The 144,179-nt window shown below is 41.0% G+C and overlaps 7 protein-coding genes across 10 annotated transcripts in view; 6 read left to right on the forward strand and 1 right to left on the reverse strand.

The window, feature by feature from the left end:
- The first annotated feature begins 2,162 nt into the window (after nt 1–2,162).
- Nucleotides 2,163–8,335, forward strand: LOC134882792 (proline-rich protein 36). Its single transcript, XM_063910738.1, has 3 exons — nt 2,163–2,448; nt 4,422–4,663; nt 5,472–8,335. The coding sequence occupies exons 1-3, from the start codon at nt 2,430–2,432 to the stop codon at nt 6,993–6,995; spliced, it is 1,785 nt and encodes a 594-aa protein (XP_063766808.1). The 5' UTR covers nt 2,163–2,429; the 3' UTR covers nt 6,996–8,335.
- Nucleotides 8,336–9,836: 1,501 nt separating this feature from the next.
- myl9b (myosin, light chain 9b, regulatory) lies at nt 9,837–14,878 on the reverse strand. Its single transcript, XM_063910752.1, has 4 exons — nt 14,722–14,878; nt 11,664–11,867; nt 10,823–10,984; nt 9,837–10,726 (listed from the first exon to the last, which is right to left on the reverse strand). The coding sequence occupies exons 2-4, from the start codon at nt 11,845–11,847 to the stop codon at nt 10,551–10,553; spliced, it is 522 nt and encodes a 173-aa protein (XP_063766822.1). The 5' UTR covers nt 11,848–11,867; nt 14,722–14,878; the 3' UTR covers nt 9,837–10,550.
- Nucleotides 14,879–18,961: 4,083 nt separating this feature from the next.
- Nucleotides 18,962–29,316, forward strand: zgc:123305. The gene is given in 21 exon segments (XM_063910727.1): nt 18,962–19,328; nt 20,601–20,801; nt 20,898–20,993; nt 21,082–21,353; nt 21,641–21,663; nt 21,666–21,747; nt 21,884–21,995; nt 22,107–22,863; nt 22,971–23,064; nt 23,384–23,571; nt 23,661–23,754; nt 23,879–23,948; nt 24,128–24,220; nt 24,522–24,580; nt 24,840–24,990; nt 25,108–25,256; nt 25,403–25,489; nt 25,944–26,096; nt 26,403–26,517; nt 27,273–27,376; nt 28,072–29,316. Coding segments are annotated over 21 exon segments (3,117 nt in total). The 5' UTR covers nt 18,962–19,262; the 3' UTR covers nt 28,223–29,316.
- A 251-nt stretch (nt 29,317–29,567) lies between these two features.
- Nucleotides 29,568–32,424, forward strand: trim107 (tripartite motif containing 107). 2 transcript variants are annotated; one of them, XM_063910739.1, is made up of 2 exons: nt 29,568–29,704; nt 30,667–32,424. In XM_063910739.1, the coding sequence occupies exon 2, from the start codon at nt 30,678–30,680 to the stop codon at nt 32,163–32,165; it is 1,488 nt and encodes a 495-aa protein (XP_063766809.1). In that variant the 5' UTR covers nt 29,568–29,704; nt 30,667–30,677; the 3' UTR covers nt 32,166–32,424. The 2 variants fall into 2 exon arrangements, with proteins under 2 accessions (XP_063766809.1, XP_063766810.1); XM_063910740.1 differs by lacking the exon at nt 29,568–29,704 and adding an exon at nt 29,902–30,131.
- A 138-nt stretch (nt 32,425–32,562) lies between these two features.
- Nucleotides 32,563–39,043, forward strand: tpra1 (transmembrane protein, adipocyte asscociated 1). Its single transcript, XM_063910747.1, has 11 exons — nt 32,563–32,828; nt 33,824–34,007; nt 34,165–34,297; nt 34,831–34,917; nt 35,605–35,677; nt 35,836–35,915; nt 36,003–36,113; nt 36,218–36,278; nt 36,416–36,518; nt 36,911–36,991; nt 37,089–39,043. Exons 2-11 carry the CDS (start codon nt 33,835–33,837, stop codon nt 37,357–37,359), a joined length of 1,173 nt encoding a protein of 390 aa, XP_063766817.1. The 5' UTR covers nt 32,563–32,828; nt 33,824–33,834; the 3' UTR covers nt 37,360–39,043.
- A 289-nt stretch (nt 39,044–39,332) lies between these two features.
- On the forward strand, nt 39,333–95,536 carry chchd6b (coiled-coil-helix-coiled-coil-helix domain containing 6b). 2 transcript variants are annotated; one of them, XM_063910748.1, is made up of 9 exons: nt 39,333–39,591; nt 41,051–41,150; nt 41,297–41,339; nt 42,411–42,579; nt 60,583–60,603; nt 62,821–62,904; nt 70,764–70,834; nt 81,107–81,242; nt 95,227–95,536. In XM_063910748.1, exons 1-9 carry the CDS (start codon nt 39,514–39,516, stop codon nt 95,248–95,250), a joined length of 726 nt encoding a protein of 241 aa, XP_063766818.1. In that variant the 5' UTR covers nt 39,333–39,513; the 3' UTR covers nt 95,251–95,536. The 2 variants fall into 2 exon arrangements, with proteins under 2 accessions (XP_063766818.1, XP_063766819.1); XM_063910749.1 differs by lacking the exon at nt 60,583–60,603.
- A 38,022-nt stretch (nt 95,537–133,558) lies between these two features.
- Nucleotides 133,559–144,179, forward strand: part of plxna1b (plexin A1b) — a 174,517-nt gene continuing 163,896 nt past the window's right edge. For both annotated transcript variants that reach the window (XM_063910537.1, XM_063910538.1), the window contains exon 1: nt 133,559–133,668. The gene's annotated coding sequence lies outside the window, so the exon portion shown is untranslated. The remainder of the gene's footprint in view (nt 133,669–144,179) is intronic.

Raw genomic sequence — 144,179 nt, forward strand, 5'->3', positions numbered from 1 at the left:
TGCTTTTGCCAGACCGCTAAAACTTGGATGTGTAGAATGCCAGGAGATGTCAGTGTTATACTGAGAGAGAATAGATTCATACATTCAAACAAGGTTTCACTTCAATACACACAGATATCACTGGGACACACCTAGGTCTATTTCCTGGGAAAGGTTATCCATGATCCAAATGGCTGCACTGTGGGGGGAGGGAAGTGGGTTGATGTTGGTGTAAAGCCATTGATTTAAGGGCGATAGTGGTTCCTCCTAAATTTGATGGATTTGGCCTTTGAAAGTCTAAACTGCAGTCTTGTTTGGTAAATCTTCATTTTAAAAAGTCAAAAGGATTGTTAACGCTTGTTTTCAGCTGCACTCTATAGCCTAATGTGTCTTCTTCAACCACGAAAACTGAAGTTGGTACAATATGTTATTATCCATAAATGCAAGAGAAAAAAGTTTAAATGTTAAGCAAGAACAAATCAAATTCATCATTTATAATGTGACTATGGTCCAAATTGTAACATATATTCTGTGATACCAATGTACCTTTTAATGTGTTACTTTTTTTCTCTCACATCACACATTATGAAGTAAACATTTTCTTAATGTATTTTCTGCATTCCAGGGCTGAAAAAAGCTTGATCAGTAGAGGCTACAAGAGAAGAGAGAGAGAGTTTAATCCCTGGAAGAGAGTATACCTCAGTGAATCCACTCCCATACTCCAAAGGCCTGTTGCAAAAATAGGCCCAGCTCATTAGCATCTGTGCTTTGTTCCACTTAGGGCATAAAACTTGGAAAGGGGTGAGGGGCATAGCTCGTACCACGAGAGATGTGTTAAAGCAAAAAAGTGTATGTTAAAATACTAGAACAAATATTTTATGAAGCAAGCACATATTTTAAAGTCTAGGATGTGTTCAGTATAATACTCTATAGGCTGTATGTATGTTAGAGTTGTGGGGGTTTAGTATAAAAGATGTGTAATGTTTGAGACAAAGTTGTGAGTGAGGAGGTTTGTTATTCATGAAATAACATTTGAAGTATATGTGCAATGCTGAGAAAAAGGGTTTATTGATATTGAACACTTTGAATTGAATTGCATTTCTCGCCCCTGTGCTTCTTAAAGTTGTCTTCTGTAAATACACCAGACTGAAAATCTTCATCTTTTACAAAGCTGTAGATCTATTTATACTATTTCAAGGTTGTTAAAATGTATAATGGAGAGACGAAACATTCAATAAAATGCACACAATACTTTCTCAAAAAGATAATCATGGTTGTATTATTTTTACTGTTTAGAAGCTTGCTTATAACAACATTTTTTTCATATTCATTCAAAGATTGTAAGGAGCCCAAACATTATATATAATTGTATAATAAACCTGCTAGATTTGAATTATCACTCCAAAACTGTCTCAATCAAATGCCTTTTTTTATTTTGCTTGGCCCTCCCTTTTGAAGCCTCAGATGGAAAAAAACAAAAAAACACAACATGCTAATTTGGTCGAAAAGCAAATTATAACCTCGTTACAGGTACATTGCTGTTTCGAATCAGGCTATCGTGCAGTAACTTACTATTTTCTGAAATCTGAACTCTCCCGCTTATTTAGCCCTGGGATTCTCCCTCATGAATAAACGCATCCAAGACACATTTGCCTCACAAACCTAGCGTCAAACCAACTGTAGAACTGATGTCTGAATATCACATCAGAAATGGCCCAAGACAGTTTGAATCGAAATAGCGTGGTTAATTGTGTTATGAACTGTGGCCACCAGTCGAAGCTTTCGACGTTTATGATTTATGTAACAAGCACATTTTGCTCAACGTTACGTAAAGCCTCTTCACAACACTGTGTGGCTGTCTTCCCGCACATAGCAAAAAATGACCTCAATGGTTATTAAAGATCCCTACAGTTGCATTTATTCAAAGGCTTGTGTCGATGTAACCGTGGCGTTTCAACCGAGTCGAGGAAAATAACATTGTTTCAATGACTGCGCTTTACTTTGAATGAAATGGTTCTCCCGTCAGTCACATTTACACAGAGCCCTGTCTGCTGTCTGACGGAGCGCCCTGATTGGCTAAAGGCTTTCCAGGAGGCACAATGGAGGTCCGTGATTGGCTGACAGCTGTTGATGAGGCGGGATCATTTCAGCTGCGACTGTCAAGATTGGCAAAGAGCTGGCGCTGCTGCGTGCAGGTAAAAGGAACAAGCGACACAAAACAGAAAACATTTATCTTGGCAGAAAGCGAGGAGTGCGATGGAAACGGACTCTCCGGTGAAACATTCGTGCGCTGCAGAAAAGCTAAACATTTAGGTCGGCGAAAAAGCGCAACACCTTCAGCTTCTTGAAAGAAAGTGCCGTTGTGTCAACCATCGCTCGGCTCGCGGGCACGCTTTGTACCGCAAGCAACTTGGACAGCTGCGTGTTTTCAAGCCAGCCATCAACAAAGAATGAAAGCATTCAAACGAGGTGAGCCTCACCGTGTTTCTATCACTGCACGTTTAAACCCCACACCATGTGCTGTGTATAACCCTGCTGTGTCTTTGCTGTTGGTTTTGCCTGGAATGCGGGCTTTTTGTCGCGAGCAAATGCAGCGTGTGTTTGTGCTCAAATTTGGAGGGACAGCTAGCCAGCTAGTTATCTCTGGAGGCAGGAGCATGGTGTCCATCTGGCGGCGTGACATGCGGGAGGCTGTGCTTTGCTGCCTGCCTCCTTTGTGCGCTCCAGATGGCTAATTTACCGAGTAGCTCGTCGGTTTGTTTCCTTGAAAGTAACAGTTATACTTATTTAAAAGCCTTTTTATCATTGTATATGATTTCGCTCTGGGCTTGACGTGATTTATTTGACAAACCAGGCTGGTGTAAAGTTGATGTTTGGACTGGCGTTACTAACGGTCAGATTCAAATTCTTACCTCAGCCTGTTGTTAAGTTGAGTTCACTGTGGAGCAAACTTTGAAATGAGGACCATTTGTTCTCGCGTTTACAAGAATGAACAAGATACTCGTATTACTTAACAGGGTCATTTACCAGCTTATGTACATAGGGGAGACATTTGGTAAACAAAAAGTGTTGCTGCCTGAGAGATGTAACTGATGTGACATAATGTACTATTCTAACATCTGTCTAAAATGCGTCATTGTTGATTGATTCATGATCCCAAATTGGATGGCTGGAGGTGGCTCATGTGCATAATGGGGAAATGAAACATTGTCGTGGGTCACATCTCTCGCGAACTGTTATTTGAAGTAGGAATAACCTGAGGTGTCTGTCAACCATTTATGTTGCTAATGAATGGAGACTGGTGTTGCTGATTTAAGTGTTTTCAGACTTGGTTTGACGGAGAAACTTAGTCTATTTTAGAGTTTTATAGAGCTGAAATGTGTACTTTTAGGAATATGTTGCCACAATGTGCAACATCTAAAAATCAAAGTGGTTTTCAGTTCAGTGCTACAAATTAGGTTCTATGGTTGCATTTTATTAGCTAACAACATGTTCAAGTAATTTTTACTACATTTGAAATAATCATTAATTAGGATCAAAACATTGAGTCAAAAGTGATATATCAGGGGGGGAAATCACAAGGTTGAATTCAAGTATTATCTACAATGCCTACCCTTCCCCTGACCCTTAAACTTGTTAGGGGAAGCTAATTTGCAGAAATGTGAGAAAATGGACCAAATTAGCATTTGTATGTTTTTATTTCCCCTCCCACTTTTCTACCTTGGTTTAGTACTTCCCTCATTGTCGAGGAATGTAGAATTCACAAGATTTGTCAACCACTCCAGCAGCCTTGAGCCAGAGTGGCATGAGGTGAAAACGGCCTCTTTTGCATGGCTAACAGGTTCCTTGGCCACTGGCTACTGTGATGTTGATATGCACACAATCTTCTTTGTGAAGACAGCCGCTGCCCCAGGGGTCAGGTTTCAACCAGCCCCAGAGAAAGACATTTACTGCATTCTGTGGCCCACCCCTGGGATCAGGCATGCTCCATTTTGAGTGGAGATTCTCTCCAGTGGCCAACCACGGACTGACAGCAGAAAACACACAACAAAGTTCAAACCTCAAAGCTATTGTTTAAATCTGCTCAGACCTCAGACCTCACTTTGAATTGGGTAAAATTGGGAGGATAAAATTAACTGAAGAGTTTTGTGCACTTGTTTCCATTTTTATGCCAAATCAGTGCAAAAAGTATGTTAGTATCTTAATTTTGTACAAAAAAAAAAGATTAAATCTAACCCCTTTTTGTTAAGATGTCCGGAGAATGTATAGCCATTTATACAAGGGGTTATATCCTCTGCGCCTTATACTTTATTTGTGGCCCAAAAAAGTACACTGAAGATTACCTTTTTTTTAATACCTAATGCTAAACAGATTTAATGTAAACCGGTTAGCTAAACGGCACATTGTGAACATGACTGACAGCTCTGCTCCTCCCCCCTCAGCTCTGGAAGAAGAGCATCGCCCGGATCAGGAGCACTCTTCAGCGATGTCGGACAGTGATGACGGCTCGCCGCTCGACCTGTCAGGAAGGGGGCTTTTTGGGAAGCGCCGTCGCCGCGGCAACCTGCCCAAGGAGGCGGTGCAGACTCTGCGGAGCTGGCTGTACGAACACCGCTTCAACGCCTACCCTTCAGAGCAGGAGAAACTCAGTCTGTCAGGCCAGACCAACCTGTCTGTGCTGCAGGTGAGGAGAATTTATTTCATATTTTATGTGTTCTTATTTTTTGACACTTGTGGTAGAAACTGTTTCTGCAGTCTGGTGGACCTGTCAGGTGTTCCTTTTTAAATGTGGTTGCTAAAAAGGGTGCTTTGATAGTTAATATTAGTGAAAAGTCAATTTACTGATGTTTTAATCACTATAACGTGTTGATGCTGCTTACAATTTATTTTTTACGAAACCTCACCTGCTTTCTACCCACACAGTTAACAGGTGAGAGCAAAACAAAGAGGTCATTGCCACACTGCAGACTGAGAGCCTTTCCCAGCCTTCCCTTTTCACTTCATTGCTTCAGTAGTAGACGTTTCCTCTTTGCCTCTCAACACACAGGCGTGCGCAAACACACTGGCAGCATTACAGAAGGCGTTAAAGATCAGCGTGAGGCAGCAGCGGAGGTTCTTGTTATGTAGTCAGTTCACTGGAATGCTTTTGGCTGGTTTCTCCGTGGCTCAGCATATTTGAGCTCAGACCTTCATTATTGCCAGCTGTCTGAGCTCTCATCTCTGTCTGTCTCACTCTTTCTTCCTTGTGTGGGCGACCTTACCACTAGAGGGGGTAAGTAAAGCCTTGTGTGCACATGAAGAAAAGCATGTAGGTGGTTTTTAAAATCACAGGCCTCAGAACATTTTTAGAGCTAGACTTATGCCAGGGTTAAGTTTTGGATCCGGTTCTTTTCAACAGAAAAAAATGGCCTCTCACTTTGACACAAGTTTATCATCCATATGAGCTTCCAGAATCAGTTCTGTAATGCCTGTATTTCTTACTCTTTCCCTAGATATGCAACTGGTTTATCAACGCGCGTCGTCGCCTCCTCCCTGACCTGCTTCGCAAGGATGGCAAAGACCCCACCAAGTTCACCATCTCGCGCAAGGTTGGCAGTAAAAGTGACAGCCACTATAATGGAGGCTGGAGCAGATCTCCAGAAAGCAACTCTTCCACCAGCCCCTCTCAACAGCGCCCGTCGGTCATCCGCTCTGCCCCGACGCTGGACCTCAGTCTTCTTGGGAACACGGCGACGGCTATTCTTACGGGAGCGGGCTACCCTGGTAAGGAAGGGTCGGTCCAGGCGCTGATGAGGCTGGACACCCAGAGCCTGATAAGGGAAGCAGAGGAACAGGGGGCAAATAACTTTTGTCTCACCAGCACAACAATGGCAGCTAGCCCCACCGTCGGCCTCTTCAATACGCCTCCCCCGACTCCTCCCGAGCTGTTCCCCACTCAGGACTTCAGCGACCTGAGGCTCCTGGTGGATGCAGCTCTGCAGAGGGCTGCAGAACAGGAGAACCAGAAAAGGCTGCAGGAAAGCCAGAGCAGACCGGCAGAGGCTGTAAAGACTGAACTGGTGGAGTCACAGTGTTACAGTAGTGACATGGGACCCACTCCGCCTCCTGAGGACAACCAACAAGTCATGGATCCTTCCAGGGTTCAGAGTCTGATGGAGAAGGCTATGGCTGTATCTGTGTCAGCTGTTGCTGCAGTACAGGATCCAGAACTGCTTCCTTTAACAGTATCAGTACCAGCACCAGTTCCAGCCTTGGTTTCAGCCCAGAGGCTGTCTCCTCTCCTCATGAATAAAGCCACCTGGAGCACCGTGGAGAAGGACAGCGCCATAACTTCCAGCGCAAAGCAGGCGCCGCTCCTCCCAGCCCATCTGCCAAGCATGGTGCCGGTGTCCGCCTCAGTTTTAGGACCGCACAATCCTCAGAACCCAGCTGCTGCTCAAGCCAAAGCCCCAGCTTCATCATCATCTCCACTGCTCACTACACGCCCTACAGAGTTGGTATCTGTGCCAACAACTGTTGTACTCCAAGCCATGAGTCCTGCCCCTGTCGCAAGCCAGACGTCATCACATATGGTCACGCTTTTTCCAGCTGCTCCTTCTCCAGCCATCCCCTCTATCACAGACCCCAGGGGTGTCCCACTTTACCTGCCATTCCAAAAATCCCCCATTATCCCAGTCACAGTTCCGTGTACACCGCTCCTTTCAGCTGCAGTGTCGCCTCCAGCCCAAACTCCAACTCTCCTCCCTGCTTCAGCCCCCATATCATCCTCAACACCAGTGATGCAGCCTCCTTTGGGCCTGATGTCCCACCTCCCTGCTCCTCTTCAGCCTTCTTCCATTAGCAGCAATGGTATTGTCAGCAGTGCTCAGAGGAATTCAGCAGTGGTGCCCAGTGTTTGGAGCATGGTCCACGCTGATAGCAGGCAGTCTACTTCTCTTCAAGTGGTAAAGACCCCCATCACCACAGTGTGGGGCCCACAGCACAGCCTGCACACAGTGAGTGAAGCTGTTAACTAGGAGTTGATTTTTCTTTTTCTTTTAATATAAATATATATATCTAGGAGGAGAGAGGCCAAACATTCCTGTTGGCCGGACTACACTGTACATAGGAGAATGTATGTTCATCACCAGTCCCCTGTCGTCGTAAACGCCTGTGCCTGCCGAAAACAGGATATGAAATCAGATTTATGAACAAGGACAAAGTGAAGTAACAAACATGAGGTGTTAAAGACTTGCTGTTTCAAGCAACTTTTTTTTTAAATGTGCTGTTCTCGATGGAGGCACCTGCCGGTAAGAACACTTTTTGATGTATTTTCTCAAAAAGGAACATTCCTCAGTGGAGTTTGTTTGTTGTACAAAGTTTTTGATGCCATTTTCAAACCTCTTTCGGCACTACAATTTATGAATGAAGATGAAATATCCCGTAATTGTACAAAAGGTCAAATGATGTCATTTTCAGGACCAGCAGTTAGCCTCTTCAGTAGCAGACCTGGACTGTATTGAATGTACATGGACATTGATATCATTGGCTAGGCTGCCTATCATCCTTTACACTCCAGCATAAAAAGGAGGGAATTTGTTTTTGTTTTTCCTACACACAGCGACAATATTGTAGTCTATTATCTTTCAAGGATTCCCTGTTCTTATTTAAATTCACCCCGTTTTCCTCAGAGATGAGTACAAGGGGAAGTTGATTGTACTGCAGTGAGGCTGTCTAAATGACTTGCCTCAATGTGTCTGTCTCCATCACACCCCACCTCTACTTCCTGTCTTTTATAGCTGAGGGGATTGATTTGCACTCATGAATTGTCATCTCAACCACTTAATGCACGCTTTAAAGCGTCACGGCTCTTATTTTGCTGTTTCCAACCCCTAAAAACAAACAATATTTTCTGTGTTTTTGCTCAAAGCAAAGTGGTTCTGTCCGTTACTTTAATTGTCCTAGATCAGTTTTGTAGGATTTTTCAGGGGCCGTTGTTGAAGTGTGCTGTGGCCACAAGATGAAGGGGAGAGGGTCACATTGGATCTGTTACAGAAATCAATTTCAGTGAGGAGGTGAGCAGCTTTGTGGTCTGATGACATCAAGCTCTCACAGCTCCTGAAATGAAACTTACACCTGCTCTGAGACTTCATCTTCTGTGGTGGAAAAACACTTTAAACATTGGATCCATCATTAGGGATATGGAGACATTCCAGATATATCCCAGTTAATTTGGGGCCTTATGAATTGGTCAGTTTAGTTCAAACCTGAATGTCTTATCATTTGAAAGTTTAATTGATGCATGTAGTGTCTCGACGAAACAAATGTAGCAGATGATCTGAAATAGCAGACTTTTGCTGGGGTTTTTCTTCCCAAAGGGGGGTGGGGGGGGGGGGGGGGGTACAACAGCACAAAATAATCAAGTTTTCCTCATCTGTGCTTTCCAACTGTATTTAGAAATGGTTTCTATAGGATTTCTTATCATTCACAAAGCTGTAGTTTCCATGAAACTGTTGTAGCATCGACCACAATATATGACTGAATGCCATCAGGGCCTCCGTCAGCTGTGGCATCATATGGAAAAGTTCCTATGTGAATAATACTCTAGCAGGATGGTGCATTAAATCTTTAAAAATGTCATGTTTACCTGTGTCATTTAGCTGTAAACGATATCATTCTACAACAAGTAGCAGGAGACGAGTACCTGCTTCATCGCACTCAGAAAACGTTCTTGTTCATGGCAGATATCAAACCTCTTTTGTTCTGTTTTGTTTGTCCCTCCTTTCTGCTTGTAATGCTCTGTGGATGTCGTAGGACTTTCTTATTTTTGGGTCTTTGTTTTATTTTTTTACAGGTACTCACTAGACTGATGTGCATTTATACCTCAATTTACACAGGTCATGTCAGACTTGGGTCATATGTAGAATACTAAGTATTAAAGTAATATTTTTATTGTTCATACTACATCATGCCACTGTGACAAAACCTCTTATTTGATGAGATACTGGAAACGGCTGGCTAAAGATTAGGATGGCTGGTTTTTTTTATAGCAAGGTTCATGTGATTTTTAGATGCAAAATGGCGCTCCGATCAGACAATGTGATGACGCATGTAAATATTTTTCAAGGTCATGTCTTTTTTTGTTTGCGTTGGTATTTTTTCTCAAAAATATTAAACTATGTAGTTTATTTACAGCCAAACACATTATAAAAAAGTCTTTTTCAAGTTTGTTGTGAATCATGACTGACCGCTAGCAGTATGATGGGCTGCTGTGCCTTAAACCTACGACTGAGGGACTAATGTCTCTTTTTTTTATATAAAAACTTCTCAATAGTCTGTGCAATATATGCCTTAAACTTTAAATGTGTTTTGTATAAGCATTTCAAAGAAATAAAAGTTCAGTTTTTCATAAATGCTATCTCTTCTCCGTCTTGTGTTCCCTTGTTACTTTAAATTGATTGACTTTGTGAGAATAAGCAATATTATAACAGTAGTCCCACCCATGTCATCAAAAAGGAGTACCATATGAGACACACAAATTATACTTTGTTTAGCTTTAATTTCACTCGTATGGGCAAAGAAGTTTTACAAATATCATTGGTTTTGTGTCAATCAAAAAACAATGTATTGAACCCTTTTAAGAACAATGTTTCAGATGTGAGCTCATGTCCTCTTGCCTGCCAAAGACATGCGGCATCGAGAGTGAATGTATGTAGATTAACCAACATAAAATCTGTAGATCAAACTACAGAGCCTTTTGTATTTTTTTCGGGCTATTTAAAATACAGTATTTTGCTTTATACATGTAAACGGGTGAAGTAATTAAGAGACACCTGTTGGAAAAACATGGTTAAAAAAAACACTCATTGCGGTCAACCGAATGAATAAACTTACTTTATTAGCCTGAACAACATTTAAAGACTGAATTCCTTCAAAATACAAACATACCTGATCCTTTAAAAAATACACAAAACCAGCCGATGGGAGGAAGAGTTTAGACTTGAAGCTTTACTAAACATTTATCAAGCTCACCACTTTTATAAAACACAATCAAAATGAAATCTTTTTATCTATTTCGAACTTACAAGGATACAAAAATTGCAGATGTGAAAAGTTGTTGCAGTGCTTGTGCAGGTGTGGTAGCTAATTGGCCGGAAGAGGTAAACATTGCTGGTACTGTACAAACACACACACACACAAACACACACACACGCATGTTTGATGCCAAATGTAAAACTTGCAACCAGCTGTCTTAAGTGGCTGTAATCGCAGTAGACTTGTAGTTACAATGTTCAAATGCTCCACGCTTCATGGTAACCTTCAATGATGATACGAGTCAAAAAGTAAGTACAATTGCGATAACATCTCTCTGAAACCCGAACAAATCCCAAGCTCCTACCTTTCAAAAACATGTTTCAATCTAAATAAATGAAACACTATGGACAGTTATGCCCTTTTATAAAAGACTTTGATATACTATTTCCATCCGATTTCTCTAGAACCTACTATGTTCATAAAGGTAGGAGCGAGTGATTGATTTGCAGTGCAGTGTGTGTGTGTGTGCGGGGGCCCTGAGGCGGTCTGTTCTCCCTCTACTCGTCATCCTTGTCTTTGGCGCCGTGTTTGAGGATGCGGGTGAACTCTGCGTAGTTGAAGTTGCCCTTCTTGTCAATTGGAGCCTCTCGGAACAGTTCGTCCACATCTTCGTCTGTGAAGCGATCGCCCATGGTGGTCAGAAGCTCCCTCAGATGGTCCTCGTGGATCACACCTTAGACACAGTTAACACCCATGAAGTTCCAGACAGTGACAGTGAAAGGGCCTTGGTCTGTTTATACAATATTTTTTTTTGTTTATGCAGCCTCACCAGATCCCTCCTCATCGAAACAGGCAAAGGCGTTGCGGATGACGTCTTCAGGGTCTGTTCCGTTCAGCCTTTCTCCAAACATGGTGAGGAACATGGTGAAGTTGATGGGCCCCGGTGCTTCGCTCATCATCCCCTCCAGGTATTCATCAGAGGGGTTCTTACCTGAGGAACATAAACACTGTATCATGTAATCTTACATGCAACCAGAAAGTGTTTACCCATGCTTTAACAAGAACCCTAGCACTGTAAACTGTGTTGAACATATTCGGTTAAGAACTAATTGCCTCCACCAACGAGTTTGGTACGTTTTTTTTTAGTTTGTCAGGATTATAAATACAGATTTTTATAAAACTTGGGGAAAGGTGTAGCATTGGTCAAGGTGAAATCCATTCAGTTTTAGGAGCAGCTCAGAAATCGCACGGTTGAAACATAAATGACTTTTTAATATTTGTTTACATTGCAAGATAAGGCATTAGGCCTTGCAGGATGTCCGCGTTCCCAGACTGTCCTTCTGGGTAATAATGCAATCCAGCAGTTGAAATAAAACTTTTATCTGCATTTATCTTATTGTTTTTTATTTCAAAGTAGGAAAGAAAAATGGTCAGAAGTAAAGAAGCACAGGCAAAGATATCTTGAAAATAACACTTGATCCTAAATTTCCCCTGATGTAGCTGTATAGCATCTTTCCTTGACACCCAAGAAAAGGCACACACTCCTATCTTGTAGTAAAGGCTATCTGTTAATAATGGGTAGAAACCAAGCCCAAACTCATAATGTCATCAAGGTTGTCTAAGTTCTCTCAGATTTGCCATAGAATCTAAGTGTAGTGAGAGCAGCATACCCAGAGAGGCCAGCATGTCATGCAGATCCTCCTTGTCGATGAACCCGTCTCTGTTCTGGTCGATCATGTTGAACGCCTCTTTAAACTCCTGGATCTGAGACTGGTCGAACATGGCGAAGACGTTGGAGGTGGCCCTCTGAGGACGCTTCTTGGTGGTCTTTCCCTTGGCACGTTTGCTCGACATGGTGGCGGCTGGTTCTGGGCCTGCAGCACATTATAAAGAGGCATGAGTCATAGAATCAATGGTGAAAATGCTGCGCCATCAGGGATAACATAGATGGGATAGATTACTCATTCACGCAGCTTGGCACGAATACAGATTTCAGCAATTGAAAAGATGAGTTAAGCCTATTTAGCATAACAGCGTGGAAAACTGGAGCACTGCATTCATATAGCCCTGTTATATTTTACATTGCCACAAGCAGGAGAAGCTATTTCTCTGCCTTTTTCCTCCAGAGAGAGAGTCACACTCTTTCTAAATGTCGGGTACAGTGATGGGTGTGAAAATGACAAGTCTCCACAGTGCAGCTAACTTCAGATCCTTCCAGAATTAGAACTGTCACTCATATTTTGGTCTGCAAGGATTTGTCTTGCCTGTGTGTATGTGGCTCTGTGATTGTGTTATACCCAGTGGGCAGTAGCAGACAGATGACACAGAGAGACAAGCTGGACAGGCGGGAGGGAGCAGGTGAATGTGGCTGATTAGTCACTTATGAGTACTGTATTAGCTAACAATGAGATCATTTAGTCAGGCAAAGCAGGAAATTGCACACCCATACCTAACATGCAATGATTTGTTTTCACTTTAATTTGCACCTTGAATACTAAATGATTTATCAAGCTTACAGTGATCAACAGGTTTAGAGGTATGTACACATGCAATACATTTTATTTGATCTATGTTATTAGACTTCAGTAGCCTATCAAATGGATCTTCAAATGTACTGTGCTCAGTTAAACACTGGAAGGCTATAACAATATTAGTATACATCATGTCCAGAAAATTCCTCCAAAATCACAGGCTTTTTAAAGATAATCAGAATCAGAAACACAGATAAGGCTGTTGATCTTCAGACGGCTCACGTTATGAATGTACGAGTCGAAATTGGTAAATAGAAGATTTTAATATATACTGTATATATATTGTTCAGCCCAATCATTTCAAATAATGCACACCATAATTCTTACAAACCTAAACAAATGCAGTCAAAAATAAATTAACATTTGGTCTATCTTTTCTCTATCCAATCAAAAATAAACTTTAACCTCCTTGAATTTTATAGCACATGACAGGTAAGGCTGAACATCTGTCTCCATGGACATTGTCAGTGAGACAGTGACTATCCGTCTTCATATTTAATGGGTCATACATTTTGTGTGTGCCGTCTCTTGAATTGCACTGAGAAAAGCTAGGGAAGAGTTTAGCAAGCTTTGCCTATCCTAAATCTACCCCTGTTTAGTATATAGAATTGTCATTCTCTGTTGATCTCTACACAAATGAATGCCACTGTATAACAAGAGCAGAATTCTAAGTTTTATTGTCAATGCAAATTAAAATATGACCAGCCAATTCGTTCGAGAGTTTCTAATCTTGATGAAGTATTTAATCCACATTTGCATTTACATAAAGCCATCATGTACAAACATGTATTGTTTTGTTTGCAGGATGAAAAGGTTACAGGAAGGAAATGAGTTTGCTTTTATTTTACACACACACACACACACACACACACACACACACAAACACACACACACACACACACACACACACACACACACACACACACACACACACACACACACACACACACACACACACACACACACACACACACACACACACACACACACACACACACACACACACACACACACACTCTCGCTCTCTCGCTCTCTCACGGTTCACTCTTTCCTTTCTTTCCTTTATTTCACTGCAAACACATGTTGGACCAGTCGCTCCTTTCATTTAACTACTGTTTGGCTGCTTCTGTTCCTTAATGTGCCAGAAAATGCCGAAATCTGGAAGGTGTGTACTGTTGGCCCAAAGCCCTTCCATTCTCCATCTAACAGATGCAAAGGAAGCTGGAAACAAAAAGCCAACCTCCAATTGAAGGTTTCGGAGAACAGAGGAATTCCACAATCTCCTTCTTGTCTGGCTTCACTGATACAGTATGTACTGTCTCCTGAGAGAGGCTGATTGGTGTTTAACTCTACCTCTGTTTCAAGCAATCAATAATATAGATTTTCTGACTTCACAATGTGAAACAAAATAAATCTTTTCAGATGGTTTACTAGCAGCTCAAATCTTCTGCATTCGGCACAGAGTGAATCAACAATGATTCACAGAAAGGCTGCGAATACTTCGAGGACTTCAGTAACGTGCTGACGTGCCTCATCTTGGCTTGTGCTGACAATGGTATTTGTTCTCCGTCCACCACAGCTTCTCTATGGAGCCTTTCATCCTGTGGAACGACAAAGCTCCTCTGTCCCTTCGCCCCAGCACACACACCCACACACATTTGGGTATCACCAAACAGTCAGGCTGTCATCCCTCAGGTCTTTCAGGTCAACACTGTTAGTGAAGACTGAAATGCCAATGGTCAAGAATTTAAAAAACAAACAGTGAGTGAAGTTGAGGTTGAGCTCTCCTCAGACATCCTCAGATGTGTGTGTCCAAGTGTTTAAGACTGTGTATATGAGATCAAAAAGGGTCAGCTGCATTCAGAAATTCCTCTGTCTAATGGGCCGTATAGTGATGAGATGGAAGTAAACACACTGGCTAGAGTACATTCATACTGCATACACAAACATTTACAGAGGTCTAAGGTGATTATTAACTATAATCTCTCTTTCTGTAGATCCACAGATTGAAAAAAACGATATTTTGGTAACTTAATTCAAAGATCCACTGAAACTCTCTGTAACTCTATCCTTCCCTTCTGACTTTGACAGTACACTGAACCCAGGTTATTTAAACATCCAGTCTTTTCTTACAATATTATGTATTAATATTATACACAATATGCAAGCCACTGGTAAAACCAGATTTCTTTCTTACCTTGGCTTCAGGTAGAAATGTCTGGAAGTCCCTCAAACTCCTTCTGTCTGGGTCCAACAGAGCAGTGCGAAGGGAAGCAGGCAGTCCTACTGGAAAGTTTGTTTAAAGAATCAGTCTCCCAGTGGTTACCTCCCCTTTCTGCCCCGGCCAATGGAGAGGGCAGCCTGTCCCATACAAAGACTTCCCAGCCTAGGCCATTTCTCCATACAAGGCAAAAGAATGCAAAGGCTGCAGCCTGCTACTGCCACAGACGCTGCTCGGGATGTTTGGAAAGAGGCAAAATGACAGGAACTACGATAAGGCTGCCTTATTTAGAGAAAAGGGCCCAAACATTTAGAGGAGGCTCTGTTTGGTGGAGTATGGAAACATGGGGGAAGAGGGTTGTGAGCAGATGCAGAGCAGTTTTGAAAGCCAGTGTTTTGTTGTAAGGCTGTGGCTTTCCTTAAATAGGCAGCTTGGCTGGTCCACATGCAGGGAACTTCTTAAATTATGTCATGGAGGTAACATCTGTTTTGTGGTTGTAAACACTTTGTCTTATCATGTTCTATAAAAGAAACCTACTTGACACAATTTTTATGTAAAAACTTTTTTTTCCTTTTTTTTTGCCAGATGTTTGTTCTGACAAAAAGGCTTTTCACTTTTAGTGTAAGACTGTTTTACTGTGAAGATGTTGTCATGGTATTCAATAAATAATAAATGCTGTATTGGCAAGAGTGTAAGATAGGCCATATTGCAAAAGCGTCAGGTAATAATGACCTTCATGTGTTCCATCTTCCTCTCCATTTATTGGGCAACACATAATTACTGTGTGTCTTTTGGAAGGGGTAGTTACTTTAATTGGAATATGTTTCTATATTTAGTTGTATTATAATAATTTGGTGTATTTAGTGTTGTTGGGATGATTATTATGAAGATATTTGATACAAACGTCCAACCTTCTGCACATTAAACAATTACTTTACAGATTACAATTGAAGACATTTCAAAATGATTTCATTCATCTGTTTTTCACCATATTAAGAAAATACTAAAACTACCACTAAAACGGCAGAAAGGGTGGAATATTGTCCTTTTATTGAGATTGAATTATATAAAAATAGATGGCATAAATAGAAGCAGGCAAATAAAATAGCTGTATCTGTTTAAGGAGGCTCAGTGAAGGTGCAGTGATGCCCTCTGCTGGGCCACAGTCTTCATTTCTGGAATACTAAAAAAACATTCCTGAACAATGGAGGGCTAAAATAATGTGAAAGGGCTGTAAAATAGTTTGGTCTGGAATGTTATTTTGTACGGCACACAAATTGAACGAATGTAAATGAGTTTTTGTGTTTATTGTGTGTTCATACAAATGATATCTCACAATGATTACTGACGCAGAAAAAGAGCCTCATCACAGTTTTATTTAGTCCTATAAAATATATTTTGTAAATTGCTTGTGTAGTCCAGTTATGCTATTCATACATTTTTTAGTATAAGATACACATAATTATGAGACCTTTTCTTGATAAAAATATTTATATACACAGCTTTACAGCATGCATTTTCTGTTGATCCAGATTGTGGTTCATGTTTTCACTTTTACGGGAGCTACTGATTGAGTAAAACATGTGGATTGACTGGATAAGAAAGCTTCCACATAAAGAATTAATTTTAAACACTGTCTGAATCAGCTTAGAGAGTCTGAGTACATGTCATACTTGTTTCTGTTGTTTGACTGATCTTGGAAAGATGTGCCAGACTGCTGGTAGTCCGTTTTCAAAAGTAACTGTCCATTAATTTTCAAGTACTTTGGTATGTAACATATACTTTAACAAGTAATAGCAACAAGACAGGTTGAATGCTATAGTAAATTAATAGCTGTCTATCTGTGTTATACTATTATATAGTATTGTATACTATTTCAGCAATGTTAAAAATCTTGCACTGTTAGCCACTGAAATGCTCTATGCAGAGGTTCTTTTTGTTGGAATAGATTTTTTTAGTACAATTAGTTTACAAATAAGTTCACACGTTTTTGTAACGGATTTTTGTGGTTAAATAAGCTCTCATACTCGATTCTCATAAATAGTGCCTACCAACAGATACGTTTGGCAGTAAGTTACGATATCTAAAATATTATTCCTGTGTATTCATTAACTAATATTCCAATGACAATCTGACAGAATGCATTCTTCACTTAACGCATTGTTTACAAATAAACGTTAGAGGCGGGTCGTTTCTACTTTCCAGTTTTCTCATTGGCTGTTGCAGTGATTGCCGCGTGTTACGCGCATGCGCATTATACTAGGAAGCGTCCAGGATGGCTGTTGTTTTCCTAATCTGAAAAGCGAACCCAAAAGGTAAAATACACTCTACACTCTCTCAGCATCAACGCAGTAACAATTAAGCTTGTGTAATATCTTTAGCAGTCTTTAAATATGTGAACGAATCCGAAGAATGTCCCTTTTTTACGATTAGTTTGACTTGCTGTAACTTAGTCGTCGTTTTAAGAGAATTCGTTAAATGTTTCGCCACTGACAGACTTCCATGTCAAACAAAGCAGCTTCTTAATGAAGTTTTAAACAGTGTTTACGTGGCTTTAGCTGCGTCATCAATAGGACATTTATGTAGTTTTAACACATTTGAATTAACAATCAAATTAGAGTACATCTGCTTGTTCTGCGAGTTTCATGAGCTAACAGTGGATTGTGCCATATGGAGAAACGTAAAGCTGTTGCGGAAGTTGTTTCATTATCAGAATCTTCTTTATTCGACAAGTATGTGAACAGATGCCAGGAATTTGACTTTTGGCATTGCTTTTTTCTCAAATATATGCATCACATCTAGGAGCAAGGACAACACCGCTGGACAGATAAAGGTTCAGAATATACATGTACATTAATATGTACCTAAGATTTACATGTTGCATTAAAACAAATGTGTTGTAGTAGTGTTCTAACTTTATGTATTATATAGCAACAGATATTTAATATCGTCAAAAAGAGACTGTACCACATGATGTCTTCAATCAAATAACTTTCTCGGATCTGTCAGGATGGGAGTACATAAATAATTAAAGTGTACTTTTTAGAGTTTTTTTTTTAAAGTGGTTAACACATTGCAATAAAGTTACTAATCCTCTGTGTCTCATTGGAGGCAAAGGTCAGTAAAACAAAGGGGCCTTTACACATTTGGGTGGTTTTATTAATATTAGGAAACTGTACCTATGGCACATTTGGAGTAGTGACAATCATTGCTAAAACAGTTTGACATTTGATTTTGTTGGTAGGGCATTTCATAAAGCAAATAGATTTGCTATCTCATCATTCAGATCTTAATTAAGAAAGTTCAGTCATTAACGTCACATTGGGCTTTTGAAGCTTGCAATTTGTTTTGACATTTTATAAGAAAACATAGTTAGGCTAATACAAAAAAAAAGAATACACAAAAAAAAAAAATGAAAACAATGGTGGATTACAGCTCTTGTGTCTACATCATCAGTCAACGTAAATACAGTATGATGAGTAGGGGAATATTTGTAATAAATTATTAAAAGAATATTGCTACTGATGAAAACATCTGAGGCTTGTAAATCAGTTATGAACCCACTGTTCTCCCCCTCCTGTCATCTGTCTACTGACCTACATTTAGTCGTGTCTCAATGCCATTGTTTGCTGCAGGCTATTGTTCTTCCAACTTTCTTAAAACAGCAGACCTGGGAGTTTCAGTAAAGTAAAGAATCATTCTTAATCAAATACAGATATAGAAGCCCGAATTGGCGCAGAAAAAGGTTATTCTCAGTAAAAGGCCACTTTTTTTTAACCGCACAGCAAGTCTTATTAGCAATTTCAACTGATGTCTTCTCTTTTTCGTTACACATTGTTTTCCAGTTTAGGCCTGCCTTTCTGTTGTGTCCTCTTCCATGGTCTCCATCACAATTTGCAACATATTTGCTTGACATCCTCCTAAATTGTCTGGGCCTATTGGTATGGCATGACTGCCGGAGAGTCCCTTCATGTCGGATGGCCCAGAGCTCTGTGGTCAAGCCCAGAAACTGTGTGGTCGATACAGTTTGTGTTTGTGCGCGTTCATGCCAAGCGTGTTGTGAATAGCCGGTCCGAGCCTTTCAGAAACTGCTGCTCTGGCTGTCATGTGCAGTGCAAGTGGGGAAGTATGAATGTGCTTGTGAAATTGTGTGAGATAGAGGAAGCATTGGCGTGTGACCTAATATACCAGGACTCTCTCATGGATTGCTATATTTTGCATCCGAGCTTAAAGCAGAAAGAACTAGAGCGCCGTAATCTCTGATGACCACTGATGGAAAGGAAAGTCCTATTTAGCTTAGCAGCTCGAATGTAAAAACTGTTGTGGCTACATCTAACAAAATGTATCATTACATCTACAGAAAGTTAAGGGGGGGTTGAAGTGGCCTTAGCCTTGTGAGGCAGCCTCAGCATTCTGGGGAATGGAGTTGGCAGGTTTCTCAGGTGGGAATGGAGGTAAAGTTTCTTGAGACTGTTTCTGAGTTCCAGTGGTGAGAAAAGTGTTTATAGTAGTGTCGTATGGCAGAAGGGAGGTCAAGGAAACACAGCCTGGTTTGGAGGGGACATCTGCATCCTTCACTGTGGGTAAGACGGCGTCAGATGTGCAATGTAGACTTCGGACAGATGTGATTCATCGGGTGTGATCATTGTGTCCGTGTGCGTCATTCTTTATGTCTTCAGAACTAAATTAGGTTATAGGTTGAACTGTTAAGACTGCATTTGTGATTCTAAAGCTCAGTTGAGTCTGGGAAATCTAGTCTATTGTTGTTACGTCGGTTGATAAGTTGTTCTTAGCTCTTTTTAAGAATATATTGTACATTCACAGTATTACAGTGAATGAAATTCTACCAGGTAATAACACTCTATGCTAATATTTCTTTAAAGAAGCACTATCTAGATATGACAGGAGCTCCCTGAGGTAAGATAGTTGTTTCTAAATCCAACAGAAGCACTTTGATGCTTCTTCACTGTTGATGCAGGGCCAAACTAGACCACATGTGATGTTTTCAGTAGCCGTTGGCATTGTTTGACTTCTTGACTTCCTAAAGCTACTTGTTCCTGGACATGTTCTGGCCTGTTGAGGCAAAAAGGGTAAATATGGAAGGAATTGTGTTGTCCCTTTTTTTCAACAATGAGTTTACTTTGAACATTTTAAGTCCTCTTGGTTTCGTATTCGTCTAACGGCGTTGAAACTTATCATTCCAGGGTAAGATAATGAAACAGTAGTTCCTGTAGTCTTAAAGTGACTAACCTTTAGATAAGTGTCTTTGCTAGATCAACTCTCGGAGCTGTTAAACTTTAACCTATTCGTCACGATCATGATCCGGTTCTAAAGGTCAATATTGTTTAGCCAAAACATTACAAACACCTCTCGCATTCATTCAAGGGACACTATTCTGTTGGAGCAACTTGGTGGAAAGGTTTGAAATTACTTGGCCTTTAAATCTTTTGATATGTGAATTTTAGTAGCTTATAAAATGCAGGAACTCTGTTATTAAGTGTTTGAACGGTTACTGTCACCTGCTTTATATATTGGTTGATTGTCAGACCATTGAAATGATAAGGTATAATCCAGTGAAAGCAGCTTACTCTGAATAAATACCATTGTTACGTTGCTGACAATAAGGTAAGATAAGAAGTACTTATTAGTCCCAAACTGGGAAATGTTTGTGTTGCAGCAGCATAATACAATACAAGGCATAGCAAATAATTAGAAATAAAAAGAACAAATAAACACATCTAAAGTATAGACATTAAAGGAAAAGTGAAGGATGAAACCTCAGACGGCTGAAAACACTGAATGCAGACACTTTCTGTTCCTCAACTGTTCTCACTTCCAGTTTTTTTTGTTTCCAGTCCCAAACCATGAATATTGTGGGGCAGTTTGCGGAGACAGTGTTCGTGACGGTGAAGGAGCTGTACCGCGGGCTGAACCCTGCCACGCTGACCGGGGGGATCGATGTCATCGTAGTGCGACAGCCCGATGGATCCTTCCAGTGTTCCCCCTTTCACGTCCGCTTCGGCAAACTGGGTGTGCTGCGCTCCAAAGAGAAAATTGTAAGTGTTTTCTTTGTCTTAATTATTAAACTGCCTCTAGAGTTATATCGCTCTGCTTATGGGCTCTCTTTGACACATGCATCACTGTCTCTTCAGGTGGACATTGAGATCAACGGAGAATCAGTTAACCTGCACATGAAGTTAGGGGACAATGGAGAAGCTTTTTTTGTGGAGGAAAATGAAAACGAGGAGGTATGATGACAGACATTTGATGACCATTACTCAATTATTTGGCAACATTGCATCAGTCTGTTATCTTTAAATCATCATCCCTCATCAGTCCCAGGTCCCAGCCCATCTGTGCACCTCCCCAATTCCACTTGAGGCCGCTGAGGAGATCGAGGAGACCCCTGAGGGAGCCTCCATCACCGGCTCTGGTGCTCGCAGGAAGAAGCGTCGTCGCAAACGCATCCGATCTGATACTCACCTGAGAGAAGAGGCCAGCTCCTCATCAGAGGAGAGAGAAAGAGAAAAGGAGTGGGAGAGAGAAAGTGATCCGGCCAGGCAGGATAGCCCTGCTCAAGATGAGCCCCTCACACCACTGCAAGTCAGGTCAGTGATTAAAAAAGAGGAAAGAGATATATCGGCAAAAACTGTATACACTTAAAATGCCCCTTTTTCATACTGTAATCTTTTATTTTTTTGCCAAGATGCTATGGTATTATTATAGTACTATTAAGTACTATTGTGGTGTTCAGCTCCTATAGAAAGCAGCTGTTATTTACATATTGTAATGTCAATACGAGCAACCTTTTACAGGGAACCATGTTGCTCAATGTTCACACCTTCAAAGTTGACACAGTAGTTGAAAAATATCTTCCTTTATGTGTGTGTTATAGTAAGTCAGTATATTACTCGATGTCTGAGAGCCAAATGAGAATCTGGGGGCCACACAGACAAGAGACACTCATCCACACTCTGATGGAGAGCAGTCACCCACAGAAAGGTGAGGAAGGTTGATCTTTAAAGTGCATCATTAATGTATTTACTTGATTGCATTGATACTGTGTCAGTTGACAGAGATAAAGTCATTCTGTTTATTCAGTTTTTGAATTTTCTCTATCTATTATTCTCTTGTGCAGCAATGTGTTCTACAGCCGATCATCTTCTCCTAAGAGCGACTCTGAGCTTTTAGTTAAACCCCAGGAGTCGTCTGGGCCTCAGATGCAGTGGAACTGGGGAGGTTTTCCCATGGTACGACAACACACACACGCACACACACAGATGTAGATGCAATGCAGTAAATTTGAGATTGTCATGCTGACACACTGTCTCAAATTGCTTTTTCTGCACTCCCCCTCACAGCTGTGTCAATCTGAGCGGACACCGTTGGAGTTACAGCGCGTCTCCCCTCCCGACAGTTCTCATTTCCGCACCATTGAGAGACAGGACTCGTTTGACCTGAGCTATGAGCCTGTGATCAGCAGCGGCAGGGTGGGCAGTGTTACAGTGGTCAGGCCACAGCCCAGGACACCGTCCCTAGACCTGAGCAACCACACTATGCAGACGCCCCCTTTTTCTTTGGAGAAGAACTCGCACATGGCCCATTCCACTCCCACCGACCTCTCTGAGTTTTGTGCATCATCAGCGAAGACTAATTTGGACTCAACACAGGCGATAGGAAACACATTAGAGGAAGAGGAGAACAGAGACTCGCCTTCCTGTTCAGATAATCAAACTAATGCCGCAGATACTGTTGCTAGCAAAGAAAGCACAATCAGCACCGTGACTGACGGTGTGACCAAACCAAACGACGCACAAATACAACTCATTAAAGAAAGAGACGACTGCACAGTTACAGCAACAAGTCCAAGTAGTACAGAGGTATCAAATCCACCACAGCAGGGGGCCTTATCGGAGCAGAGGGAGCAGGGTTCCAACGGCAGTGCCCCAGTCAGCGAGGGGGACAGCGGGATAGATCCCTGCGCTGAGGGAGGGGAGGAGGACGGAGGAGCTGCAGGGACTGAAGGGCCAGCAGGAGGCTCACTGACAAACAAAACCGAGGGATTAGCGAACCCTTCTGAGGCATCCTCCAAAGTGGAGCAACATGGCACGAAGAAAGGTCACTGATTTTTGTAAATAAATGATGTGTTTGATTTTAGACCTTGTAGTAAAACAGTTTCCTTTATGTCAGCTCTCCTCATGGATTGATTTGTCATTTTGTTGCAGGTAAACGTAATCACCATCTTGGACCAACCGATATTTACTTGGATGACCTGACCAAGTTGGAACCCGAAGTGGCTGCACTCTACTTCCCCAAGAGGTATTAAAAAACATATATCATAGCTATTTTGTTGTGCAAAAGAGGAAATGGATGAACATTTGCCAATATCAGGAGTGCAGGATTATTTAAGTAAACAAATAAAGACATACAAGGTTTTTTTTATATTCGAAGTATAATTAAAAATGAACATTGTTCTAGAAAATCAATACAATATTATAAAATATAATATCCAATACTGAAGTGCATTCATATTTTTTAACACCCATTCCTACAGTGTCCATATAAACAACTCAATAACCCAATGATTGTTCTGCGCTGTCTTTGAGTGTTGACAAATTGTGACTGTTGTCCCCTGCAGTGAAACCGAGGGAGCGTCTCAGCTTGGGGGGGAGCAGGGCTCCTGCTCGGGGAGCCAGTCTCCTCAGTCAGTGGGCAGTGGGGCCATGGACAGCGGGACAGAGTACCTGTCAGATTCCACCTCCTACAACATGGACGTCAGAATGTCCCTCTGCGGACAAGTGGGAGACACTAGTCAAATCACTAAAGGTGAGTCAGAGGGATGGATGCTGCTGCTGTGTGTCTGGGACAGGAAGTGAAGCAAAATCTGACACATGTTGATTCTTCCGTTAATCCAGAAAAGTTCATGGAGCACATCGTGACCTACCAGGATTTCGCCAACAATCCAGGAATCATTGAGGATCCAAACCTTGTGATCTGCATCAACTCCAAGTAAGATTTTGAATTACATGGTTGTTTACAATTTGCATTAAATATTTAGTTACAGTGCATGTACTTATTCAGGAGGATCTTCTTAAGTTATTTTAAAGATGTTTTGTCAATGATTGTTTCACAGCTACTATAACTGGGCCGTGGCTGCTCCGATGGTCTTGTCAATGACAACGTTCCAGAAAAGTCTACCCAAGGTATGTTAGTGTTTCTACAAACTAACGATATTAATAATGGTAGTAAAACATAATAACAAACATTATACAAGCTTATAACCAAGTTATTGTTTTTATTGAGTCACAGGTTTACAGTGCAGGTCAGATAAGATCACTGTTAGCCTTTTTAGTTTGTGTGATTGTGTGCCTTTGTCATTCAGAGTGCGATAGAGCAACTGGTGAAGGACAAAATGCCCAAAAAGTCTGGACGCTGGTGGTTCTCCTGGAGGAGGAGACAAATGGACAATAGCCAGGTACATTCTCAAGATTTCCTGCTTTAAAAGAAAATGGAGTTATGATGGTGAGTGATAGTTCGAAAGAAAATAAATGTGACAGGTTTGAACCTACAAAAACAACATGCCTTAATCTCCATTACTGAGCTAGAGTTAGTTTAACGTTCTGTCCACGTAGACCCAAGAATACTACAGATGGTGGAGATGACAGTCATTAACAGTTTAGTCCAGATGCAATATGTCTGTTTGTCAACATTTCCACTGACACTGGACCTTGTAGTTGTTAGAATAGACCTGATATTGTCATTTCCTTGGTTTTTAGCAAAAGGACTCAAAGGAGGAACAAGAGGAGCCACTGGCAACTGTTTCTTCCACAGTACAGTAAGTCACCTCAGCAAGAGTTTATCTAACTCTCATCATGTAGTTCTCCTTTGTGCCACCAGAGTGTATCAAATCTCTCTGAGAGGCTGGTGTATTTACTTTGGTGAATGCATGACAATAACATAAAATACAAGCATGGCAAAATTCTGATTCAATAAGTTTTAAGAAGAAACACTTAATTTTCTGCAATACGCTGTGATGGGAAAATGTAAACAAATACAAACCATAAATGTTGCTTTGATGTGTGTTGGTTCTCCAGAGCGACATTGGATGACATCGACAGTGACGAGGCGGCGGGCCTCGGCCGAGAAGCCTTTCTTCCTTCCGACCTATCAACAGAAACCCTTAACGCCACTCAATGTATCACACAGATCTATCGCAAATCACTGCGCCTGACCACTGAACAGATAGTAAGAGACACAAATTCATACACCCACATACACTTTTTGTTTAATTTTACTGCTATCTAATATATGAATAGGATGACTACTCTACACCTAGCTCACTTTCTCTTTTCCCATTACCAGGAGCATCTCAACCTGCGTGAAGGAGCCAACAAGGTGGTGTTCAGTGTGACCACACAGTACCAAGGCACCTGTCGCTGTGAGGCTGCCATCTACCTTTGGAACTGGGACGATCGAGTCATCATTTCAGACATAGACGGCACAATCACAAAGTAAAAACAACTACCTCTCTATACATAACACAGTTTAGACATCTCAATACACACAAAGCAATAATAGTTCCTGTTCACTATGAAAGATGCACTTTAGAACATACTTTGTTGCGGTATTACTAATCTTTACTGATTGTCTGCTGCAGGTCTGATGCTCTGGGTCATATTCTCCCTCAGTTTGGAAAGGACTGGACACACAAAGGCATCGCAAAACTCTACCACAAAATACACCAGTATGTCAAATAGCTGTTTATTATACGTCATTGGCTTTAACATGTTTTATTTTTTTACCAGTTTCTCTTGTTGAACTTTTACACACAGTACTCATTACACCATAACAAGCAGAACAGATCAGATGTGTTCATGCAGATGATTTTATTCTGATGTCATGCTGTTTGCAGCTGAGTGTTTAATCTGCATTGCCAGATGTTTCCCTGTTTGTTCCCGTTTTCATATGGGAATTTTGGAATTGAGCCAAGCTGTTCAGTTAATTGAAAAATGATTTCATTTGATTTAATGTTCTTATGTTATATTGCACAGTTCACGTTATATTACATATTTCTGAAAAACACTTGGGGGTTTCATGCTGTAAGTCAACTCATGTACAAGCAGTAGTGGGAAACTTTACCTTCTTATTTGAGTTTTTATGAAACTTAAATGCTTATATGGTCGCTTCTTTCCTTGCAGAAACGGCTATAAGTTCCTGTATTGTTCAGCGCGGGCCATAGGTATGGCTGCCATCACCAAGGACTACCTTCAGTGGGTCAATGACAAAGGCATAGTCCTTCCTCAAGGCCCTGTGCTGTTGGCCCCCAGCAGCCTCTTTTCAGCACTACACAGGTAACAAATACTACTGAGCTACTTAACAGGGAATGTCCTACTAAAACACTGCAGCGTTAAAAGCTGATTAATAGAATATAGCAATATATCTGTGTGTGACGTATCAAAGCTCTACACTGTGTTTGTGAAAATATTTATATTTGAAAATCAATGTACTGCTGTCCTCTAGAGGCCACTTCTCTACATCTGACGGGAGCGACTCTGCTCAGTCACCTCACTGTATAATATACGTTAACGTAAGCAAGGAAACAAACACTTGTACAGATGTTCATTTTGACTTTGAACTCTTTTTCCTTTCGTGTGCAGAGAGGTTATAGAGAAGAAACCAGAGGTGTTTAAAATTGCCTGTCTGAGCGACATCAGGGACCTGTTCAACCCCCAGAGGAAGCCCTTCTACGCGGCCTTTGGCAACAGGACTAATGTAAGCAGCACGGCATAATGTCTCTTAACCCGTTCATGCCCAATACTGGAAAAAAAACAGTAATACAATGTGCCAAAACACTACTTATAGACTGATTACAAAATGGCTGGTTGTCAGAAAGTACAAGGAGCACAATACAGTATTTGGTATATCTATGAACTCGTAACAACATGAATATCAAAACTATGTCCACAAATGCACTGAACACTTATGCACTGAATTTATGTAATTATTCAGTTGAACCAAAAATGTCAAAGTTAAACTGTACACTTGCCAAAAGTCTCTCTACGGATTTCAATACCTTAGACCAATCTTTGCACCAAATTTCCTTATCATACTAAATATAGAGTTTGAGTTTGCGCATACATTGGTACATCGTCAACTTTCAGCAAAATGTCTTCTTTTCATGTCAGGTTTTTAAGGAGCTTATTTTCCCATTTTAAAGTGGTTTAGACCATGATACAAAACTGGTTTACAAGACAATGCATGTTAGGACAAAGACAAAACAAACACCTGTGAGTTTTAAATGGTATTATCTTGATCCTGTGATGTACTCCAGCAGGCAGACATGATGTGTGGGGTCTGGGGTTTGCTTGTTGCAGATAAAGTAAACACTGGCTAATGATTTATGATGAGGGATTAGTGCTAATACAGTCAAACAATCTTTTTAGAGCACATATATACTTCAAAGGTTAAAGTCACACTGAAGTTGTTGTGTGTGTAACTGTATTCTTTTGCTGCTTTTATTTTTTCAGGATGCGTTTGCCTATAAGCAGGTTGGGGTGCCCGACACCAGGTTATTTACAGTCAACCCAAAAGGAGAGCTCATCCAGGAGAGGACTAAAGTCAGCAAGTCCTCGTGAGTGCAACAGAACACAAATACAGTATAAACACCCACAGAAATACTGATAAGTCACTGAATGCATGGGCGGAGAAGTCGCATGATATCCTGCACTCATATATGCATGCATTAAATGAGTCCTAAAACTGAAATGGGTGTGCAGTTTTTCGCTTCAAGTTCCCTTATCTTAAAGTTAATGTGTTTTGGTTAGATGCCTGAAATAAGGTCTGTTTTTAACACAAGCTTAAGACATTTCAAAATGTTTTTGATAAACATCTTAAACTCAAGAGACTATAAACAATTTTGGGGTCATTAAATGTCATCACAGCTACACTTCTCGCCTTGCAACAGGGGTGTAGTCCGTTTACATCCTGATGTTCTGACGATTGTATTTACGCTTCAAAAATCATAAAGTTTGTGTTTATTTATCATGATTTAGGATCATGAACTTCCCACAACGCTTATTTTCAGCAATAATAAAAAATCCAATGGAAAAATACCATTGTCTTTTTGTTGAGGGAACCAGTGAGATGATAATTTAGGGCTTAGCCGACTTAAACTTAATAGCATCTCTGATGATCTTATATGCTTAGACAATAGTAAAGCAACTCAACAACCGCGACACTATCACAGAACACATGTTAAAAAATACACTTAGACGTGTGTTTAATACCTGGAGTTCTAAATCAGTTTTGTGTTTGTGTGTTTTGCAGGTACAGCCACCTCAGTGAGTTGGTGGAACATTTCTTCCCCATGCTCTCTGTCGGGGGCAGCACGTCCTCCGCTTTGGACTGTCCTGACTACAGCAGTTTCTCCTATTGGAAAGAGCCTCTGCCAGAACTGGACCTGAATGCGCTACTGTAGACACACAGACACGTTTTAAAGCAACCATCATAACTCTATATTTTATCTCCTTTTTCCAGCATGCCTGAATATTGCCTTTGACCGGACTGCCGACTGTAGTGCCTGATTATGAGACAGAATAAAGGAAGAGCCAAATTAAGTTATAAAGTGCATGGACTCAACATTTCAAACATAAGTGTCCACACATAATGCAGTACTTAATCTCAGTGCTTTATCACTGAGGATGGCTGTTAACACACTATTAATTTATTTTAAGGTGACACTCCTACAGGGAAAACAACTGGACACATGTGCCTTTGGACTTTTTGAGTTATTGCGTGTACCATCAGTCATTCCAGAATTTGAATTGAACACTGTCACACATTTCAGCTCTAAACACTTATCGTAAAATCCTGCACAGGCCAAAACTAATGCCAGTTTTGTGTGACTAATATGGAGATGTTCAGTTCCTGCTTAAAGCTCAAACATCTGGAAACACGGATACAAAACAAACCTGTTACTCTTCATCCAGTTGCTATGTGTCGTTGAAATAACAGAATGTCTTTGTCTTGAGCATTGTGGGGAAGATGCTACATGTACCAAGCAACCAAATATTGTATGAGAATGTTTTTAAATGCTTTGTTTGTTTTTTTCAGGGTCTAGTGTATTTAACTGAGGGTTATCCCTGAGCAATACTCCGTTGTTGTCAAGCACAAGAGTGTTTTCTAAGGAGAGCTTTGGATGGGAAGTTGGATTTTATTTTCTCTGGTAATTGCGGAATCAAAGCCTGCAGTTGAATGTGGAGTAGTAGTTTGTGGTGAGGGATTCTAGGAGTTTATTCTTCTCCCAGACTGCACTGCCAATTTTAGAAATGTTTGTAGGCCTACACTACATGAATGCGAAGGAGGGTCAGATTTACTTTTATTCCAGATAAGTGTAAAGGGACCTCGGAGGGGACAACAGTGTTTTAGCCTGGCCAAGTGCCTTATGTTGGTTGACTGTTATATTTATTCATTCTAAATATCTTTTGTTGTCAAACTGTGTGGATATGCATTGGAGATCATTATTTTAAACCAAATGTATATACATATAAATAAAATGTATATTCAACACCACCTGTTGTCTTTGTCATGATTGAAATTTACATTGATTATGATTCATTTTCTTATATTTTCCAAAGGGCCAAAAAATATATTTCAATTGCTTCCAAATTACATAGCTTTTAGTATATTTACTACTTTTGCAAAAGAAAATAAATAATAATAATAATAATAATAATAATAATAATAATAATAATGCTGAATTCGGAGGACATGTCATTAGATCATGGGGCAAAGGTTAGGTAAATACGAATACACACTTGCATGAAGTCAGGCTAATCACACAACATTGAGTCACAGTGTTTCTGAAAGGCGGATTTGACCGGTGATATGTGCGTCAGTGCGTTTTATGGACCCTTACCTGAACAGGAAGAGACGATAGGAGACTGCGCTGTTTGAAAAGGTGAGTGTTTTTTCTACTTTTATCTTTAATAATGCTCATTATTTTTCTTTTGAAATGACGGACAGTCTTTTCTTGTATTATAAACAACTATTAGTTGAGCGCTTAAAGTGACGCTGATGAATAATAACGTAGATCACAATTTTTCAAGGAAGTAAACCCCAATGCATTAAAATCAAAGCTATATCTAGCAGCTGAATAAACCCAACGATACGGTTAGTGTAATTCAAGTAAAGCAGACTAAACTTGGTATGGTCGCGTGGGGATTCTGCTCGCTGGAAATCGAAACTTAAGCAACAAACAAACAACGCAGTCGCACGCGCTGCTAAAGGACGCACAAATATTTGAGACGAAGCTTACACAAGATGTTGGCTATTGGACACACTTTTCTGCGACTACGTGAACTTTGGTCAAGCTTATGCACAGTTTGGTTAGTAACTTACTTTTAAAAACGTATTTTTCTAGCATGCATAGACAGTTTGGCTTGTGGTGTGTCATGATTGAGAAACGATAACTTCCCCTATTTTACATTTGCAAGAAAGAAGCATGACTATGCATTAATTTGTTATTTTCTGTGTGAATTTAGTTTGGTCGCATTCAGCTTAAAAATAATACTAGTAGAACCTTTCCACACTTATTGGATAACACTGACTCTCATGTTTGTGGAACAGATTTAGTGTTTCCCCCTTTTTATAATGCTAGGATTTGTTATTCGTATAAAAAATAGAATGAAAAATGTAAAAAACTGAATACATTTGGTTGATAGGAACTATATAGGTCCTGGCTAAGACCCTGATATTGTATACATTTGTTTTTACTTGTATATCCCTTTCCCCTCCATGCTATTTACACATATTTATTAACTGATAAACATTGAAAATCTTTGAGGGTTTTAATATTTCAGCCAAGTTTTTGGTAAAACTGTACACATTTGGAAGTCTTACCCTGAGTTATCTGTTTTACAGGTCCTGTTGTCATGTCAGTGAGAGAACCTGAAGCAAACCTTTCTAACATGGATCATCCAGAAGCTTTAAATTTGGAGCTCACTTGCCCCATCTGCCAGCTGCTCTTTTCTGATCCAGTTTCTCTTCCCTGTGGTCACATCTATTGCTTTGCCTGCCTTCAGACCATGTGGGAAGGCCTTGACCAACACAGCTGCCCTGAGTGCCAGGCAGACTACCAGGGGACCAAAGCCCTTGTTAAAAGCATGAAAATGTGTAGCATCATGGAGTCATACAGAGCCACTGCTGGGAAAATCAACTCCACTGCAAATCCTCCTGATGTCGGCCATGCTAAAGAAGAATCAAACACAAAAAAAACCCAGGAGAGTTCAGGGTCTGAGAAAATTGGTGGATTTTCAATTGGGCCTGGATCCTCTGTCCATAGCAAAGGCAAGATGGAAATGGATGAACCTAAATTCAAAATGGCCTCTCAAGTCACAGAGTTGAGCCTCAAGTTGGAGATGGCAGAAACTGTGCTGAGGAAGGAGGAGGAGCGGGATTTAGAGGTGAGCACTGCTAATGGTCAGCTGAGAGAGAAAACAAGTCGACTCTTAGAGCAGATAACAGATTTATCACAGAAATACAGTGCACAGGTGCGTCAGCTGATAGAAGAAGAGCTCGCTCCAGGTGAGGCCAGTGTAGGCCGTCGAGTCAGCCAAGCTACTGAGATGACAAAGCAGCTAAGGAAAGCGATGCTCAGAGCAGAGTCCCTTCTGACTGAGGATGACCAGGCTGCTTTTAGTGATGAGCTTCAGATTTTACAACCACACATTGAGGAGTTATTGGCCAAGCCTGTGGGAGAAGAGGATGACTACATTGAGTCAAAAGTCAACTCTGCGCGTGCCTGTCCCAAGCTTGAAGAGATGAATGCTGAGCTAAGGGAAAGATTTGGAGAGATTCAGCGCTCCATTCGTAACACACTTAACCCCTCAGAGGTGACATTTGACCCAGAAACAGCACACCCCAACTTTGTCCTTTCAGAGGACTTGAAGACAGTAACTTATAGCGCTGCCAAACAGCCCTACCCATCTTCTCCTCAGAGGTTCACTAACTTCCTCCAGGTCCTAAGCACCCAGAGCTTCTATGAAGGTGAACACTGCTGGGAGGCGGAGCTTGAAAATTCCCCGTGGATCATTGGCGTGTGCTACAGTGGGAAGCTGGCACGCAGCGGGTTGCCCTCTGCTCTGGAAAGCAGCCATAGCTCATGGTGTCTTATGTGGTTCAACAACCTGCTGACAGCCTTCGAGCAGGGTCACGACGTGCCACTGAAGAAGACCACTGTATCACGTAGACTAGAGATCAGACTGAGTTTCAAAACCCACAGGCTGAGCTTCTACAACATCAGCCCCGTCAGTGGGAAGACTCATGTCTACACATTTAAAGCTAAACTGACTGAACCAGTGCACCTGGCCTACAGGATGATGTCAGGAATCCCTAAAGGCCGTGTCACTATTTATTCATAATCATAAATGTATTCTTAGTAAATGTGCTTCATAGAATAAAAGAAAAAGTTATACCGTGGTTGAGAGTTGATTAGTATGACTAAAGAATTTAAACTATTAAGTTATGTCTTGAAAGAAAATAAAGACTGGAATTATTATGGTATTTCCTGATCACTTACTTACTTAGGCTGATCACAAATGTGACTGAGTTACTCATGCATAGTACCTGAAACATAAAGTGCTCAAAACTGGGGTGTCAATAAATGTCATTGTCTTGTCATTATGATTATTTTTTTCCTACCTGTTCTTTTCCTACTATTTATAGGTTCTCAAGATTCATAATATATCATCATATACATAATTATTCACGTTTTGTATTCATGTATTTAAAAAAATATTACATGCCTCTTTAAAGGTTTACAAGCTCACGTTAGCATCACAACAGCACGTACGTCACTCTCAATGACATGTCGCGAGATTCTGCGGTTGTTTGCTGAGAGTGTCAGCTGACCTAACTGAAAAAAAACTGTTAACGAAACTATCCAGTAAAGCCATGTCCCGTATCGGTGATCAATTTATTGATCGATTGCACTGCGTATGACAAGGTATAAGGCATATGCTGAAGTCATATTTTGAAAACATTTTCACACCAGTTGTTCTCCTGACGACGAGTCTACTGAATCGGTGAGGTTTTGTGTTTTCTACCAGTTAAAGCTCTCGTTACGTTGGATCGGCGTCAATGCACTTGCACTAGTGTTAGGTTTGTTGTGATGCTAACGTGAGCTTTTAAGCATTGGTACCTGATATTGATATACATATATTCACGTTTAACATTGTTACCATAACTGAATTTGTCTCTTACGTAAGGTCCAGCAATAATTTTAATTCACTAACAAAACATCCTCTCAGACCGCTGTTGGTATGTAGCATCGTTAGCTAACATTAGAATCTTCTGATAAACCTTACACACTTACAGTACGTTAGTCTAGCTACGTTATGCTTAACGATAACTAACCACTTTACGTTTCAATTACAAGCAATATCGCTGTTGCTCATGCTATGTTTTTTACTGTAGTAAGCTAATGTTGCTGTATCACTTGCAAATCTACAACTGTTGCGTATGCCAAGTTAATGCTAACATGTTCACATTCGTGTTAACTGTTTTACACTTTGAATTTAAAACACATATGGCTGACATATATAGCAGCAAATGCTGCTACATAATGGGTATCGCGAAGTGGACGAAGCTGTGCCTGCTGCTTCAACCAACAAACAGTTGTACACTTCCTACTAAACATCTGTAACATCAGCTGAAACCGCAGAAATGTTACATTTCTCAAGTGTTGTGCGATGCTCATACCACATACAAGCAGATGTGAAATAAGTACTCTGATCCTTTAAGTAAACATACTATGGTGCAAATCTTGAATGCAAATGTAACTTTAGTAGAGATACAGAAGTAATCAGCTTAATGTACCTAAATCATCAAACGTAAAAGTACTAAATATTCACAAATTTGCGGATGATTTGCCTTAAAAGGATTCTGCACCTTTGATGTAATCCCCTTTAACAAAGTCCACTGTACAACTTGAACATGTATTTTCTTAGAATCAACGTTTTAAAAGGCCTGCTATCGATTTCAGTACATTTTTGAAATAACCATCTTTTTTCCCCCCTAGGGTCCGACACCATGCTAGCCACAGTGACTGCTGTGGTTAGGTTTGCTCAATACAATGGCAGTATTTCACCTACACCATTGGAGAACACATCTGCATTCCCAACTTGGCAACCCGATACTGAAGGCAACATCTCCAAGCCTCACAAATGTCTACAATTTCTGTACGAGGACGTTGGAGACTCCAGGTATTCAGTAGCATAATCAACAATATAGTTGGAATCTATCAAAGTAAAATATACATATGACTCAATGACTTAACTTAGAGATACATATCTGACTGAATAAATATATATTTTCGGAAAGTTGTGTATCTTCCCCTTCACATTTATCTCTTTGTCACAGGGTGCGGTTCTGGGACATTTTACTGCTAGTGCCTAATGTGGCCTTCTTTGTATTCCTGATGTGGAAGCTGCCCTCAGCCAGGGCAAAGATTCGACTCACCTCCAGCCCTATCTTCGTCACATTTTACTTACTGGTAGGATATTCATTCATACCATATACAGTATTCAATGTAAATGTTTTGGTACAGTCTTTTTTAGGAATAAAAGCACATCTTACCATAATTTACGATGACTGCAGTATTGATCTCCTTAAGTCTGTAGGGACCTTGCTCCTGATAATAACTTTGATTTTAGTCTTTCCACAAGTGAAAACAACCTGCTGATGAGTTTCTTTTTGTTAATGCTTGCACTTTTTAATCTGCTCCTCCTCGGTGAAAGGTGTTTACTCTTATGTTTCCAAACTCTACTCCTAATGTCTATTGAAGTTATTAGCCTTCTAGTGAAATAACAAGTAGGACTTGAAGAAAAGAAGATATCTCAATTGTGCAATGCCTGAAAAGCTAAAAAGGAGCTCTGCACATTGTTAGTTACTAGTGTTTACCAGTGCTTGTTCATTTCAGCAATACTTCCCCCCTTATTCTAATCCAGGATATGTTTTTATTTATTGATTCAGAAAAGAGGTTGTTTTATATGATTTAACATGTTTGTTTTATACTGTAATCCTTAGGTTTTTGTTGTAGCGGCGGTTGGAATCACCCGTGCCGTAGTGTCCATGACTGTCAGTGCGTCCAGTGCTGCCACCATCATAGACAAAGTAAGGAAGCACATGGAGCATTAGTGATAAGGAATATCGTTTGAAACCATGTGGGTGTTAGGTTGGAGATCCCCGAAATTAAAGGCTCAAAATTAAAGAACAAGAAGTAATGGTATACGCCAAAATTGAAAAGGGCTCTAGCTATTTTCATGTTTAAGTCAACAAAGTGGACATTTATGTAATTGTAAAGTGACTAATAATGACAAAGCCATACTGATTAATGTTTACTGTAATACAGCAAATGATGTCACTTTCCTGGAGTATTTTGTGTGGTGGAACTTCATGCTTATCAGTCCATTTATTTATTATTTTCGGGAGAAACGGTAATAGTAAATGGCAAATTTCAGTTTTGCAGAATTAGTACTTGGCCGAAACTGAAGTCACCTTCACCATATCCTCTTCAAAGAATACCTAGAGCAGCTGATAGGAGCTTCAGTGTGACTTTGTTTGGCTTATTATTTCTAAAAGGAAAGGCATGGCTGACATTCCTCACATAGCAGACAGATCCCTATGAGAGTTCAGAGGGATGAACCTACTGCTCCCATAGCACACTATCATGGCTGCACTGTTGAAAAAAATATCCACAAGCTTATGTTATACTTGAGTTTGACATTTTACATTTGTGTTACAGTAGAGCATGCCTACACTTGTCATGATGCATACTCACAATCCTTGTTTTCTCCTCAGGTGCTGTGGGAAATCACCCGTTTCTTCCTGCTGGCTATTGAGCTCAGTGTTGTCATCTTGGGACTTGCTTTCGGTTCGTTACTTGTTTCAGTTCTCATTGTGGTTTATGGCAACCTCTGTTCACATGACACACACAAGTCATAATGATCCCTTCCAGCCCTAAATCTAAGTTTTGAATGTAACTGAATGGCTGTACAGTTCTGTAAAAAATGTTCTCTATCCATTTATCAGGTCACCTGGAGAGCAAGTCCAGTATAAAGCGAGTGCTGGCGATAACAGCTGTGCTTGCTCTTGGGTACTCCATTACACAGGTAATGAATTATTATAGGAGGCAGTAAACATTTAGTGTGGTATGCTCTCAATGTGAACTCAATTAAATAAATGAGATCTATTTCCAGGGCACATTGGAGATCCTGTATCCAGACAGTCACCTCTCTGCTGAGGACTTCAACATCTACGGTCACGGAGGACGCCACTTCTGGTTGGTCAGCTCCTGCTTCTTTTTCCTGGTGAGTAACCTGTTACATGCAGAAGAAGCAGCATGAAGAGTACAATTAAAAACTCATGACTGTTACCTGATAACTGATGTCTAATCATTTCTTTTTTTTTATAGGTGTACTCTTTGATTGTGATCTTGCCTAAAACTCCAGTGAGGGAGAGGATATCTCTTCCATGTAAGTGAAAGATTTCATTAAAGAATAAAACAGTATTGAACAGGTTGTATTGCAGTCTTAGTAATGTGCTTTTTTTATTTTCTGTGTGATTTTATCCATTGTTGCCTAATAATATTTGTATTGCTTCCTTTGTCCAGCTAAGAGAAGTTTCTATGTGTACGCTGGCATCCTGTCTTTACTGAACCTCGTCCAGGGCCTGGGCAGTGCTCTGCTTTGTGCTGGAATCATAGAGGGACTCTGGTCAGTATCATCGTTTGGAGTTTTATACTGAATACAATTAACCTTTGTGAATCTTTAGGGAAAAAAAATAAAGGTTGAAGAGATTCTGACTCCAGAGTTACTATGGAGCTTTGTTTTTATGTACCTGTGTCCTGGATCTGGTGCTGGGTGGCTGTTTTTGTTTGGCTGAGTTGCGTACTATATGGATTACTCACTATTCTTTTGGGTCCAATGAGCATCAGTGGAGTTTAGGCTAGAAAATGAGAACATACCAGATGTTTCCCTTTTGGATTGAACAGTCCTTTTGGCAAAACCCATTGGTTGAGTTTTCTGTATATGTAGCTTATAATATTGCTTGTAATTCCTCGCTCGGTATCAAACTTGTCTTTATTTTGTTTGTTTTTCCAAACCAGCTGTGTGGATGTCACCACCTTCCTGTACTTCTCCGCCTTTGCGCCGCTCATTTATGTCACATTCCTCAAGGGCTTCTTCGGGTTTGTACAAATAATCATATCATACGTAATACACTTAAGAGTTGCATTCCTGCCTTCGACACGTTTTTCTCTCAACTACTTTTATTCATTTCCACAGGTCAGAGCCAAAGATCCTGTTCTCCTACAAGTCACAGATGGATGAGCCAGATGAAAGTGACGTCCACCTTCCTCCGACCGTCGCTACATCTATTGGGCGAAAGGAGATGACCGACCAGGGCCTGTTCTACTCCTCCACCCAGATCGATGGCTCTGGTCCCGGCAGCTCTCGCATGGTTGGAGCATACCTGGATGATGTCGCCTCCGGACCTTACGGGTCCAGCAGCATTAACAGCCTTGAAGCCGACCGCTGGAGACCTATCAACGTGTGAATGAATGAAGAGGAGTCTTGCGGTTAAACAGCTGGAACTAAATATTGTGTGTGTAGTGTGTAATGCAAGATGGCCAAAAAAAAAGCTGAACAAAGAAGTTGGATCACAAGAACAAGTTTTCTTGGCCTTGCTTTGACGCCCGCTAAGTTAACAAGTGGACACTTAAGGAAAAACCTTTGCTAGCCAATTATCTGGAAGACTGTGAATTAAGCAAATGCTTTTGTAACACTGTTGCCAGAGTGCACTGCTGCTGTAGTTCCACACTAGGAGCTTCCCCTGATTGTGGCCCCTGGACAGACTCTGTTTTGATTCTGCTTTGCGTGCTTTTAAATGTGGGAGCTTACTGACTCGAATCAGCACATTTACCGTCATTCCTGCATCATGCATCAACAGCTCAAGGCTTAATAATTAAGTTTCAACCCCATTATAAATACCCTCTTCTTTAAATCTACATTCCTACTTAGAATATAAGAGTATCTCTTTGTTATTGGCTGCCTTGTATTAGATTTGTGACTCAAGTTGGATAATGATTTTTTTTACAGAATCAATCTGCCTCTCCACACAGGATAAGGACTCGTGGTACTTCATTTAGTTAGGTGTACTTTGTCTTCCGAGATAGGCGCTATCCCTTCTGTGAACAAGTGAAAGGTGTTAATGGATGTGGGTCACTGCAATATGATAAGAAAAGCAGTAGCTCTTAAATACAGGCAATGCATTAACACTAAAGATCACAAATCACCTGTAACTCTGCCAGGATTGGCTGTGACACGAGAGCAAATTGTGTCCTAGCTATAAACTCTCTAATTGTCATTGCATTCCTCTTTTATTTATGCTGGGACTTTGCTTTAATTTCTTACCACATATTTTTCATTCCTGCTACTGAAAACACATGTTTGAGCATCATAGTCATTAAGAGTGTGTTAAGTGTGATTCAAACAAAAAATGTGCTGAAATCTTTGTGTATTCCAAGTTAGACATGCCCTCATTCCGTATCAACATATCTCTTTCAGCTCTGCTTGTTGCAAAGGGTTACTGTTTAGTAATGTTTATTTGTCTGCCAATATCTTTTCCTTCTGTTTCTGGTGTTCTCACAAATGTAATAACAAATGTTCAAATTAGACCAAAAAATGATATGTGGATGTCTATGCAGTGTATTAAAAAAAATATATATATTAACCCTTAAGTCCCCCTGAGCTAGAGAGGCTTAAGCGATGGGTCAAATCACATTTACTTATTCCTATCAAGAAATATGATGTATGTGAGTTGGTATAAATAGATTTAAGCTTGCAGTATTCAAATAGTGGTTAACTGTATGCAGAAAATAGACATTTATTTTTTCAGCATTTTAAAGCAACAACACTTTAAAGAAGTTGTTTATTTCAAGAAATTACAGTATTGGCCTGACTCTAGAAATATTATATATTCAAATTTGAGTGCCAGTGATACATTCTGTACAGCTTGAAGTCAGGATCGTGAATGGGAAATTAGATTGCTAAGTCATGACATGAGTTCACAAGGTGCATTCTTAAGAAAGTCCTCTCTCCTTGTCTTAGATTTTGAAATAATTTTGCAAATGATCTGTAAATTGCCTTTTTATTTAAGTGCATTGATTGTATAATATTTAGCCCATATTATTGCAATGTATTGAGCATTCCGTGACAAACAAAATAAACCATGGACTCTTTCATTTGTTTGTTTTGGGATGGGGCAATACACCACACAGTGGCCGGTTCAGGTAATACAGTTCATTCAAACTCAGGGTAAGTCTCCTCTCTGTGGTGTCTTGTGGTAACTACACTGGAATATATTTATTTATCCTTTTTCTTCATAAATTCCTTCCAGGGATGTTTTCACCACATTACTCCGTGTTTCCTTATGTTGTGTTTGTCTTTAAATCGTCACATTAGTCCGACTATAATAGAACTACAATTCCCATCCACCCTTTACTACAGATGCTCAACCACAAGGAGTCTGAATTATTTTATCCAACCAATGAGCTAAGAGGATACTGTAGCGCCAGTTTGACCTTTATTGGAGTTTTTAAACCACCGGTCGCTGTAGTGGCGGCGACTCTCCTTCATGTCTCTCTGTCCTAACTACAGATAAGATTTATATATATTTTTATATTCAAGTGGGAACCGACAGCGGGTGGAAATGGGAGGTAGCACGTCAAAGAAAGTGTCATTCGGACTGGACGAAAACGAGAAGGTCACAGTTATTGAAGGAGTAAAGGTAGATATAACTACACGTTTCGACTCATTTGTTTGCAATTCAGAGACCAAGTCTAAGTTATGTTATCAGCGATGACGACTGAAGCTAATAAGACTAGCTTGGGGCAGTGTTGTTCCAAGGTGCACCGAAAGGCTGACAGCTCCCATGTCCTTAAATGAACTGGGTCATTCTCTCTCTACGTTGTGTCCAGTAGCTGTTACTTGCTGTCTGAAAGTTATTAAGCTAACGTTAACCTTGCAACAGTTTGAGGAATTACGACGTATAGCCTCAAATGCCATTAATGCAGACACAATGCTGTGCAATTTCACCATGCTGGCTACATTTCCAAAACGCAACGCTACCTTAATTTGGGCTAATGCTATGGTGGCTATGTCAACACCACTCAGGAGGGTAAGCTAAGGACAGCACGTTACTGTAACGTAATCAGCAGTAACCTTTAGTAAACGTTTCAAAACATGGACAGTTTCAGTTTCACTAAGACATAATCTGACTGTGAACGTTCAAATGATTCAGAAAGAGAGTACATTACTATTGTGTGGATCCATGTAGGCAGATACGTATTGCCTTAATATTCAGGACGGCCATCAGCGGTGTAAGAAGTACTCCGATAATTTGACTTAAGTAAAAGTAGCAATGCTATATTGTAAATACTCTGTTACATGTCCTGCATTCAAAATTGTACTCATGTCAAAGCACAAAAGTATTGGCATCAAAATACACTAAAAGTATAAAATGTAAGGGTTCTAATTTTCCAGTAGGACTCATATCTGATTTAAAAATATAAAATGTGTGTACTATTATTATTATACATGCATTGATGTCAATATTTACTTATTATTATTTAAATTACTTGCTAAACTGCTGGGTAGTTTAACCTATAATAGTAAATAGTGATTGATTTATAATCTGTATGCTATGTGTTTGATATAAATTGATTCCTGTCTAAGCTAGCAGTATTCATGAAAAGATAAATGGATTTAAAAAAATCCTTGTTAGGCAGCAACATCGTAAAGAAGTTGTTTATTTCAAGAAAAAAACGGTAGAAATTTGAGTGCCGGTGATAACTGCTGTATAGCTTGGAGTAAGAACAGTGATTGGGAAATTATGAAGTAAAGTAAAAGTATAAAGTAGCATAATGCGGACATATTGAAATAAATTAAGTTAAGTAATTAAGTAAGTACCTCAAATTGTTTAGTTAAGTAAAATACTTGAGTAAATGTACTTAGTTACATTCCACCACTGAGGGTCATTAGAGGTGAGGCCCAGCTGTATAGCAGCTCATGCAGCTGTAAATGACTTGCTCATGGACTTTTTAGCAAGCCAGGCTTCATGATGGACTCTTTAACCAGTCAGACTTTAATCTGTTGCTTTCAAGACATACAACGCTCCTGTATGAACACCAAGGGGGTCGTTAATGTTTTTTGATGTGCAGATTTCTTAATTCTTTCATCTTGTCCAGCTCTCCGACGATGTGCTCCAGCGGATGAGGGACGCTGAAGGGTCTGAAAGTGCCAAGCCAACTCCGTCTCCACCAGAACCCTGTCCCAAACAACCACCAAGTGAGTCCGGGTCAAAGACCTTGGCCTTCTTCCACAGAGCTCCCATTGGGAGGCCCACTGTGTGGACATGTTCTCATGCAGTGCATGGTGAGAAAAGCCTTAGACCTTAACCCTCTGTATTGATATTTATCCCATTTGATTTTCAGGTCCAAAACCAACAGGAACCCCCCATGAAGAAATACGCAGAAAGTAGGTGCTCATAATGTCAAGATCACTGTTTGTTTTTGACTTTATCCAGCCATATTTGTTGAAAGACCTCCTCTAACTCTGAACGTATCTTACCATGGTATTATTAGTTTTGGCTAACTTGGAATTTGACGCTTCCTGAAGTATTGAACCCTGTGCAGCACATCAGATCCTATCATATACAGTATTTATGTCAGGCCCTCTGTGTTGGCACATGCTACACATTACCAGAAGAGGTGACAGATTTATAAAATAACAGACACTTGATGCTGATGGGCCATGCTTATGGAAAACAACCACACAGCGAGTGCGCTGTCAACACGGCTCGTGCTGATTTACTGAGTGTGTATGTAACAGGGGTGGTGCTATGGTGCTGGAATGTTTGTATGCTATACTGAGCCTCTATAGATTTAAATGTTATCAAGCCTTACAATTCTCACCCACTCACTGTGGGATGTAATCTTGTTTTACCTTTATCCATATTTTTGTGCAATGCCTTTGCAATATAATCACTTCCTGTTGATGTAGGTTCATAGGCCTTCATAGGCTTTTGACCAAAATGCCACAGTAAAGTATGTCATGATGTGACTGGGTTGGATTGCATCATATGAAGAATTGGAATTAAATATAAAGCTTGTTCCCCTCATGGAGAGGTATTTATTTTGTCACGATTAGCCCAGAACTAATTGACAAGTATGTAACACTCGCCCAACAACTTGATAAGATAGGATAAGATTGTCCTTTATTAATCCCTGTGGGGAAATTCAGGAAGAGCTATATTTAATAATACTAATTCATTTTATTTATGGGCGCCTTTCTAAACACTCAAGGTCACAATATTTACTATGCATTGTCAGTCAAGAGGTTTTTGTTTCTGTTTTATTATGGTTTTGGGATTGTTTCACTCTGCTACTACCATATTATCAGATGTCATACCAAAGTTATTAATATTTGTGTTGATCAACAGAAACCTCACTGGGTAGCTCTCTGTGTGAACAAGAAGTTGCATATTTTGCCCCCCTGAACTGGATGGATAAAGGTTAAGGCTTAAAACAGCTCTTATCTTCCCCTTAGCTTTGAGCGGCAGCAGGCCCTGGTGCAGGAGCAACTGGCCAAACTCGCCCAGAGGGAGAGAGAGAGAGAGAGAGAAGCAGCTACAATCACAGAGCTGGACCCAATGACCCCTGCCCTCCTCATTGAGAAAGGAAAGACCCATGAAGAGCAAGGAAAGGCCAATATACTGGTGAGTGATGCTTCCTGGGTCTATACCAGGGGTCTGGGTTAGGTTTTAATCTAGTGGACAATTAATTTAATAATATTTAGTTCATTCGTACTTCATCAAAACATCAGACCATCTGTGTTACAGTATGCGTGACAAGAAGTTCCTTACACATTATTCAATCAAATTAACCAATACAACTTAATTGACTTCCTTTATCGTTTTTATTGTATAAGAGAGTGTCCTCTTTAGCTGCAGAAGACAAAGGCAACCATACAGTGCATATTTGACTCTTTAAAAAAAAGTGTTTCCGGTTGTTTTGGGAACCGTGGTGCATAGTTTTTGTAAATGTTTCATGATGAATTCATTTATCTCCGACCGACAATTTCTTTCGTATAAAATAATGACTGTGTTTTTTCTAATATTTATTAAAGGCTTAGATCTTAAACAAATTCTACTTTATACATTGTTGTATTATTTAGCCTTAGTTGTAGATGTCTTTACCTACAGAAACCAGATGTGTAAGGCAGCTGCACCCTCTGCTGTTCAGGCAGCAGCACCCTCTACTGTTCAGACTTTGAATGGCACCTCTTGGCTCTGGAGACTTACTAAATTAAGAATGATGTGCATTCATAGTTCCTGGCCAGTTACACTTTTCACACAGTTTATTATTTACATGATTCAGAGTTCCAGGTTTTTGTAAAAAATGTTGGAAAATGTTTTCCAACTTCTGCAGTTCTGCATTAGTTGTGAGATGGAGTTGTTACATCTTTTTCATTTAAATATAACTGAGCATCTACCTAATGTAGGAAAGGAGGAAAAGACAATGACCTTCTGTAAATGTGCAGGGAGATTAGAGTTATCTTGAACTTTTTGGCAGGACCAAAGCATTTTGCTGCTGGGATGTCATTGTACCTGTCACATGGAGGGCTTTTGTTTTGGCAATACTCTTGCAAGTTTTGCTTTAAAGAAGGTAAGCAGGTTTTCCTAATATGGATCCCTGCTCGCTGTTCTATTAGTTAGTAACCCTGTTGAGATGCTCATGTTCAGCGATGTAGCATGGTGTTTCCTCTCTCTGGACACAACTCTCTAGGGGGGTCCGGGGCATGCTCCCCCGGGCAGAATTTTTGAAACATTTTAAAGTGAATTGCATGAATCTGGTGCACTTTGAGAGCAAAATTAAGATGCTAGATCCAATAGAACTTTTCGGTCTTGGTAAGGGGAGGGGGAGTAACTCTCAACACTAATATGAAAAATGTATCAATGCGGAATTCAAAGGAAGCTTGGAGTATGAACAGGTGTAGAGCAGAATGTTATCTAGAGGAAATAAAAAAAGAACGGGGAGGTTTTTGCAGCTTTCAGGTGTTGATAGAGTTGGAGTAGATTTATGCACAGGATGTGAAAAACCTAGAGAGTAACTAACTTTTGAGTGTTAACCTCCCCCTCCCGCAAATGCCTTTCCTTTCCCACCTTTTTCCTCTTTCTCACCTCTAATTCTCACTTTTTCTGCTCATCTGTCTAATTCATTTATTGTTCCGAGCTCCTTTCCTCCCATGTCTGAGGAGAGAAAACACGCATCAAAGCCCAAAAGAGACCCGAAACCTAGCATAACTCAGTCCCTATTAAAGGAGTGCTTTTTTGTTGCATGCAGATGTAAAGTACCTGTGAATCTGATTGAGATCAGCCTCCATCAAACTCTCTCGGCTTAGCAGGTGGGCTTCCCTCTCCTCTTTGCATTTCCCATCGACCTTGCATCCACTTGCAACAACACAGCTGGATGCCTCACGAAAAAGTCTCCCCACCCCCCTTTCCCTATTCCACATTAAAACACTCCACTTTGAGTTAGTTTGGGGTGTTATTTCCCAGAGAAGACACATACACACACACACACACACACACACACACACACACACACACACACACACACAGTCATGGATTCTCACACACAGCTGTGGTTCTATCACAATGCATGCACAGCGAGTCTATTTCCCCATGTGCACTCCTTGCCCCCCAGCCGGCAGTCTGTGTGTTACTGTTGGGTTGAAGGGGGGTGCAAGGAAGGTGTTAAAACAACACCTGTCAAATTGCTGTGCTGTGCCCCCCCCACACACACACACACTGCCTCAGGCTGCCTGTAAAAAAACTCACATTAGCCATTTTCTCCTGTCTCAGCACCCTCCACCACCAAGGGAATACTCTGTGTGTATATCTGCGTCTGTTGCTGTGCATACCTGTGCATTAACCAGGCTCTGCGTCGGGTTTCATCAGAGGGATGGGTTGTCGGCGATATATCTTGCACGGTTCACCTACAGTTCACGCTATACCATACTCTTTCAGCCTCTGGCACATTGTATTTTAATCTTCTGTTGTACTCTGGTATTTACAATATTGTTGGAGACTAAATTAAGTTTCCTTGCGTAGCATCTGATAATGTTAGGACCTTCCTTCTGACGGCTATTTAAATGTTCCTGGCGACTGGTCAAACTCATACCTGCTGCTCTGTCTGTGTTTGTTACTAACCCTCACCAATGGGCTATGTGCACAACAATGACGTCTGTTTCCGCTTCTGACGCGAGTGTGTGGTGGACTGTTTCCGGTCGAATACAGCGTTTGACAGCTAGAGCGGGATACCGGCAAGTTTCTTATGTGGTTTTACATGCGTGTGCACCATGAGTGTATTTACAGTTAAAGAACGGCGATTTGCCTACCAAAAGGTACGGAATCACGGCGATCATGGTGGACAAAGGCTTCCTTGTGGACAACATCGCTGGCTGTAAGGTGTACCGACCTACCTTTCTTGCTAAAAAAACCCCACAAATGAGTAGGGAGGATGTCAGGCAGACACAGGTGATTGCACGTCTGAGAGTGCATGTGGAGAGGTGCATAAGGAGGGTGAAGGAAAACAAACTTTTTGACAAGGACATACCACTGTCTCTCCCTGATAACCCTTGCCACCTCAGCATCCCTATATATATATATATACGCTGTACTAGAATGTCCTCCTCAGCAAAAACAATGAAGACGCATCCTGGTGAGTAACAACTGCCCCTGGACTTGCCGGTAGTAGCTGTGGCTGGGCTTTAATTTTAATGTGCCACTCTGCATTTTCACATAGCTGTTACAGTTAGGGCATTTGATTTCGATCAATCCAAATGGTGGGCTCTCAGTTGGATCAAACACAACACCATCAGGAGAGGATCCTAGCCAAGGAACATCTGGATGTATTACAAAGCCACATGGCCAGTAGTTCACGCTATTCATCCTACTGTACTCTTGGATGGCCACAGGCGCCAATGCCAGCCCCCTTTTCATTAAAGCTGTCTGAACCCCACCTTTCCTAATTATTTCTGCTAGGTTCTCAGCAGAACTGTGCCCTTTCACATGGCACACCTCCCTGAAACGAGAGGAAGTGAGCCTCGGCTTCCTGACTTGGTGCCACTCCACACTGTGGCTCTGGTCCCTTGTGGCCATCTCTATCTTCCTTGCCATATCCAAGGTAATGGCAAGCGACATTAACTGGAGATGCTGTTCATAATTGCACACAAAATGACAAGTGGAGGGATCCAGCTTATAGCCATCTAGTGGCAGAGGTGGTGGAGGGGGGGCATCTAGGTGACAGACTACTACCTGACTAATTGGCACTGGATGCTGGTAAGATATGGGGTTACCTTCCTGGACTGCTCCAAAGGCAGAATCAACAAGGGGAACATCGTCACTTATTGACATTGTGGTGATCAGTGGAGCAATGTCTGCCGTGAAGTTGATGTAAGCCTCAGCAACTTTCAGGACATCTGGGTCCGGCAAGTCCCCCTGCACTGCTTTGTAGCGCTTACTCCTTTGAAAGAAAACATTGTATTATAATTATGAGTAGGGGAAAAGTTCAGAGAAAGAATAATACACTCACAAAACAAAAAGACATGACGGTAGATATTACCTTACACCATCAGCAACTGTGTACTGCCTGGGTTTTGGCTTTGTTGAAATGATGACCATGTCACTCACTCTGCCTGGTTTCACACCCTGTTAAGTACACAAAGAACAATAACAATAATAATATTAATTAAAACATGTTTCATGGGATCACAGTCAAGAAAATGTTATCAATTTGTGATTAAGTGCTTACCATAGTTCTTGGTTTATGCCGTCGTTGCTCTGTTTCTGTGCAGCTAAGGACGGGGGGAACTGCCTTAAGTGTCAGGGTTGAGTAGTGCGCATTTTGAAAAAGTAGTGCCACCACACACTCCGGGGCGGAAGTAGCACCTTTGTAGAACCCTTCACCGAGCCTAGAGTGGTGCAGGAACGAGTTCTAAAACCTGGAAGTGAGTTAGCATTTTACCACTTCCGGTTCCCTCGTCTCAGAGTTAATGGGAATTCTCCATAGGATTTTGGAAAATAGCTCGAAATAAGGTCTGTGGTTGACAAAAGTTAAGAGACGGATCACGTTTTATTCTATGACATTAAATACATCAGCAGTGACCCCCCCCCACCGATGATTTTTGAAGAGTTTACGTGTCTGAAAAACGATGGTTGTCAAGTGGCTGAATAGGACTACAGAAGTTGTCGAGGACGTTGTACGGCATGCTACACTTTTTTCGTCATCTTTGTAAACCATATCAGCAGGTAATTGAAACAACCATGACTTCTAGTTAATTTCAGTGTGGCTAAAAGGAAAAGCTTTGTTAAAATACGCAAGAGTGCGAAAGTCAGTTCTTAAATTGGCTTGACGTTGACGTCGTGCAACCCTGCTGTACTCCTCTGTAGTTCATTTATAGAATTACATTAGCATTTTGCTTCTGGCGATTAGATTTATGATTTGAAAATTACAAAAGTAGGGTAGACATGTGGAGATTATCGGCTGAACAAAACGTGCATTTATCAAACAGGTTCGTTTTCCACAGAAATTATTTTTTACAATATTCCAAAATCCTATAAAGAAATCACACTGCTTTTTAGTCGAGGGGAACCCATGCGCAGCTTACTTCCGGTTCGGCCTACAAAAATACGTCGACTCTGCTTTGAAATAGATGGATAAATGTGTGCTTTCAGGGAAGAAGTAGTGCCACTAAAATCAGGATCAGGTTCTGAACGATGGCATTGACTCACTAGTGCTAAGATTGCTGGAAAACCCGTCACGTTGGTTCCACACGGTTCACTGAGGACTGCACCTGCACACACTAGTCTGTGTTGGATATGGCATGTGTGTGTTAAACATTGTGATCTGGGATGTTACTGTTATGTGATTGTGATGTGCTATATGTGACATGTTTGTAGTAACGGTTGTTGTATCCTTTCGCCTGTATCCACTTGTCTTTCATCCTTTCTTTTTAACTAATGCTGTTGATGTGTTGTGATTTTAAGGGTGTCATCTGGCCGGCGACAACAGCTGGAAATGAGCAATGTTGGCTAAAGCTGCCCCAGTTAATGTTTTTTGTGACAGTTGATTAATGGGGACTGTCCACAACACTATAAACAAAAAAACAAACTAAACCTCCACTCCAAAAATGTACAAAGCTGATTTCAAACACACACACACACACACACACACACACACACACACACACACACACACACACACACACACACACACACACACACACACACACACACACCAGGATGTGTTGCTATCTGTACGTTTTTGTATCTTGTTTGTTCATTTCTCTTACAAAGTTTCAGGTTTCAATCACTATTTCATTTTGGCACTATGACATCTCACTTTCCACCCCACCTGCAGACGTGCTGTTAAAAATTAAACCCAGCTTGGCTTTTTTTAGACGTGTCATCTGACTACTTTTAGGCCTTAACAGTTGCACCTCGAGTGAAGATATGTAACGTTTACACCTCCTCTCTTCACCTCTCCTTTCTTTCATTAGCACCTCATGTGTTTGTTTTTATCCCCCGACTATTTTCTCTGCCTCAGAGGTGTCATCGTGCTGCAAAACAAAATGCTATTAGTATGCACAGGCATTCATGGCTGAGCATCTCGCACACACTCGCGCACACACACAGATTGTAACAAGCATCTGCTTTAAGCTATTGAGTTTCAGAAGCTTCCTAGGTGGGTGAGAATAACACACTATTTTTTCCTGTTTGGGGTTCATAAACTGTCATTTAATTTGCTTTTAGTCCGAAATATTAAAAGCTTTCTTTTTTCTGCAGTCTCCAATTAAAAAGTGATGGACACAAACGTTAGAGGGTACCATTCCAATTCAGTCCAGGTTAGTATAAAGTCCCACGTTAGGAATTTTAAATGACAAAATGAGAAAAAGCAACATTAAATGACACTTAATAACATATCAGATACTTAACAACCAGTAATGCATGACACATATTTGGACTTCAGATCTCTGTGAATAAGTCTAATTCCCCTTAATCCACCTTAGCTCTCTCCTGCTTTACTAAATCCAAGAGTTATTAACCCGGAGGCAATATTCATCTCGCTGTGGAATATAAGTTAGGCTCCTCATGCGTCATACCACCCTGCTCCTTTTTAACTTTCTTTCTCAGTCTATTCAAACCCAGGAGGAACAATTATTTTACTCCCAAAAACAATTAAAGGTAAAAACATAGGAAAACTCTGCCATTGAGTCCACCGTATTACCGAATATAAAGACATGTCCATCCTCAAACAACTGTACATAAATGTGTCATTACGTGAGAAATATACAAGTTTGAGATGAAATGTGTGACAAGACGCCATTTAGTCGCTCCTAATGTCCCTGCTTTCTCATACCTCCTCTTCCCTTTACCAGCCTAGCCAGCCTGTTGTTTGGGCAGTTAAATAACACATCAGGTTGTTTGTTCATATAGGTACATTTTACTGTCACGCGTTGCTTATTAAGTAGGATTTACAGGAAGTATCATCATATTTGTTGAAGTGTTTCCTTGCTGTGAAATCAATCCCTTTTGCCACATCGCATTTCAACACATTTTGTAGCGGCCCATTTAGAGTTATTGGTTGACTTGTCTTGTACTTGTTTGAGGAAGGTTTGTGAGGTTTTGTTACCCTGTAAATCGTCACTAGATGGCATTGTTGAAGCGTGTCTGGGTCTGCCAGGGGACTATAGAGCAGGACGGATGCTGCTCTGCACAGCAACATGTGCTCTAAGGCAACATGTTCTCCCAGCATTTATTTCTCCTCCTCCGTCTCTCCTCCTTCATGTTTTTCTTAGCTTTTTTCTGTCACCTTCTGTCCTAGGTGCATGTCTGTGTGAATGATGACTCACAGGAAGCACTTGACACTGTCCAGAAGAAATATGATGAAAACCAGGGTGAAAAAAAGCACGGACCACAGCAGATGTTGCCACACATGTATCGCCCTACTGCTGCATAGAAATTCAAAAAGATGACTGAAAATGTTTGGCACCGAATACAAATCCTTTTAGCCTTCTTTATTTAATTATTTATTTAAACATGGTTATCAATTTAGTTAATTTCCTTTATCTCCATTAACATAGTTTAGTTTATCTCATTGAATCTGTGTCTTGTTTAAGGACTCCATCACACATGAGATCAAGGAGTGGAAGGCAAATAAAACGTTGCGAGGCGCCCTCTCATCCCTCCTCAGTGAACTAGCCTGTGGTTACATCAATCTGTCAGCTCATATCACCTCAGCTGCTCTGAGTGTTTGCTCTCTAGCACCAGATGGACATGTTGGTTTAGCTGTATCCTACCAATCCCAAATTAATCTCTGGATGGATTTCTCTACCCCTTGATCCAGGGTGGTGACATGTAGCTAAAATAAAAACTGTTTTTCCGCAGATGATGGCATCATCGTTGAGCAGATTACCAAGCAGTGCTTATAAAACATTAGCAGCACAATGTCACTCTTTGCATTATTTGAGTTCCTGTTCATCATCCTTTGGTTATTTGCAAGAATAACCACAGACACTCAGGATGTTGGAAGTCTGCATTTTGATGAAAGCACCTGCATTTAAGTGAGCCTGGCATTTCACATGTGCATACACATTGACATTTTTAAAATGTACTTTATCTACTACCATCCTCTTTTCCTTTTAAGCTTTACTGGAGAGTCATTTTCACCAATATATGGGAGCAGTCTGGGGCCCGTCTGGCAAGCACATGAAAACAAAAGGCGAGAGAGCTCAGAGAGAGAAAAACATGGACTAAAACCAGGCTATAGGAAACAAAAAGCCAGAGAGAAGATACTCGGAGAGTCTTATAGTAATACATTCAGATGTCTGACTCCAACAGCTAGCCGGCCACATAGCTAACTCTGCTTGTTAGCCAAAGAGAGAGCGCGGGAGAGAGGGAAAAGAGAAAGGGTGTAAGAATCCAGAAGAGAAAGGTGGATCAATGAAGATAAAAAAAAAAGACGCACACACACTCACACAAATTTGAATATCTCTCACAGAAACCGACAAAGTACAACAACGATTCATATACACACACATTCTCACACAGCTAAACCACTTGTTATCAGCGTGTGTAATCACAGACTTGACATCTTTTCTGCATGTTAAAGCAGCTAAGCCCTTTGTGCACGCACACACACACACACACACACCTATACTCTGTCGTCTGCGGCGGCGGTAATTGCTGACGAGCAGAGCGTTCATGGGCTGAGGAGATTTTGATCGGTGCAGAGCGGTAGGAGAGGATGGGGGGGGACACCTCTCCCATCAAAGAGCAGCCGTGATGTAATGAGACAGTTGGACGAGACTTATTATCCAGAGGAAAAATTATGTCTCCCACTTGCTTACTCTCATTTAGGAGAATAAGGATTTATGCTGGACCAATCAGAGGATGGGTCAAAGGTTTTTGAATGTATAAGATGTATTGTTCTCTGAGCAGTTTAGTATTTGAAGTCCAGATAAGGGCAGAGGACGTCAATGATTGTGTGTCTGATTTATTGTTGCGGTATTGGACTCTCGAAAGCAGCTTTCAAAGTAAACATTCCCCTTGTGAATGTATCTGTATGTAATGTAACAATCTGTTCTGAAATGTGTTAAATTATGTTATATTTGATTGTTTCTTATATAATAAACTGAAGTAATCTGGTGAATTTGCCAGGGAAAATAATATATTACTGAAGCAGTTTGTTGAGGAATGATCCCTGGATCTTTCTGGATCTTTTTTCCTTGGAAATGTAATTTTTGTGCAGGCAAGCAGAACTGTAGGGTGGTGAAGAGGAGAAACCTTTCTTGACATGTTCCTGTTGGTGGACAGAAATGACTAGACCTTTCGAAGAGCTATAGGCAATAAGAAGTTTCCAGGGCAGAGAGTCATTTAAAATTCATTACTTTAAGACACAAAAAGTGTACCTCTGTTGAAAGAAACTGGAGCTAATGAGGGATTGAGTGAAAGGGAGGATACAGAAAATGCCATATTGTTCTCTGTCTTTTTAATAAAAATCCCAATTTGGGATCAATAAAGGTGTATCTAATCTATAATCTAATCTCTATGTCTGTCTCTGCCTCTCTCACTTCTACCGTTGGTTTGTTATTTTCTTCTCTTATCTCCACTTATTCATGTAGAATATCTCTTTCTCAATCTTCTCATATCTGTGTTTTTGTCTGTCTTTTTGTTCACCATCTGTCTGTGTAACAGTCTGTGGTGTGGTAGCAGGCTGATCATGACCAAGTGTTAATTCTTAAATCCCCCCGCCCTCAAGCTATGTGACGAGAACACCACAATTAATGAGCGAACAGCCACCCTTACCAATTCATGCCTCTCTTATTCCTACTGTGTACCATGTGCATGCTTGTGTGTGTGTTTGTGGGAGCATGCAGGTATGATGCTTCATGCTGACTGCATTCTGAGGCAAAGACCTGCAAATGCCTCTGTTTGAGTGTTAGTAATGGGAAAAACCTAACCAACAATTACCTAAACTAATCGAAATGGTTGCTCACTACCTTACAGAGAGGTAGAGAATTACTCGCTGACTGTTTTCAGCACACTGTTCATTAATCAATATTTAATCTGTGGAGATCCTGCTACAGTCAGTGTTTACAAAATCATATGTTACCATGATGACGACCCCGGCAAATAATACCAAAGTTGTAAAGATTGCTGCTTTTCTACAGAATTATGTAAGAAGACACTGTGAGATACACTATATAGACAAAAATATTGGGACACTCTGGTATATGGGGGTTGCTTTTGTTGGGTTGGCCTCAGCCCCCTTAGTTCCAGTGAAGGGGACTCTTAAAGGTCTCTATTATGCTAGATATTGTATGGCAGACACAAAACATGTCTGTGAAGTGTTTTGCTGAAAATACCAAACCGATCACCCATTGTAGCATGCCTCATACCCCTCTATTTCAGCCCTGTTCATGAAGTGCTGATTCTGTGACTGTCGCTTTATATTTGAGCGGACCTTAAGCTGGCCACACCCCTTCGGAGCGCATGCAGCTCTCTGTCTGAAGAGCGATGTTTCTAATGGAGATACTCAGCTAAACGCTGCCGTGATAAAACGCCATATTATGTTCCAAACCACATCGAGCATTATTTCTGAAACACTTCTCAGTGTTTACCACTAGAACAGTGACAGTATATGTATTATATATACAACAACTCTCAGTCCCTCCTGCAGAAATCCTGCACAGGATTCAGCTTGCGACTGTATATTGCGGACGATAGGTTGGGACGTGTCACATGGGCAGGACGTTGCAAGGAGTTCAATGTAAAGCCAGCCCACATTTCCGATATGACGTCATAACCGAAGCAAATCTGGATCAGCTCGTTTGGACCCCTGTTTTTAGAGATGTGGGTAAGGAGGAAAAGCGAGAGTGTTTTATTTTCTGTCTCCTTACACACCGGGGACACATTTATGTACAAAAGACTTCAAAAGTGCATTTTGCATAATAGGGGACCTTTAATGCTTCATCTTACCAAGTTTGTGGAAACAGTTTGGGGAAGGCCCTTTTACGTGCCAGCATGACTGTGCCCCACTGCATAAAGCAAGGTCACTAAAGGCATGGTTTGGTGTGGAAGAACTTGACTCGCCCGCACAAAGCCCTGACCTCAACCCCAGTGAATACCTTTTGGATAAACAAGAACGGAGATTGCAAGCAAACATTCCCACAGACGCACTCCAAAATCTTGTAGAAAGCCTTCCCAGAAGAGTGGAAGCTGTTACAGCTGCCAAGGGGGGGACCAACTTCATATTATTGCCTAATAATTTGGCATTTGGGTGTAATGTGTAGGTGTCCCAATACTTTTGTCTGTATAGTATGTGACTGTGGCATATGACACCTGGATGAGTGTATGGGTTTGAACAGAAAAAGGTGTGTACTGGAGTTTTGACGCATAATGCATCTTAGGTGTGTGTTGCGCTTGGCATTTGGTGGCATTTTGACTCCACAAGTATATTAAACACACAAATTAAAGACAAAAAGTGAAAATAACTCCCTATTCAGGCTTAGGTTTGACAAAAATTTTGTGTAAATACATTGAATGCACAAGGTTCAAAGGCTTTGTAATTTCCAGTGGCTCAAGCTGTAAGGAAACCATTAAGTGATAAACACTACGGGGTTCCAGCTTAGCATCATCATTGCTGAAAGCACTTGTACCATTGGCATTTATTACTGATACACATGATGAATATTCTTACTGTACTCTCCACAGTGATACGGTATAAAGAAAGCTGTCAGTGAATTAGCTCTTATTGTCTGTATTTCTGTCTTCCTCCCTCTCTCCCCAATTAAAAAGCCAAATCAGGAGTTTGGCTGTACAAACCGTGTCTGCCTCTGACATTCGCCTGCCTAATCCTCGTGTTAGCACTCTTTCCTCATCTCTGTCTCTTTCCTCTCTCTCACACCAAAATCTTTTCTCCCCAAACACATAGATTTATTCAACTGGATCATTTACATAATACAGTATTTACATAATTGATTTCCAAGGAAGCATTTCTCACCATGTGAGGCAACCAAAAGGTCTCATCCTGTCATATTTCTCTCTCAGACACACACACACACACACACACACACACACACACACACACACACACACACACACACACACACACACACACACACGCTCTGTTGGCAGACCATTGAGGTTTCAAGTCTAAATCAAGCATGAAGCTGGTGCATCTGGTGACCCTCATGGCACGACCACAGCAAACCATGATTCAGCTCAGCAAAGATAATCCAATTCTTTCAGATTCATTGAGTCGCTGTGTTTAGACGGGGCATAAATATTGCTAGGCAATTATTTTCAACTTTAAAATAGTTTGGAAGATGCAAGAACATTCTGATATCATGTATTAAACATGAAGGTTTCCTTTAGCTACCATTTATTGTTATTAAATGTTGTCTGAAAGAGCTGGGTCCATCTCTGCTGATGAGCACGGTCTATGACAGTGTGTCTATAATGATTTTAAACCGGGGCCAAACTGATATGCTGTTTTGTGCCATTATCTCATGCCAGGCAATAAGTAGACAAGAGCACCTTTTTTGTATAGTGAAATATACAAGCAAACACAAAACAAAATGCAGCTTAATGTTTTATTAGAACTGCCTCACTATATCATTCCCCACACGGGCGAACCAGACAAATGATCTGTTGAAAAAATCTAAAATAACGTAAACAAGCATTACATATTTGTTGAACAGAGCATCAATAGTTTCCTCTAATACTGTGCAAATATCACTTGGTAGAATTGTATTTGTCTTTTAATTTGTATGTGTTAAATCACTGCAAAAAAACAGTTTATTTATGCTTTATTTTATAGCAAATATTTGTATACAAATACAGACTGGAAAAAGTTATCAAATGCAAGTATAATAATAATAATAATAATAATAATAATAATAATAATGATAATGATAAGCTTTATTTGTATAGCACTTTTCATGCATCATGTGCAGTTCAAAGTCACAACTTAAAACAACAAAACATGATTTAACACTTGGAGGCACATCAGTGAAAGGTATGATAATACAAAATAAAACACAGTAAAATGGGGATCCCTCTCGGTAAATCAAAGGAAGAAAATATAAATACCTATTATTAATAATACAAATAAAATAAAAACTCAAATAAGACATAAATAATAAAAATGAAAGTCGATTGATGATTTAAATACCAACTTAAAAGGGAATTTTGCTAATAAAATGGTAAAATAGAAGTCAAAACTTATAAAACCTATAAAATAAATAAAACAATATAAAAATAATAGGATAATAGGACCATGTAAAAGTGGCGTGTCGCTAATAAAAAGCAAACTTAAAAATAGGTGTCACTTTCATTTAAAAATGTTTAAGAATGTGTGGCAGGAACCTGGAGACTCCCTCCGGTCAGCTCAGGGACACATCTTCCCCCCCTGCACAGTTTGGCTTTTTGAATGAGGAAATAAAGCCACCTACTGAAGAATCATCACACCTCGTGTCTTCATTACCAGTCCTAGTATGAATGCAGGCCAAGTGCACAACAACAACATATCTTTGATAAATAAATAATTGTGTTTACATATCCAACTTGATATCCCAGCGGGGGGGGGGGGTACATCTGATTGTCGCGATTATGAGGGTAAATTGTGGCGCAATCAGTCTGATGCTGTAAACATATGAATGCTGCGTTGCTTTATGCTGCATGACGGATGCCCTGCCACTGTTTAGATTACACACCTTGATTTTTGTGTCAGAAAATGTGTTTTCTTCCTCTTCCTCAGGGTAGTTTTCCATGATTATCTGCAAAAAAAACCAAAACAGCAGGTTTATTTCTATGAATAAACATCCATGTGGTGCTTTGATTTAACCATTTATGGTTGAATGTAGTGGGTGGGATATCAGGCCGATCCACATGTGGACAATTCCTTGTTGATTTAGCATTTTAAGAAAAGGAAGTAACACTCTGGCATTCAGAAAAAAAGTTTTATAAATCTGATGATGTTTATTTTCATTGTCAGTCAAAAGTGTTCCTATACTTATCTCGAGACTATAAAGTGAGGGAAATAAAGTGTGCATTTTTTAGTGTTGACTAGAACGGTGTTTTCACTATGGTTACCTGCAGTTAAGTATATCAATGGCATGTCCATACGTGCTTGCAATAGGCATCCAATCAGTGTATGTTCTTAATTAGCTTGATTAATGCATTAATGCCACTTGTATAAACTTTATCTTAGTATAAAAATCTGCGGGAATAAATGAGCCTCAGCCTTATTACCGACCTGCTGAATACCTGCCGGGTGGTGCTTTTGCTAGCTCAGTGGATCCAGACTCTTAATGTGCAGACTGAAGCTGCTGACTGTTGGTCCCCAGGGAGCTAAGAGTCGCACAGAAACACCAACGAGTGGAGGTACCTGAAACGCTGGTGTCCGTTATGGCCCATGGACTGCAGCAAACTGCCTGGGTGTGTGTTTGTCTGCATCTGTATCACAACAAGCCATTTCACCTCACTTCAAAAGTCTATCATCTAATGGAAAATGGGACCTCCACACTCCTGTGAGCACTCTGTGGGGGTCCACACACACACACACACACACACACACACAAGCCATCACATATTCAGTGTAGGGCCCGCCACCAAAGAGCAGAGAGGTTAAACAGATGGCATCGCTTGTATCCGTTACACAGATTACCCAACACACCAACACACACTCACACACACATGCATTTTGCAGCGAGCGGCTTTGTGAGTTCACCTCATTTAACTGAATGGAGTTTTTATGAGGCATGGCAACATTAAAGCCACCCTCCGCTCTAATCTGTCCCTTCCTGCTCTGTTTTTAATGCCGGGCTGGGGAGCGCTTGATGCGAGTGGGCAAGGCTCCACACGGCGTCCTGTTTGTCTGTTTAACAAACTTGAACTATAATTGTTTGATTTGGTGGTAAAACTGTTGTTACATATAATACTTTAGCATTTACTGCCATACTTTGCAATGTTTTATTAAGGTTTACACGTACGCAGGTGTATCAAATATCATAGAAACGGATAGAAAGCTGCTAATTCTCCGTCCAGAGCGACTAAGTAGTTGTTAAATAAGTATATCTGTTGTAAAGTTGACAATAAAACCACATCTGTAAAGCAATATTGCCTTTTAAATGTTCATGTGCAAGCAGACAATGAACTGCATTTTAATATTACTTATTTAAGATAGTTTGATTTTTATTGGTTTTATGGGTTTTTATTAAAGTGATATTTAAACTTTCATCTGATGTGTTCCCTTATGCATAAGCCCATTCTGTGGCACACGAGCATCAACTGTTGTGAGACTCGGTAGCTCTATCCATATACAGTGGTATGCAAAAGTTTGGGCACCCCTCTGAGATTTCATGACAATTTGCTTTTCCTTTATAATAGAAGATCACAGCAACAACATTTGTTTTCCTACAAAGATGTAGACGTTTTAGTGTTTTCCAGACCAAAATTCTTAGGGTAGCATTACATAGTTTTATTATAATAAAATAAAATGCAAAAAATGGGATGTGCAAAAGTTTGGGCACCCTTATAAATAGCATTCATTTCAACACCTGTACGGATTTATAGCTGACAGGTTGCTGCACAAAATTGCTTTGATTAGCTCATTAGACCTTCAATTACAAAGACAGGTGGAACCAATCATGAAAAAGGCTATTTAACATAGGTAATAGCTGGCTGTGCCTGGCCTAGGTTCTTTCTTAGGGAGTGGCAAGATGGGGACCTCAAAACAACTCTCCACTGACCTGAAAGCTAAGATAATCCAACATTATAAATTAGGAGAAGGGTACAAAAAATTATCTGACAGGTTTAAACTGTCTGTCTCCACAGTCAGAAACGTAGTTGTGAAATGGAAGGCCACAGGAACAGTCCGTGTGAAGGAAAGATGTGGTAGGCCGACAAAAATAGGGGAAAGGCACAGGCGAAGGATGGTGAAAATGGTCACAGAGAAGCCACAGACCACCTCCAGAGAACTACAACAAGATCTGGCTGCTGATGGTGTAGTTGTTCACCGTTCCACAATCCAGCGTACTTTGCACCAGGAAGAGCTCATTGGAAGGGTGATGTGCAAAAAGCCTTTCCTGAGTGTTAATCACAAGAAGAGTCGCATGAGGTATGCAAAAGCACATCTGGACAAGCCAGAAGCATTTTGGAACAAAATACTGTGGTCAGATGAGACCAAGATTGAGTTATTTGGTCATAACATGAACAGGTATGCATGGCGAAAAAAACACACTGCATTCAATGAAAAGAACTTGTTGCCCACTGTAAAATTTGGTGGAGGATCTATCATGTTATGGGGCTGTGTGGCTAGCACAGGTACTGGAAAACTTGTTAAAGTTGAGGGCCACATGAATTCCTTACAGTACCAGGAGATTCTTGACAAGAATGTTCTAGAGTCAGTCACAAAGTTGAAGCTACGCCGGGGTTGGATTTTTCAGCAGGACAATGATCCTAAGCACCGATCAAAATCCACCAAGGAATTCATGCAGAAGCACAGGTACAATGTTCTGGAATGGCCATCCCAGTCCCCAGACCTTAACATCATTGAAAATGTATGGATTTATTTGAAGAAGGCTGTCCATGCACGGAGGCCAAGAAACCTGACTGAACTGGAGACGTTTTGTGTGGAAGAATGGGCCAAAATACCACCTGCCAGGCTTAAGGGACTTGTCTGTGGCTACAGGAGGCGTCTACAGGCCGTTATTGCAGCAAAAGGAGGCAATACTAAATATTAATGGAATTATTTCTTAGGGGTGCCCAAATTTATGCACATGCCTATTTTTGTTTGAATGCACATAAACATGTTTCTGTTTGACCAATAAAAGTTATTTCACTACTGAGATGTTTCTGTTACCATAAGGTATAACATATGTTAAAATGAAGTTGCTGCTTCAAAAGCTCAGCAAGTGACAAACTGATGCAGTGGTTTTCCTAAGGGGTGCCCAAACTTTTGCATACCACTGTACATATTAATACCATTATTTTGTCTGCAGCTTTATAGCTAAATAGCCAAGCATCATCCACTTCCACATGCCCAAAGACCCCAAGGACCTGCTCAACAACTGGTCGCACAAACTCACCTCTCTAATGTCCCTGGTCAACAAGACCGCGCATCTTATTGCCTAGGAGGAGATGTTCCACAACCTGCAGTGAATTAATAATATAGTGCATTATTTTATGTTTGGGTTCATGTTTTGTTCCTGTTTTAACGTAAATTGGTAACACGTTTAAGGCCTGTGTTGAAAAAGTGAAATATTTTCTTCAGTTATTTGGCATTTATTTGAACCTTAGCTTCATAACTTTTTATCACCTATATGATAGGATATAATCCAACAGTTAATGTGTAACAGACCACTTCTCTTTCCTGATCAACAACAATACAGAAACTTCTTTTAAAGTGAAGGCAGTGAAGAGAACGAGACAGATGGGGGGACAGGGCGGGGGGTTGTGGATGGAAGGTGGACATGCAGAGAGGGTCATTTTCCAGACCAAAGGCAAGGCAAGTTCATTTATGTCGCACCTTTCAACACAAGGCAATTCAAAGTGCTTTACAAAAATGAAACACATGTAAAAATAGTGCAGCAGAAACACATTATAAAATGGCATTTAAAAACAGTCATTAAAATGTATATTGGAACACTATGGTGCATCAAACTCGTTCCCAACATCAGACAAATTAGGGTTTGATAGATGAGTATCCCTTCAGCCTCAAATGTGCAACTTGTACTAATAAAGTATTAATACTCTGTCTGGCTGCATTCACATGACCTATCCAAATGACTGCTTAGCACTGCGCTCAAAGTTTAAATTATTTTCAATGCAGCAACCAATCAGAGGACAGCCGTCTGTGGCTTTGCAAGCTAGCAGGGGACGTAACCGTAGAAACGAAAGGCCCAACCTCCGAGTGAGAAAACAGCAAATTGTGCATCATGTGAATGCAGCTTTAACCTTTAACCCTTTATCGCTTACTTCATCCTTTATCTCTTTGCATTTCCTCTCATTACCCGCCTGATTCTTCAGTGTCACTTTATTCATCTTTACCTCGCCATCCTTTTTTGTTTTCCTTTTACTCAACTCTTTGTGCTTTCTGTCTCGATCGTCCCCGCACTTTTTCACCGACCCTGCTCCTTCTCTCCCTCCTAGCCAGCAGATTTGGATGCCTGGGTAAGCAACACTACCATTGCTGTTACCTCCATTTTTTTTTTTTTTATTAAACTCAATTTCTCTACCTTTTCCCTTCTCTCTCTCACTCTCTCTCTTCTCTATTCAAATGTCATGTTTTCATTGTGCATTAAAGCGAGGCTGCGAGTGCGCCGCCGCCCGCCATTCCATACAACAACACTTTGGGAGGTATTCAGCTAGAAAATTACACATCATCTGTGCTGCTAGCAGAGGTGATTTTACACACAAAACACACGTACACACACAGCTCTTAAGCATCAAACAGCCGCTGCGGAGAGAAAGAGAGAGTGCAGTGAGCACAGTACAGGGATTTGCAGATGTGCTCTTTGGGGATGCGTGTGTCAGTTAAGTTAGGATAAGATTGGATTACAATGAATGTAATGTCAATCTGTGTACGTGTGGGTGTGTGTGTGTGTGTGTGTGTGTGTTCACCAGCAAAGAGCGCAGAAGAAGAGTAGATGATGGTGTTGCTCCATCTGATCTATATCACACTCACTAATACACAACTCGGCTCCAGCAATCTGTCACCATTACACCATGGCATAACAGAGTGTGTATGTGCGTCGGTTTGTAATACACTTTTTCAACACCACATAAATCCATGCCCCATTTCCCATTGCCTCTCTCCCATCTAGCTTCACTGTGTTCATGCACCAAATAATGTCTTCACTAATTATGTTTAGAAACAATGCGCGTTCATGAGGGCGCTCGCTGCTGATTGATAATCATTTTTAATGTGCAGGCAAACATTATTCACATCAAACGTTTGATTGGCGAGGAAAAATTCAAACACACTGTGCACATGTTTCTTATCCTTTTTATGCATTTAGCTTCTCTATGTGGTTCTGATTGTGCGGCTGCTCAGGCCCTGCTTTGATCTTCTGCACACTCCACACACAGCATGAACAAACTTCTGACAGACGAACAGATTCTAAACCAGGCCGCAAGGTTTTCAGAGTACCAGTGAGATTGAGTTTGCTGCGATTCAAGTCAGATATAGTATGTGGCATGTTTTCTGAAAATAGATCTGATATGTTTTCATGTAAAGACACTGCCTTAGTGCAAAATACATCACTGACTGCAAAGCTTCTTGCAACATGTATACTCCTTGCTTTTATCTTCCAAGAGAAAACCTTTTTTGAAATACAAACAATAAATAAGATGAGAAAAAGTGCTCATCTACTTTGACTGTACCTCTATTAGTTTTCTTTGCAGCGCTGCAGTAGCTCTTCATTACTCTCTTTCTTTCTCTGTCTATGATATTGACCTGATAAATATTTACCATAAGCAAGTAATCCCTTTTTTTATCCCACTTTATGTGATTGTGTAATGATACTGTGAAGCCTGGAGCTATTAAACCAAGTTGTCTAACATCTTGTAGTGGATCTTAACTAATGAAAGCCCTTAATGCATGTCTGGAGCTGAGCTTGTTCTCACTGTGTCTACTTTCTTCCTCTGCTTGCATGCTGCTACGCCATGGCCCAAACTCTGGGTCTTCCTACAGACTTCCATCTTGCTGCCTCTCAAAGCTTGGCTCAGTGGGCATTTCAAAGCCTTTCACCTCATCCTAACGCCAGCATCGCCATGTCAGCTTCTGCCGCCGCTGTGCCGGGCGCATGCCACCTGAGTAGTTTTGTAAGTTCTGTTTCATTAGATGGACCGGCTATGACATTCTTTTGTGTTGTACTTTGTGGTGTATGTGACGTATACCTTTCATATCGTTATAGATGTCCATCGTACATTCATCATCGATCATAAAATAGTGATGTTTGAGCACACACAGCGAAAGCATTCAGAAAAATAATGCACTGATCTTCAATTTGAATAGCCATTTAACCACACACTTTGGGAGAGTTCTGTGGTGTCCTAAAACTATTTTTAGAAGACTCTTTTTTTAGGTTTTCTTTGCTCCCGGATGCAAACAAGTTTTTCTGAGTCTTTTGGGCTCTGACAGAATCACAATGCGTTATTATTTCCCTCCTCAGCAAAAAAGGTTTCTTTTAGTTCCTGGATTTTTTTTCTTTTTTCTCCTGTTCACTTGCCAGGCAGTCAGAATGATGTTTTTTCACAGGTCATATTAATGTAGTAAATGTCATGATTCAATATAAAGAACCTGTAAAATCTGTTTAAAAAAATGTAAAGGCAATGTTTTTATTCATTTTATTTTTCCCTAATTATCTAACTCCTCTTCTTTCTCAGGCCAAACAGCTGGAGAAGAAAGAGAAGGAACTGGCCAGCATATCCAGCTTCTATAAAGAGCAACTAGAAATACTGGACAAAAAGGTAAGGAGCGTTTCATCTGATAAATATGTCATTAAAAGGAAATAAGCTGAAAAAATCAGAAAGGTTCTTTCTATAAAAATTCTGAATCAAATTTGTCCAGTAGCTGAATTGCAACAATTGCATTCCAAGATATTATAAAATCATTTTACTACACCAGAGTTTTTTATGGCACGAGTTTAGCACTCCTTGTGACATGTATAAGAGACCTTAGTAACCATCCTCTAAAAAGTCCTCACACATCAGGGATATCAAAACAAGTCCCAACATGACACATTACTCACTCCCCTTGGGTAGTCAAATGTCTTTGCCGACACCCTTCTTTATATTGGAAAATGTCAAGCCCACATACTGATGTCAGGAAGTAGATGAATTGAAAGTTTCAGCAGACAGATGAGAGAGACTCTCCAACACTCAGGAGAAGTCTCCCAGCGCGCTGAGAGCTGCAGTTGTCTAATCAAATGTACTGTGGCTTTCTCTTCACGAGTCCTTTAGCAACCCAGTGGTCTTTTTTTAAAATGAAAAAAAAAACAATAGCAGTTTGTCGGGTGCTTTTAAGAAATTATGGCCTGTGCCCCCTCCATCTAAACACTAAAGTGTTGTTGATATTTTGCATCCTTTCGCAAAAGCCAAATGCACAGGGGTCTGATAAATGTTGCGTGCTTACAGAATAAACTTGGGAGGATTTGTTAAAGTACTTTGAGAGACGCAAGGTCAGTGTTAGTGAATGATTTGAGGGCAGGAAAAAACTGCTTCATGCTTTTAGGGAATGGAAAGTGGCGAGGAGAAGGCACACCAGGCAGGAGAGTAAAATTACACAGCGCAAGGAAAGACAGGAAGGACTCATTTAGAAAAACACAGCTGTCGGGTACACTGAAAGTGTTAAAATAAGACGTGGAGAAAAGGTTACTCAGACAATTCCTAGTAATTATCGAAACCCGTAGCTGCTAGTTAAACTGCATCCTGTACATCACCCAAAACAGTGACGTGACATATAGAAGTTTAAAATGATCCCAAGAACCAAACAAAGGGTCTTCCAGGTGTGATGGAAACTTCTGGAGCAATGGAGATGAAACTCAGAGAGACACGGGAGAGCTGGAACTTTGATGGCAAACACTGAAGGTTTATTATGAAGCTAACGACCAGAGAATTGACAAGACATGCACTGCAGCCACGAGGTGAAACAGCGGTTGCCTGACCGAATTTTGAACATCTCTACTACAGTACGAAGTTTTAACCAGTTCCGAATGGACAATCAACATTCTTCATTCACCGGACTAAACAAATATGGACTGAATCTAACTAAATCTGCCGTCCATGGAAAAGAATGTGCAGCCAGTTAAGCTACGTTCCAGATAAGAAGGGCTTCAAGACGTCCCTGAAAAATAAACTATCTCATGGCAGCCTGTGCTCGGTCATAGACTGGCATCAACAAAGCGCCCCTCCTTAAGGGAGATTACAGCCACCTAAGGCCCAAGAACTATGCCATGGGAATAGAGTCAGAGGAAGGAGAAAATTATGAACAGTGTCAGAGTTTAACTACCTAAGCCAAACATGTCCTAACACCAGGTATCAAATGCCCTTTTATTAGAGGTGTTGAGATATTGAAATCATTGAATTAATTTATAAACTGATCAAAATGTTCTTTCTTTTTTGGTCGCCTGATGCCAGTCACACTATTCGGTAAGACGGACTCCACTAGATAAAACCTTTTGATGCTTACATGGAATTTGTTTTAGTCATAGAAATCTGACCTACGGATTCTTTTAGGCCTCGGAGGATGTCGGAGAAGTTCATACACAGACACATTGCTGCAGAAATGAAATGAAACCGCAAACACTCACACCCTCCCCTCCCCTGCCAGTCCTGTATTTCTCCTCTCACTCCCGCAGATCTCCCTCCAGTATTCAGTAGACAATCTGTGGGACTTGACTCCCCCCTCCACCCCTCTTCCCCGTCTCTCCCTACGTCCAGCAGGGCCCATCAGGCAGACGGGGGGGACCTTATCTAGTCCCCGGCAGTCGCCTCCTTTAGGCCTCTGAGAAAACCTTTTTACATAGCCAAGTGAAATGGAGGGGCCCCTGCGCACCGCGCGGCAAGCAGCACTGCTGCCGCAATGCTTGACGGAAGAGACTGATTGGCAGAAGAGTGGAGGACGCTCTATCTCTCTCCGCTCGCTGCCGCCACCACCACAGTCGCTTTTTTCTATCGCCTTTTTTCACCCCTCGCTTGCTCGCAGCTGACCTGCATGCGGATGAAGGAGTGAGAAAGAGGCGGACTGGGAGCCAGAGATAAAGAGGCTATATGGACTGTGCATTAAACAGTCTACCCTGAGCTGCCGTAACTCTCCCTCCTTCTCTTCCTTCATTTTCCAATCTAGCACTCCATTCATCCACGCCTCCTTTCATGCCCCCTTTCCTTTGCGCTGCCTATTTTACTTTCCTTTCACACCCTCATACCTGTAGCAAACCCTGGTTGGGTTGAAATAAATGGCCATTTAGAAGTTGAATTGGGACTGACAAAGCTTATATACATGAATGCAAACATTATTTAAAAAAGGTCAAGTGGTTAAATTCTGACGTGAAGATACCTTTACTTCGCTGCTATACTCAGAATGGTTTCTGAGGTCTATTTTTTTGTACTTTGTAAATTGTGTGCTTCTTGTATATATTTTTTGGTATCTTGGGTGTAATATTATTAAGCTGTCTTTGGCTCTTTCTGCTGTACAAATGAAAAGGTCCCCTCTGTGGGACGAATAAAGGTATTCTGATTCTGCTCTGACCCGGCCTCTCATCCTCAGTGTTTTATTAGATATTTTGGTACTACTTTACAATCATCATAAAGGGTTTATAATTAGGTTGAAAACACTTTATTAATCACTAAGAACCATTTATAAACCAGTTCTAACATAGTTTTCATACATCAACACAGGCTCACTATTTGGCAAGATAACTAAGCCTTATATTTGCTACTGTATCTGTTGTTCGCAAGTTGACTCTCCCCCCATCCATCTTGATGTTTCTTGGCATCTGTAAGCTAAGTAGCCAATATTAGGCTTAGCTCTACAGATAAATGTCCGCTCACTGTTTGGCAAGCAACCGGTCAGAGTTGCGCTGTTTATCTCTTGTCTTATAAAAGTGTATTAATGATTTATAAAGTGTTCACAACCTAATTAATGAATGAATTGAAAACCGTTCGTACAAAGTGGTACCCATATATTTTATGCAAAGCAGAGATTTAAAGGTGTTGAACGCCATGGACCACACATGTATATCAATCGGTGTGGTTAGCTTTACATATTCTAATAATGTGAAATAAAATACATGCACAAGCAGACACGCAATGTCCTGATGTGCCCATGAGATGAGCCAAAGATTCAGGCAAAAGGCAAGGGCAGCCAAATTAGAAGGAGAATCCACTGGTAATTGATGTGTGATCTTCCCTTGAATTAACTCTCTGGCCAATCAGCAGCCCTTTCCAACTGGCTTATAGCTGTGTGTGTCTCTGTGGTGATTACCTGTATGAAAACACACACTATCACACTCTGATGTCCAGTTTGCCTCAGGGATGAATGACTATAACCGATTATTGTGTTTGTCTAAAGGCTGTCTATCCAATACTGACTCAAAGGGAAAGGTGTGTGTGTGTGTGTGTGTGTGTGTGTGTGTGTGTGTGTGTGTGTGTGTGTGTGTGTGTGTGTGTGTGTGTGTGTGTGTGTGTGTGTGTGTGTGTGTGTGTGTGTGTGTGTGTGTGTGTGTGTGTGTGTGTGTGTGTGTGTGTGTTGGAGCGACATGTTTGTATGTATGCTGTCACTTCAAAAGTAATTGTGACAGAGTGGCCAATCCGCTGCACAACTTTGCGTTTCCTCTCTTCACACACGGAAAGCCATCCCAAGACACCCTGCAAACATCTTCTGCTTCTCCTTCTCTTCACCGATCCTTTTCCCTCGCCGCTTATTTGTGGATGCCTCCCTAATCTCTTCCCAGTGTACAGGTGGAGTATATCTGTCTCCCTGTGGCAACATAGCCTGTGACTCTGTAAACAAGTCTCAGTTTAAAATTCACCTCTTTTAATCCCCCAACCATCCCCCAACTATCTCCCTTGTCGACTGCTTCCTCTGAAATAAAAAAAAAGCCAAAAATTAATCCACCTTCGTCCAAGCGTGGAGCGTGAAACAACCCCTCCCTGAAAATCCTGACATCAGCCCATCTCAATCCACAGCTGCTGGAGGGTGTTCAGACGAGTGTGCACGCGAGGATCATCTGAACACAAGCGCACTCATACAAACACAGATTTAGTCACACACCTGCTTGTATGCAAGCTTACACACACACACACACGTAACCACACTAATCCCCTCCATGAGTCTTTCCAACACCCCCAAAAACCTTGATTCCCCCCCCCCATGAGGGTTATCATACCTCCTTTCTGTCTCTCCACGTTGGGCTTTTGTCCCCATGGATGCAAACGACTGGGAAGAGCTCAGAGTGTGTGTGCCGCCAGTGATAGTGCTGCCACTTCACTGGTATCATGAGGGCTGAGCTGGGGCTGTTGCTCTGAGTCTTTTCTGCCAACAGACACCAAAAGAACATGTTTAAACACAAAGTAAAATAAAACACAGCCAACACTTGTCAGTCCAAACCCTCATTCATACCTCCCGTGTCCGGATTTTCTCTAAATACTTAGTTTTATCCTATTATTCTCCTACAAAAATGGGTGTTTGTAAATAATAATCAAACTGCTTTACAGAACAAGAAGGAAACATAACAACAATATTAAAATGAATACAAAACAATCAGAAGCATCAACAGTGATCCTGATGAAATTCCCTTGAAATGAAGCTGACAAGAACTTAAAAATAGGTTAAAACAAAACCATTTCAAAAAGGAAAATAGTAAACAGTAGTGACTACGCATATTATTTGTCATTTTAATACTAAAGCAGGATTTCGTGGTTTAAACCAAATGTTTTTTAATGTTGTTTCTTAATTTGTTATGTTATAAACAACCAATTCCTTGTGAGCTACATCACCTCCTCTAGCTCATTCTCTCTGCCTCGGAAGGGTAGCAACTAAGAAAAGAGGTGGGAAGCAAGAGCTGGAAAGAGAAGATACCTCAGCGACTTGTGTTTACTCGTTTATTTTCTTCCAACGACGAGACACTATATCAACCCCCACCTGACCCCACCAAACCCACAACTTAGAGCCTCAGTGGGGTGCGACCATCATCAGCAGGAAACTCTCCGTACCTTTAAACCATCTGCTTTCTGCTTCCCTTGCTGCTTCCCAACACCCTATGTCCTGAATAATCTGAGGCACCCGTGGGTTTAAGCCCCCGTGGTGCCTATTTTTTTTATCTTGGCTCCAACACTGGGTTTCCCACAAGGCAACTACAGACTTTCAAGTTTCAGCTCAGCTTTCCTCTGTTGAGTTTACCCGCTGAGCCCTCGACCTGAGGCTAAAGGCTAAGACGTTAACATGTAGCTAACTTCTTACCACATATTCCCAGGGAGCCAGCCAAGGTATTAGCTAACTCTCCAACAAGAAACAGGACTTAATGTCTCTTTAAGGTCCATGACTTCAGGGCTACGTTTCTAGCGCTCTAAATGCAAGGTATTAATTGGTAATGTTTAGTGCTAAATAGATTCATAAACCACCTGGCTGGGGCTTTTGAAGTCCTGGACTTTGTTTTATCCCCAAGGTAAAGGATGCGGGGATAAAGTATGCTTCAAGTTTTGGAGCTGCAGATGTAACTACCCCTTCTCTGTCGAGGTTGGATATTTAAGTCTAGTCCACATATTAGCAATGGGGAGATTTAGCAGCAAGAGAATTATAATCCTGAATCCTTTCCGGGAAAATCCAATATAACACAGCCTGTAAACATAACTGGCAGGGATAAAGTCTCACACATGGGGATGTTTGGCATTGTGAATTACCGCAACAGCCAAAATGCGACACAAACTCAGATGAAGTGAAACTAGACACATTTAATTGGTTTCTAAATTAATGGACATGGTCAAAAGCTTGATTCAAGACCTATGCTATGCTGCCCACATGTCTTTTTTTGTAAGCGATTCAAAAAGGTGTTGTTATCATTATCTATTTCCGAGCCAATCAGAACCTTGGTGCCACAGTTAAGAATGGGGTCGTAATTTTTCTGCACTCAAGCCACAAACATGGGCAAATTGTGGATAAGATCACAAAGGTTATTTTGTTTTTTGTAAACCCAATTAAAGAAATAATGGTGGTTATTTTGGGTTAATTTTTCAATAAACTGCAGAATTTTTCAGGGTAGGAAAAAGTAATTGCCAGATGATTTGGCGATCACTACTGGCTCCTGCTTCATACAACTTCATAGACTTGTGTTTTACTGTCTTCTCTTTAAAGATCAGGAAATGAAAGGATAAAGAGGCAGATTATTACATTGTAGTGAATACTTGCAGATAGGATTAAGGCAAAAAAAGATAGCTATAACATTACTTGAGTCATTTCCAACAGCAGACATTCAGATCAGGAGCAGCATGTCTGCGGATCACTGTGAAATAATGAGATATGAAAATGACTTGGGGGCACTGGAGGAGTAGAGGGCTGGGGATTGAGAAGGAGGTTTGTGTTTGATCCCATCTCTTTCCCTGCTCCGTCACTTCAATTATCGTCCTCTCCTATCACCCCATCTATTGGGAATATAGGGAATAATTAAGTAAAAGCGTGAGCGCTGTGGTTATTGGTTTAAAACGGTGATTACTGCTCAGTGAATGTGGATGAGAGGGTGGGGAGATAGATTTGCTTTGAGTTTGGGGCATTCTAGACAAACTGTATTTCACATTTTTTGACTCTAAGGAAGTCATATAAAGCTCTGGAACAAAAGGCCTCTCCGAATTGTTCTTATCTTTATCTCTACATGAATGGCAGCCATGCCAGCATTTGTTGAATTTCAACACAGAGAAATGTTGTCAGTGGTTTATAGAATACAATAAAATAGTAATAATTTAACTCAGAGACATATCTAAGAGAAAACGATAATGCTGAAGTGGTCTCTTAATCTTTTCCAGGGCTGTATCCTACAGAGAGGATGGTTTTAAATAAATGATTAGTACTTTGGCTGGAAAGAATGCACACCATAGAAGAAGAATCAGAGGATGAAGCCTTCTTTATTTGTCACACAGCAAACAGAGTGAAATTTGATCTCTGCGGTTTAACCCATCCTAGATCTAGGAGCAGTGGGCTGCTATTGTATAACACCCTGGGAGCAATGGGGTGTGGTAGGGGTGTCCAGTGCTTTGCTCAAGGGAAGCTCACACTCCAAAATCACTTATACTTTTGACGGTGCAAAAGTAGACCCCCCCCCAAGTTGTAGTGCAGTTAACTCTGTCATCACTGATTTCTCCAGTTGAGGAACGCTGCGTATGACCTTGCCCTCTAGGCATGGGCTGCACCTGTGTAGCAATCGCAGTTTAAATGCCACTGTTTCTCGCATTAAATAAAGCATTCGGAGTACCAACCAACATCGGCATTCAAATTTGTAAGCATCGCTGTGAAATTCAAAGGTCGCTAATTTAACAAATGACATTTAGGATAGTGCTTAATGCATTTTGCTTATCACCGTTGGCTTATTAGAGCTTGAACTATGACAGAATAAAGGGGGGAAATGCAGGTTGTTAAGCTGTAATTCACAGGACTTGATTTCAGGGCTTAGTCAATCTTGTTTTCATGTTTTAAACATTTTATAATGTTAAAGCCATCATTAAAAGTACGCCTGAGCACCTGGCTTGATGTTTAAAATGTAAAGTGATGTTGAACTTCTTCAGAGCTTTTTAATACCACTGAATTCATTCTCAAGGTTTCTTTGTTCTTTTCCCTCCAGAACCTGGAGAACTACAAGCAGACGGCTGAACAGTACAACGAGGCAGCTACCAAAGCCGAGGCCGACATCAGGTAAGCACTGTGCAATACTGTGCAACACCATTTTCTGTGGAATGAACCATTCAGTACACCCATTACCTTGCTGCTCCTTACTGCCTCTGTATCGTTATGTTTTTTACGAGCCCCACATAGGTTAAAGCGGTTTGCCCGATTCACCTCTAAATAATCTATTAGTTGAGGCTGAGATATTTTTTTTCTCACTCCAATGGGGCTAACGCTGAATAAAACAGACATTGTATTCCAAATTCTATAAAGAAATGTACCTTCCACAGAGGAGGACGGGGAGACTGGCTCTGAATAGCACAATGTCGTAACAACAGTTAGAAAGCAGATGTTGGCAGAGGCCTGAGTCTGAAGGGAGTTTGCCATGTTTGTATATTGTTATTGGTACAGTCCAAACATTAATTCCCCCAGAAACAATGTTGAGGCTAAACGATGCGTTCTTAGTATGTTTTCTGTCTCCTTTGCCATATTATTGTGACAAAACTATGAAAATTACACATCATGTCTCACCATTTTCCTATTTCCAGTAAGATAAGCTCACTAATTCTGACATTGTTGCTTCTCAGAGTTTCAATTCATGATCAATCAATCAATCAATCAATCAATCAATCAATCAATTAATCAATCAAGGTTTATTTTGATTGAAGTTTGAATTGATGAGAATATTTGTATCTTTTTTTAATATTTAAAACAATGTGCTTAACATGGCTTTGAATGTTTATCTTGTGATTTTGTTATTACACGCATTTTATAACAAAACAATATCTAATATTATTGAGGCAGTCCTTTCATGTAGACCTCCTGCTGCTTTCTTTCTCAATGTCTTGCTTCATTGGGAAATTAGACATGGAAAAGAAAATGGTGAAAAATAAATAAAAGTATCATTTTCATTTTTATTTATTTGTCCTTTCATGGCTCGGAGAAGCAGATTATCTGGCTTTGAATATAATTTCTTGAGTGAATATGTGGTAGAATTACGTATAGATTTGTACAAAAATGAATATGCCTCTGTGGCATATTGAGTCTCTTCCGTCTCCAATAACTGCTCAAATGTCTTCATTAACATTCTCACCTTTCTTCTTTATAATGATGCATCTCAATATCCGTTGTCATGCAGCCAGTACCAGCTCAGTAATCATGGCAAGACATGATGAACTACTTGGCCTTTTAAAGAGCCCTATTCTGCTGGTAGAAATAGCAGTCAAACAGAAACAGCAAGATTTGACAAGAAGCAGAGGTTCCTGTTCAGAGTTCAGACTTCTCCTGCTGTCAAATAGCACGTCGGAGTCATTCAGCGCTGAACCGCCGCCACACTGCCACTGCCAGAGAGTGTGGGCCTTGACAATTTACGCCCCTCTTCAACACTCATTCTTACCCATTTTTGAAAGGAGAAAGAGTTCTGTAAATCCAATTTACTCAGACAGCCATTCAAATGTTTTTTTCTCCTGCATGCACGGCAATGATTGTTGCAAAACTGATGAAAGACGACTAATTAATTCAGATCTGTTTTTTCTTCTGTTATTTTCACACGCTCATTCCTCACCTTTTACTTCCTATTAACACGTAAAACCTTTTTTTACCTTCACACTTATATCTCACGGTTCCCCATGACAACCTGAATTTAAGTTACATGTATCCACGTCTCATTGTATTCTCTGGGGATACAACAAATACAAATGAAAAATCTCTCTGCGAACAGCAATCATTGTATTGGGTGTATTAGGAAGTTTAGGGCAATATCTGAAAAGATAAATAGCAATTTTCTTCCTCTCATTTGCGTGCAGTTTGTATTCGATTTTACACATGTTGTCGATTAGCTTTCCATTGGATAATGAGGGGAGAGCAAATTTGTGGCTCAAGTCATTACAGGGTTTGTTGATGTGGGAGCAGCACTGAGGCGTAATTAAATTAGAGCAAACTCTCTTTAATATCACAAGCATCTGAATATACATCATTTACTAACAAGGTGGCAAATGAAAGGAAGTCACGATCATTGTTGGCACAGTTTCGCTGCGTTAGCTTATATGACGAGGCTTTGTGAAAAAGCAACTTCCTATCCAATGATTGGTTTTCCTTTTTCTATAATTTAAAGTGTCAGACAACATATAAAACAACGCTGTTCTGAAATGAATGTGTGAATGTTCTAATTGAGAAACCAGTGTAGTGTAGTAGCGAACATCCCAGTGCTTCCCTCGCAACAGCTAGAGGAAAAAAGTAGAAGCTGTGTCTTTTTAGCTTTGCAATGTATGATGGGTAGTGACCTCATCCACATTTTCTTGCACCTGGTCCATTGAATTTAACAGAACACAATTCAAGTCCAAAATTTTGTCCGAATGATTACATTAGCAAGGATTCGCTATTGTCCGCCGCTGCATTGAAAAGGTGAGGAGATCAGTTCTGCATGAGTTTGCCGAAAGAAAAAGCATTTTGTCCTTCCACAATGTGTTACTCATTATTTTTGTGCGCACACACACACACACACAGAATTTTTCAGTCCTTTTTTTTTCTTTCTATCTCTGCCGCACATACAGGCACACTTTGTATTCAGGCAGCCACGTGCTCGTCATGTTCTGTCAGCATTTGGGTGGCGTTTCATTGTGCCGTGGTCACGCTGTCATTTCACACTACACTGACCACCCAGTAATTATTCTATTTACCCACCAGTGGGGGGAGGGGGTGCAGCACAGTCCAACACATTATGTAGCTACAGCATGTCTCTTTCTTCCGTCTTTGCACCCTCTCCAGTGTCGCCGCTCTCCTATTATCTCATTTACCTAATTCTTGAATATTCTTTAGCCACACTCTGTCCATGGTTGATCTTCATTTATTGTTCTCAGCCTCTTTTGCTTCCAGCGTTGATCTTCCTTTTGTCTAGATGTCCTCTTTGGCTTGAAAGAAGAGAAGTGATGAGGCAGCCTGTGTTATTTATATTATCTTTATCTCCTTCCTCTTGATAGTTTTTGTTGTATTACTGTTGTACCTGACCTGCAGAAAGACAGCATGCAGGCCAAAACATCGGCTGGTAAAAGCCGCAAGCAAAGGTACAAAAAAATACACTTCAATGACAACAACAAAAGGATTGTTACCTAAAAAGGAGTATCAAGGAATCCATATTCCTGTAATAGAGAAATCTTTAATAGAGCATGTTTAGGTTAGGAGAGGGGGATTTGAGTTGGTAGTACTGGTGGAAGATGTTGATGGGTTTTCTGCATGGAGTTAGGAACAAGTTTTATCATTGACCAAAGCGGCATCTGAAATGAAGAGCCTGCAGCAATATAATACAGGGTGCCGTCTGATCTGTAAGACTAAACCACATAGGTTAAATAAAGACACATAAAATGTAAAGACCAAGGATAACTAGTGGAGGAAGTGACCCCATTTCGGGAGACAGAAATCAGGTTTCTTGAGTAGCTGTAAAGGACAGCACCAAAACAAATCTCTAAAAGTCTTCCACCCATTATAAGCTGTGATTCCAGAAGCGGCCCAACATATTCTGAATGCAAAAGTTAAGGCTAAAAGCCTCTCTCACCTGACGAGGTCACTTTGTTGAATTTAAGATGGAAGCCTCTTGTGTTATTGCCTCTTTATTCCTGCATCGGACAAATCGGTAAAAGGTTATGTTGAGCCGTTTTCTACTTGCCTCGCCCAAACACATGGGGCATTTTAAAGAAGTTCATCCATTAGCCTTGCCTTGGGGTATCAGACTAGCTATATTCCACAAAAATACCTCACCCGAGAGACCCACAACATGGCGGCTTAGCTTACTTTAGGATCTAAAAATCCATTAATCCTCTTAAAAAAAAAACCTGGTTAACCTCAAAGTGTTTGCAAAGACAGAACCTGAGTGAACCTCAGGTGGATGTCGTTGTGAGTGTTCACCATGAAGTAACTGCTGACAGTTTGTAAAGCCTTCTTTTATGTGAGTTTGTTATTTCTTCTTTATGTGTCTATTTTTGTGTGTATGTGGGTAGCATGTCCAATTAGTGAAACAGACAGGTAGACTGCTAGTCATTACCAGAGACAGGACCTGTCTGCACTGTGTGGTCCAACAAAGATTGACCATTAAGACACAAGGCTGAAGTCTCTTACACACAATGCTACTGCCTCTCTGTACTTCTCTCTGACTGCCTCTGTACAGTATGTGTGTGTGTGTGTGTGTGTGTGTGTGTGTGTGTGTGTGTGTGTGTATATAGATACATAGAAACGATTACACACAGATACAGTTCAGATTTGGCCTGTGCAGTTGCAGTAGATATGATAAGACAAGTAATTCACATTAAACAGATTTCCGTCATTTATTCAAGACATTTCCTTTTACACCGTGAGGATGTATGATGTAAAAGTGATGTACGTTACAATTTAATTGGTCTATTTTCCATTTGCATTACCAGTTAAATATGCAAGACATTGGCTGCTGCTGCTGCTATAAGAAGTCGTGATCTTCCGAGGTAAGTCACCGAGGGCTGACCCAGAACTTGAGTCGAGCTGGATCCGAATCCCATATTTATTCTAATCAGGAAAGGTTGCGCCCCTTTTCCTTTGCCACCAGTCTTAGGTATCTATGTAAATATACAGTAACTCTGACTATGAGGTGTGTCATATTCATCACAGCAGACATATAAACATGTTGTAGACGGAAACGTATTTCCGCTTACTCTTTTTGACCTGTTCTGCTTGCTTGGTATACTGTTGCCCTCCTTTGTGATAGCGCTGTCACTCTGTTCAGGTCATCTGCATTTTGGACAAGACAACAGGAGCTCAAATAGAGTAACACAAAATCCAAGCAACAATTAAAATACTGTTGATTATCTGACACTCATGTTGCTAAGGAATACAACATTCTGCAACAAGCCGGGGTAACATATTATTTCTCTGTGTCATATGGATTAGAAAGAAGAGAAAAGGGAAGTTGTTTAAAGTCAAAGGAGCTTCAAATGATATAAAACTTGAATTTAAATGGTTGAGGATAAAAAGGCTAGCGATGGAGAGTGATAGCAGCAAAGCGCTCCGGAGAGCACGTCTCCCCCCACATCACCATCAACTGGAGTGAGTCGTCCAACCGCAAGGTCTCCCTGATTGAAAAGTTATCAGCGATGAGATGTCACACACAAACACACATGCACATGCGGCCCTTATCTTGTTCTCGCATGTCACCTGTTTTAATGAAACACTCTCCTTATCCCCTCCCATCTCCCTGTCCCTATACTCCCACAAAGTGAGTTTGGTGGGGATCAAACAGCAGGGCTAACGGAGTGCAAATTGTTCTCCTACATTCCTATCTGCTTCCAGCACTTCAGCTGTCAGCGTGAGAAGATACGGCGACTTCTGTCTGTCTCCAGTCTGCGGCTTGGACTTGTTTTTGATTGCTGTTCCCTTTTGAGATGTAGACATTTTTTGGTGGTAGTAGTGTTGTCATTATAAGTTTAGGATATTGCTCTATAGTGTTGCAGGGATGACGTATTTTTGCACGCCAACCCGGAAGTAAGCTGCGCATGGGTTTCCTCGACAAAAAAGCAATGTGATTTCTCCATAGGATTTTGGAATATTGTAGAAAATAAGATTTGTGGAAAACCAACCTGTTTGATAAATGCACGGTTTTGTTCAGCCGGATAATCTCCACATGTCTACCCTGCTTTTATCATTTTCAATCATAAATGTAATCGCCAGAAGCAAAATGCTAATGTTATGCTATAAACGAACTACAGACGAGTACAGCAGGGTCGCACAACTTCAAAGTCACTCCAATTTAAAATCGTCTCAACTGACTTTTGCGCGCTTGCATATTTTCACTGCTGATGTATTTAATGTCTTAGAACAAAACGTGATCCGTCTCTTAAGTTTGTGTCAACCACAGACCTATTATGAGCTATTTTCCAAAATCCTATGGAGAAATCCCATTGACTCTGACAGGAGGGAACCGGAAGTGGTAAAATACTAACTCACTTCCAGATTTTAGGACTCGTTCCTGCACCACTCTATACCTTAGCAAAGGTAGTTTTACTGAGTATTATGACTACTAAAATAACTACTACTACTGTAAATCTGTACTTCTTATTTTACGTGATTCTGAAAGTAAGATCACTGCCAGATGAACTATTATGATGTGGATGTGATCCTTGTGGAAGTATCATAAAAGCTTTACAAAGCCTTGAACAATGCAGTGTGCATGCTCCGTCATTCCTTTTGATCTCAGCCCAGCCATGACATCTCTGATCCTCTCCTCTCTCCCACTCCACTCAGCGTAATAATAAAAAATCAAATGTACAATACCATGTCTGCCGCCTAAAAGAAAAACCATATCCTTGTCATCATACATTAATACACACACACACACACACACACACACACACACACACACACACCAACTTTGACACTGGGAGAATAATAAGATGCTACGCCCTTACGATTTTTCCTTTCTCTTCTTATTGCTTTATTCCCTAATGTCACGCTTTGCAGTGGCGAAGAACTTGAGCTCTCTTCATGAAAACCACACACTGCTAAGGTGAGACAAAAAATAATGAAATACTTTACCAATTTGAACCTAATCTTCCTCCCCAAACTCTGCACAAATTTATGCAAAAACATCACAGACACAAAGCAATTGGAGTGTTGTTTTGCTTCTTCTCCCTGCAAAAGTTGGCTATCAAACTAGCTGGGGCGGCTAATGTTTTTCTAATAAGAGCTCACCTTTAATTTCAGTCAAACGAGGCAGTTGGTGAAGATTAGCAGAGGCAATTTTCTGCTTCAGATTCCATTATTAAAGCACTCCTGCTATCAGAAAGTTTCTCTCGTTGAATTGAGAAATGTTTTTTTCTTCTTTTGCTTGAGCTTGGATTAATACCTTGGGGCTTTTGTTGCTGTTATCTTCTTCTCTAAGGGAGTAATTCAGAATGCCTCGCAGCTGTCAAACATCAGCCAGTCGTATAATTTAAATCATGTGATTGAAACTCTCGGGAACAGATTTAAAACTGACCAACACCACAGCATTTTTATGGTCAGTGCAACAATACACATTGTTTGTTTTCAAGAGTTGACTTCAGCAAATCCTCTATTTTCAATCTCATTCTTTAATTTGAATTGGAGCCATTCAGCCCAAAATCCTATACCCTATATCATAAGACTATTAAGTGTTTTATAAATACCTCAAGATAACACCACAGGAGTGTATCCAGCTTATGGTTTGAATTATATTTGCTCTAATTAACGTCAACTAATAAATTAAATAGACCCTGATAACACCTTCAGAGTCCCAACTGAATGCTAAACATTATGCAAAGTGCACTAACATTAAACCCATCCAGAGCACAGAGCGGCGGAAAATGCAGATTGTGGTGGTTGCCATGGGTTACTGTTTGTCTATGCAAGCTGCAAGGGTTATTTGTCATCTAATACGTCACTGTCAAGTTCAGTCTCTCTCTCTCTCTCTCCTCTTCTCTCTTCTCTCTCTCTCTCTCAGGTTACATTCACTTCCCTTTCATGAATATTCTCTCCGCCAGTGATTTATTTAATCCTGTCGCTCTACCCTCCGCTGCACACGCCAGACACACACACACACACACACACTGCCCAATACACATACCAGTGCAGAAGAATTCTCCTGAAGTCTTTCACATGTACAGTTTATCTCGGACACACACACACACACACACACACCAACAGCGCATTTACAAAGCCCTGTTCATACGTGCACACTAATTTATTGTGTGTATTTGTCAGTGAAGGAAGGGACTACTGAGCTCAATCATATGTGACGGATGTATGATTCTGTAATTGCTTTGAGGCATGGCATGAGGACAGTTGTGTGTGTGTGTGTGTGTGCGCGCGTGCGTGCGTGCGGGTTGCATACTTGAATGCGTATTTGAATGTCAGGTGGTCAGCTTCCAAAAATAAATAGGCATGTCCCATCATGTTAAAGGAAGTCATGCGTCTCTTTATCAAATTGAACACTAATTCTTTCTATTTCCCTCTCTGTCTTTTGCTCTCTCTTTTTTCCTCAGTGTTATACAGAGTGTAGACAATCTGAAAAACGACTGTGGGAATAACATCTCATTACTTTATATTCTATTAAAGTCTACTATTGTATTCTATTGAGATTCAAAGTTCATTCTTGACCCTTGCGATGGCAGTTGACAAAACAATCTCACCTCGAGGGGGTTATGAAACATATCATGAATAAGAACTAATTTGGTGGCCAGAAGAATTTTGAACATCGATATTTCCATGACAACTGGGCAAAAGCAAAAAAGACTATGTGACATGTTACACTACGAACTACCTGAATAACCTAAAGTAAATATTGTTTTAGTCATCCTATTATATTCTATTATATTTAAATGAGTCAGTTCTTTTTTGTCCATTTATATCCCTTTTCTTTATTTTATGTTTCATTCAGTTCTTATTGAATTTTATTTTTATTCTTTTTCAAACTTTTTCTATTTTATATTTTTCAATTGTTCTATTCTTTGCTGTTTTGTATTAGTTTCTGTTCCTTTTTTTATCTATTACGTTTTGCTCTCCGTTGAGTGTGCATATGGGAGGTTGTACAGGATGCAGCGCTGTGAATAATAAGTTGTGTGTGTGTGTGTGTGTGTGTGTGTGTGTACGTACGTGTGTACGGGCTTGTGCGTGTACATATCCATATCCCAATCCTTCCAGTTACGAGTTCTGTCACAACAGCAGGTAAATTACTACAAGCAACAGAGCACTCAAGGATTACCCTCATGTAGGATTAGCATTCAGTACCTGTGTGTGTGTGTGTGTGTGTGTGTGTGTGTGTGTGTGTGTGTGTGTGTGTGTGTGTGTGTGTGTGTGTGTGTGTGTGTGTGTGTGTGTGTGTGTGTGTGTGTGTGTGTGTGCATGTGTGCGTGCGTGTGTGTTTGTGGATATGATTGTGTGCTTTTGTCCACACCGACATGTACTGTATGTGCGTAAGAAAGATAAAAAGAAATGAGAAAGTTTGACTCGACTCCTAAGCTGCTTTGTCAATGCATAATTCATCTATTTCCACAGGCTGCACCTTGGAGCCTTTAAAACTATCTTAGCTTCTCCAACTCCAACAAAAAAAACCACATAAACAATATTAAAATATTATTATTTTCCCTGTCTCTTCAACAGATTTAATGACAAAAACACAAATCATTCCGGCGGCTGTTACTGTAGTTTGGATTTATTCTTCTAGGAGTTGGTTACATTTAGTCCCTTGGATGTCATTTCTCTTTTGTTTGTGCAAATTTGATATTGAAATTCAACTTGACAATTAGGGTATACATTTAGTAAGTATCTGTGTTTTTCTTTTCTTTTTTTTGATTCAATTTGAGCCAATTTTCAGAGTAAGAAACTGAGCTTGGAAGTGTATGCTGTTGCTGACTTCATTAATATTATTATTATATTAATATTAATGTTATCATAAGATATGATGAGATTTTACGGCTCTTTAGTGCTTTGACTAAACATTAAACCGTTTTATGGCTGTTTATAACATCTGCTCTTTGACCTGTTTCACTTCTTCTTGTGAGACACCGTCAGATCTCGGCTTGAAGTTTGTCAGTGAAACTAAATAGAAAAGTGTAACTGATATTTAACAATATGACGGTAAATCCCAGGTTGTAAAGAAAGAAAATCATGTTTTCTTAAAAGAGAGCTGTATTTACTACTAAACATAAAAAGTTTGATTAGCTTTAACATTTTAAGGATCCTCGTTTTGTTCTTAATTTGTGATTTCAGATGGTTTTTTTGGATCTCTTTTCCCATAGAGCCAAACAGTATCAAATTTCCTTGGAATGTTCCCACAGACGCACAGATTGTAAAACTGCGAATGGAAGAGCTTTCATCATCGGGCTGAGACTCAATTAATGTTATGTTATGAACGTGATAAAACAGACATTTATTTAAAAGTCAATCTTCAACATATTTATCTTCCGTGTTGAAGATGTTCTGCCATGCTCTCTTGTTTCATTTTGATAAAAAGGCCACCTTTCACTTTAAGTCATAAAAAAACGATGACAATTACTTAAGTAGAGAAATAGTGCTCAATAACTCACACAGGATTAACAATAGATCAAATTAATCACAGTTTTTTTTTACTGGGCTTCTTAACAGGAGAGGCAAAGACAGTCCAATGAACCAACAAATCGCAAAGAATAGTAATTGTAGGCTAAAGCACACAGTTAATAAAGACATCCTCAGTTTGCAGCGTTGTGTGTGTGTTTGTTTGTGTGTGTGTGTGTGTGTGTGTGTGTGTGTTTGTCTAACCACTGCTCTCTGCCCTCTGTGTCTCTGCAGACCTCGGCAGACTGCGTCTGTGTGCAGTGAGCTGCAGGCCAAGGTGCTCCAGTGCTACAGCGACAACCCACAGCAGACCCTGCACTGCTCCAGCCTGGCCAGACAGTACATGACCTGCGTCCAGCAAGCCAAGAAGGTAGGTGGGGGTTACATGCTGTACTGTGCGGGGGTGTGAGAGCGTGAGAGAAATTGTGTTTTTATTTATAGAAAAAAGTAAGTCCACACGTCTCTACTAATGAATTTCCCACTATCATTGTTTTTCTTGATTATCACTCCTTGCTCATTCCCTTCAGATAACCATCTTGGCAGAATACCAGTAGCTAACTTTCCTTCAAAGATACATTTTTTTAAAATGTTTTATAAATAGCTCACAGTTTTTCTAAATAAAATAGGAGGATAGCAGTTCATTAGTGAGACCTGGAAGAATCTTGACAGTGATGGAAGGAAAAGGTGAATATACAAATCATCCTTTCAGTCCTCATACTGAATCAGTTTACTTCTGAGAATAGAATCTGCATACTTCAACACTTCAGATAGGAAGCTAAATCCATGAGACATGCCTATTGAGCAGATTTCTCAGTCGCCAGGCGTGTACGAGTTTTGGAACTTTCTGATAGGAAGATTACACCGTTATTACTGTATTAAAATCAGTTTTGGCATTCAGCTCTTTGAAATGCATTCTGTTTTCTGCTGATACTTTCACAAATACTGTGCAGACCCTGCGCTTATCTACAAAGTGCTTATTTTACCCAATTTCTCCATCAAAAAACAATAATGAATGAGGCAATTTGCACGTTATTATCGTGACAAAATGCACTGATACGGCTCCAAAGTAGATAAAAGGCACACAACAACAATTGGTGAATTTGGCAGTTTAAACGGCCGATAAAAGCAAAGCAAATGCACAAATTAAAAGCAATCAGTCTTTTTAAACTACTTCCAAGGACCCATTTGCCAGTGGGATGGTGCATTTTGGCGGGGGGGAAGCTGTGTAAATGTATGTGGGTCAGTTTTGGGGTGTTTTTTTTGTTGTGACTATAAATTCAGATTGTGAGTGTCAGAGTAAAGGCAAGCTGTTTTTCTCTTTTCAAAAACAGATTTAATCAGGCTTAACATTGACAGAGTGTGTGTGAGTGAGACAGAAAGCAAGAAAGAGAGGGGGTACACAAAAGAGACAAAAAGGGAACAGAGAAAGGGAAAATTTATGTAAACAAGAACGCTTCAGTCTGATTCAACACTACGCCTGTCCCTCTGTGAGTAAGAGTGTTGTCGACTGAAACACAAAGCACCTGAATATAAATAAAAGGTCCTTAATTTTTGTAGAAGAGGGTAGATTTGACTTAATAATAGAGTCCTAGTCCCTTTCAGACAGTTGTTTCTCAAAATCCTAGAGTTTTTCCGCCTGAAAGACATCATTCTAAGATTTGGCACCTTTTTAAAATTCCAGACAACTTCCCTCGTACCATTTCGATCCCAAACATTTTATCGCTGACATCTTCTCTGTATAACCTTTCTTTATTGGGATAATCTAGCAGAGATTAAATCTTGCTCTCCTGCGGTACTCTTTAAAAGATGGTTGGATTTTCAGACTGACCTTTAAGACTTCTAAAGAGTACTCCATCCCAAGTTCAAACTCAAAAGGGCATATAAATGTTCCTAGATTTAAGATGTAAGTGTAAAAGCCCTCCCATTTAAGTGCCTGATTAAGTGATCCACATCCAATATACATCCTTTTTTGTGTCCTTTTACAGTTTTATTTCTCTCTTTATCCACCCATCTTGAGTGTTATCTGCTCATCCTTGGCTCTTTCGCGCTGCTGTCGTTGTTCATCCATCTTTTCTCCGCCACTCCCCATCCTCCATTTCTCCCTCTTTATATATATAAGAGCCTCTTTTACCGCCCTTCACGACACACTTTGTCACATTAGCTAGTGCATTAGCTCTGAGCTGTGCTGCTAGATCTGGAGCTTTGTTATGTCTCCAGACCCACTGCTGACTTTGTTGAAAACACAATCACTCACAAGGCCCTATGAGGCTGAGTCATTATAACATTGTTATACAGGCAACAAAGTGGTAATTTGTCCATGTAGTGAACTTAAACAATAATACATTTATTTAATAATAAATGTGTCTCATGCGGCATTCCTTTTCTACAAGTAATACATCTTGAAATATTTTTCATGACGCACCTCTTTCTTTATTTCCCACAATGTTTTTATTTCAACTTTTTAACACAAAAAAAGACACATAAAAACAAACATGCTTCATCTGTAAAAAGCATTATGCGGGAGCTGCACCTATTCGTCCTCTTGACCAGCAGATCAATTCAGATCCTTTGCATAAATAATTAAGGGCCTCCATAAAATCTCTAACACATGCTGTCCAATGGGAGGCCTGACAGAATCTGTCGAAACCAATGAGTGATGCTTTGAGGCTGTGAGCCTTTTTCCAAAACAATGAAATACAGGTTTCTGGCGTAGAGCAAGCTGAGGTCTATAAATGTCCGCTCATGTTTACTATATTTATGCTCTTCTGGATATAATCCTAACAGAGTAAACATTGGATCCTGCAAAAATCTCCTTTGAAATGATCTTCTCTATTGTACCTCTTTCCCAGAACACTTTAATCTTCCTGCACTGCCAAATACAGTGAAACAATGTCCGCTTGATTCTGTGCAGTTTCTGCATATATCTGGTATATTTTTTAAATCAACCGGGGTCACATGTGTTCCCATCAACCATTTACACTTATTAGTTTAGGTTGTGGGTGAATAGACCTGGTATGAGCTGCAACGCAAGCTTCTTTCCAATCTTCATCTGAAACTTCAGTCTGCTGGTTGTCCTTCCATGCATTTAACCTACAATGTGAATTCTCAAATTAGAAAGATGAGAGCATATTTTAAAACTCTGATATGATACCAGGACACACCTCTTTTAATCAGATTTGTTGTCCACTTTTTATATTTATATGTACAGTTCCATGTAAACACCATCAGTTTTTCAATTGAAAACTCAGTTACAATATGAATGCTGAAGTAGCCACTTTGAATGATACCTAAATAACTGCAAATGAGTCAAATAGAGAGTAAAGATTCCACTAGAGGCTCTTTTTCAGTCAGACCTAATGAAAATAAAATGAGTGGGTAGTCCTGAGACCCCTCTGGACACGCAGGCAGCCGTCCAGTCTGCCCGTCTATAAAAAAGGATCTATCACTCGAGCACTGAAGAGTTTTACTGGGAAAAGGTTCAGTGTGGCTGCAGGTTGTTGAGGGTCAACCGGGAGAAATGTGCACTTCAGATTAGGTCATGAGAGAGCACACCTGATCATATTACATGATGAAAAGTGATATTCAATAGACCTCGGAGGAAACATACTCTTAAAGCTGATACTATTAGGGAGGCAGACAGTGTCCAACATTTTAAGAGCTTGTTGAAGACTTTCCTTTTTTAATAAAGCCTACACTTAAAGTTGGTCCTACATTTTATGAAATTTTATCTGATTGTTTTTACTGGTTTTTTCTCTTATTTTATCTCGTTTGATTTGTATTTCACGTTTTATTGTAATTTTCAATTTTTGTTTTATTTTTCTGTAAAGCCCACTGAGGCAATTGGTGTTGTGATATTGTGCTATATAAATAAACTTTAATTTAGATTTGGATATGAGTGTAGTGGCCGATTTCGCGTATCCAAATGTTCAAACAGCCACTTAGTCCGCGAGGTGCATTACGAGTATTGGCTCTCATAAAAAGAAAAACCAGATACCTTCGTTGTTCCTTTTAAGTGCTTTATTCCTTTGCCGGCCCACTGCCCTTTTGATACTTCTGCACAGCACATACAAAATTCATAGAAACAAAAAGTGTGCGGTCAAAAACTTTTTCGCTTGCCCCGTCCAGACTTCCATTCATACCTTTTTCTTGACTTTTTTTTTTGTCACACTGGCAACGCCATTTATAACTAAGACTGCCCCCTTGAGCGTGCGCACTACGGTCTGCTATGATCATTTTCTATGAATACCAAGAACATAAATTAGGGCAGCTCATAAACAAAGCAAAACATTATGAAAGGTGTATAATTACAATTGGGTTCATTAATGTTAACTTAAAAGAGTATAGAATGTGCTCATCAAGTCGTTAATAATTACAATAAATAAAATGCCCAAATGGCTCTTACAATTAGTAATGGAGGTAGGAAGTAGGACATGGGCTCATCATGCACCACATTCTGAAAAGCTCCGTAGCGAATTGTTGTTTTGTTGGATTGCGAGATTTTTTTAAAACAAAACTGATTGTTTGATTTAGAAACAAATGTCTCAAGGTAGTGTGAGATTTCTGAATGACATTGCTTTATCACTGGGCCTTTGTTACTCTGTCATCTTCAAGAGAGCATTTATCTGCTGCACTGAAGGACAATAACAATCCAGCAATATTTTTGAGCAAACAAGCAAACCCATGACTGTTGATCGGCAGACAAAAGTGAACGAGTTAGAAAAAGACATACAGTGTAATTGGATGCAGTCATTTTCCAGCTTTGTGTAACAATAACATGACCGCCCAATAGACTGCAGAGCTTCTAGCCCGCTGAAAACCCCCCGACAGCTTAAAAGCTCTGTTGTTTTGTTATCTGTATTTGCTTTTAACAGTTTTCTAAAGCAAATGTATTCTCCCCTGTGATTAAAGGGAGAATGCTGTATTTTTCTCACAGCAATTAATCTTTGTCTGAGGTTGATACCTTACGGTTGCTGCTTTTTTGAATACAGTTATCTTTCTCCCTTTTGTCTTTTGCTGCTCCGTGTCTGCGTATTTTCCTCCTATTCTTCTGGTAACGTTTGTATCATGAAGTCATATAAGTGGAATTTTGATAAATGAATCACAGCTTAGAATCCTCGCTAGGATCACTTCTGCCAAGCTACTCCTTTCTTTTATGACTTTCCAAGAGTTTACTCGTATACGCTCCACTATATTTATCTGTTCCTCTTTGTCAGCCTGTCTGTGTGTCAATCAATCTGCCGATGAAACCAGCGGCTCGCTTATCTGTCGTCTCTGACCATGTCTTGATCTGAGCATCACTAGAGTATCTATCTCACTTTTTCTGTCTCCCGCTTCAAGTCCACCCAACTCCCTATCTACAGTGCCACAGCCTTCCTTATAGGTCACTCAAATTTTCTTTTATGTTTTAAGATTCACACACACACACACACACACACACACACACACACACACACACACACACACACACACACACACACACACACACACACACACACACACACACACACACACACACACACACACACACTTCCCACATTCTGCCCTTTGCCATTCATTAAATACAGTTGCTTCAGGATATGGCCTTGCACCTCTTCTCTGCATTTACCCCCCCGCCCCTCTGCTGTCTGGTCCGGCCATTGTCATGCATATGCCACCTTGTGTGTGTGTGTGTGTGTGTGTGTGTGTGTGTGTGTGTGTGTGTGTGTGTGTGTGTGTGTGTGTGTCAGATCAGAGTAAATGTCAGCTCACCAAGGCCCTGCGTTACCTTCTTGCTTTGTGGGTTTTGTCTCTTTTTGGTGTGATGTTATCTTATTTTTTGTCACTATATGGCATTCAGTGTGTGCGTAAGTGTGAGCTCATGAGACAGTTTGCGAGTCCACACTTCAACCCCCATCATTTAGTCTTTTTTTTCAACCTCTTTCTTGGCCAAACTAAACAAAGCCTTCCTCAAAGTCACATTCAAGAACAAATGCCTCTCAAACCACCACTTACTGTAAGTGTCACCCTTCCCCCCCTCCTCCTCCACAATAGTCCAAGGCTTTAGTGCCAACCATTTGCAGAATGCTAGTGCTGTGCCATTTAATACCATTAGCAGGGGCCAACTGCAACTCTTGCCACCATATCCCACATACTTATCCCACTTGAACGTCTCATTTGTCCTCCCCGATGTGTAAGTGTGCTGGTGTTAGATCACTGGCAAAGTGGCACTCCAGTTCTGCCTTGATTACCAGAACTATAGCATTGTTGAAACGAAATAGTAAGTTGCCATTGTACTTGGGTATACGGTGCAATGTTTTAAAGGTAATCAGAAGTCAGTGTGTTCTGAATTATAGATGCTTAACAGTTTGAAAATGGGCTCCGGTTTTCAACCTGTAGAGAAGTATACCTGGTGGCTGTTAAAGGGCCCTGGTGGGTGGCTGATTATACGAAAGAGGATAAGGTAAACAATAGCAACACCATTTAATGTGTTGAAGTCCAATGCATTTGTAAATGTACATAGAAGTTAAGGCTCAGTTCATGGCCGGGTTAGGAGTTTTGTACAGCAAGAAGAAATGAAAAACACTTAAAGATCCTTTTATCTTTAACAGACCGTTGTGCAATTGTCAACAAAAGACAACATAAAATTGTACAGGCTCATTTAGGGCTCTAGGAACTTGTGTTTTAGCATTTTCCTTTTATATTTTCCCCACAAAAGGATTCATAGAAATGAATAATAAGTGGGTTAATTCATAAATTGTAAAAAATATGTTTTAATTGTAACCCAAGTAATATTTGAGGTTATGTATGCAGTTATGATCAACACTATTGCATTTGAGACAGGGGTGCATTATGCATTAGTGGTGGTCCTTTCTTTGAACATTGTTTAAACTGTGTATATGATCACAGTTTCCTTGAGTTTCTTAGAGATGAAATTATAGAGGACAGACGATTACAATGTATTGTATTGTGTGTGTGTGTGTGTGTGTGTGTGTGTGTGTGTGTGTGTGTGTGTGTGTGTGTGTGTGTGTGTGTGTGTGTGTGTGTGTGTGTGTGTGTGTGTGTGTGTGTGTGTGTGTGAATAGCCAGGTGAGGAGTGCACAGGTTGACAGATGGATCCTGCCGCGTTTAAGTGCTCTTTTCTTAATGTCACTTCCATCAGAGGTGTAATGGGGCTGCGTTTGAGTGTGTTGCAACTCTATGTGAGTGTGTCAGGATCTATGTATCTTCAGTATCTCTGAACAGCTATTCCCCCTTCTTCAAAAATATTTCAGTTGACATTTCTCGCGCCAGCCACCTTTAACCACACACCGATTCCCCAACTTTTTTCCAGGGAGCCGTTCTTTTCATAATGTAGTGCCAGCAGCAATTTTCCATCAACATTGTGTCTGAATAAAATGTTTAGACCTCTATTCCCCATGGAAAAGAAAGGTATTTTCATAAAGTAGCCTCTTTCACTTTGCTATTAACCCCTTCTTCCTCCAACACGAACACTAGCAACAAAAAATCAAGACTCCAAGAATTCATTCAGACCTGTTCAGTTTTTGTCCAGGTGAAGGAATTGATTGATAGGAAGTGGAAATCTGTTATTTCTACCTCAAAGAGGGGAGAGTCTTTGCAGCAGGGATAAAAGAGCAACAGAAGAGGCCTGTCAACTGGGGGAATGGATGGAGACTGATGAAAGAGAGAAAGAGTAGGGGGAGATAGAGGCTTAAGAGGGCCTGTCAGGGAAGAAGGGTTAATAGCTGTAAAAAAAACTGTAAGAGAGAGATACAGTAGGAACGAATGTAGAGAGGGTGAACGAAGAGTACAGGAGATGTTTTCTCAGCGGGAGGTTCGAGGTGATGGCAGAATGGGAGAAAGAGGAGAGGATGATCTGTCACTCACTTATGGGGAACAAAAATAAAGAGGCTATGCAAAAAAATGTGACACTTATTGGATTGTAAAATAAGTACAGCGAGGAAAATGATGGGGAAAAGAACACCGACAAGCCGCAAAGCGTACATTACCCCGTTTATTACACGGCCAGATACTAAACCAACTAACGACTCGACTCCCAATTCATTGAAATTATTTTATTGACTCAAAAATGATCGTATTTCTTCCGCTAAGAAAAAAAAACTCTGTTCCACAGCTGGAACTCCAACAACAACAACAACAACTTTACGGCACTGATCGACGTTTTCTGTTTACAGTTTCTGATCCACAAACAAGTCCTTAAACACTGCAGAGCCCAGATCCAAGCCCCCAGGAAGTGCTCTGGAGAAAATATTCGTAATGTATCCGTGTAGGCTACTGCTACTTCCGTATGAGTCCATGATGTCACCTGGCCCAGAAATACTTTTCCTATTGACTTACATGGGGAAAGAGACGTCTGTAAGTCGGTGGATACTTTTTTTTAAAAAACTAAATGAACTACCCAGTATGAACCTTTGTATAGCCCTTATACACATGACGTTCTTAAAGTTGTAAAATGCGCTAAAAGCTGAATCCAGATTTATTTTCTCTCTCCGTTCATTCTAGTGAGCGGAGAGCGGCAGGTCGGGGCGGGGCTTAAGGGAAAACTCAACTGCGCATGCTTTATGCTTTTGACAGCCTTGCATGGTGGGTAATTTGTGACGATTTGCTCTCGAGAATCTTAGGCCATTTCGTCTTCATGCGCCAATGAGCAGCTCTCATATGAACGAGGTGCCGCATATGACGCTGTATCCAGTTCTTATTAGACATCCATGCCCACACCGTGTTCCTGTTAGCGTTTGCTTCCTGTCCGTCTCCTTGTGGTGATTTATATGAAGTCCAGCGTTCTGTCTCTTAACCTCTTTTCCTTTCTCTTTCTTGATCCTCCTTAGCAATGGTCATTATATTCATTGACAGCGGTCTCTACTACTGTATTAGCAACATGTCACATGTTCTGAACATGTTCTCAACTAAGCCGTGGTTCATTGTTTATTAATGTGATTCAGCAGCATTTACCGCCCGCTGCAGTGCTGCTCGTCCACCGGCGTTTAGTCGCCTTTTTAAGAAAAATTCCTAGCTGAAACCCTGATCCACACAGGTTGCCCTCACAAACACACTCACACATCCTAGATCACACATTTCTATCCCTTCAAGTCTTTCCTTCCTTCCATCGCAACTCTCCTTAACATCCATGATCTCCAAGGCGACCACCCCGTGAAGGCACAGGCCACATAAAGATTAGCTGTTCTCTCTCACTCCTCACCCCATCCTCCAACAGACTCTCTCTCTCTCTCTCTCTCTCTCTCTCTCTCTCTCTCTCTCTCTCTCTCTCTCTCTCTCTCTCTCTCTCTCTCTCTCTCTCTCTCGCTCTCGCTCTCTCGCTCTCATTCTCTCAAATCTTCCATGCTGCTACACTCCACTGACCACCATCTTTGCTACATGTGATTAATTTGTAAATTGTGACAAAGGGACTCACTATGTGAAGACTAATCTGCAAATTGATTCATCATTATCATCTTCATTATGATATTGTGAGATGCTTAATCTCGCTGACATTCTCTCTCTGGTTCGTTTGGTCGTCAGGTTATGTTTGGAGGTATGAGCCGTATTGTTTTGAATAAAGAATATTGCTCTCCCAGAGGGGCCGAATCTAATGACCGTGTGCAGTAGTGCAAAAATAATAATCAATGAAAATAAGACGAATGAAATCGACAAGCACTATTACCATGGCAATGACATGATGTTCATAGAAATGCAGAGATAACTAGAAAATAAATCTTTTAAAGATCAATCAGAACAGGAAATAATAAAATATATTGGTAAGGAAATGCATAAATTGTCATCCATCAAAAAGTGGCGTCCATCCATCTTAAAGATTTTCAGATACGTTGATGCATAAGTGACAACGTAGACCAGCTGGTAACACTGGCTGATCACCAACGTCATCAGGATTCATTGCCTTTGTCACCATGAAGATCACAATTTCATGGCAATCCATCCAATAGTTGTTGAAAGATCCTTCAGTCTGGTGCAGTCTGGTGGACTGACGGACCGTAACGGAGGCCGAGTAACATAAAGATTCTTGAAATAGGTGTGCAAATGGAGCACAGTACGTTTTCTTACACTTACTTATACCGTGTTCACCCTTTGAAATGTCTTTATGTCCATCAGATTATTTTAAATCAAATGAGTGACTGTACCTTATGCATTAATGCCTGTATCTTCAGTGGTTTGATGGCTGATGATCTACAGACGGATTAAGCACCTGAATACTATGGCTTTATCTGACCGAATGATTGAGTCGTAGGAATGACCAGCTGAGCAACATACAGGCCGAGTAAATCTCAAGTGAAGATATAACTAACTAGCCGACTGACTGATTGAATGGCGTCTTCGGCTGATTGACTGTCTGCCTGTCCTACTGACCGTGTAATCAGTGAAAGTCTGTGTGTTCAGAAAGCGGCCGTAGCCCCGGCCACTCTTTGAATTACTGATTGACATCCCTGCCTGGCAACTGTCTCCCTTCCTCCAGAGAGAGGTAGAGAACTCAGCGCTGTTAGCACTGAGCGGAGGAGACAGTTATTGATTTTCTACTCGTCTATTATTTTTGTTTTTCGCAGAGAAAAGGCAAGTGAGCGAAGCGAGTGTTGTGTGTGTGTCTTCTCACATTTGATGCATATGTGTTTACATTCGGGTCTGCTGTCTGTATCTTGTGCATTACCTGATGACTGGGGAAGTGTGAACATACCAAGCATGTGAGAAGACTGTTGCTTCTTCCCTGCTCCCTCACACTGCTCACTAATTGGATAGAAACTGGCAGGTGGACCAAAACATGTGTTTGTGTTTCTATATGCTGTGTTTTACTGTGTGCCTGTGTTTAGAATCTAGCCTCAGCAGACACTTCTCCCTCTCAGCAAGGGTCAGTAATAAATAATGAAGGGAAATAGTTTGCTTGACTTTTGCACCAGAGATTAAGAGTCGGTAGTTCCATCAAATGAATATGTTTAGAAAGCATTAGATGTAGAAACAACAAATCACGTTCAGGGGAGCACAGGTTCAATCCATGTCATTGTGTCCTTGGGCAAGACACTTCACCCCCAGTTTCTCCTGCGGGGATTGTCCGCAGTAATGAGTGTATGTAAGTCACTGTGGATGAAAGCGTCTTACAAGTTGCATGTAATGGTTATTTTTGACCTTAGTGTAAAAATGCTGCCATATAGCACACGCACGCACGCGCGCACACACACACACACACACACACACACACACACACACACACACACACACACACACACACACACACACACACACACAGCAGACACACAGAATAATTAATGGACAATGCAAGCAATATTCTGGGGTTCATTTTTTAGCTCCTGATGTTTGATTGATTTTGGACTAAATATATACAGCTCCGGAAAAAATCATGAGACCACTCCAAATGTTTCTTAAATCTCAATCTGTACATGTATGGCAGCCATTGCAGTGTCTGTTGAATTCCAACACAGACAAATTGTCAGTAGTTTATAGAATACAATAACAATTAAAAAATTGTCATTTGACTCAAAGACATACTGTACCTATAAATAATAAAACAAGTGGTCTCTTAATTTTTTATGGGGCTGTATATATATATATATATTTTCTCAAATAATTTCAATCCAATTTTGTTCTTATTGTTTTGGTGCAGTTTTTGATTATTGTATATCTTAGGGTTTACAGACAACAGTTGTCAGTGTCTTCTTGTATCCTGGTTACATGTGTTGTTCTTGTCTGACTGAAAAAGACAAGCCACAGTGTCCATGTAACTCTACTATGCAGTTATAAAGCTGATATATTTGTCATATCCTTACTCTGCAGTTTGAGCAGAACCACTTTCTCTCCTCATCAGCGAGTCATGCAGAAGCTGGGTTCACTCACTTGTTAACTTAAGACAGGAACTGAATGCGAGATGCTTCTTATTAATAGAAGTACAGGTTAAGCAGCTGATTAAACTCTAAACATGAAGTGTTATTGGAGGGTCAGTGTACAGCATCCATCTGATGTACTGTAAATGGGGTGTACTTAATATTAGAAGCACACAGAAGCTCTGAGTGTAACGCAGTACAATTAACCAGCACCACAAACAGCATCCCCCAGAATGACCGTAAAGTTGAATCAGCAGCTCCTTAAAACCCGTTTCAACAAAAGCGATAACCTTCACGAAGGAAGGATTTATTGTGTGTTAGATAAGACTGTAGCTCGGTTTACCTAATAAACAGGGAACTGAGTGTACATGTTAAATTCACTGCAGACCTTGAGCTTGAATATTTGCCTGCACTCCCTGCCCAAGGTGTCGTGCATAAAAAGCTTTTCCTGTCTTTAAATTATCCAAGTGTGGATGGCGGGAGTCCAAACTTGGACCTAGGGCACCAAATTGAACCGCATGTACTGTGGGAGGTGCTGGGGGTCAGTTTTCAAATTCAAAAAGTACTTCATACACTATGCATGAGGCGTAACGTCCCATCACACTGCGGCAGTACTTACACACACCACTGCCACACACACTCACAAGTGAATGCATCTGCACACATGTAAATGCGTGTATAAACTCACTGCACACGCACACAGAGCCACTTTCACACATCTTTTCATGCACATATGCAGACACACACTGTCCCCCTTCATAAGGCTGGACGTGAGTGGAACAGTAAAGCTAAATCCCCTTGTCACATTCGCTGCTCATCTCCAATTCAATGGCACAGGCTGCGATGCCCTCGGATGCACTTGGCAAGTGAATGGCTAACCTGCCCGCCAGCATATCGGCCTGCCAGCCGAGCGCCGAGGTAGTTAGCATGCCAACTAGCCCACCCTGCAGCCACAAGCTAATGCTCTGCTACCCCTGGGTCACTCTGAGTATTTCTCTATGACTATGTGTTTGTGGATGTAAGAGAAGTTGGGTTGTACCCTATATAGAGGTTTATACTACATCAACACATAGACGTTTCTAATTAAATACACGACATCCAACATCACTCCCAATCAATCAATTTGCCTCAGCTAAAACTTGTAAACGTCATTTGACATTGTTTCATAAAGATTTCAACCATGTAACTTGCAAACGACCTACAGTATCAAGGAGGCGTGACAATTAATTTAAGGGCTAGAGGGATAAGGAGTTGATGGATTCTTATCGATTTTACAAATTGTATTGATTTTTGACTAGTGGTAGAAATACTTGAGGCTACACTGAAATCTCAGTAACATCCAAGAGAAACATTAGCACCAGTACAGGGCATGAAACTATGACAACAGTACAGAGGACCAATACGCAAGCAAAAATCAGTAATAGGTTCCTGCAATTTGAGATGGAATAAAGAAATATTATAATAGCATTATTATAAATTCACTCAAACTACTTAGACCCACTGCAGCTTCCACAGGGGAATTGACACAAAGGTTTAGGTGTTCTGATTGTTAGCTAAGCTAGCTAATGGTCACTGCATTCTTGCTGTTGCATACCAATTATACAAAAAATAGCTAAAGTGGCTTACTGTACTAATAAACCACTTTAGAACTCCCCTGCAGTGTGTGTGTGTGTGTGTGTGTGTGTGTGTGTGTGTGTGTGTGTGTGTGTGTGTGTGTGTGTGTGTGTGTGTGTGTGTGTGTGTGTGTGTGTGTGTGTGTGTGTGTGTGTGTGTGTGTGTGTGTGTGTGTGTGTCTCCTGTGTTGCCACCTGCAGTCAAACATCAGTTTTATTAGCTACGGGCCGAACACTGCCATGGTATTGCAGCGATCAGGCTCAGTAGGAATACAGTACATCATTACACTCAAGGACGTTGACCAGTTAACGGATTAAATGCGAGACTTTTCTAAATCAAAATAAAACCCAACAAAAGTAAACCAAAAGGAGCCCCAAATATGGACTAATGGCTTCAGGTTATTTAATACTGTTCTTACGAACAAGCAGTTGGCTTTCCCTCTTTCCCTTTTTCTCTGGTTCAAATCTGGTCTTGTAGTCAGTAACATAATTATAATTGAATAGTCAGTAATATCAAACAGATAACTGGACAAATAATGCAGATAGGAGAGTCTGCACTGAAAGTTTAAACTCTAATTTTACAAGGGAAGGTAATTGAGCCAGCTAGTTCTCTACTGTCATTAAAAGACATGTTATAAAAGGGTAAGGAAACGCTCTTTAGTAAGAAAAGTATGAGAAATCATCGTTCCCCTTGTCATATTTAGATATTTAAAGGTGATACTTTCCTGGCTTTTCTGGTTACATGCAGTGTGACTCTTTGACAGCCTTGTTTTTGTGAGAATCATTTGATTTCCCATGATGCATCCTGACTTTTTGTGGGTTTTTCTCTCGGGTAGATTTTTAATTTAATTGTCTTCTCTTTTCTTCCCTCCACCCCTGTCTACCTCCTTCCTTATTTCAGAGCTCACTGACGAATCACGGCTGAGAAACCCAGAGGAAGCAAGAGATGAAGAAGGAGATGAAGAAGGAGAGAGCATATCAAGTCTGTCCATTTCTCTCCTCCCTCTGTCCATCCATCCATTTATTCATCCACCATCACTGAATAACCTCCGCCTCTTTCCCACTCACTGTCCTTCTTGGTTTTCGAGTGTATTATCTTGACATGTCACTCCCGAGTGTATGATGTGCTGATTTATTGTCATGTTGCACCGGCACGGCCCTGCTGTCGCTGAAATAAATCCAAGTGATCCGGTGGTGATGAGACTGCACAATGTGTGTCTTCTTTTCATGTGTGTGTGTGCGCGTGTGGTTTTGGATGGCTGTCTCTTGTCACTGCACGCTAATAATGCCTCCACCACTGAAAATGGGGTCGTGTGCACCCCTTCTGACAACGCTGTGCAGGCCCAGGGGCTTGATTGTGTGCCGTGCTCATGGTTTTCATTAAGTGAGAAGGGAAAGGAGAGTGAAGGGAATGAGGGATAAATGAAGTGGAGGACAGATGAACAGTGAAGTGTGTATTTTCTAATATATATACATATGTGTGTGTGTGTGAGATGTGAGATGTGTTCTTTTCACTGTAGTGAACCCGGGTTGTCATCACATAAAAGTGCTTGCATGAATGCATGCACATGAGCAGCACACTGGACAGGCCATATATTGTCCCTGCTAGCTGTGTTTCCATGGTGACAAGCAAGGGTTGGAGCTAGCAGCAAGGTGTGGAGGAACCTTCTAGATAACCCTGAAGGTCAGCTCTACTCTGTACTCACACACTTAACCTGCTTCCTGTGTGTGTGTGTGTGTGTGTGTGTGTGTGTGTGTGTGTGTGTGTGTGTGTGTGTGTGTGTGTGTGTGTGTGTGTGTGTGTGTGTGTGTGTGTGTGTGTGTGTGTGTGTGTGTGTGTGTGTGTGACTCAGTTAAGATGCGTTTTTACTTATATATGGACATGGTTGGCCAGCCTCGGAATGACAGAGGTGTGTGATTGCACACACACACACACACACACACACACACACACACACACACACACACACACACACACACACACACACACACACACACACACAGAATAATTAATGGACTTTTAATATGTCCCTACTAGTTGTTCCTGGGTATAAATACACCTTCACACACGTGTTCGCCAATGTGAAAGTAGTGTATTTGTTAATGATGGCTGTTAGGAGTGATCTATTGATCACAGTTTGACCCTCGCTTGCCACCGCGGCATCGATCACAACATGGCATTCACAGCGCCAAATACCAATCCATACAATATATGCTCTGTTACACAAAACTGGTAAAGTGAAATACTGAGACCAATGAGACGGTCTGGAGTGTGTCTGTGTGTGAGCTGGAGAACAACTCCAAGCACAAACTCCACTTCCTCTCCAGGGATTAGGCAGCTCTAACCCAGCAGACATGATGCACATATCACCTATATTAAAAGCAGCAGCATATTAGAGGTTTCAGCCGGCGACTCTCATATCGCTCCTCTCTCCCTGACATTTCTTTACAAATACCAGCCTCTATTCACTCTGTTATTGCCTTTTCCCATTCAGCAATTCTCTGATTAAACAAGCTCCTGAAAAGCCCAGGCACCGCTATCTGCCATTTGGCTTTTATTAGAAACCCACCCCCTTTTAATTAAATTGGCTAAATTACAGAAATATCAGGGATATTTCACCAATATATGGGATAAGAGAGCACAATGGGGGGAAAAAAAGGGGACGACTGGGCTTTATGAGATGTTTTGAAAGGAGTTTTGGTGGTGAAATGAGATAAACGCAATCTTGATGGTGGGGTTATATTTGTTTTTTAAGGAAGCCGAGGTTTGTTGGATCTGAACGTGCTCAGCAGAAAATCTATTTCATTTAGCTTCTTAAACATTTATTTTTTCAGTCCTTCTCCTCACACTATCAACCCCTTGCACTTTCAGTGCCATGCATTACTTTTCCCGCCTTATTACTGTGCAAGATTGGGGATTGAGGTTGCCTTGGTAACCAGTCCGGCTTTGATTGGGGGGAGACAGCTTCATGGTGCGAGGTTAGAAGATGGCTGCTCGCGCCACTATCGATTTCCAGTCCTCGACAATTACTGGGCCTAGTTGACCTAAACTGACTGCGGAAGATGTGCATAAAGCAGAGGAGTGTGTGCGTGTGTGTGTGTGGGGGAGGGGGGGTGGTGGATAGGAGTTACTGAAATGCTCTCTCTGCGTCACATATACTGTCATTTTCCACTCTCTTAAGTGCAGGTGTTTATCTTTTTTCAGTTGTTGCCAGACCTCTGATACTCCTTGTAGCTCAAGTGTAACAGGAGTTTGACAGTCAGCCAAGCAGCCTGATGTGTATGTTAGAGCAGCCCTGCACCATCTCCTTTGTTCCGCTGTTAGTCAGCTGTTCCTTCTCATCCAGCTGAAGAGGTGTCAGCAAATGAGAGGTGGTGTCAGGCTTTTGACAAACCACTGCCCTCTCTAAACACTTAATGGGGATCAATTCAAGGAAAGTTAGACACTTGTAGAATGCACACATTCCCACACAGACTCTTATGTGGAGTTCACGCACTGTTAGAGTTTTTTTGCCCTCCACTTTTCTCTCTCCCTCGCTGCTTCCCTCTCCTCCTCTCTTCCCTCCTCCTTCAGCCAACTTGGCATTGCATTTGTGAGAAGTCGACAGTGAGCCTAATTGGATCTCCATCAATGACAGTCACCATTCTGTTTCTGCATGCAGCGCACACTCACATGGAGCTCTATAGCTAATTGAATAGTCTTTTATTAAACTGCGTTAATGTGAACTGGAACTGGCTGCTGGTGAATTGAATTAGACCCCCCACCACAATCACCAACCGTACACATAAACACATGCAGCTCTGTGAGGAGGCGGATGGGTGGGATCTCAGCATGGAGGGAGGAAGAAGAAGAGTGAAGAGGAAGAGAGAGCGGTAAGTGTTTCTGCTCCTTTATTGTAATTGTTGTTATTCTCTGTGATATTTGCTAAAGTTTTATTTTCCGCCGTATCACAGCAAATTGATAGCTAATTTAAGTCAGTTCAGATTTATCAGTGTGGTTATTAATCCGCAGAAGTTATTGGTTACATTATTCATTCTATCAAATGTTAATCTAACGCCTGATAATACAAAACACAAAGGTTTATTAGTCAGTTTATTGAACATGTTAAAAAAACGAAATAAAACTGAAAAAAACTATAATAATAAAAAGAAGCAAAATAACAAAAAACATTTCAAGGTATAAAAATAAAGTAGTTTCCTTCATGTTCAAAAGGGCCAAAAAGAAACTTTAAAACTCTTCTCCATCTAACAAAACATTGTTCATGAAAATCATAGTTCAGTTCATCGACATCAGCATCCGTGATATTTGACTCGTTTTAAAAAATGTTAATACAATTCATTTTTTCTCTTTGTACAAATTTTAAAAAATGAAATCTTTACAGGCAAACCAAAATCGTAAAAGACAAGCATAAGTCAAGACGACAAGAAATAAATCCTGCCCATAACCATTTAGGATTTTGTTTCTGAATAGTTTTTTTTATTTAGATAAAGTTGAAAAGTATTTCACAGAGCATTATGGGTATTAGCAACAGTTATACAAGCTTTTTGAAATCTCCCTCACTGATATCTCAACACCTGGACGAATCAAAGCAGAACTATTGTCATGGAAAGTTAGTAGGAAAATATGTATTTGTGTGATTTGGGTGAAACAACCTTTTAAGTTGTTAGCCCAGTGGCCGACACCTTTATCTTGCAGACCTGATCAGCAGTGAATCACATGTGTGTCAGAAGTTTGCTTCCACACACTCTGACCCAGTTATTTGCACATTCCCTTTATAAGTCACATTACACATTACATCGTCTTTTCCCTGTATGTTTCTGCCAAGCCCTGACCAGGGATGTAACCACACGTTTTGTCTTCACTGAACACATATTTATTTCTCTATTTTAGAATAAAACTGCTGCTTCACTGCTCTTCTAAAGCAAAGGAAAAGCCTGAAGGGTTCGGGACCAAAATAGGAAGAGTAAATAATGTTGAAAGTTGTTATTTTGAAAAGTGTTTGCTGATAATGATGCATATTCTCTAACTGTGGCCTGGGAGAACAATATATCACAAAAACACTTTTTCATAATGCATTGTATTAGCATCCTGGTCTATTAAAGCCCCTCCTTTTCACCCTGAGGAACAGACACTAACACCTGTGCTGCAAATATCTGGAAATGCCATCATGTGATTTGTGTTCGGACAGTTATCCAATATCAATAAACATCTGCTACCAAAGCATAAAATGTGCCTGGAAATGCGAGGTAAAGTCTCAATTTGTTTTCCTTTGCTTACAAATAGTGAAATGACCGCCATCATATTATACTTCATGTTTGCTGTATGAGTGTACTGTCTCTGTTTGACCCCCAGGGAGACCCACTTTCTGTTTCAGACGGACAAAGACAGACTACAAAGGGTGGTAGGACTTTAGAAAGAATGTAGAAATAACCAGAGGGGCCCTGAAGCAGCACGGGACCTGACCCGAGTGTGTGGAGTGAAACTCGGCCTGACACAACGCGTCACTCAGGGTGGAGCAGTTCAAAAACCCTACAGTGCTGCGGCTGACACTGGAGATGGAGTTGGAAGAAAGGAAACAAAGAGGAAAGCAGAAGGCTGTACTAACTCAATACCCCAGTGAAGACAGATTGTAAGGAGAGGGAACAAGGGATGGAGGTCAAGATTATACAGGACAAAGTATTTCATCTCGGGGCGTAGAGAGTGAAGTAGGAAGGTAAGGAAAAGAGAAGGAGTCAGAGCACGGTCCGCTGAGGCCCTAGAGAGGCAGCTTGAGGAAGAAAGCTCCCTCCCTTCTGCTTTATTATATTACACTTGTGGATAAAAAGAGTCCGTCATCCACTAAAGTCATTACAGCCCAGTAAGACTGGCTCAGAGGGCAACGCAGCTCCTTAACCCCGTTCAGCACATGCCTGGATGTGTGTGCGGCTCTCCGAGGGTGATTGAATGAGAGAAAGGGTTAGCGCACATCTAAAAGACTGAGCAGGGCTTTTGTGTGTGTGTGTGTGTATGCATGCACACACATTCACCATACCAATATGGCACATCACTTAATCCTTCCCCAGTAACTAGGATAAGCCAGAATGCTTATCTTTCCTTCTCCCTCACTCTTTTTCCCTGGGAAACTATTGTCCCTTTTCCCGTCATTCCCTTCTGACATTCTTATTATTACCCTCCTCAGCCCCAGACTTTAATGCCTCATTATTCCGTATTTAGAGCCGGGATTTTCTTTCTTGCGCCTGCAGTAGGGGCTAACATGGATTCTACTTTTCTTTATTGCCAGGCTGTGCGCAGGATTTGAGAGCAGCCTTCCGAGGGGGAAACGGATTCTGTTGCCATCGACAATCATGATTCCGAATTCTGGGCGAGGTGTCATATTTTAATATTATGCCAGAAACTGTCCTGGAGCAACAGGTCTAAGAGTTTCTGAGGTTATGTTGAATTATAGGTGCAGTAAATGAGTGTTTTTTCAACCAAATCAACACACAATTGTAAGTGCAATGTACCAGCCACCGTCTCAGATCAAATACAATCAATCAAATTGATTGTAAATATTCTTCTCTCTTTTTGCACTATTTTATTTATCTTTTGCACCATGTATGTTGAGTTGTTGGAGGAGCACGCGACATAAGATTTTCATTGCCAACATATACGCTGTATCTGCTGTGCATATGACAAATAAAACCTTGAACCTTGAACCTTGATTGTACCAAATTTGCCTCCCATACAGAATCATTCAGGTGACTTGCCTTGAATACCTCGTGCATAGGCCATCCATACAATACTTTACCTTTATAACATGTTTAAGTTATTCCTACTGAGTCTAAATGACCAGATAACATAAAATCTGCGCCATTTTCTCCCTTTAACATTATTCTGTTACCCTTTACTCATTGTGCGTTATTTTCCCCAGATTTGCCCTCAACACTTAAATAGCATCAGAATTACCAAACTAAATGATTAAAGCACTTAGAGGACTCAAATAGTGGTTTACCCATGTGCCTTATGGTTATTAACATTTCATTTGTGTGTGCTCTTTTCAATTCATTCAGCTGTCTTTAATTTTCCAGCAATTGCTGCAGTTCTTAGTTCAGATTGTAAAGTACCAGGGTGTTTTTTGTTGATTTGTAACATTAAAACACAGTCAGTGTGATGCCCTTCGAGACCCTACTGGAATTAACAGCTAATGTATAAAAAAAGTAGCAACAAGGCCGATTTTAAGTGAACAATTACAGTTAGAGGGCATGTCGTTCAGGGGGTAATGCACTTCTAGAAGAAGAGGACGGAGTACGGAAAATGTTTCTGTGATAGACTTGTGAATATACAACGATGTTGCAACCTGCACTTGAAGCCGGGGTGAAGAGCCTCTAGTCTTAATGTGAATAGTTCAAACATGAATAACACACTTTCTGAAAGTATCTCTTCAAATGACTCATTTCTTCACGTGTAATGTGACGAAAGCAATCGGACAGACACTTTGTCTCAAGCAGACTGTCACTTTAAGACTGGCCTGGTCAGGCAATCATGCTGATGATTTGAGACACATTATATTTTTCTACTCCATACTCCTTCTGCCTCTCATGTTCTCACCCACCCATAGATGTAGTGTCAATAATGGAAGGGTGCTGTTTGTATAATGATTCTATCTTCCCAGATTGACGGGGGGCTATCGGCTTTGCCACACAAAGAGAAGAGAGAGGCAGAGTGAGTACAACTGAATCACCCCTCCACACACACAGACACACACACACACACACGCCTTAGCACTCTATCATGGTATCTTCCCATAGACATAGACTTCCTGTGTCAACAGAAGTTTTGATTAACCGGGGACAGAGGCTGGCCTTTGTATCACTCTGACAAAAGCAAAGTTACATGGTGAAAATCTATTAAAGGCGGCACGCTGCAATTTGTCGCAGTGAAACTATGCGGTGCAGACTGGCGCAGCATGAAAGCTGTAAAAATAATATTTGATTTAAATACATCAAATCATTTTCCTTTCAACCCTGCTGCTTTGTGTTTTCCGCTTCTTATTTGTGATTATCACTCCCAAGTTTTTCTTTTAAAAGCTCTATATGTGCCGTCTCTCATCTTCTAACGTCAACTAGGAATCATCTGAGGAACATCATTTAAACGCTGCCAATTTCCTTCCCCACTGACAATGTGATTTTACCTTAAACTTCCAATTAGCTGCCTTCACTTTAGCTATCCATCACTCTCTGGAAAGGCTTTGGCTACCCACCACATGTGTACATCAGCCCCACTGTGATCAATTTAGCTCTGATGATAGGCATGTGGACTGTATCCATCACACCCGCTATTCATGACGGCAAAAGGAAATTAATATGTAGCTGCTTTCATTTACTGAACCGGACGTGATGCATGTGAGTGCACAGGAGTTTGTGGATGCTGTGTGAGTGCTCGTTCCCCTGAAGGCAGGCAGTGTGTGTGTGTGTGTGTGTGTGTGTGTGTGTGTGTGTGTGTGTGTGTGTGTGTGTGTGTGTGTGTGTGTGTGTGTGTGTGTGTGTGTGTGTGTGTGTGTGTGTGTGTGTGTGTGTGTGTGTGTGTGTGTGTGTGTGTGGATAAATGACAGGGTTAAGGACCTCTGAATGATGCCCTCTGCCTCTTTACCTGCTGCCAGGGTGTCTGCCAGGTGAGGAGCTGGCTGGTGCCAACAGGGCAACTGCATGCCACTCAGCAGTGTCCTGCGGGTCATGTGTGGTCAACATTTGTTAGAGGAGCATGGTGAGAAGCTGCAGTGTGGACTTTGTAATGTTTTAATGAGCTAGGTAAGTGTAACTGTGTATTAGACTCTTGTGGGACGTAGTTGACAAGCTTCCGGTGGAGGCAGGATACTGATTTTGACACGGCTCTAATTTGAGAAGAGAGGGAGAGTGTGTAGAGGACTCAATGGAGGCTTTGTTCTACCCATAGATGGCAGCATTACACTCGGAGTCCTCCATGCCCGTGTCACACCCTCTTACAACCGTTTCACTGCAGCACAGCAAAGTCTTTCTCTGTGACACTGTTGATCCCTACAGGCACATTCTCTTCACCTCATAAGGAGATCAACAGAGGGTGTTGTCTGCTCAGGTCTCAGTTTTCTGCTCAAGTCCACAAAGGCAGGCCAGGTTTCCTGCTGTCATGTTGCTGCTTACGACACCGAGTCATTTCAGAGACATCACAGTGAACATGAACAATATAGCGCTATATTGTTATTAAATTGTTATTGATATACTTTTAGATTTTTAAGTGTTTGAGCTAGTTCGGAGTATCAGGGGAGTGCTGTTCTGTTGTTTCCTTCCTTTGGATGACTCAGTGCAACCAGGCGAATCAATCACAAGAGTATTTCTAATGATTTGTTTTTCCTTTGCTTGGTTGTGCACAAGTAAACATTATGTTAAAAACAAATCTCTGAGAATGGAAAGTGTCCATGTTGTTTGGCTGCTACACTCGAACAGATGACCTGCCTTTTAGTGATCACAAACGCAAGTTCAAATGCAATTTGAATCCTCTTTTCTTTTAGTTGGTAACTTGTATGTCCATTCACTTTAATACACTATGTATTGATCTTAGCCCTGGTCCCACTTTATAGTGGTCATTACAATTGACAGTGTTTATTGGACTGTCAGCTTTTTTATGCCTTTTTGTAAAAGTGGGTGTGTTAGATTAAAAACATGTTGTTCAGTTGTTTTTTGGTAAAATGAATTTGTCATTTGCAGTAAATCAGTTTTGTATCGGACTATTTCTTGGCCGTTGTCACTGCGCCTGCCTGGGATTTAATCAGACAAATGTAACTAGTAGTACTTTAGTCTTTGTATAGAATAAACAAGCATCATTTTACAAATAAGTTAGCATAGAAAGAGTCAGGCTGGCTCTTTCCCTCTGCATAATGCCTTACAAGCTAAAGCTAACCTGCTGTATCCAACTACATGTTGTATCAGTCTTTTCATCCCACTCTGTATGAAAGAATATAAGTGCATTTCCCAAAAATCTTGAACTACTCCTTTAACCCAGAGGCCTGGCTGGGAGGACACACAGCAGCCAAAGCCTTCAAAAACTGGGTCACACAATCTGTTGTACAGATGCCTCTGCACTCTGTTTACTATCACGACCCATGAAATTGATTCTTTTTATCTGTATGTTTGTGAGCGTCTTCACGGCGTGACACAGGTAGCTCTCCCTCGTTCCCTCCATGCCCTCGCCATACAGTACCTGGTATGTCTGTGTTGTGTGCAAAGTACTCATTTCATGGTTCATTTGGCGCCTCACAAGCTCTGTTAATAAACAAGAGCCTTTGTTGCCGCTGTGAAACCTCTCTGCATGTGTCGGCTGTCAGAAGACTTGCCTTCAATGCTCACGTAGGATTAGGTGAGGCGTCATGCTCTTCAGCATCACGCTGTGGGGGACGATAGCAATGGAAAATACAGTCAAACTCATTACCAACCTCACCATCACGCATTTAGGGATTATAACTCCTTCCACCAACACATCAGTAAATCTCATTGTTCTCAGATTCTGTGAGAATGGATTTTTAAATAGTGCATTTTATACGTACATAATCAGGGGAAGCATGTTGAACTGGAGGGTTGTTCTGCCTGAGTTATCTGTCCATCCATCTGTTCATGTATCTGTGCAAAAAAAGATTGCACGAGAGTAGCTCACGTACAGCGTTCATATCCCATCTGCCCAGAATGCACCTGTGATGGGAGAGAGCAGCACTAAGACCTGAAGCAGACCGAAAGAGAGGTACATTTTCCCCTTTAACCTCTCCTCTTCCATCATTTTACATCTTTAAAAGTGCCTCTGTAAGGCTTCCGCAGTCCATTTTTTCTTTGCATTTATTCCCAGAAAAAAATGTTTATGTAAAATGAGTGTCCCTCATTGCTTGCTTTGAGAAAGATGCACAAGAAACAGATTGCATAAATGTGTCTTTAATAATAGCAATGATGATTTTCAGAGTAGTGTAGGGGGAAAAAATGTTGCACATGTTTTTCCAATTTGTGCAATAAACTAGAGCAGACACATTCATGATGATGAAGAGGATACCAAGTTAATTCATATTATTTTCACTTTATGCCACTCTATTAAAAAGCAGTTTCCTTGGAGCCTCACGTTGAATATTGAGTTTATTTTTTCCACTCAGACAGCATGAAGGAGTGTTTATATGTGGTGTTATTAAAAGGGAGAGAGCTGAGACAGTGACTAATCTATTTCCTTTCACACACAGCAGCCAGTAATCACTGTTCTATGGAACTGCTCACTCATCCATCCATAATGTTATCAAGACACATTATCTGTGTGTATGTGTGCGACTGTGTTATTCTGGGTGCTTTTGTGTCCGTGTGATTTTAAGGACCTGAAAGAAGGCGTTGAAAATGCCTGTGTGGGCATTTTGGTATACGTGCAAGAGTCCACATTGGTGTTTCTCAGGATTTTAAATCACCGTGTGCATCTCAGAGCTGGGTCCATGCTGCAGATCTAAATGCAACACATTCTTCCGGTAGCCTGTGGCTTGATCTCACATTGTCAGCTAGCGGAGGTCACACTGTAATGTGTGAACGTGGGCCCCTCTGCCTGGTCTTGAAAGGCAGACGAAGCTTGCTTTCAAAAGTCCAAAATGACAAATCTCGGAGCTGGTTTCCACAGGGTCTCGCTGTGTTGTTTTTTATATGTGAAGTCTTAGTGTGAGTTGGCAGGGCTGTGGATATTGCTAATGTTAAAGCAACCATAAGTAATTATGGTCAGAAACAATCTAAATATCTTTATTAGGTGATGAAATCTGTTTAAATCAGTGTGTTGCTCATTGTACAGCTTGTTTCAAGGGTTTAGATGGTGGTCGATAAAAAAACTGATGAAAAACAGATTCACTGGATTTGACATGGATTTAACATTGATGTTGGAGACCTCGTTGGATATGAATGACCAAAAAAAAAAAAAAATCTGTTTTTTCTTTTGGATTCGCATGCTAACAAACTATTCAAATTAAGTATGTTGTCAAATTGGGTAAAATAGTGTGTTCATCTGCATACTATATTTATTTTGTAAGGTAATCCAATTGTTGTTCCAACATGTTAATTCCTAAAATTAAATTGTTGCAATCTACCACTTTGAGAGAGGGGATCCACATTGCATTATTCTCTGGCAGTGATCCTCGTGAGAGTGTAAGGACCCTGACCTCTTCTTCTACGTGACCTCAGCTCTGTTTTACTGCCCCGCAGCCGGCTGGCACCTACACCTGTCGTCACCCGTTAGATGGTATGGCACAAAAACACCAGAAGGTGTTTTCTCATTCACCATTTGACCTTTCCTTTACCAACATAAATACATGATGTACAGTACAATCAGTAGACCTCTACCCTGAATCTCTCTCTCTGCTTTTGATCAGTAGCTGCACTGACGTGACTTGGTTGGAGGTAATCCACTCGTGATAGTCTGTAAGCCAAGACAAGAATATTAGCTGGAGGTGAGACTTGACCTTCAATGTGTATTTTTTTCCAGTACAGTTTGGCTTAGGATTAACATTTACACTTTAATCCATTTGCTCAATGCAAAAATATATTAAAATATCTCCAAACGCATTACATAATATCTAATACACAATGAAAACACCCTGTCATAAAAGCTATATACACACAGTATAGGTCTCCAATTAAGAGTTGTTTTTTATTATGGATGATTCCACATACTCCAAATCCCAAAGGCAATCAATTTGCAGTGACAAAACACAAGCTAGACTGGTAACACTTTGAAATACAGCACACAGTGTAGAGTGTGTGTGTGTTGATAAATCAGGTACCAATTAAATACTAAGTGGTTGCTCATAGTGCTATTGTAAATACAGAGGAAGAACAACATTTGAATGAATGCCTTTTTTATGACAAGTGTGGTGTATTTGTTGACGTATGTTATGTCGTAAAACAAAAACATAAAATCTAATTTCAGGCGTTTAACCAATGGAACCGGAAGTGTAAAGAAAAGCCATTTTAATTTCCTTGTTTTAGAAATATTTCCTGCAGCCTTCTGTTAATTGACCTAAGAATTCAGCCTCAGTATATACATTATTATTACATGTGTAATAAATAGAATACACAAATCAGCCTCACCCAAAAATAGGATTTTTGAGCAAAAAAAGGTATTTCAAAAAGAGGTTCACAGCGGCAGACCGGTCTAAGGTGAGGTGGAGAAATATGTTGGTGAATGGTGAGTGATACGTTGGCTCTTCTGCAGCTCCTCTCTGTATATTGGAAAGCAGCATGTGCTTCTTGACTCATTCCCTTCTCCCTGGGGAGTCCTCTCTGTCAGACTGCAGTGGAAATTGACCTGTGAGTAAAGCGTGCATTTTGGGGAGCAGTTATTTATTCAACTAGAGAGGAGACTTGATGACTCACTGACAGGTTCAGTCACAGTACCAGATGCACACACACAAATCTAAATGTTCTCCTTGCACTGAGACAACTTTTATAAAAAGAGTATCAAATGATCTTCAACCTCCAAATGTAGCAAGGATCCTTTTCTTTTTCTCCCATCACCCCTCACTTATTCTCATCATTCACAATGATGCCTTTTGTTTGGACAATATGGTCTGGTATAGACAATATACCTGTTACTCTTATTAACTTCATTGTGTTACCTTCAAATGAAAGTTTGTATTGTCACTTCAATACCTTTCAGTGGGCTAAAAACTATCTGATTGAATTCATCCAGTGAGGGTTTAAGGCAAGAGAAGAAACATTTTTTTGAAGCTAAATTAGACCAAGGATGTTAGTGTTGTACAATAATTATGAGTTGCTGCTCACATCTAATTTTTCAGTGAACAATAAGGTGAAAACAAAATCGGGGATATAAATATACTGTACAAACTGACTTGGGTACTTATACTCAGATTGACTTCATGACGTTTTCTCGTAACAGCAGTCATTAATAACAATTGATTACAGCCATCACATACAGGCCAGCATCAAAGTTCATTTGTAGTTTCTGTTATGTGAATTTGAAGTCTAGTATTCATTTCCTTTTAGCTCTGTTTTGGTCTCCATCAACTCCTGAGGGAAATATCTATCTCTTTAGTCCTAAATACTCCTGAATGTGTGGTGGTGCCGCCCGACTAGGTAGAGTGCTGCACTTGGACATGCAACCAATGAGATAAGCTGTATAGCTGTATCACAGTATAAGGCGGCAGAGGCAAGCAGGGAAGGTTACCTCCGAAACTAAAGTAACTAGCTGTTTTTATTACAAGGCTCCCCGCCCCTCCACGCAGTGAGCAAAGTTCAAACTTCTTATCATGTGAAGGCAGTTTTAGTCAGTCTGCAATTTAGCCCTGGCGATGGCCAGGTAGGATACAGCGATTTATTAGTGCGTCATTGAAAACAGCTGCTGGAAACAAGGCTTAGACAGTGAGACATTAAATATTTCAAAAGTGGAAAGTTGCACGCTGCAAAACCAAAACAAAGTGCTCTGCATAACTAGGGGGAACTGCGGGGTTGGTAACTAATGCTTAAAGAGCTTTACATATTTATAGATCACAGGTTTAGACAACCTACAGTAAATGAGATGAAATGTGTAAAAAAACACATCATTACGAAGCCATCTGTTTGGGTGACAAATGTGTTAAGCATCAAAACAGAAGTCTCGAGTCAGAAAACTGCATCCTTCAGAAAAATGTGTTTGTATTCTTGTTCTACAGGGTTCAACCTCCCAAACTGAACCACATGAACAAAGAAACTCGGAGATGCCTCAAGAGCATTTCATGATACCGCCCTTTGAGAGACTCACAAACTCTCCCCACCCAGGCCAGCAGCCCAGCTGATCTGATGCTTAGCGACATGACCTTCATGTCTTACCCAGCACCATGGAAAGCCCCTGGGTGCTCTCTCGCTCTCGCTCGCTCTCTCTCACTCTCTCTCTGTCCTCCCTCCACCATGCTGCCTGTTTGGGGTTCTCCCTGCTCTGCTCTGGTACCTACTGTCACTTGCTATTGGGAGACAACACATAGGCACGGCTACCTCACCACAAAGGTGCAGTCGAGAATGATTAAGGCACACACAGAAATCCTATATATTCACTGAACCATGCAAATGACAAAAATGAACACACACAGGTTTTTAAGGTAAATTCACGTATCTAGGACAGACATGTTGGAGGCGGGTACAGACAGATGTGTTGTTTATTACTGTGTGATGAGTTGGAGTTACGAAGGGTGGCGAGATAAGACCATGGTTGGTGGTGGCTATGGTCATGTGGACTCCTGTGCAATGCATTCAATGTTAACAAACAGTGGGAAACATTTTTACAGCAGTTATCTTTTCTACAGACGCTGCAACACGCTTTGTTTGGCAGAGATGATCTACCTCCTGTTACCTGCAGTCATGTTATTGTGTTTTGGCTGAATGTTCACCAGGTGGGACACCAGGCTCCATGTCAGCGATAACTTACAGAATCATATCTAGGTGTTGCTGCTTTGCATAGATTTTTATACATTTGCAGCACTAATGTACATGTCAGAAAAGGATACGGACATAACAGTGCTGCTCATTTAGCAACACCCAAAAAATGCTTCGGAAAGATAAGTACTTAATATTTTATTCGGCTTTAACAAATAAAAAGTTGAGTTGAGTTGAGTTGAGTTGAGTTGAGTTGGGACAAACCGGACAATATTTGTAGACACCTTGAGGTTTGTTAAGATATGATTTTTTCCAAAGTGTAACAGAGTAAGAGTGTGTGTTTACATTATATTAATGTTGTGATCATGAGTTCTATTAAAATACATTGCTGAAAGGGTTGGGGGTGTTAAAAGACCTGACACACCCTGGTTTCTAGTGGGTGGTCATGGTCATTGTCATTGTGGATGTGTGTCCTGCTAACAGCCAGGATTGTAATCAAGCTCCAAGCTATTCTGTCCTGACATGAACTGGCCACTTACAAACCTGAAGACACCCTCCCTGTGACAGCCTACATTATAATTCATGAGGTGGATTCTAGTCTCCTCCACACACACACACACACACACACACACACACACACACACACACACACACACACACACACACACACACACACACACACACACACACACACACACACACACACACACACACACACACACCATTTTTAACCTTTGGTGCTGGTCGACACAGCAGTGAGATTTTAGCTCCCCCCCTCTCACAGTGTAGTCTCAGCTGCAGCCCCTGCAGCCTTCCTGGATTATTGCTGCAGATAGTTTTGCTCCCCACACGAACAACATCAGCTGTTCTGTTCTGTTGGTGATATGAATTGCTGCAGTTAAATCTGTCTTGTGATTATATCAACTTTTTACCAAGTAAATTGTGAAATATTGTATGCTGTAGTTCTGCAAAAGGTTGTGTTTTGAAATGTTAGATTCCTCACAAATTTCTAAACCTGAATTGATTAGCTACTTTGTATGAACTGCTTATTAGAAAATACTATTTTTTATTTCATTTTATTAAACCTTTATACAAACAGGAAGGTCTCGTTGAGATTAAACACCCGTTTTGCAAGAGTCCTGGCCAAGATTGGCAGCATCACGGATTCAGAACACAAATTAAAATCGATAACAGAACATACAGCCGCAGAAAACATTGAGACCACTTCAGCATGATCATTTGCTCTTGTTTTATTATTTATAGAGATGTCTTTGAGTTAAATTATTATATATATATTTATTTTTATTGTATTCTATAAACTACTGACATCATCTCTGTGTTTCAACAAACACTGGAATGGCTGCCATACAGATAGAGATGAAGATTTAAGAAACATTTGGAGTGGTCTCTTAATTTTTTCCAGAGCTGTAGCCTATGTGGTCACAATCAGATTAGCATGTTAGCACGTTAGCACCTGCTGCACTAAGGCTGTTCTTCCATGCTAGCATTCTATTGATATTAAGAACGACATCACAAAGAGTATTTTGTGTATTGATTTTGTATGAGTGAGAAATTGATGTATACATCATTACCCAGAAATTCTGAGTCTGCGTCATAAAGTGAATTGATTTACTCAACCGCGCTAAATTGCATTAATTCTCTTAAAACTTTGCAGTGGCAGACTGCATGGCCAGTGGGGGCAAAATAATTAACCGCTATATACAATAATTACGAATGATAGTGAGCGACGTTAACGTACAGTTAAGAGGGAAAGGGGGCAGTAATCTGCTGGTAATGGCATAAATGAAGTATGCACTGATTGGGAAATTGTTTTTGGGACTTGAGAATATCTTTAGTCAAGTTTTTTTGCCAAAAATCTCTCAAAAGTGAGAAGAAATTACAGAAATCCTGCTATTGTAAAGCAGCTGCAGACATGCAACATTTACAAATGTGATGTTAATCTTGCCAAGAATGCTAATGTGCTTGAGTTGAGTATTGTTCAATACTTGTTTGTTGGCAGATTTTTAGAAAAACATGTAAGTTTAATGTTACATTTATACTCAGAAAACACAAACTAAATATGCCTATATACACTAGACCAAAGTATCAGATTTTTTCTCTAACTTGTGGCAGACCTGATCTATTCATGACTGTGAAAAGGGAAAAGTTATACACCGGGGTTTTTCAGCAGTGAGAACATCAGTTTTGTGCCACAAAGGGTATACAAATAATCAGAAATTCTGTCAGAATAACCCGAGACTCAGATGCTGAAGCAAGACCAAGTATGTGAAGTTTTCAACAGGCGAGAACACAGACACAGAATGTCAACAGGGAAAAGAAAAAACCAACACCCACGAAAAAACCTTTAGAACATTTCTATGTGTTTGGTCGTCCTCTGCTTCTTTTTCCCCCTTTGCTGTCTGTGTCTCCGTTACTGACTCTGTATGCTAAACTAGAATGTTGTGCTGTCTAAAAGGAGAAGCCTGTGTTTCAGAGAGATGTACTTGTTTGCCAATCGGCCTCTCAGGGCGTGTAAGTTTGTGAAGTGAAATGCACTTTGGTCCACAAGCTTACTAATGCAGGCATCTCCCTGTGACACATCCGTCTGGGGGAAAGTCCAGGTCAGTTTCACAGAAATCCACTCAAACTTGTTTGCTCCAGTGCCTGTTTTCCCACTAGGTTTAGAAATCTCTGTGGTTTTAATTTGCAAAATCCACTATCCAAAAAAGCTTAATAGTTCCACAGCTGTGCTAAAGTGTTTTTTTAATCCTTCCTTTGCAATGAGAAGGAGGCCATGGTGAGCAAATTCCCTGGGTTTGTGCCTGGCTGGAATAGATAGCTGGATAACGTCTGCACTATCCAGCTGACCTCAAGTGACCAAGCACAGTGTTGTTCACAAACGCTTGCATGCTCAGAGAGCTTAACAGAAAACATGGTTAAAAAAAACCGTGGTCCTCGGAAGTGCCAGACATCGCCAGCAGGGCCAAGAAAACAGTTTGTGTGTGTGTGTGTGTGTGTGTGTGTGTGTGTGTGTGTGTGTGTGTGTGTGTGCCTGTCTGTCAATCAGCCTGTCTGTCTTTCTTTGTGTCTGTTCATCTGTGCGTGGGTGTGCAGTGTTTGTGCACATTTAAAGGAACATTTCTTTCCTCAACTAGCTGTGTCCATTTGTATAATTGTTGCTTTATTCCTATCAGGTATTGGTAACATTCAACCTAATCATTTCATCACAATGCTACCACAAATCAACCCATTTGCTCCTTTGTTAACATGTTTCAGATTTTGCAGATTGTCTTCCTGACCAACTTTTTATGAAAAAGTGTCTGAATTTAAGAAATTGCTAAAACTCATTGGTGATAACTGACTTCTTTGGACTTCTGTAAGATACTTTTTGTTTCAGTCAGACTTTGGGTAGAATCATTTCAAGTTGCAAGCATGCATCACTCCCTGTAATTTCCTTTACTTTCATCCATCTACTCCAATGTTTTTTCCCCCAGTTTTTAGCCTTTGTCATGCACAGGCTTAAAGTTTAAAAGGGCTGATTTGGCTCTCAGTTATCCGTATGCGTGGTCAAGAAATCTGGCCAGATTACAGATGACCGGGTTTTGCAATCACAGGAAATGTGACCACTCATTTTAACAGAGAATACAGAATGTAATCCAGTTGTTTAATGATTTAAACGCACTGGATGTGACCGGCTCATTACAATTTTACTTCCAAATAAGCAATTCGATATTTAATATTTTGTGGTTTGTTAACAGGCTGAGGATTGTTTTACCACATGTTTTTTATTCTCAGCCCATTAACCCCAGGCATTATATTGACACAGCCATGCATTAATTAAGCCAGCCTTCAAGACCAATGTGGGAAGTTGCGTGCTCTCTATGTGGCTCGACTAATACCCCGTTTACACCTGGCTGTGACTGCAATCAGGGTCTGGATTTGTGCGATTAATTTATGCAAATGAATTACTTGTCAATGAAAAGGTGTGTCGCAGATGGAGGAAAATGTTGCTGCTGTATGGGCTTTACTGAATTTTTGCCTAAGTTTTTGCAGTATCGTCTAATAACACTGTTCTGTCTGGTATGTCTTTGTCAGTACCTCTTTACACATGGATCCCTGCTTATGTAAAGTCACATAAAACTGTCTGATATACAGCATAGTACAATATAAAGTGCGTAAGTAGTTGTGGAAATATCTGTTTCTTTGTGCCACATACACTCACAAGAGAGAAAGAAACAGCTTGTGCTCGGAGACAGGTGCACTCATCTTCTTTCTCTAATATCTACATCTGCATCTCTTCCTTCCCCTCCTCTCCCCTCTTTCCTCTCCTCTCTCTCTGCAGTGTTCAGGTGGGATGGTGACGCATCGGCTCAAGCAGGCGTCTTATTAGCTGAGCGCTAACAGGCAGCCGGTGTTCCCATGGGGGCTGAATGCTGCTGAGTCATCCTGTACAAGCTGAACAGTACGTGTCTTCACACACACACACACACACACACACACACACACACACACACACACACACACACACACACACACACACACACACACACTGGCAGCTGATATAAAATCACCTGCACATACACATAAACTTCTGATTTGTTTGATTCCAATGAGAGTTGTACTGTGTAGGTGTATCAGGTTCAGTGTGTGTGTGTGGGGGAGCCACACAGAGGCCAAGGATTTTACCGGTTACTGCTGCAGCCAACCTCCATCTCAGCGTCTCTCCGTCACCTGTGCAGCTCAACAGCAGCATGAGGCCAGAATCGTTGACAGATCTCCTCTCCACTCCATGCGTCTGCCTCTTTAGTCGACATTACATGATTACACCAACACTGAGTTTGAAACATGCCACACGGTAAATGAGCGCTGTGGTGAAACACAAATTCTCATCAATCACAACCTCCTCATACTCAGAAATGTTATGAATTGTTTGTTTGTAAGGCAACCGGCTGTTTTTCTGCATGTTAAGAATTGAATGTTTGACTTGCTGCTGTTACAATATTACATTACAACATCTGATACTGAACCCAAGGTTAGTGAATCAGAAAATAGATATGAAAGTAAAACGTAAAAAATCTTAGAAGGTGGTTGCCTCCAATTCTTGGAAATGTATTAATAAGTTCTAAGAGAAAAATGTAGTTAATAATCCTACAGATCATTCAGAATATGTCTAACTGTTGAACAGAATGGAACTTTGTTTCTGTTACACCTGAAGCTTTCTGCTAGCAGCACGTATGCACTAACAATGACAGAGGATTTATATAACTCCAAATTCATAGATATTTTGAAACGATGGACCGACTAAAGTAAGTAAAAGCCAGCCTCTCATTTTAGACGGTAGAAACAATTGTTTAAAATGACAACTTATGCTAACTGTTGCATCTAGCTAGTGAAATTACCACTAAATCCCTCATGTGTAAAGTTTACCAATGCTAATATAAAAAGAAAGAAGATTCCAAAATAATCCCCTTTTACAAACAGTCTAAAATCTACAATCAAACCCACAAAATGTAACAGAATTTTGGAGTAACTAACATTTCAAAACAATCTCATTAGCTTATACTCTTGGAGTTGGGAAGTATCACATTACAACAGTTGGTAGAAAGCCACTGACACAGTTCGACATGTTCGGGTAAGGTCTTAGCGTATGGTCAATTGTATATTATGTTGTTGTCGTTTTTAAATGAGACGAGATGAGGCCGCAGATTTTGCAAGCTAGAGAAATGTTTCAGTGTTAGGGAGGTTGGCTGCCCTGCTGACTTTACTCTGTTGCTGATTTTTTATGTTCATTCACTTTCACTCTGAACATTACTGCCAATTTTCACAAACTAGTTCCCTCAGCTGACAGAACACTTACTTTACTCTGTTGGTCATGGGTTGAGCACACTGCGGCTCCAAGAAGTAATCTGACAAACATCCATAATTATCCCCTTCCACTTAATTGATGTTTTATCAAGTAACAATTATTAGGAGAAAGAAAGAGGCTGTGTGCGGTCAAACACCACTGCTAACTTTATGTGTGTGAGAGATAGGGGGAGGCATAGGATAGTAAGAAAGAAACAGAAAGTGAGAGTAACAGTAAACAGTTGAATGATCGATGAACGCCTGACGTGACTCAGCTCAGTTCCCGGCCAACATTGCCATGACTGGCGAGTCGCTTGCTCGACGAAGACAAACGACCCGGCAATGAAGGAAAATGAGGATTTTATCACCCATTTCCCTCTCACAACGGTACTGGCCCACGTTCCCCAGATTGCTTACGTGTGTGTGTGTGTGTGTGTGTGTGTGTGTGTGTGTGTGTGTGTGTGTGTGTGTTTATTTGTCTGTGCTGGGAAGTTAACCAAATGTGTGTCCCGCTTTCCTGACAGGCTGGCTTATGGTGGTACGCTGGCCCAAGGGTGCAGTTTAGAGAAATCACTCACTCAGTTGGAGACTTGTGGAGAAATGCCCAAGGTCTGGAACATCTATATGTTACCTGGGATCCTGCGTGTGTGTGTGTGTGAGTGTGTGTGTATGCAAGGAAGTGTGTTTAAAAGGACATTTATCTCATCCTCAGATATAATTACACTGCCCAGGGGTAGAGGAGAGTAATTCAGCTCTCCCTCCTCTCTGTCATACCCTCTCTCCTTCACCCTCCCTTTTCCTCTCTTGCCTGCTCTTTCTTATCCGACGTAAGAAAGCCGATCCAAGTCTCCCATCTTTTCGGAAGTCATTATGGGATTAACTCATTCCCAGAGTATGGATCTCTTCCCTTGGAACCCATGAAGGGGGCTTCCCCGGTTCTTCGCTTTCCTGGACACGGCTCACTCTAGCTGGGATAATCAACCAGCAGCACTCCTTCCTCCAGCCTGGAGCTCCACCCCGGGGGAAATCACTTCTCGCTACTCCTCACTTGATCCAAAATATGAATCCTGCCATAATCTCCTCAAAAATGTAATTAATTGTGTAGAAAGGTTATTACGTTGGAACGAGAGTTATGGAAATATAATGTTATTTGTTTTAATCTTCACCATGTTAAGTAATAACTCCAGCTGCTGGAGCTGAGGAAGGGGTGAGATCTTTTGTAATGGTAATAAGAGCGCCTACAGGAATCCACAGCCTCGGGGAAGAGGTGTCATATCATAACTTCCTGTTTGTGAATCCCACTCCCCCATGGGTTGTTGGGTAATGACACCTGCCAACACGCCAACAACTCTCACTTGCTCTGAGGGCAAGATTAGCAGTTGAAAGCAAACCAGTTTGTTCGGAAGGGAAAAGGTGATTGAACAGGCTTCGGAAGGTTTGTAGTGATCCTCACATTTAATCACACAACAAAAACACATGCAGGGCCTCGTCTTCAACCGCACAACTGAGCGACATATGCCCTGCTGCCATCACATCTTAGACTAGCTGAAGCTCTTCATTTATAGCCTCTTATAAAGGAGGGGAAAAGGCATTAAATGTTATGAATTGGTCATGCAATGTGTTTGTTGATGAAAATGTTAATGGATGTCTCAGGACAACAGGCCCCTTTTTATGAGCGAGCCTGAACGAGAAATCACCTTCAGTAGGCTCTTTTTATTCTCTACTGTCTTCACAACTGTGCAGCTGTCTTCAGCCTTGCTCGGGGGCATAACCATGTGTTAATGCCCCACACACACACATACACACACACACACACACACACACACACACACACACACACACACACACACACACACACACACACACACACACACACACACACACACACACACACACACACACACACACACACACTCACTCATGCACCCCCATACACAGTGTTATCCTCGGAGTCATAAGTTGTGTTTTTCCGAGTTGGGCCATGTGGCAGCCTCCTGTTACAAAGAAGCCACACATATTTTGGCACAGGCTGGGCATTTATCTAGCATAATGTGATTGTGCTGACGTGCCCTCGCTCCCAGTGGCGGCGGGTCAGGGTGGGCCACATGGTCTGGGGTCAGCCCCTCCCCTGGGCTCTGTCTTTACTCACAGCAGTGCTGGCCTTTGTTTGTTCACATGTCGTCTGTCAGGGGAGCCAGGCTGATCACAAGTGACGACTCCTGTTTTAAGTGCTTCTACTTCTCCTTCCTCTTTCCTGTTTGTTTTTGTCTTTATGGCAGTATCTGCACATCATCAGATAGTCTGTATTAGATACTAAAAGCCAACATTTACAAAAGCATCTTCAGATTTAGTCTGAGACTGTACAGTGTTGTTGGTTAGACCCTGGCAAAAGTGGCTTCAAATGTTGCAGCCTCATTGAATTTGAATAATTGATTGCAGGTGCCAAAACCACACTCATTCTGCTATTTTCTTATTAATATATTGACTAATTGTCATGTAAAAGCCGAAATAGTTAGTTTTTTTGGCCACAAACCTTTGGAAACAGTGTGTAAAAAATTACAGACACATAAAATGAAATGGATAAGGATTCCTTTAATGAGCGTTTGAGATAAAGTAGGAGACAAAAAGTACAAAATATATATAGTCATTTTGAGACTTCCAAAAGTTATACTTTCAATAATACAAGAAAGTATGCAGAATAAGCTCATCACAGGTGGGCACTGTGTTTCAGTTAAAGGTTAAAAACACACTCCCACCAATGTTATCAAAAGGGGTAAACAGTGTGTGAAATCCCAGCATAAGTAAACACACTAACCTTATCAACCATAAACTTAGCAAATGTCTGCTCCATGATGCAACCCACCTTCTGCCATATGCAACCAACAACATGGCCTTTATCTGCCCCCTCTGCCCACTGCACACATATGCGCATCCTCTGGACCTTTGAGATTCCTCCCATTTAAATCTGTGTGTGTGTGTGTGTGTGTGTGTGTGTGTGTGTGTGTGTGTGTGTGTGTGTGTGTGTGTGTGTGTGTGTGTGTGTGTGTACGTCAGTTTTTAATTTTCCTGTTTCCTCAGGCTCCATTTCTCATCACTTGCACCCATACATAGGAGTTGGTTTTCCCCCTTACTTCTTCTTTATCGTTCTTTGCCTTCCTTTATCTGACCCTTTGCTACCTTTTCCTGCATCCCTCTTCCCACCTTCATTTTCTCATCCATCTCCTTGCTTTCTTTCCTGCTCTGTTATCCTCTTTCCTACAGGGAGCCTGCAAGCCCATCTTCCGAGTTATGGGTCATTCTGACCGAGTGTTACGACTCTCTTAACCACAAATGCCCCTTGAGTGACAGCCTGTGAGAGGAGAAAATGCTCGTCGGATTGCTGTTTCAAATCACCCAGGGAACTCTGAGGAGCCAATCTGAGCTGTTTTAGACTTTAAATATTCCATATAGATTTTGCTGTGCGAGACAAGAGGCTAACTTCGGCTTTGATAGCAATTTCCATCTGCATAGATAACGATAGAGAGGTTGCTGGATCGATTCCCTGTTGAGAGAAGAGTAGGAATATGTTGCTCTTAAGGGATTCAGGGTATGTGCTCTAACAGGAGACATATGAAGCTTATTTTATGTATGCTGCTGTTGTTTACTGTATGTAGCCCCACAAATCACAAGATCTTTCCATCTCTCTTCTCTCTATCACTGTCTTTTTTCCTCTCCTCTTCCTCCCATCCCCCTCCGCTGCTCTCTGCTCGCCGCTGTGGTGGGTTCAGTTCTTGACAAGGCCCCACATCCTGCTAGTTGCTAAATGAATAATACATGCATGTTCTAGCAGTGCTGTTAGACAGAGGGAGAGAGAGAAAGAATATAGGCTGTGTGTGTTTGTTGGTGTGTTGGTGTTGAAGACCCTTATAGAAAGGCCAAAGCTGTCACAGAACTTTAGATCCAGTCCACATACAAGAGGAGATGTTTGCCTTGACAATCTCCTGTCAGATACCACTCTTCTTTCCTTTCGTTCCGTCTGCAGAGATGGGAACCAGAGGTCGTCGGTGCAATTCCTATTGAGGTGAAAGAGAGGCCAATGCAGCCTCGAGGAGAATGATTGAGAACATTTGAAGAGCTTTGAATTTCAACACTATAAGTGTGTTTGCGTGTTTGCAATATAGCAGTTTGGTCTCGCCATTTATTCCTAGCACCCCCAGTTGCCTTTAACCCAGCAGAACGAGGGTTGCCCTACATTTTATCTGCTCCTCTTGCTCAGTTTCGAAGGAGATCAAAGCAGTATGCCAGCAGCCGGCGGAGCATGCATGCATTATCAATCATGTCTGTGGCTTTTTGTTGTACAGGAGAAAATATTGCAGAGCACAGATCAAAAGGAAAAGGTCATCAAAGGCAGCATCATTTTATGGTTGTACACTTATACATATACTAAGGGAGGAGGCACAAACAAACGCTAAATATTTGAGCTCCATGCACTATTGTATATGTCTGGCCTATGTGTGCGTGACAAAGAAATAAGCATGAACAAATATTTTTTGAAATCTGTCCATCTGTACGCTTTATACATCAGAGAGCTTGTTGTTTAAATTCTCTCTCTGTTTCTTCTAAAGACCAGAGATTTGTGATCTATGGTGCATTATCTCTAAAGCCACATGCAGAATCAAATTATTTACTTCTTGAACTGAACCATTTCCATATTTTATTTGGAAAAACAAATGCAGCAGGGGTCTCTGGGCTAAGTAAAGCTAGTGGAAGCAAGTGAGCCAGGCCTGTTTTTCAGAATACATCAGTAAAGTAAGTTTTCGGGGAATTTGGAGACTGTGTTTAACTAGGTATGAAGTGCAGTGTCAGCATTTTTAGTGCTCCTGGTACTCTGGAGGGTTCTGGCACCTGGGACGGCAGGTTGCTGATTGATGCACTATGACTTCTTGTTTCTCACCCTGACAGACAGGCAGCTCAGGAATGTGTCTAACTAGCTCTGCAGCAGACGCACCCAAACATGCACTGATGCTTTGTTTCTATGCAGATGTAGCGATAAAGGCAGCCGTGATAATGGCAGCGTCTTCAACCTCAACCACACTGCACATTGACTCAGATGTACAGTATGTCTCTCTATTGTAACCATCTCCATATGCAACTTGCGGATGACTTGGCATTTTTTTGTCTGCATGATGTATGGAAAACCTAAAGGGAACCAATGTAAACATGTGTTGTTGCAGCTGCTAACAGTTAACTACACAACCAACTGTATTATACTGTAGGAGTGTTTTTAACAGTTTCACTGCATGTTACACTGTTAAGAAATCATGATTGGAAACTAGTTTGGACTAAGCAGCTCCACTTTTCAGAACCACCTTTCAAGCTTTTAGGAGACGAGATTCATTCATCTGTGGCTGTGATGGGTTTTGGGTTCGATCCGAGCCCCTACAGTCAACATGTCGATGTATACTTGGGCAAGATACTCAACCCAAGTTGCTCCCGATGGCATGGCCAAGGGTGTGAGAATGTTTGACTTACTTGAGCAAATGGCACATTGCTCTGTATGAATGAGGTGTGAATGGGTGAATGATGACTTGTAGAATGTAAACCGTATTGAGGGGTCGTAAAGACTGGATAAAGATCTATATAAATACAGTCCATTTACCATTTACCATTACTAGTACCAAAAGTAACATTCCTTCAATGATGCAGTATACTGCAAAACATCTCAGCCTCTGTGTGTCTCAACGGCAGTAAATCCTAGATAAAAATATTTTGACTGCCTTTGAAGTTATCATTGTGACGCTTAACATGTCAGCCATTGAGCCAGGGGGATAAACACTCATTGAACTCCAGGATCAGTTTCAGAATACAGCATTTAGACAGTCTGTGTGAACATCACAACACTCTTCTTATCTTTTTTCTTTTTTATCCAAGTTGCTTTTTGGGTGAGAAGAAAAAAACGTGTCTGATCCATCCAGAGGGATCATGTGAAGTGAGAAGAGACTGGATATAACGCAACATATGCAAGACAACTGAATATGTTTGCATGTCAACGTGATTCAGTTTTAATCTCTTACGTCTGATATAAGCTTAAAGTGTATGAATTTATGAATAATTATTTGCTTGTGCAAGAAGCAAAAGACAGGGAAGGTTTTGAATATGATAATCGTTTGTATACCTGGAAACGACAATGCAACAGATACCTTTTAACCACTAGTAGCAGACCATGGTGCAGCGGGGGCTAAAGTGTGAAGGCTGATGAGTTCGGCGAGAAAGCCAAGGTCGCAAAAACTGTGAGGCTTCATTTGTATATGAACCGGACAAACTTTGTTTCCATAGCAACTGTGCTGACTGAGAGACTGTGTGCGTATGTGCACATTTGTCATAGCTGCTGCATTGGTGCAATGACGCTCTATACAGTGTAATCACATGGAAAAAGCAAAGGGTCAGTTTATCAAAATCACAAAAACACAGATTTTACTCATTTACTAAATGTTATTATTTTCATGGAAATAGGTTTCATTAAGTCATTGTCTATCCCTGGATGAGATTGACCGTATGGCCCATTAATGACAGAGTTGTAATACTTATATATCTGCATCATTAAAAACTAAGTTATGAGTCGACATGCACAGACTGCTGTTCCAAATTAATGCAAATGGAAACCGAACATTTTCTACTGCAGCAGCTTCACATTAAAAACATTTAACTGTCAAACTGTTTGAAATATCGTGGGAAGTAATAGAGTCAGGAGCAGCAACAGTGTTAGATGAGGAGCTGCAGGCGACAGGCTGAGCACCTTCACCTCCTCAGCGAGGTAACCAAATACGCTCGCTGTTCGCAGACTCATGTTGTGTGAAGCATCAAATCAGATCACGTTCACAGGATGATGGAAAAGGCATATTATTGCCTGACTTCTTCATTAAAACGACAATGGTTTGTTTTGCTGCTCCCATTATGTGGGACCTTTTGGATTAAACCACATTTGCTGTTACCACTAGTAAATCGGGCGTTGCAAAAACTGAAATCATAATGATTTCCCCTTTGAAGGAGTTTTGCTGTTTTTTTTACCCAAGTTGGTGTAAGAATGGTGTCACATTTCTTATACTCAAAGCATCAAACAAGGTCAAAGATGTTTATGTATTTCCATAAACGTCTTTTTTGGATATGTAATTCCTACCAATGAAGTAGCACACTTTGCCAAAATCATCCATTTGTTAATTGTGATTTTGATGAACTGTCTTCTATTATTGGATTTTCTGACTGATAATGTTGCCATAACACTAACATAATCAGTTCATAATGCATCTGATGCATTTAATTAAGACATTCACTGGCCCGAACATCATTCACGATGTACCACAATCAAATTGTTCCCAAAGATTTCACTGATTTGAACACACCCTAGAAAAGCTAATTGTGTGTATGTGTGCAAGCCATCCATCAACATGAAAATGGGTTTATAAGATCAGAAGTGGGTGCATAGGAAGACTCTCCTGATTAACCAGAAGGGCAGACAAGCTTAAAGCTGAGAGCAGATGCTACAGCCCAAGCTAGCACGCTTCAGCTGGCACAGAAGCTCAGCATCTACACAAGTAGCAATCATGACACGGTGGCATGTGAACGCATACTGTCGCATGCCAACCTCCTGCCATTAAGTATGCTTCAGCACAAAGGAGAAGTGAATGTTTTCTCCGTTCTGTATCCGTCTGATTGCATCTACTCTGCTGTTTGATTCTCGTTCTCACACACACAAACCCGCAGTCTCTAATTTACCTTCCACATCCCAAGTGCCTCCTAATCGCTTGTTCTTTCTCCTCTCTTTCGATCTCCCTCCCTCTCCCTTTCTTCCTCGCCTCCTCCTCTGCCTGAGATTCCATTGAGGATTCACAACAATGGAGTTGTAGACTGGATTAAGCAATACAATGTCTGATGCAGGGGGCGTAGAGGGGAGAAATCAATGGGCAGATGTGATTTCCTAAGCCGCTAAACATCCTCTGACACGTCGACCAATTAGATGTGTCAAACGGGGATATCTTTACTACGTGTACAAGGTCATTAGATAAGTACATCAGTGGCACAGGAGATTTCTGTACGTGCTTTCGAAAGTGTGTGTGTGCTAAAACAATGGGAGGTATGAGATGGAAACATTCAACAATAGAGCTCAGCGTAGTTCCTTCGTCTTGATTACCTGTCTGCTTTTCCTAATAACATTTTGGATTGCACAATTTGCAGCTTGTCACACTCATTGCAATTGCACTCAGTTTAGAGAAATGAATCGAAATGCAATTTAGCCATCATTTCTGTTTCATGCATTGGGTAACCGCAGTTAGAGAAAGCTCTATTGCTTTGTACGTACACCTTTCAATACACCCACTGCTTTTCATTCCTCCTCTGTCAGCTGTCATAAAACACCCACTGAAGAAAATGAATGACAGAATAATGTCTTTTATTTTCTTACCTGCTTTAAAAAAAGCAAGCAAAAAGCTCAGATGCTGCATAATTGGGAGTTGTTCCACTGGTGCGCATTATTTTGGTAAAAGGATCTCACTTAATGAATAATAAACCACCATTATGTCAGTGCACCATTTTAATGATGGTGACACATTGTCTATGATTGCTTTGCTGTTTTTTTCCCAACTCAGACCATCTTTTGCTGACCTTATGCTTTAAAGAAATGGCTTGTAAACCAGATGGAATGCCAGACACTAAAGTAATACGATTTAAAACTCAAATGATATAAAATAACAGGAGCTTGTACACTTTTCTCCTTTTCGTTAGCTCCAGCTTATGGTCCAGTGGGTTTTTAATGCGTCTGAACCTTGATTAGGTCTTCTACTTATACAACTTGCACCTTTCTTTTACCCTCCATATGGCACCGAGCTGTTTGTCATATTTGTTGAAGTTGTGCTGTGACAGCTTTAATCGTGCTCTGTGTTGTATTGCAGGGAGGCTGTTGTATCTAATGAGGATCAACTTTATTCATGCAGTTCAAGTTAAAGAGGGTGTAGGTTGGCTGTCGCTTGATTTGTTGAAAATTGCATTAAGGAAATATCTGATGATATCACAAAAGATCTGAGCAAGATTGATGAACATATGGGAGATTTCATTGGCACTCTAGTTGGATCTTGTTTATTTAAATACTATCATATCAAGATAATGAGTCAGACTAGCTTTGTGTAGTGAGCATACATCTATATTAAAACAGATGTGTTACTGTTCAGATGCAGTAGATTTATATATGGTTTGGTTACAAGTCGACGAAATGACCCTGTCTGGGCACCAGCAGCCCAGTCACCTCAGAGGATTTCTCCTCGTATGGACTCACGCATCACATCCCGTATGAACGACCCAACCAGGAAGTCATCAGGAAGCTGTATGGGGTTACAGCGACAGGTTGCATTGTTTAGCATTTAAATAACTCCCTATGCCTCTATCTCCTCGAAAAGGAAAATTGCACTGCCAGGCGCATCTTAGCATCCTAGCATATCTTGTTGTTTCCCCCGGCTTCGAACCGTGCTTGGCTGACTGAGCCCGGGACAGCTGTGAGTGAGGGCCATTCACTGCTCCGTCAGGGGTGGAGATGGAGGCACTGAACTGAGGCCAGCCATCCTGTGCTACTCCGACATGTCACCTTGTTCTTTCTGTAATAGGTTCCTGCATGGAAGACAGCTTAAAGTAAAAAAAAAAAAGGGAATTGATTGTTTGTGTGCCCACAGAAATACATAAAAATTCACAGGTAAACAAATGACAACAAGCCCTCACAAGCAATCCCATAGAAAGCTCAAGGTCTTACCGTCGGGTAGATTATGTAAACTCCCTTGTGTAGATTACATAAGAAAGTGTGACATTGTGTGACCCCTTACCACTAAAGAAAACAAGACGCTCCCAACCATAAAATGTTCCATATAATGTGCCATTTAAAGCTTTAGCAGCCGACCGTGAGAAATGCTGAAATCACTGAGTTTTTCAGACATTTCTGTTCATTTAAAATAAACCACAAAACTCATTGTGTTTTATATTCATTAGTTTGAAATGTCACTTCTCTGAAGCCTCAGTGACGGTCTTGTCAGACACAAGTTCTTCTCGGGAGTCTTTCATTTCGGCATGTGTCACCACTTGTCTATCATTTTCCCTTGAGTCTGCATCTTTATAAGCAAAACATAGTGCAGTAAAACAGAGATAACCCATACACAGAGAGGAGGAGGAGGCACATTTGTGTAAGACCTACAACCCCCATGGTGCCATGGCAACAACATAGTGTGGAGGTGAGTAGAAACAGGAACAAGGTGAGGTTTTTCTTCTCTTGTTGCTTTTGTAACACATTTCTCAGGGTACATTCACTAGTAAAACAATGATGTATTGGCAAGCATTCACTCCATGTTTATTTGTCTTATTAATCTTTGGGTTTTTTCAATCCAAGCCACCACACCTGAGGGGAATACTCCACAGAAAGGGAGCATATTTGACATTATTTCTAAAACCTTGGTCTGTTCAAAGTTGAACTATAAAAGCAAATTCATGCATCAAGAGCCAAACTCCATAGCTGTGAATGGACTCACTGATTGTACATACAATAAGTCCCATTTAGATTCCTCTGACTGGTGAAACAGAATCAAAGTCAACTTTATTGTCAATCTTTCAATTTGTGTGTACAGACAGAGAGATCGAAATGCTGATTCTCACAGTCCCAATGTATTAAATAAAAATATACAATATATATAAAAATATGTGTATACATACATTACTATATATGCACACTCAATATATTTACTAAAAACACAAATAGTAGTGTGCTGTCACATCGTGGGTTGGTTACTGCACATTAAAATGTATATCAAATACATAGCACAAGCTGCAGACTCTGCACCAGCATAGGCAGCGCTTTGAGAAGCATGGCAGGATTTCCTATAATGACCACACTGGGTGCACTCTGACTGCTGAGGGCGGCTGCACTGACATTTGTAGTGTCACTCCTGAAAGCAAAGGCTCTTGTTTCACCATGGCTCATATTTATTGTCTAACGGATGTTGTTGAGCTGTTTGCAATGAGTCCAGTATTTCTATTGGCACCACAGCTTACAAATCACTCATGCCTCGGTAGTTTAAACTTGCCAAAGGGAGTGTGAAACACATAAGCTGCCAATCTATCCTAGAAGTCTTGCATGCATACAAGGCAGCTTTGTTGATGATTGAAAATTGCTGTTCAAATTTCTAAGTCAGGTACTGTTATTCTGTTGTAGTAGAAGTAGCTGTAATTCAAAACAGTGATAAAAACATAACAAAGACTTGTATTTTTTATTTCAGGTGACCTAAGCTGACTTTAAGACAAGAGTTTCATGGGCAGCACCCATTGTGGATTTCTTTTTACCCTGGGGCCACTGTGACGCGCACACTGCTGTTTCTCTCTACATGGGATCCTGTGTCCTCTCCACCTTCTCAATAATTCAATGGGAAGAGGAGACGTCAGCTCTGGTATAATTACTGTGTGAGGGTGACAAGCTCCTCTGTCAAGGGCAAGATGGAACTGTGCTTTACAGTACTGGAGAGATGCAGCAACAGTGTGTAGCGTGGCACAAAGCTTCAGCTGCCAGGAGATGATGAAACTGCAGGTAATTTGCGGGCAAAAGCGCAGTGACAACCTTAACTGTTTGTGTGTTTCAGTAGGAAGTCAACTGTAAAAAGGAATCATTAGGCACAGGTGCGACATTTCAGATGTGGATTGTGTGTCCTGAGTTTTAGAGTTGTTTTGCAACTTCTAAGCCTAAAGAAGGCAGCACGATTCATCAGTGTTAGGCGGAGAGGTGTGTGAGATCTGATTTCAGCTCTGGGCCCAGCTGAGACGACAGACCCTGTTAATATAACACCAGCCAAACCCCAAACGTCCTGCTCAGAAAAACCCACGGCATAAGCATACCTGCCAAGATATGACTAAAACTGTTACTGTCACCGAGACCTAAAACCTGGCATGGGCAAAAGCTTGGCAGAAGCCCCCGGTTTTAAAAGAGTTACACCAAGTATTCAGCCTTTAGAAGAAGATTTTTTTTGACACGCTGTCTCCAGTACCCAGGCAAAGGTCCAAAATGTATGAAGTCTCTGAGAGTAGGAGTGTCTCATTCATCCTAATATAAAAGGCTGGCCTGATCCAAGAGCAGCAATGATGATGAAACTCTTTTGAGATGTCTGAAACCAAACAGAATGGTATGATGTAGAGCAAATCATGGTTTACTTTATAACCTACTCCATTTTTCAAAACATCTGAAAACATTTGAAGCCTTATCAAACACATGATAACGTTTTTAAACAAATTTGAACCACAGAGAAGAATCCACAGCCATGCTATGCAGTGCTTTGGCACAGTGGTGCTTTGAACTGAATGCTAACATCAATGTATGAAGTTCACCTTGTTTACAACTTTATTTACTATGTTAGCATGCTAGGGGTATACACAAAGTACAGATGAGACTGATGGCAATGTCAAGTGTTAATATTTGGTCATAAGGTATCAGACCAGATTACATGTTGGCCAGTGCATGCACAACTTGTTCAGACGTTCCATCAAAAACCTAAAATAATTACTTCTTATTCATTGTTTTGTACATGGATCTCGAAAGGGACTAGCTTTGTGATCATTTATAAGCCATATAGGCTATAATATTCAAGCGGAAAAACGTGAAGTGAGGTAAACTCTAAAAGGACGATGACAAAAGCAGCTATGAGTTGTACATCAAAGCTCCCCTGCCTTCACTCTTCTTTTCCCTTCCCTCCTAATATTCCCTCAAATCCCATGGTCATGAAGATGGGAAAAAACCTGATATCGACAGAAAGTCATGACAAGTTTCTGTAGTTTTGATCATAATGAAATGTATGGTGGTTAAAAAAAGCTGCTAACTCCCTAGCATTTGCACTCCGGGGCGTGCACATCAGAAGCGGGCACAGAAAGGACACATTAAGTGTTTGGTGGCTGCCGCGAGATGGCACAAAGAGGCTGTTTGTAACTAATTAATTCCCCCCCCCTTCACTTAGATTTTAATTATGATTGGGCACTTCAAAAAATTCTGCCCCACATATCTGGGTGTCTTCTCTCAAGCCTCTCAAAACAGTCAGTGGTCAATGGAAGGAAAAGTAGAGCTGATTACTAGCTTTGCATAAACTAGCCTACTGTGAGCTCGCCTGACACACAGCACCGAGAAATGGTTTTACATTTGAAGCACGACATGCTTCTAACCATGTAACTCCATTCATGTAATATCAAGGTCATTATTGCTTTTTATAGCGAATATATACATTATTAAACTCCTGCTGCTAATTGGCTCAGAAAAGCTTTAAGCTATAGTGAACGATTATTTGAAGCTGCATTATACAACCCATTGTGTTTCATTTTATAGCTCTTGAATTAAGACCTGACCAGAATATGTTCTTAAAACTCAATAATGAGGTCACAAATCTCCTTGTTGCTACACTCATGCCACATCCAGAATTAGAGGAATCAGTCTTCAGGCATAGAAATCGTTCTGTGGGATCCAAACGGTTACATTTCAGATTTGTGGCACCTTTAAAATGATTTACAAGCTATTTCCGAATTATTATCTTACCAGTCTTTTCCTCTGCAGCGTGACAGATTGCAGCCCAGAGGAAAACATTGAGCAGCTGAGGAGCTGCAGCGCAGACAGGTGATTCCCTTCTAATGGATGTTAATGTGGTGGACACGACGGAGGGTATTCCCAGTGGTGTACACTTACAGTTAATTGATAATTGAGGTCTATGAAAAGATGCACATTAAATCATGGCCAATGAGCCTGCCTATAAGGTTGCAGCAATTTAAAGAACAACTCTCTAGAGTCTCTTAAGGTTTCCCACAACAGTAATGCACTCTGAATGAATAATTAAGGTGGAAATATGCTTAACTCATATTACCTTACTTAAGACATTATTATTTCAAAGATGTAGCATATGCATATGCAAACACTTTCACCTACGCCAACTCCAGCTTGCTTTCTTGATAATTCCTTATGTTGCTGTTTGATCTGAGCTTCTAAAGAGCGTGTTGAGAGATAAATCTGTGATTCGCTTGTGTCGAATTCTTTGTCATATTTTACCATTAATAATGCTCAACAGGTTGCACATAAAGCATATATATATATATATATATATATATATATATATACTAGAGGCAGTGCATGAGAGCTTACATCACATACAATTTATGTTTACAGGTGCAAACACATATTTAAAACCTGTAGTGCATGAACATTTGTCATATGTTTTTGTAGCTGGGAGCGGGCACTAGGATTGAAATCCTGATATTCATATGTATATTTCATCAAAACCAATGTGTATGATCATGCAAATGTATTGTACATGTTCACAAAATCCCAAATATAACAAATACATTTAAATGACATACATTTAAATAAATTATGAATGAAATGATTAATAATACATTTGCTGCAATAAATTGTTTTCCACTGCTGCATGACAGAACAAACACTAGTTTCCTCACTAGGAATCATTCATTTTAACCACATAAATGTAAATAAAAAACCTGATGACAGGTGTATATTTCTCATGTCATAATTATATCATCATAATGTGTACTGCTTATATTTTGAATGTTATTATTATATTTCGTCATTCTAATTGTACTGTGTACTGCTGTTGTGTCATGGACAATAAAGTGTTTTTAATTGTATCAAACTCAAGATTTAATATTTTAGTGGACTAAGGTGGAGTAACTCTAGGACAGAAATTAAAGAAATCATATTTTTTATTATAAGCAACAGACCTGGTGAAAGACTGCCCTTAAGGGGGACTTTATTGGATATTTGTTATTTGGTGTAACAATATATTATATCTGCTCCTGTGCTACCAAAGAAAACACCAAACAAATGATGGTAATCTTGTCACAGGAATAAAAAAAAACAAAAATCATGAAGGTACTTTTACAGAGGAGACAGACAAAGTGTTTTCTCTTCACCTGTTGTTTATGTGAGCTTCAAACATAATTCAAGACGTTTCTACTTGCCCTTACTCGGACCAGATGGCATGGTTCCATAAAGGCTGAGGATCCTGAGAGCTGAAATGGGATATACGCGACTGTACAAACAGATCAGACAAGTTTAGCCATCTTGTTGTTAGACAATTAATGGCTCATTACCTGTTTAGCCAGAGCTGTGCCACCTCAGGTTACAAGGCTTCCAACCCTGCACTTCACTCACTGGCTCTAAATATGATTAGCTTCACCTAATTGGCACGGATCAGATGTTTATTTTTGCTTTTAAGTAAGAAGTATTGGGTTACATGGGCAGTGAAATAGATGCTATTGACTGCTGGTGAAGAACAAACACTGATCATCTCTCAGCTTTTGTGGTTTTTGTCATATTTAGAGCCCATTATATGCTATCAGAAAAGGTCTGGAGACGCAAGATAGTGTCCGTGCATGAGACTGTGATCGTAAAGCTGCAGAATCTGTGCTTCTTTTTCTGGTGCACAGCATTAATGCACACACCCTTGCTACTTGTATGAGTATATTTGCACAATATTATATAAATGTGCAGGTTACTGTATTCTGTGTGTGTTTTCAAGGACAACTGGGACTCTTTTTCTCTGTGATCAGTCAGTTCTTGCATCTCTCTGCTCACTTAAAATGTTTGTTTTCCTTGCCAAACACAGGCCCATTAATAGTGCATGCGTCACAAAAAAAAAAGCTAAACAAATAGAAAGCAAAACAGCAGCAAACCACCAAACAGCCATGCGTACATTTATTTAATATTCTCTCTGCTTTCAGACCAAACAGCTCGGCCAGTGCACTGTCTAGTCAAATCACGACAGTCAAGATTAATCTGGCACTTTAAGCAACAAACATTGCTGAGCACTGTTGTACTGTTGTACACTGTTGTACACAAGGGAAGAGTTTTATTTAAGCATCTTCAAGGTACTATATCTTTATATTGACTTTATGATAATAAAGCGTACAACTGTGCTCAAAAGAAAAAGAAAGCACACAGTCTTTTGATGCTGCTTTCCACAAACCTAACTTTGTGTTTTATACCTCATGAAAATATTCCCATGAGAACTTACAGTAGGCCCGAAGTGAAACTGTGCGGACGTGAAGTGCATTCAGAGCTAATCAATGTGTTAGTGTTTAAGTGTAAGATAGGGAATGGCTTTGTCCAGAGGCCTTTCACATGGTAAGTGAGGCTAATCTCTTAGTATTACTATGGCCAAACCAACCATTTCTAATGGCAAACAGTGGGAGGATTGAAGGATTGAAAAGCTGGGTGGTGTGATAGACTCGGGGGAAATTTCCTGGCAAGTGCTGCAATTCAGCTGCTCTTTTATTCACATACAAATGTCTTTATCTTTTTCCATCAAAAGTACACATTCCCCCTACCTCTCTAAAACACACACACTCCCTCTCACACATACTCAGTATGGGGCCAGGTGGTGTGGTTAGTGCCAGATCTTGCTCTCTGCTCTCCTGAGTGCAATTGGTAACCAGAGCTGCCTGTTTGAATAACTCAGTTACCCCAAAAGCTTCCTCGCTGCAGAGAAATCATGGACCAGTGCCCAAACACACTCTGTATAAGCTCCTGATAGTTGACGACCGTGTGATAAATATTGAAATTCAGCTTTCAAAGTCACTTTGACTGTCTTGACATTACTTATCATAACAAAATAGTAAGAATTTAAAAAAGTTAGCTGGAGAGCCTTACAGGCGCAGCTTGTTTCCAAAATCTGTCTTCCAAGTGTCACTCGGTGTAAGTTGAGTGTGAATGTGTCAGCTGATGGGACGCGACAGCCAGGCCCAGGGCCTCCTCATTTAATTAGAAGCCCGCCTTGTTTTGGGGAACTCACAACCAAATCTGACTGCCATCATATCCCAGGGCCTTTTCTATTTTAAACACCATTCACTTTAAATGTATCTTAGATGTTTTTCTACTCTAAATATAACCTGCAGGTATCCTCTAATCTCTACCGCCACACTTGTCTCGCTCAGGACCGTACTTACTTTACTGACTTACTTACTAGAAAGGATTATTTTGTGATGATGACGACAGTTACAATACTGCTGATTTGAACACTAATGATTAAATGAGTTAATGGAGCACTAATGGGCTTTAACTTTGTAACTGGTTCAGTTTTTTTTACTTTTGAATTTGGCCCCAAGCTAGAGTTCAGTGGTAACTCTATACTGTATTTTAAAGAGAACTCTTTTATCGCACAATGTTAGACATTATGATGACAGACATTTGTGTAAAGTTCAATGATCACTTCAGGGAGTGTTTTCACAGTGAATGTGAGACTCCCATAAGGTCTTTTAAATAGTGTCATGTGATCTGTCTCAAAAAAGTGGTACTAAGAAAAACACATTTTTGTATACATCATAAACAAATATATTTCCTGACTTTTTATTTGTGCAATTACTCTAGCTTGTCAAGTATTGTTAAACTGAGACATATCAAAAAGAAATAAAGTATCATTGCCAATTGCACAGTAAAAGGACAACAAGTGCTTATGTTTAAAACAAAATATTATAAATCATAGCAACAGTGAGACCATGACATAAATATAAAGTCAATTAATGATTAAACATCACATATTATAACATTAATGAATAAGTAAAATAATAGGATATATGAAAGGCCTATACCTTGACATAGTTATGTTAAAAAAAAACTAGGAGGGAAACTAGTAAACATATAATTTTTATGATTTGTATTTAGTATACGAATATACAAAGAATCCTCCATTTCAAATAATAACGTATTTTTGCTTCTAATACATATTTGATCGATATTGATAGGTACACATACTTTATGAAGGCTTTCCTTTATAAGAAGCAAACAAAGTTAACAAAGGCAAAATACGTTTTCCATTCTAAATAAGGGTTCATTTTATCACGCTCCCCGTCACATCAGGAGTCGGCCCCGGGGCGCCCTCTATGGGATCTGAGCGGTACTGCAGCAGCGGAGCGCCCCCTCCCTCCTCGCGGAGCCGGAGTGCATTCCTCTCCTGTGCTCTCCATTCACACGCAGGGAGCCGCCGGAGAGAGAGCACCTCCGACACCAGAGAGGAATGTCCCCAAGTTTTGGAATTTAAAACCATGGCGAGGATATCTAACCTACGGATCACTTGAAACTGTAAGTACTGTGAAAAGTCCAGTGAACGTGTTTTTATTCTAATGTGGAAAGGGCAGGATTTGCTGGAGCCGGTGGAAATGTTTAGGTTACATTTTTTTCCTCGCTACATTGCTCGGTGCGGTGAGTTTGTCGTTGTTTCCCCCGCTTCTCCATACGCTTCTCCTTTCACGGAGTCTGGTTCCTCCACGAGTTTGAGCAGCTCAATGCTCCAACCAAACCCAGGCGTGAAAAAACACATGATATGGATTTGCAGAGTATCTGTTATAAGCAGTTATTTAGGTGTGTGTTGGTGTGTGGAGACTCGTGTTTGTGTTAGCAGTGTGCTGTATCTGCGCCCCGGTGTGACCACCAGTCGGATTTATCCACACCAAACTGTTAAACTGCGGATATTTTGGGAGCCGAACGAGGCTTAAGCTTGCTAACTATATTAATTAGTCATTTATTTTGTTTAATTATCTCGCTTTGAGCACCTGGCTCTTGGAACTATGGAAATGTTTGTGTTTTTTTGCGCGTAACCTCGCGTTTGGTGCAGTGTGAGGTGAGTTTCTGGCTCGTTGGAGAGCTTCGGCTGCAGTAACAACAGACTTTTCTGCCCTGGAAAAGCTTCGTCCTGCAGTAATATGTGGAGTCTTGTTATAAACGGAACCTCCTGGACGAGTGTTTGTTGACACGGAGTAGCTAGCGGCTTTATCTGGCTGAGGGTGCGTATGGCTTCCTCAGAGGAGGAATGCCACCACCTCCACCATAATTACAGGTATTCACAGAGCTGACACTTTACTATCGCCTGGATAAATAGTCCGTGGAGACTAAAGGAGGCTGCATGGCTTTTGAGATTAAACATTTGCTTTCATGCTTGTTTACTGATTTTCTTCCACGTTTTTATGTATCCTGCACTGGCTTTCCTAAATGGACCTAAGGGAGGAGTTGTGTTGGATTTCTCTAGGGGGACGTGGTGCTTAGTTAAAAAAAATCGATTCACCTATTAGCTTTAAAATAATTAGAAATTGTGTTGGTGTGGTGTGAAAAGAGCGTTAATCTGCTAACGAAATGAGAGGCAATTTGTAAGCTTTGTTATTCGACAGCAATTGAATTCCCCTTTTGAGCAGGGATGGAGTGGTGAGGCTGTCTGTGGGTGTGTAGAGTGCGCATTGGTTGTCAGCTATTGAAAACGCTCTCATTGCTCTCTATCGGATTCTCCTCACTTCTATTTTTTAATCAAATCCTGGTTAACCAAATTAGACTACCCACCCGACCCCGTGCACCACGTGAATTCATTTAGAGCCCTTTTTTTAAACATGTATTCATGAATCATATTAGATGAGCAAAGGCTTAGACATCATTTTAACCTTTTTTATTAGAAGGAAAAGGAAGGGAGTGGGGGCAGACTAGAGTCTAAAACACAGACAGAACACTGCAATGTTCATTTAATATTAAAGTAAAAGTTCTACTATGCATTTAATAAGTAAAATATAATACTAATTCATATCCTAGTGGTAATGGTTGGTCTATTTTATCTTGTGTGACACCACCTAAGACACAGGCGTTATGTGACCAACATGATAACTCTTTATCATAAGTGACATGACCCAATTTTTGCCACCATGCTCAGTCAAGCAGCAGCTTCTCATTGACAGTTAAATTCGGTGACCAGCATTCACATTTAAATAATGCAGGACATAAACCGTGTGACATGAGTGTTTGTTTAAGAGGTGGTGCCCAGTCACAGCTTCAAATCATTCAACCACCGACAGGCTGACATCTCACCAATCATTCATAGGAGGTGCAGCTAACTTCAAAACAAGCTTTACTTTTCATGTGTGTGACTGAGTGGTAGCAATGTGACCAAACATAGCTGTGTCTTTTTTTGTCCAAGCACTATGCAATCAGGTTTTATTTAGCTTACACAAGTGACAAAAGTACTCTTGTTTGCGTGTTCAAACCGCAACACAACTTCGTGTGATTAACCTGTGGTGAACTCTGGATCATTATGATATTTGTACTTGTTAAGACATGTCCAAACAGCCTTTTTAAATAGGAATAGAGTTGGGAGTCTGTGAGATATCCCTTCATGGTTTTTCAAAATCTCCCACCTACCGTTGGAGTCTTCAGAAAATAATTTATTTTTGGCAAAACTCTGACCTTGCCTGGCATTTCACATGAAAGCTGGCAACCCAGCCAGAAAATTACAAGCAATTTGCCTCAATCTTCCTTAATTATGATACAGATCTGTCCCCACAATAGAGCAGCAGTGTCATTCATTTTGAAAGTCTGCTCTGTCCATTCTGGCTGCTGCCGTGAAGGGTAAATCTGTGATGTCCAAACTTTGGAATTCGAGCTGACAAGTGCACTTTGCACCCCACCGGTCTGGCCTTTGTGTGGCTCGCCCCCCGTCGCATTCCTCCGGTCTTTTCAGCAAGTGGCATATTTAAGCTCTAATTAGATTGTAGATGGATGACAAAGCAGAGGAGCTGTGAGCTCAAGTGAGGACTGAATCGCAACTTGGCACCTTAGGACTGTCCCTTAAAGTTTTGACCAATAAGCCATTTCAGAAAAAAAGGAACTAAAAGAGAACATTTAAATTATATTCCAACACGCTCACATGGGACCTTCTCTGATAAAGTGCAAAACGACTTCACTGGGTCATTGAAAGGGTTTATATACAGTATGTGAAGAGACTTAAAGTGTATAACTGTATTCTTCAGAGTATGTTGTACTGTGATTCATTGCTTTAATGCCCGAGTCGATATATGGACTGTGTTCACACTTGCTGTGTGTGTGTGTGTGTTGCTAGAGTGCAAAATCCAGCTCCTTTTCCAGCTTCCCTGACTGCTCGTCATTTCAAACCAGTGTGACAACCTCACGTTTAGGCATTTCCTCTTCTCGCCATCTCTCTCTGCCTACTCCTCTGCCGCTTTCCTGCCTCCAGACTTATGCTGCCACTCAGGCTTTCTCTCCTCTCTCTCCCCCTCTCAGGAGCCCATCGTTGTCTGCGTCTACATCCAGCCTCCCCTACACCTCTCGCTCTGCCTTTTTCTTACTTTTCGTATTTGTGTCTCCACACTCTCCCTTCCTCTCTCCTACCTGAGACCATCCACATGTAAGACTCTCCCATCATCTTCCCTCTCTCTCTCTGTCCAGCACCCCCAGCCGTCTTAAAGTCCCATTTTCAGTTTCTTTAACTTCTAAAGTATATTTCTATAGGGGTTGTCTCACATTGTCTCAGTGCATAAAGAAACATAAGACAGCGGAAAAAGGATCCCTTCTCAAACGGATACAGGGGTTATTTCGGAAGTGTCGGGTGGTCTAAATTCTTTCCCCCATGTGTGATCGAGGGCTTCCTTGGCACGGCAGCTCTGTAATGCAATACCTGCTTTCATATCATAGCCGGTGGAGATGGCGTGTTTCTATTACATAAGTTTTCATTTGTGTCACTCCTGCTAAAGAGGTTAGCCGCGTTGCTGCCGCTCTGCTCAGACTGACTGTGTAATATTCCGTCCGTATTCCTCTGCCTTTTGCTCACCTCGGTCTATGTTTTGATCTTGACTTCTTTCCTCTTTTCTTCACTCGCATCCACCGTGGGGTCAACTCTCCCTCTCTTTCTGAGCCTTGTCCTGTCCTCTCTATCTCTATCTATCTATCTATCTATCTATCTATCTATCTATCTATCTATCTATCTATCTATCTATCTATCTATCTATCTATCTATCTATCTATCTATCTATCTATCTATCTATCTATCTATCTATCTATCTATCTCTTTGAGTGTTTTTACTGGGTCTCTCTGGGGTTTGTTTGGCGCCCTGAGGCAAGGAGCCACCCAGCAGCAGCAATATTAAAACGCACTAAAGAGGGACCAACAGGGCAGGGCTCTACCCGAAGGCCCTATTGTACACACACACACACACACACACACACACACACACACACACACACACACACACACACACACACACACACACACACACACACACACACACACACACACACACACACACACACACCCTCATAGTGCTAACACCTCTCTAGCCGACAAGCCTTAATATGAAATAAACTCACTCGCCAATACCTGGCGGGCCTGTCTTGACTGACTGCTCAAATAGGAATGACCTCCATTTGGCCCGAATAAGACGCTGGGATTGAGAGTCGGTGGGCGGTGTTGAACTGCAAAGTGCTGGTGCATTACGAATCATATCAAGAGGTGAGCTTGCAGGTGAGCCAGCAGCATAAACCCTCATCAGTGCCAATCAGACGGGAATTTAAAGGCGGACTGGGCTAACTGCGAGCTTCATCACCGTTTTTAAGAATGTGCTCAGGGTTGGCAGGTTATTTTTCTGTGTGCTCAGAAAACTGCCTGAATTAGAGAGGAGGCATAGCATGAGCACTAGTGTGGAGAATTTGAAATGTAAGCCATTTCCTAATTGTTTTTGATGCCTTGACCTTCTTTAAAAGATTTATTGTTGCATCCCTCCCTTCATGATGTAGCCAAATAAGTATGACCACAGTGGTGGCAGAGCAGAAAATGGCTTTTCTCTTCTTTAAAGGAAGCAGCCTTAGTTTCTCTGTCACCGCCGTGCTCATCCGAGTGAACTGTCTGTTATGTATAATTAATTTTCTCCTCTCTCCCAGTTTATTTTTATCGCCCACTTTTAACCATTCCTTCAAAGGACCCTCCCCCGCTTCCCTCCTCCACAGTGCCTGCTGAAAGTGACAGCTGCTCGGGTACGGGGGGATGCTTTTTGAAGCAGACACTAAAAAGGACCCTCACTCAAGACGACTTGGAATAGAAGAAATCTCTGCCGTTCTGTCAGTATCAAAAACATGCCTGCTAATCTGGCTCCAAATTGAAAATAAACTCCACTGTAGTCTGTGCCGCCTGTAGGGGAACAGTATTAACATGTTCTCCTTCTTGTTCAAAGAGTTGTTGATTAGTTCGGTTGACATGTACAACCGTGATTGACTTAAGTAGGGCATTTGTTTTTACAGGCACTTCGTTTTATTGACAGGAACACGGCATTTGATTTATTATCTTGTAAAATCATTTGACAATCTAATTTGTGGAATGGGCTCTCATCCAAGCCAAAGAAACATTGTCATTGGTTTATGTTTGACCCTCAGTCCCCTGGCACGTCACCACTGAGATTGAGTTACAGTCGCCCTGAGGGGTCTACCTGAAGGTCCAAGATGCAGTGTTGACCGCGGTACTGCTTATGACCCATGGGCCTTCTGTACAAATCGCACCGCATACGCAGCGAGCGGCCACGGACTCAGCATATGAGGTTTCCTATGGGTCAGGACAGAATGCGTTCGTCAGCATTCTGTCTTGACTCAGACAGGCAGCTCAGGTCCCCGATTTCTGTGGACATAAAAAAAAAATCTCTTCTCTTGTTGCATTTCCTCCTGTGAAGAAAACCTGAGGCCTGCAATTGATCAGGAAGTAACTGTTCCTTCCTGTAACACAAGACAACAACTATGCTTGTCATCTGCAATGTTCTTCAATATTAGGTCTAAGGGGCCCAGCCCCAGCAGGACCGGTTGCTAGAGTAGGCTTCTTTATGTTTATCTGGTTATTTCTGTATCATTTGTATTCTTTTAACCAGCTGCTTGTTTTCACTTTGTGTGTGGCAAAATGGAGAAACTCACTGTAGCGGAAACGACCACAGAAGAGGTTTGGATTATTTTGCCATGTGGTTATATTCCTTTCTTCAAAAGAGTTTTCTTCGGCCACAGCCTTAAAAATGAATGGAAAACACTGAGATCTGTTGGCGAGATGAAAATGAAGGCGGAGTTTAAATATGGGTGTGGTCTCAGGATGCTGGAAGTTTAAGTAGGAACTTTATGACCCTTGCCCAATATTGCATCATATTGGGTGTGACCTCATTGCAAGGTGGTCTCCAGTTCTTATGCGCGGAAGACAGGACTTTGTTTTTATTAAAACAAACTTTGGTATTTATCAGGATTTATTGGCAGCAATCTTCACGAAAATCTCCTTTCAAAAAGCTGATATGCAATATAAAAACATACAGTAGGTCTATAGTGTCTGCATTGATTGAAGTGTTGATGTACGTGATAAGGTGTCAGTACAGTATTGCTTTTCTGCTGTGTCAGAAGAAGGCAGCGCCTGAAAATGTTTGGATGTTGTCAGTGCCATCACTCATACCCAATGTTGGTTCCCCTGAGCAAAGAACGAGAGAAAAGCAGATCTTTGAGTATATTGCATCCGGCCCAGCCTGTCGGTATCATCGGTAGAAAGTGTGTGTAGCTGATACTGAGATAGTCTCAGTTTAGATCGGGGAGCCTACTGGTTGTTTACTGTGCTCACTAGAGTCTGTCTGCCTCTTCAGGCATGTTTGGCTTGTTAATGAGAACCACTGTGTGAGAAAGAGAGACAGCGCTGTGTGTGTGTGTGTGTGTGTGTGTGTGTGTGTGTGTGTGTGTGTGTGTGTGTGTGTGTGTGTGTGTGTGTGTGTGTGTGTGTGTGTGTGTGTGTGTGTGTGTGTGTGTGTGTGTGTGTGTGTGTGTGTGTGTGTGTGTGTGTGTGTGTGTGTGTGTGTGTGTGTGTGTGTGTGTGTGTGTGTGTGTGTGTGTGTGTGTGTGTGTGTGTGTGTGTGTGTGTGTGTGTGTGTGTGTGTGTGTGTGTGTGTGTGTGTGTGTGTGTGTGTGTGAGTGAGCATGCATTGAGATAAGCAGTGCAGCGTCAGTGTGCACACATACAGGACGATGGTTTACTGGATGCTATGGGAATGTGTTTGCGAGCGGGGGGACTTCTTGTGCTTAATGTAAGGTAACACTATCCACTGTGAAGGAGATGAAACGGGGAAGAGTTTACACAGGCACATAGCCATTTATTGTCGTGATTAATGCTTATAGTGCAGCAACTCATAATTGCTTGCTTCTTTTTTAATTTTTTCCTCCCTGTGTCTGTAGTTCCCACTTCTTCATTCCTGTCTTCCATCCTTTCACCCCTTCTTGTGCACACACACCCTCCTGGTTTCTGGTTTATTTAATAAGGGGAATCCTAAATAATTTAAGCCGTCTGTTTTTCCCAGCTCTGTAAATAAGACTAATAGAAGGCGGGTCTTTGAAGAGAGCCACTTGCCCAGGGAAAGCATGGCCTGTGGGCTAGCCTATAAATCAGCTAGCTGCCTGTCTGGCCCCTTTTACTATAGCAGTGTGGTGTTGTCGCCCTGAGGCGGTGGTGGACATTAGGAAAGTGTGTGCATATGCGTGTTGGACACAGGCAAGCTTCACTCTCTCTCTATGCTCCCTCAGTATCAATCTAGCTTGTGTGTGTGTGTGTGTGCACACACACACACGCTCCATCATGGCTCATAAACCACACACTCTGATGTCAGCACCTGCATGTGTTTTTTACCAGATGGAGATAAGTGCTCATTTATTCATTTTGTTTATCACTCATTTTTTTCCCATGAGTGCCTGGCGAGATGTGGGTTGCTGCTTCTGGCAGGTTCAGTGTGTGTGTTTTTGTGTTTGTGAGGTCATTTGAAGGCAGACACTTCACATAAAAACACATTTTGGTTGTTCAGCACACAGAATGGGCGGTTAGCCTTCTTAAATCCACTATGCGATCCCACTTCAGCTGCGAGAAGAAGGGTTGATTTTGAGTAGCATTAGCCCTAAATCACTTTGGAGCACCGCCCAGTCTCTCACGTCCCAATGTTAAAGCTCTCAGCTGCCACTATTTCAGAGCAGGGCCAAGTGGGACATGTCAGGTTTTGAGGCCAACTCAAAACTTTTCTAAGCTCTGACTGAAAGAAGTATAACTTTGTTTGAAACTGTATCCATGATCAAGTGATTGGTGTTAACAATAATAACAGCCAACAAGTTTTAAACTGGAACAGAAATAACAAACACTAATCACAGTGTTATGTTCTTTCCTGAGAAATTGTTGGGTCTTCTGGCATCCAAAATCCCACGCTTATTTTGGAACAAAATTAAAGTTGTCTAAACCAAATGTAGTCTGAAAGTCCCCCTAAAACAGTGCTAACGCAGTAAAGAATACCTTCCTTTACTACCTCCCCTTTCTTTCCATTGTCTCTTTGTCAGCTCCCTCTTTTGTGCTCCTCTCAAAGGGTTAAAGAGGGAGTAGTGATGAGTAGCCCGCCGAGGCTGGCCTCCTTTGTGTGTTGGCATTGTGCCACTGCATAGCAGGTCAACCATAGGCACATGTACTGTTTTTTCTGTACTGACAGGCGCTACAGTTTCCCTGTTATACTACCCCAAACTCATGCAAATCAATGCAAAAACTTTGCAACTGTTAGTAGCATTAGAAGGCTAACATTTCATAGGCAGCTTAATGCAACATGGCCTCAAATCATGTACCTTTAAGGCATTGCTAAACATCCAACATGATTAGACAAATGTTTTGGGATGCTCCTGAAAGACCGGTTGTTTTCCCTCTATACTCCCTCAGTTGGAACATGTGCTCTAGGACCATAAAACCTGTTTCCCTCCCTTTCCTCTCTTGCATAGCTTGTTAAGGAGAAAACCACTCGGCGGCATGTTGTGTAGAGCATTGGTGGCTACTCAGACTAATTCTTTTAGCAGACCTGGGTTACCTTCATGCTGCAACAATGTCCCGGGGGGGCTTTTAAGTTGTCTCTCCCTCCTGAGCCCCCTGCAGAGTAAAGGCAAGCAGAGCTGGGGCACTCTGGGAATAAGTCTTTCTGGCCAGACAATGGAGGATCGGCTAAAGGGGGGTGGGGTGTCAATTGTAACCAGAAATAGAAGAAGAGCAGGAGAAGGAGGCCTCAAAACTGAAAGGATGTTAGCGATATGGGGAGGTCAGAGGTTAGACTGATCCCTGCTTTGAAGGTGGAGGGAGTCCTTAGAGCTTTTATTGCCAGGGCCCTCGTGTTGCTTTTTGACCAGCCTTGGGTGAACCATTGAGCTACTACTGCGGGGGTGGGGCATTTAGGTGGGTGTGAGTGCGAGCTACACATTGGTGGCTCCAGTTGTGCCTGGTGACCCTTGACCGAGAACTCCTATCCCCCTACCAAGAGCTGTGAAATATTTCCGCGGCAAACCAACTCTCACGAGAGAAGAGGTAGCAAAGAGCGTCCGAAGAGTTGCTCACTGGTTGCTCCCTGACAAGTTTTGTAGTTTTCCCCAGCGAGGCTGTTCTCTCAGCTGTTAAACTTTTCTGGTGTGTCTAAGGCAGCCGAGCATGTGACGAAGCAGCCAGCATCGAAGGAATGTGATACCATTCAGCTCTTGTCGGGCCACCGCATTCCTAATGAAATGGGGTGTGTAACTTGTGACTGGTCTGATGTGCTGATGCATGGCAGCTGGGAGGAGTTGCTTCCTTTCTTTCCCTCCGAGTGTCCTCCCACCCCTGCCTCGTCTAGATCCATGATTTCCTTGGTTCCCATTGCTTGTGCAGGAATGTTGCTGTTCTGGTCGATGGGCTTGGCTCTCCGATGTTCCTGAGTGTGACCTCATTTGGCTCTTGAGATCAGCGGTACATGGCCCTTGGTGAAGCAGCCTACTCTCTCGGCCTGCCTTCTCTGACACATGACAGATAGTATTTGTCAAACCGGCACTTGAGGCAACAAGGAATTTAGCTATAGAACAATGGCATAAAACCAGTGATTAATTTTAGACCAGACAATCAGGGCAGGAACGGTTACATCTATCTGAAATGTGCTTAGGAATGCATGACTTTTCCTTCACACAAACAACTAAATATGACACATTTTAGAGTCATAGCCACATGGGTTGCTCTTAACAACCGGCACAGGCTGTTTTTAGCTCATTGAAGAGGCACACCTCATCCTGCCTTCGGCAATCAAAGTTGGCCACAGCACAGACACATTTTCAAAAGTAACCTGTCTCCCAGTCTGCTTGTAGCTGCATCGACATAAAAGCGTAGAGTGTTTTAGATTTGTGAAAGGGCGGGATAGGAGAAATCTGAACAAAATGTTGCCAGAGCCTTCACACCGGCCAGAAAAAGGATGAGGGAAAAGAACGAAGACAACAGAGGAGTGAAGGGAGGGAACTTGGCAGCACTAGCTAAGTCAGAACAGCAACAAGGCAGCTCGCACCAAAGAATAATAAATAATGGTTCAGAGAGACTCTCTAGTCTGTAAGGCAGGGCGGAGAAAATGAGCATGCATGTGGAAAGAAGGAAGACAAAAATGCAAGAGAAACTGAGTCAAACTTTAATTAAGGACTGAACACAGCATTGGAACAGCTGCTGTTGCTTGTGCCACCCCACCCCACCGGCTTTACAGCTCATTTTATTTGGGAGCCCAACAGATGTTTGAAGGGGTGGCGATTGAATCGGACGAAATGTTCAGTTTCTCGGAAGAGGAGGAAATTCAACTTGCCTACTCATTAGTCTGGTGATTTCAAGGAATTGTTGTTATGGTCTGTTGGTATCTGCAATTATGACCTGGTGATATGTTGTTAGCTCATGTATGTGCATCACAATCTCTGACGTGCTTGCGAAAAATAAACTGACCCCATGCAAAAATGAAATGGATACATTACAT

Source organism: Eleginops maclovinus, chromosome 20 (genome assembly GCF_036324505.1).
Source record: "Eleginops maclovinus isolate JMC-PN-2008 ecotype Puerto Natales chromosome 20, JC_Emac_rtc_rv5, whole genome shotgun sequence".
Classification (NCBI taxonomy): domain Eukaryota; kingdom Metazoa; phylum Chordata; class Actinopteri; order Perciformes; family Eleginopidae; genus Eleginops; species Eleginops maclovinus.

Excerpts from the sequence above, each read along its gene's own strand:
- LOC134882792 (XM_063910738.1), top strand. Across the intron at positions 4,664-5,471 it reads CCAACCTGTCTGTGCTGCAG|ATATGCAACTGGTTTATCAA; the intron begins GTGAGGAGAATT and ends CTCTTTCCCTAG.
- myl9b (XM_063910752.1), bottom strand. The coding sequence starts at position 11,847 with ATGTCGAGCAAACGTGCCAAGGGAAAGACCACCAAGAAGCGTCCTCAG. Across the intron at positions 10,985-11,663 it reads TGACATGCTGGCCTCTCTGG|GTAAGAACCCCTCTGATGAA; the intron begins GTATGCTGCTCT and ends TATGTTCCTCAG. Across the intron at positions 10,727-10,822 it reads TTTCGATGAGGAGGGATCTG|GTGTGATCCACGAGGACCAT; the intron begins GTGAGGCTGCAT and ends ACTGTGTCTAAG.
- trim107 (XM_063910739.1), top strand. The coding sequence starts at position 30,678 with ATGTCAGTGAGAGAACCTGAAGCAAACCTTTCTAACATGGATCATCCA.
- tpra1 (XM_063910747.1), top strand. The coding sequence starts at position 33,835 with ATGCTAGCCACAGTGACTGCTGTGGTTAGGTTTGCTCAATACAATGGC. Across the intron at positions 36,114-36,217 it reads GCTCCTGCTTCTTTTTCCTG|GTGTACTCTTTGATTGTGAT; the intron begins GTGAGTAACCTG and ends TTTTTTTTATAG. Across the intron at positions 36,279-36,415 it reads GGAGAGGATATCTCTTCCAT|CTAAGAGAAGTTTCTATGTG; the intron begins GTAAGTGAAAGA and ends TCCTTTGTCCAG.
- chchd6b (XM_063910748.1), top strand. The coding sequence starts at position 39,514 with ATGGGAGGTAGCACGTCAAAGAAAGTGTCATTCGGACTGGACGAAAAC. Across the intron at positions 41,151-41,296 it reads CTGTCCCAAACAACCACCAA|GTCCAAAACCAACAGGAACC; the intron begins GTGAGTCCGGGT and ends TTTGATTTTCAG. Across the intron at positions 60,604-62,820 it reads CAGCAGATTTGGATGCCTGG|GCCAAACAGCTGGAGAAGAA; the intron begins GTAAGCAACACT and ends CTTCTTTCTCAG.